The following is a 144,179-nucleotide window of genomic DNA, read 5'->3' on the forward strand; positions in this document are numbered from 1 at the left end:
AATGTTGCAAAATTCATCAGAGCTACCGCCGCGTCTCCTGGAGATCGCATACTGTCACAAGGTCAGGTGTATTTGGGAACACGGTGTTTGGAGCCCGTCTGTCAACACAGTGGGGTTCAGCTGGAGAACAACAGGCCTCGTGTTGTTCCGCATCGCAGACTTTGTCTCTGCATGACATTGTACTCCTGATTGATTCCAGTGAATCCACAGCTGTGTTGTTTTCAGCTTGCTGTTTCTGAGATGTTCCTTTCACCCAGTTTTTTTTGTTTCCTCTCACTATGGCTTTGATCAGACACATGAGGGGATGAGCTCGTCAACCAGAGTCTGTATTTACACCGAATGGCCCTTTAGAGGGAGCTCTACAATGATACTGAATGAGCACAATAGCGAGGGGAACATGAGTATTGACTTGTATTATATGTACGTTTGATGTATTTCAGTTATCCTCATTCCGTCAGCTGACACATCAGACCATTGAACAGAGGATATTAACAGCAGGAGTGAAGCACAGTTAAATATGGAGCCTGAGAAATGTTTAAAAAAAAATTTAAGCCACAGTTGGCAACATTGGTACATTGGAATTAAGTAGATGCTTTTGTCCAAAGCAACTTACAAAAGAAAGAAAGAAAGAAAATCCGATGTATAATAAGAACATAAGCGGTCCCAGTACTGAGCCTTGAGGGACACCCGTTTCCAGAGAACGGGGTTTGGAGACTTCACAGTTCAGGAGGAGTTGAGAAATACATTCACATTTCTCATAACTAACAACAGTAGCCACAGACGAAGCTCATGTGTTGGGATCTGCAAATGGCCTTTTCGGATGTCGGGACATTTCACTGCATCGTCCATCAAGAGCACTTTGTGTCTAAGAAGCTGAACTTGGACCACGTCATGAAACCTTTGCTAGAGGTTATTTGCACTTTATTTGCACCCATCAATCCCAGACCATGATGACGACCTCCCCACTGATCTGCCTCCCCACTGATCTGCTTCTCCAGATAGCGTTGCTTTCCCATTGTTTTGTACCCATTGTGGAGGCGGAACATGAGGACTATCCTGAGCTGCATGACCCCAAAGGATTTCATGCTGCATCATCTGAACAAATTCAGACAACAAACTCAAGCTCTTCCAGACTCGTCCTCACACATCTCCCTCCTTGTTGGAGGCTCATGGAGAAGCAGCTGAGGTGAAACTCTGCAGCAGAGTTCAGAGGACAGATTCTGCAACAAAAGAAGCAAAAATGGAAAGTTAGGACCAGATGGAGAGGACTGACCTTTCAGAGGATGACTTAAATGCATTTTGAGAGAAGGAACCACAGGGTTTTTGAAATGTGTGGCCACAGTCAGAATGTCAGATGCAAATAGGCTGCACTCAAGCTAATGGCAACGTTTGTGAATCAGTTTCTTCTACACTCAAACACATGAAGCGAAAACACCACTCTGTTCTTGCAGAGACACGTGGGAAAGAGTTGATTGGAGTGGCCACAACAAGTCAGACCTGAAGAGGATTGTGGAAAACAATCCTCTCTACAGAGTTCTCTATAGTCCTCTACGTAATCCTCTTCATATAGCCCTATGTAGTCCAGGTCATTTTCTCTGCTCTGTTAATTACATCACTGCATCACAATTCAGATATGCCAGATCAACAGCAGCGTGTGGACATCCATAATAAATACAGTGAGTGAATTTAAGTTCCCCTGGTAAGCAGTGATGTGTCTGGGGCTTTTATTGTGAAAGGTAGGAAGGAAAGGAACAGTAGACACTTTTGTCGTCAATGTGGAAGAATTAATAAATACATGCAAAGTACTTTGTGACTGTTTGTGTTGTGATGCACACCAACTTATTATTTTTACAGCTTTGGTTGATCCCTCTGCTCTCTCTCTCTCTCTCTCTCTCTCTCTCTCTCTCTCTCTCTCTCTCTCTCTCTCTCTCTCTCTCTCTCTCTCTCTACTCTTGTCACCTTCAGAGCATGCATGATGGTATATAACGCTTGCTTAGTGAGTCCACTAGTTTTAAAGAAAAAATGTGGGTTATTATGAGTCCACTTGATATAATAATTATAATAATTCTCACTACACATTCAGACAGCACCATGGTTTACTCTCCAAATAGAGAGTAGTGAGGGAGCTTCAGCCTTTTTCCTTATTTTTTCCGTTGCTGTTTGACAACAGTTGTTAAGGAAAGCATAACATCAACGTCATCATAATGTATCATTTGCTTAGGGTTTTTGTGTGTGTGTGTGTGTGTGTGTGTGTTAATGCTTATACCTGCACAGACCAGAAAGAAATAACCGCAGCAGCAAAAGAAGCAAACAGCAAGCTGAGGAAGCACAAAGACAGCTTCCTTGCTTTGCAGCTGGCCGTTACCTCAAAGGAGCAGCTGTTTGAGACGGACAGCTTGTCACGATGAGTGACGGATGATGAGAGAAGGGAGGGACAGAGAGACACCTGCCAATGCCCAAACCACTTTCCCAGTCAAATTGATTTTCCAGATGTTACCTGATAATTTATTGACTCATTTCCATGCAGTTTGGTCCTGACTCTCGTTGATTCTTCATTTCTGTCAGGTTCGGTGAGGTTTTTTGTTGCAAAATATGATCATATAAATGCGGTTGCTGCACCATTAAATTCAGTGTTGAAACAGTGTTGAATGCTAAATGACACAATGTTGTGTTTACATGGCCATCCATTGTCACATTCAGTTTGATCTACTGCAGTCCTAGTCACACCTCCCTTTCAAATCCCCATTTACAAAACCAATACAAAAATATCAAACCACAGTTTTCTATTGCAATACAAATGGAGGTCTGAATATGTTTCACTAGAAAATACCAAGTTGTAGGTTTCTGAAAGTCTCTCTGCTCATCCAAACTCCCATTGACCTTGACTGAGTCCAAACTAAACAAGAATGAGAATATATATATATATATATATATATATATATATATATATATATATATATATATATATATATATGTCTAAATTGAGTCTTTGTGTTATTTCAGGGTTAATCTGTTCTGGCAAAAGCTTCACACCACAAACTGAGTGTTGGTTCGAAATAGGATTTTATTTCTCTGTGGTTGGGATAATCCCAGTTTTAGCTGGAAATTACAGTTTCTGTGCTGTGAGTGCAGGGCAGTCCTGAAGGATCAGGGTTTGGCTGAGAAGGAATGGTGCAGTATCACAGCAACAGTTGTATGCTTACATAAGCATGACAATATGGGCACAGCTGTTTACCATAATTATTGTTGACTTAAGGAGAAAACAGAAATAAAAAGAAGATGCCAACAGTAGAAGACCGGCAATGTTGGGCCAATCTCAGAACCCGTCGGCTATCGGTCCGATCATTTTGCCTTCAGCTGTGTCTGAAATCACTAACTATTCTATTGAGGTTACCATGTTTGGTTCTGTCTAAATGTATAATCAACATTATTGTAGCCTATATACTGAACTCAACATATCCCACAATTCATCTTGAAAAGTAGTGTACAACCGAGCATTATATACCATCATGTGTTGCTCTAGAATATACATAGTCCTTTACATAATCCATTACCTAGCCCTCTACATATTCCTCAGCACAGTCCTCTACATAGTCATCTACATAGTCCTCTACATAGTCCTAGGCAAAGTCCTCTACATAGTCATCTACATAGTCCTCTACATAGTCCTAGGCAAAGTCCTCTACATAGTCCTTTACATAGTCCTCTACATAGTCCATTACATAGTCATCTACATAGTCCTCTACATAGTCATCTACATAGTCCAAGGCACAGTCCTCTAAATAGTCCATTACATAGTCCTCTACATAGTCCTTTACATAGTCCTCTACATAGTCCATTACATAGTCCTCTACATAGTCGTAGGCACAGTCCTCTAAATAGTCCATTACATAGTCCTCTACATAGTCCTTTACATAATCCATTACATAGTCCTCTACATAGTCCTTTACATAATCCATTACATAGTCCTCTACATAGTCCCCTATATAGTCCTCTACATAGTCCTCTATATAGTCCTCTACATAGTCCTCTACATAGTCCATTTCATAGTCCTCTACATAGTCCTCTACATAGTCCCCTATATAGTCCATTTCATAGTCCTCTACATAGTCCTCTACATAGTCCATTTCATAGTCCTCTACATAGTCCCCTATATAGTCCTCTACATAGTCCTCTACATAGTCCCCTATATAGTCCATTTCATAGTCCTCTACATAGTCCTCTATATAGTCCTCTACATAGTCCTCTACATAGTCCATTTCATAGTCCTCTACATAGTCCCCTATATAGTCCTCTACATAGTCCTCTACATAGTCCCCTATATAGTCCTATATATGGACCTCTACATAGTCCTCTACATAGTCCTCTACTTATGTCTAGATGATGACATTGTAAGTGTTAATGGAGCAGCTGCAATGTTAGCACAGCCTACTTCCAACCAAACCAAAGTCTCAAAACAAAATATGTACCTTAGTCAGCGGTATGACAATTAATTTTTTTACCCGTTTGAATTGTACCATGATTTACATGTTGTTTGTCAATTTAAAAGATCATTTTCCAAGTCCAGAAAGTTTCAGTGAGACGTAGGTTTGTCCTCGAATCATTTAAGTCAGTGAACTCCACCTCTCATCTCCTGGTACCGAACACACAGGCGTTGTGGTTTCAGAGAGAGACACTTGGATGCCAACACTTTTAGTAGGAAAGTCTTTAGAGTGACGTATCTTCACCGCCTGATATTCACAGTTATACTGCAAATATAACTTTCTTGATGTTTAAAATAATCTTTTAAATCGACAAACATCAAATGTGTAATTTATGGTACATAAAGGATAAAAATGGAGTAATAAAAGGTCCTTGATATGTAACTGATATACTTTATAAAACCAAGGTGCAACATAAGAAGGAGCCATTAGCTGGAAAGCCAACGGGGGTTGTTGTTCAAGAAAAATAAATCCACAATGTGCACACTGCATTCCGTTAAAATGTTTTCCACTAGCACATGTAGCCAGCCAGCTGTATCCACCCTATTTATGCAGTAGTGAATTAAATATAGCCGCATACAGAGCAGAGAACGGGTAATTGTGGCCTTAAAAGTGTCTTTTTATAGATGTTTTTCAAACAGAGGGTAACGATTCTGTGGCAAGATGTATTATTTGCTTCACTGAATCCATATAACAGACAGGCTGCTGATGTCATCTGCTATGATAAAGCTGAACTAGTGATGTGGAGATTGAAGGCTGCCACAAATGTACATTTCAGTTAGCCATAAAAAAAAAAAAACTTCACTTAATATTAGCATCTCAAAAACATTATTCTTTGGTTAAATTACTTTGGTTGTGGTAGATCATATCAAAGTAAAAATCCAATATAAAAGTAACTGTTATTGACCAAATTAACCATCAAATGACAATGTGTAATGGGTCACACATGGTGCACCCAGAATAATCACCTGATAACAAGTTTACTATTTGAATTTTATAATCATTGTGTGGCCACTCTCTCTCTCTCTCTCTCTCTCTCTCTCTCTCTCTCTCTCTCTCTCTCTCTCTCTCTCTCTCTCTCTCTCTCTCTCTCTCTCTCTCTCTCGGTTACATAAGAAGGCTTGTCAATCACCCAGATCACCGACGACTAATGCTCCTGGGCCGTCTCCACATACCTCTCTCTCTCCTGTGGCCAGATGCTGTACCACCACGCCCACCTCCACACACCCATCCATCCATCCATCCATCCATCCATCCATCCATCCATCCATCCATCCATCCATCCATCCATCGCCAAGCGCTTATCCTGTATTCGTGGTCGATCCCAGCTGAGACAGGGTACACCCTGGACAGGTAACCAGTCTATCACAGGGAGACATGTAGAGACAGACAGGTAACCAGTCTATCACAGGGAGACATGTAGAGACAGACAGGTAACCAGTCTATCACAGGCTGACATGTAGAGACAGACAGGTAACCAGTCTATCACAGGGAGACATGTAGAGACAGACAGGTAACCAGTCTATCACAGGGCTGACATGTACAGACAGACAGGTAACCAGTCTATCACAGGGAGACATGTAGAGACAGACAGGTAACCAGTCTATCACAGGGCTGACATGTACAGACAGACAGGTAACCAGTCTATCACAGGGAGACATGTAGAGACAGACAGGTAACCAGTCTATCACAGGGAGACATGTAGAGACAGACAGGTAACCAGTCTATCACAGGCTGACATGTAGAGACAGACAGGTAACCAGTCTATCACAGGGAGACATGTAGAGACAGACAGGTAACCAGTCTATCACAGGGCTGACATGTACAGACAGACAGGTAACCAGTCTATCACAGGGAGACATGTAGAGACAGACAGGTAACCAGTCTATCACAGGGCTGACATGTACAGACAGACAGGTAACCAGTCTATCACAGGGCTGACATGTAGAGACAGACAGGTAACCAGTCTATCACAGGGAGACATGTAGAGACAGACAGGTAACCAGTCTACCACAGGGCTGACATGTAGAGACAGACAGGTAACCAGTCTATCACAGGGCCGACATGTAGAGACAGACAGGTAACCAGTCTATCACAGGACTGACATGTAGAGACAGACAGGTAACCAGTCTATCACAGGGCCGACATGTAGAGACAGACAGGTAACCAGTCTATCACAGGGAGACATGTAGAGACAGACAGGTAACGAGTCTATCACAGGGAGACATGTAGAGACAGACAGGTAACCAGTCTATCACAGGGAGACATGTAGAGACAGACAGGTAACCAGTCTATCACAGGGCTGACATGTAGAGACAGACAGGTAACCAGTCTATCACAGGGAGACATGTAGAGACAGACAGGTAACCAGTCTATCACAGTGCTGACATGTAGAGACAGACAGGTAACCAGTCTATCACAGGGAGACATGTAGAGACAGACACGTATCCAGTCTATCACAGGGCTGACATGTACAGACAGACAGGTAACCAGTCTATCACAGGGCTGACATGTAGAGACAGACAGGTAACCAGTCTATCACAGGGAGACATGTAGAGACAGACAGGTAACCAGTCTATCACAGGGCTGACATGTACAGACAGACAGGTAACCAGTCTATCACAGGGAGACATGTAGAGACAGACAGGTAACCAGTCTATCACAGGGCTGACATGTAGAGACAGACAGGTAACCAGTCTATCACAGGGCCGACATGTAGAGACAGACAGGTAACCAGTCTATCACAGGACTGACATGTAGAGGCAGACAGGTAACCAGTCTATCACAGGGCCGACATGTAGAGACAGACAGGTAACCAGTCTATCACAGGGAGACATGTAGAGACAGACAGGTAACGAGTCTATCACAGGGAGACATGTAGAGACAGACAGGTAACCAGTCTATCACAGGGCTGACATGTAGAGACAGACACGTAACCAGTCTATCACAGGACTGACATGTAGAGACAGACATGTAACCAGTCTATCACAGGACTGACATGTAGAGACAGACATGTAACCAGTCTATCACAGGACTGACATGTAGAGACAGACAGGTAACCAGTCTATCACAGGACTGACATGTAGAGACAGACAGGTAACCAGTCTACCACAGGGCTGACATGTAGAGACAGACAGGTAGCCAGTCTACCACAGGGCCGACATGTAGACAGGTGCATGCTGGGTAGTGGAGTTCTTAGGTCTGTGCTGGGTTAGGGAGGACCAATTGACGAATTTGGCTCGTTAAGATGAAACAGCTGTTGCTCTGAACATTCAGTCCGGTCTGGATCCTTTTTGATGGTAGTAACAGTTTAAATTCAATGTGTAAAGCTTCTAACTCATCTTCCAACTTGCAAACACACATTTTTGGTGACATTGGCTGTCAAAGGATCTGTGGACTCCATTTTTGCAGTCGTACGCAATACCACAAAGAGGTACTTGAAGATAGTCTATCTTATCAAATTCATCATATTTACTTAACCTTTGTGACTTAGAGGCACATTGCACATCCACAGTGCTCAGTGGTCCACAGACCATGGTGGTCTGACTTTTGGACCTTTGGAGATGACCAGACACATGGGATAGTTGTGAAAGTTGGACAGTGGATGGTGTTAGGAAGGAACACAGTGGGTGTGGTAGAGGCAGCACGGGTCACGACCACTCAAACCCCCTCTTTCACTGCCCGCCTCAACGATCCGACATGTTGATGCCCTCATCAACATGTCGGATCGTTGAGGCGTCGTGCAAAAGCTGTCGTGCAGTAGACGTGCAGTCGGAGGACACCGTCCACTGTTCTATATACAGCCAATCAATGTCAGTGTCCCTCAGAGAGGAAACACATTGGGTTGCCTTGTTACTGTGGTCTTAATATATTGGCCCTGCGGTGTTAGACATGCAAAGAGACAGACAAATCTTGGCTTCACACGAGGTCCATCCATCAGACAGTCTGTCATAAAGCATCCAGCTGCCTCCAATTGTGTCTGTCAGACTTTTTGAATGTCACAATTCAAAAATACACGTGTTTACTCCACTACAACAAAGTTCTCCCTGTTCTGGTTCAGGCTATTCCTTGTGAGGAAGGTTCCAAACGGAATAAATGACCCACAAGTATTGAAGTGGCCGCCATGACAAGAGCTGGTCCAACCATCTCATCAACCCCACCACACCACTGCCAGAGGCTTATATCTGATAAGCTGCTCTCTCCGGACCAACCAACAACAGAAAACATATATGAATTAATCTCATCATTCAGCCAAACATAGGCAGTACTTTTCTTAACAGCATGTATACACTATTTATATTTTACTACCACAATACCTTAAGTAATCATTGTCTAGGTATTTGTGTGTGTGTGTGTGTGTGTGTGTGTGTGTGTGTGTGTGTGTGTGTGTGTGTGTGTGTGTGTGTGTGTGTGTGTGTGTGTGTGTGTGTGTGTTCAGATTATTCAGGCTTGGTCCCACACATAGGGTATATTGATTTTGAACAGTGTAATTGACTTAATGTTTAAATGAATAGTGTTGGCCCTGTTATACTTCTGCTCCACTAGCAGGGAACTATTTTACTTTTTATTGCACCGCATTTCTCCAACTTACTTTACAAATTACATTGTTTTCCAAAACACATGAAACACATGAAACTGTACAAAAAACAGGTGAATCTATTAGTCAAGTTGAGATTTTGATAATGAAACATATTTATCAGGAAAAAATATATAACAATGAAATAGCAATGAAATGCTGCTTTAACATTCATTCATGAGTAATAATAATGTAATGATATAATAAATAAACAGTCAGGAGAAAACATGTTTCTACTTGTAATACTTTTTTTACTGATAACACTTACACATTTTTTTGTGTGTTCTGTTTTCAGCCAGACAGCAATCAATTCAAATCTGAATATCTGTGACAAGTAATAACCCGGCCAATCATTTAATGACTACCCGCCTTTCTACCTGATTGGTTGGTTGTAAGTTCATTACCATCATTTTGAGGTAGTGGCTTTTGAGGAAGGCCTTAAGAGATTGGCTGTCATCGTTGCTATAATTTGGCGACTCGACGAGCTAGTGCTGCTAGCTACTTTAATTGAAACCAGGTAGTATCAGTGAGTTGATGTTTTCGGTTGGACCATTTTAAAAATCTAGTGAACTCTAGCTGGTTTCTCTGAGGCTGCGGGCGGCACCGCCACTACGAGATGTTCAGGATTAAAGGAGCGAAACTTCAGTTGAGGGTGTCTCCCAGCTGATGACCGTGCAGCTGGCCCAATGGCAGCACCAGAGGTGCTACAGGCTACATGTGCATCTAGTGTGAGTAACAACATCCTGGTAGCAAACATGCAGGCATTGTAGCTTCAGAGAGGATCAGAAGGTTTTAGATTCACAACATTTTATATATATAGTTATAACTAAACTTATATCTTCCGTTGGCATTTGACATTGTCAGTTCCTACCATGTATTAAAGCCCGCCTCCTCCTGGGTGTGATTGGCTTCTTGGCCTGCTTGTCTGAAAAACAGTAGAAAAACGTGATGAATGGTGAAAGACGGGATGGCGTGTTAAGCCTACCGTATTAGAGGAAAACAATGGCTTTGCGACAGACGTAACTCTAGCGGCATGCCTCGGTTTGATGGTCACCTATCCAACCTTTCAGTAACATTTTCAATGCAGGACTTCTACTTGTAACGCAGTTGTTTTACAGCGTGTTATTAGAACTGAATACTTCTGCACCACTGCCTATTAGTATATCATCTTATTTCCCTCTCTGTGTTCAATAATGGCCATACTTTTATGACATTTCCTGACCTTTAAAAGACATGTTCTGGATGCTGCTGCCAAGAAAACTGAATGTACTTTCGTGAAAGCGGAATATTACAACTTTATTCCAGAAATACAATGTCACAATGTGAAATATCATTTCACAAGAGGGTGTGATTAGTCAGAGACACGGTCAGCATGGACTCTCTCCAGACATGCATCAAGTTACTGAATGACCGGGCTAACCGCTCCCTCCAGCTTTTGTAGTCATACTGGTGGATTGCGTAACAGTTGATCATTACGAGCAGTTTGCTCTCTGAAAATAGAAGAAAAAAAAAACACAGTGGATGGTCTCTAATCCCAGCAGTCGCCTCAGTATGAATGGAGGCCATGTGTATGTGTGCAGCCCTCATTGCTGTTTCGGAGTGCTGCACGCACATGGAAGTTGGTATTTATTAAGCGTGGATACCACACACACAAACACACACACACACTGGCAGATGTGGGCCTCAAACATTCAATCCTTCTACATGATGTTCAGTGTGATACGTGGTTTCCTGAGAGTCCCGATACCTTCAACCTACTGGTTACAGTCACTTTTTTGTGTCGAGTTTGGCGGCCCCTTTGGTGCCTAAACCTATCTGTAGCTGTTTCACTGTAACAACGTGGCGCAAATTGGACATGTGTTATCATGCGCAATGCCTTTAAATGTCATGATATTTATATGCCTTCCCATGAGATCAACTTTGTCATTAAAAAGATCAACAATGAAGATGAACGTGTTTTTGCCCAGGAGGATCTGTGCTGCAGTAGTGTTACATAATCGTTGCTTTACAGTATCATGTAGACATTCTTCTGCCGCTACCCCGGCCTGAAAACTTAACCCTCATGTTGTGTTTTTTTTTTGTGTTCCCGGTCAAAAATGTCCATTCCATTTAAACTCATCATAAAAACTGTAATAATACATATATTATCACTACTAGTTAGATCTTTTTATCAACTTCAGTTCTTGTGAACATTACAAGTTTTGAACTTCTATTTGTTATTTATGGCCTGTAAACCTCACTGATCTGAGCATATACATCTTGAATTCGAGTTCTAAAAAGCATAATTTCTGGATTATTTTGACTATAAAAAATAATCAGATGAAACATAGTATATTTTTTATCACAGACTACTTAGGGTCAAAGTTACCAAGGACATTTGTTTTGAAACCATTTACCTTTTTTATACACATAAAGTAACACTAGTTGTGTTCCCGGTCAAAAGTGACCGGAATATTTTATTTGTGTACAAAGGAAATTATCCCAAAAAACTTTCACAATATTACAAGATCAATGTCTTAATACATTAAAGAACAACTAACAAGAACAATAACATTACAATATTCATCACTCTATCAGATGTGTTTTTGCCTGATAACAGAAAAACAACTGAAAACGGTTAAAAATCAGGCTTCTAAACTTGGACTAGCCACTAGACGCTCATCCACTGTGACGTTTGGACTCGGGTTGTAGATGAGTGGCAGGCACTCTACCCATCCATCCATCCAATGTCTACCACTTATCCTGTATTCAGGGTCACGGGGGGGCTGGAGCCAATCCCAGCTGTCATTGGGCGAAGGCAGGGTTCACCCTGGACAGGACGCCAGTCTATCACAGGGAGACATGTAGAGACAAACAACCATTCACACTCACATTCACACCTACGGGCAATTTAGAGTCATCAATTAACCTATCCCCATCCTGCATGTCTTTGGACTGTGGGAGGAAGCCGGAGAACCCGGGGAGAACATGCAAACTCCACACAGAAGGATTCCCGACCCGGGAATCGAACCCAGGACCCTCATGCTGTGAGGCGACAGTGCTACCCACTACAACACCGTTGTCACGAATCACCAGTGACAGCATGTGGAGTGACATGGTGGTCCGAAAAATTGTCCGACCAGACTCTGCATCCCATAAACTGCTGGTAGATTTGTTTCTGGATCTGTACACACCAGCCAAAATCAAAACACCCATATATGCGTTCATGTCTGTCTGGGTTACCTCCTTCCAATCGTCTTTGTAGATCCGTTTCCCCTCCAAGTTGGTCACACTATGTTTTTGATGGAGTCAGTCAGGAACAGTTCAAAGCAGGATTTGATAGGGTGTGTGTGTGTGTGCGCGTGTTTGTGTGTGTGTGTGTGTGTGTGTGTGTGTGTGTGTGTGTGTGTGTGTCCATATGACAAATGAGGATGTACCTAAGATCAGTTTTTTACACTAATTGTAGTCTCCCCCATTCATTTCTAATGACTGGTCATTTTTGACCGGGAACACCAACAGTGTACAAAAGTCGAATAAAATACACACAATTGTATGCAAATGATTACAATTGTGTTGAAATCCTTTTTGTGGACATTTTTCAGAGATAGAACTTTTAAATCGGTCAGATTTGACCGGAACACAACATAAGGGTTAAACTTAAGTAATATCTATCTTTTTTTTTTTTTGTATTTCACTATACGTAGATCAGGAGGATGGCAGCAAAAGATTCATAGATTCATCCTCCAAGCTGTGATGAGCTTGAATCCATGTCAGTTACGATAGACTCTGCATGCTCCAGATAGGCAGCATATGCCCAAATAATTTGTTCTTATAACATATATCAGTTTGAAGGTATGTTTTACAATGTATACAATTAATTTACATCATAGGGATTTAACTATTTTGTGAATGAGAAGTTGGGGAAATGGGTTTGTAAGGGTAAATCTCTTGAAGATTCCTGTAAGATTTGTTTATTGCGTAAAATCATCACATTTGTCAGCTTCACACACACAACACACACACACACACACACACACACACACACACACACACACACACACACACACACACACACAGAGAGAGAGAGCCTGATCTTATTTGTTCTTCTCTGGTTTCGGCTCTAAATGTCATCTGACGAGGCACACAAAGAGGGGAGGTCAGTCGTGTTTCTGTTCTCAGTTAATATACAATGTGGTTTGAATCTTTTCATGGCTTTCATGAGCCTGTGGTGTTTTCAGCCCAGTCTGGTACAAAACAGGAAACAAAAAAGACTTTTGACAGGCATAATATTATAGTTGGGTACATAACAACAACAGTCAGGCATCTTTATTTCTCTCACACAGTTAGATTAAGGTGTGAGCTCGCCTCCAGTGATGTCACAGCAGGTGTTTAGCTGGTGGAAACCACCTGCTGTGACATCACTGATTGGCCTGTTACCAGAAGTGTAGCATGCTGGGTTTTCCACCGACACAGCTGCTCTTTGAGATGTTCCGTTGTGATCAAAGTTAAACTGGTGTTTGACCTGAGTCACTTAAATATCAGTGTAAGATGATCCACACGTGTTAGTTACCTTGTGTAAAAAGATGCATAAGTAAGTATCATAAACCGCAGTTCCTCCACAGACCGCTAGAGGCAGACTCTAAAGCCCTTTTCAAGTTTCATTGCAGTCTATGTGTAGATGACGTGTGACGAGTTCGGGGACTTGATGCTAAGAGTTGATGCCGAAAACAGTCGAACTCAACCGACGTTGTTGACAACAATCACAAAGCGTGTGTGACCGTGGTGTAATCCGCATCATTGTCCGCCTCCTGGATGCTCAACCTGGGTGCCATACCCAATCAAGCTTGAAAGGGTGATATGTTTCTGTGAGAAAAGACCTTGAGGGGATGTTCACATGCCACGTTTTTTTGTGCCCGAGAATCCATTGGTGTCAACAACAAAGCTTTACAATCTGCCCTATGGACTATTTAACTGGCTTGACCATTTCCATCCAAGGATAGTCCAACATCTGGTTGTAAAACGACTGTGATGGATTCACGGTGCTGGAAATGCATTTACCTTTGTGTTGACTATGTTTAGTTCCATGAGCCTTATTGCTTAATTGCTGCAACTTCATCACGTTTTAGTATCGAGCAACGGCAAGAGTGCAGATTGCCAGATGATGTTGCCAGGAGAGACCTCCCAGAAACCAGACTCAGGAAATGTAAACACTTTCATCAACAGCCAACAGCCTGTAGCAGAGGCTCTTAACCATGTGCTTGGAATGCCATGTTGGGTTACTTCAAATGCAGGTGGGCCAGTGGGACGTTTACAGAGTCATATTATTCCAGTCATTTCTGTATAAAAGTGACTGAAACAGCTTGGACATATCGTCCATAATACAAAATTAATTCAGAGCCCCCTTCAACTGACTACTGAGGCCATGAGGATTTGGAGTGCAATAAATGGGGTCATGGTGGGACAAATTGTTTTGATGCAGCTTTGCGGGCCGAAAGCTTATTTGAGAATAAGTGGGCTTTAGTAAAGTGGGGGGATTTCACATTACGAAATTACAACCTTGTGAATTAAAACAAACAAGAACAACAAAAATGCAACAAAACTACATGGTTATGGTTAGTAAAATATAGGGATATAAAGATAAGTAGGGTTGTAATGTTTTTAGGTTATTACAGCTGCTGTTACATGAGCATGAAGGTCTGATGCATGTTCATCATGCTGAAGATGATTTGAGGCCATCTTGATGACTGATGGGTCAGGACCCACTTGCTAACTTGAAGCCAAGCCCCTTTTACGCTGCCTTTTCGTTGCATGACTATCACTCCTTTTTTTGCCCCATCGGTACACCGGCTTGGAAGAAGAAAGGTGGAGGGTGGAGGGATTGTACTCTCTGTGAGTGAAAGGTGGTGCAGTCCAGGACATGTTAATGTGAAGGAACGTTTCTGTTTCCGTATAACCTCCCTGTCCGCCCGCACAGTCATGAAGTCGCGTGCAGCCATGTCTCCATGAAACATAAAACTCAACGTATTCCCTGTGTGTTTTAATCAGTGCTCGTCCATCTCATTGGCCAAGGACCTCACATTCCCCATCAGGGTTACTGGAACAGAAGGTTTATATTTCCTCCTCTTATCTCCTATGTTAGCTCCAGCAGCTCTGCAGCTTCTTCGGGATTTCTGGTCTCGCACCAGGCAACAGCACTGGTTGATCAACTGTTAGCATGCGTAAACAACACCTTCACCCCTCTCCACATGACTCTCCATTAGTAAGAGTGTAAAAAACACAAAGTAGCCGTCGCCAGTCCGTCACTGAAGCAACTAGTTGAAAGAAAACATGCATGAACATGAAAAGTAAAGTGACAAATACGTAAGTATACAACACACACACAGTGTTCTCAGCTGCCACTCTTGCCTCTATTGGACCACAGGTGGCTCATGTTATTTTCCTTCATTCTACAGTCAGTGGCACTCTGGGTCATACTCCTGGAAACCAAGCAAAGGGAGATTTACAGGCTAACAATAGCAAACCATATGTTCCTGTTTCCCATCCATCATGGCTGACATCAAAACACAGCCTCCTCTTTCTCTCTCACACACACTTTCCAATGCAGCCTGGATGCTTGACTGTCTGTGTGTGTGTGTGTGTGTGTGTGTGTGTGTGTGTGTGTGTGTGTGTGTGTGTGTGTGTGTGTGTGTGTGTGTGTGTGTGTGTGTGTGTGTGTGTGTGTGTGTGTATGCCACCATAACCATGAAGCTAGTATGAACACATACTGTACATGAGCAGCTAGTGTCAACTTGACAGATGTTGTTTGCTTTAGTTTCCATACACATCCTTCACTGTAACCCAGTGTATGAGTGTATGAGCGTGTGTGTGTGTGTGTGTGTGTGTGTTCACACACTGACAGGTGGTGAAAGGCCATTTAATGCTGCCTGAGGAACATACACAAAAACACAGCGCTGACGTTGTGTGCACATGCACCTTGGTTACTGCTGAGGTGGAAATGATCACCCACACACCAACACGTCACATGGAGTCTCTCTGGAGAGGCGGAGAATAGAACTCAACCAGCCTTCACTAGACAACATGCAGTATGTGGTAGCACTCAAATGTTTTAATCCATTACAAAAAGTACAAATAGAGAGCTTTCCGCTGGTGAACGCACCCCCAGAGACCATACAGAGCTTTTTCGTGCCATGGTCATGATGACATGATGATGTTAGCTGGGCGATAAGCGTTGGAAAGACTGTAGTCAAACACAAGTTGCCTCAGACTGACTTGAGTTAGGCATTAAACATGTTATATGCCAGAACTCAATTTGAAATGTTATTGCATACCTTTTGAGATGACAAACGGAGAGAAAATGATGCTAATTGTTTAGCTTAGCTATCTGTTAATGTTAGCCATCACTGCAGCTACTCCGGCTAAACTATTAGAAAAGATGGAGAGAAAATGCTACTAGTAGTTTAGCCTTCTGCTAACCGTAGCCTTTCACCACTCACGCAAAAGGCTAAACTATGAGAGAGATGGAGAGACATTATTGCTAGTAGTTTAGCCTTCTGCTAACCGTAGCTGCAGCTGTGAGCCTTCTGCCTTACTTGCAGTGTCGGCATCAAATGCTGGGAGAACACGTTGTTCTACAGGATAGAATACAAATATTCATACGGCCCCTTTTCCAGGGGAGAACCTGTACAAAAGTAACATTGAATGAAGGTGGGATGAAAGTAATGACAGAGGAAAGTAACGCGTCAATTTGTTCCCAACCCATGCAACTCTGATATGCCTGATATAACTACGTCGGCACATACAACACACCAAACTTGAACCGTGCAAAATTGTTGATATTATTGTGGTGTTTTACCCAGAATACTTCCCAGAAGATCACAGAAACTAAAAAGCGGCGATTCTTTTTAATAATATGCTGTTTATTGTTTCATGTGTCATAGTCGTGATCATCTGACAACCTTTTTTTTGTATTTGAATACATCCTGAAGTTTGCCTTGTCAGAGTATTTCAGAAAGTCAGGTTTAACTGTCAGGAGTCATTGTCGGGATGAAAGATGGTTCTTTAGTCCCTCTTCGGTAATAAGAGCGTTTATTCCGCCCAGACGCTAATGCGGTTACACTGTTTGTGTTACAGTGTTAAAACATGTGTATGCCATATTTCAAAAACAGAATATGCCTGAGGAAGTGTGGGTTCGGTGTCTCCTTTGTCTACACTGGTCCGATGAGGCTCGTACTGACCACGGAAAGAAAGAGAAATGAATGTCAGTCATGAAATGTTGTTATTATTAATAAAGCCTGAATCTGAATCACCGTTATACTGTTACATTTGTAATCTTCATACCGTTGTTGTAAATGATCAAAAGTAGCGATGCTCAACATTCATGTAAAATCATTTCATACTAAAGTTGTTCCACATTAGTGTAGAATAACTCATACTGGTATTGATAGAACACACGTGGGAGTTGTTCACAATGAAACTCCAACTCTATCAGGTGTGTTGGTCTAATGCCTGGCCTCTGAGTTAGTGTGTATATGACATGTACACATGTAAGTTGTTTTACTTTATTTGTTTTGGATGAATGACAGTTAAGCTCCTCGGGACTCAGGAAGAAAAATCTGTCATGTAGAATGCCAGCATGCGGACAGAGCAGACATCCTGACACTGAAATACATTGTGTGTTGTATCAGTGAGCTGAGCACACACACACACACACACACACACACACACTCTTGAGTTTATACCTCTGCTATTAACTGGAGACTTCCTATTCAAGCTTAAATAATTTCGTGATTATTCTAAACATCTATAAATGTCCTCTGTTACATGAATGAGATAAAATATTCTCATCGTGAGAACTTTCCAGACTTGTACAATCTTGTGACGTTTTTTAGTGTCACATGCACATAAACCTTTAAACTCATCTATTTTTCAAACTTGCCTTTTTGGATAATACAAGTTGTTTCCTAATTCAACCTCCTGCGTCGTCCGTGTCCTTCGAAGACCGAGGGGTCTTCAAAATGAGACAGTCCGGTCTAAAGAGGATTTGCTGTTCTGCCCTCACCCTTTGCTGCCCCTGAGATAATTAGCATTTTGTGATTAAAATGGAGCCAGAGATCATATTTGATTCTTCATGATATATTACATATAGAGAGTGTGTCCTGCTGCATTTCCTGCTGCATCTCCTGCTGCTGATCTACGTGTTTGCAATGAATTGTGTTGATAAGTTGGGCCGTGAAGGATCCATCAGTTGGATCCTCTGAATCAGGACATTTCATGACTACATTTGAAAGATTCTTCAAAATGGGACAGCCGTGTTGCAGCCGCTGTAAAACATTCGGTATTCACTCTGAAGGATGCTCCTCTGAATTGGGACATAGCTAGAGAGGCAGAGACGAGCGGGTGAACAAATTGGAACATTTCGTTGGATTAGAATATAAACAAAAACAAGCAGAAAAGCCCGATATTTCCCTCAGGGGTTGATGAGACCAGAATGAAAGAAAACAAGACTCCGGATGTAACTGCTGAATGTGTAAATAGGAAACCGTTTCATAAAAAATCCATCATATGAGATAAATAGTTTCTTTGTTTTTCAAGCCAACAAAAATCAGCAATACAGGTTCAGCACTGAAGACCCTTTTAAATGAGTCCATTTTGTGGAGTCACTTCATTTGACTAGTCATTTCTCAAGGTGTCATTCTCCAGCAATCATCATAGCAGTGATCAAGTTATGATGTTAATCACAACATCAGACATAATTGTTCCACAGGTGGAAAGCCCCTGACAACACAATAATAAACCATCCAACCAATATTTTAGAGTTTCTGAGGGCAATATCAATACTTGAGTTTTAAAAATATGATATTTATTTATATCGACCCATGATAGCATTAACCATGCTGATGTATGTCTCAGGATAAATATTCTCCATTTATCATAGAGGAACAATCAACCCTCACCACCTTCGTCATTATCACAGATAGTGGTGGTGAAAGAGAGCTGCACACCAAGCTATATCATATTCCTCATTTCAAAAGCAGACCTCACTGGATCCCCTCTACATTTTCATAAAAGTCTTATCAGACACAATATCTCTCTCTCTCTCTCTCTCTCTCTCTCTCTCTCTCTCTCTCTCTCTCTCTCTCTCTCTCTCTCTCTCTCTCTCAGGCAGACATCTGTAAAGCTGTGTAATGACCAAAATTAAACAACATCTGGTTAGCGGGGAGAGAGAGACAGGCCTAATGGAAAACAACAACACTGAATTTATCATGGTGCCTAACTACATCTGCCATGACAATAGCGCTTTATGCTGAAGCTGGGAGCCAGTTGGCCAATCTGTGATGGATGGAGCCTCTGGCCTCGGGGTTTGTACTCCAGCTCTGACTGCAAACAAGAGACTCTCTTCAACAGACACTTTGTTCTTCCAAACTGCTGGTCAATGAGCTGCTGCTGTGGGCAGATGTGCTAGCATACTGTTTCAAGTGATTATTAAATCAGTGGGAAATAAAAGCTGTTGGCAGATTAATACAGTTTCCCAGTTTGCATGTGATGCACCATCCAAATACTACGATGCAAAGGTATTGAATTAAAATCTCTATCCCTCTAGTATATAACTAGAGCTGGTTAGGACAGAGCAGTGGTACAGCATCAACAGAGGGGAATTCCCATCGAAAATAATTTCAAAACTCATGCCAAACCTTAAAAATGTTGTGGTAGAACAATGGAAAGATGCTGCAGGCTTGAATGAGCCACGTCCTCCTCCTCCACCCAACGTTAAAACAATGATGGACTGGTAGCTTTCCCTTTGAAGTGGAATTATTTGGCTGGGTGTCAGGAGAAGGTCATGGACTTTGTTGATCTCACAGGAATATGTGAAATGCTCTTAATGCATTTATGTGCTGGTGGCATGTAATGTTCAAGATGTGTACAGAAATAATATTACAATAGTTTTAGGCAACACAAACGTTTAGGCAATGAAACCACCCAGATAGGAATAGGAAAATGGAATAAATATGGAAACTAATAATGTAATATACCTACAAACAGAGGTAGTTTAAAATAACTTAACGACACTTTAGGACATGATTACTGGTCTATTAGTTCAATATCTTGTGTTTGTTTGATCCTCCCACTATTTGTAGTCTTTGTCACGTTTTATAATGCGTCACTTTCTCTGAGCGTAGCACTCACACAATTTGGCACCTGGTTCTCTTCACAGATGAGAGCAGGTTCACGCTGAGCACATGTGTCACGTCTGAAAGAGTCTGGAGTCGCCATGGTGAACGTTATTTGCCTGTAACATCACCCAGCATGACCGGTTTGGTGTTGGGTCAGTGATGGTCTATGGAGGCACATCCTTGGAGGGTCACCCAGACCTCTATCATAACCAACGGTACCCTGACTGCTGTTAGGTACCGGGATGAAATCATCAGAGCGATTGTCAGACCTTACGCTGGTGCAGTGGGCGATTAGTTCCTCCTAGTGCAGTGGGATCTGGGTTCCTCCTGGTGCAGTGGGATCTGGATTTCTACTGGTGCAGTGGGCCCTGGGTTCCTCCTAGTGCAGTTGGTCCTGGGTTCCTCCTAGTGCAGTTGGTCCTTGGTTCCCCCTGGTGCAGTTGGTCCTTGGTTCCCCCTGGTGCAGTTGGTCCTTGGTTCCCCCTGGTGCAGTTGGTCCTTGGTTCCCCCTGGTGCAGTTGGTCCTTGGTTCCCCCTGGTGCAGTTGGTCCTTGGTTCCCCCTGGTGCAGTTGGTCCTGGGTTCCCCCTGGTGCAGTTGGTCCTTGGTTCCCCCTGGTGCAGTTGGTCCTTGGTTCCCCCTGGTGCAGTTAGTCCTTGGTTCCCCCTGGTGCAGTTAGTCCTTGGTTCCCCCTGGTGCAGTTGGTCCTTGGTTCCCCCTGGTGCAGTTGGTCCTGGGTTCCCCCTGGTGCAGTTGGTCCTTGGTTCCCCCTGGTGCAGTTGGTCCTTGGTTCCCCCTGGTGCAGTTAGTCCTTGGTTCCCCCTGGTGCAGTTAGTCCTTGCTTCCCCCTGGCGCAGTTGGTCCTGGGTTCCCCCTGGTGCAGTTGGTCCAAATAAGTATTTGATCTGAAATCTTGACTGAAATGTTTATCAGTGAAGATTTTCAACTAAAATAATTTGCTCATCAAGATCTGATGTGTGATTCGAGTGTTCCCTTCATTGTTTTGAGCAGTGTATGAATTAAAGTGTATTACTTTTCTTGAAGAAATATGTAAGCAGAGTCTAAATGCTCAAATTGGCTCCACTATTTCAGGTACATTTCTCTATTTAGTTTTCAGCTGCACATAGTACTGCCTACTGTTAATGTAGGCAGGATTCTTAGCTGATCATTAGTGTGACACTGTGTGAATTTGCTGTAAATATCACCTTCAACACAAGACAGCTCTTTCCTTTCATTAAAAACCAAACATGTTTTTAAATATCTGTCAAGTGAAAAGAAATGTAATCGCTATTGACAATATCTTAAAAATGGCAGGTATTTACAGCGCATCCCATGATAATTCTAGTGACGATTCTCTCTGACCAACCAGTGGTCTGCAGTGCACCACACAACCAATTGGATCCCAACTAAGGTAGTACCAATAAAGTAGCAGTTGCCAGATACTATCCACAACTTTTGTCAATGGAAAACCAAAAAAGGTTAGAGTAGAGTTGAAGCATGATGTCAAAAAAAAGCATTTGATTCAGTCTCTATAGGCGTTAATAGTGTTGCACTCTGGCTAATTGTTGAGTGGACCTGATTGTCAGATTACACATCAATAAAAGCCAGAATGGCTCCTTTTCCTTGTACCTCACTGGATGTGAACCAGAGTGACCATCCTTTCATGAAACAGGACCAAGTCCTGGATAAATGTGGCCATGTTCTACAACAAATCTGGGTCAGGCCTGGACTGGAAATCTGGGCCCACGCACCTTGGGGCCAATATCATTTTTGTCAACAAGGCTGGGAGGCGGCCCCTTCATTCATTTTCCATACTGACACCGGGCTGGCCCAGTCACATCTCTTACTAACAGGGGCGATATGTCCAGTCAATCTGGCTGGGCACATGTCCCAGCAATTTGATATCTTGATTTTTAATGGTCCGCTAGGATGGTGTACTGCTGGGTGGTGTCCGACCAATTGTGATGGGCCGCCTGGGCCAAAAATGCCACGGCCAATCCAACCCTGCAACAACCTGTATGCCTGAACCTCTTTGTTCTAAAACAACAGTTTTGTACCTAATGCTTTAGTTACAATCAATACTAACTGTGACCCAAATTTCATGACTTTTTTTTTTCTGATTTACTTACTTAAGTAATTATCAATGATGGTTGTCAACTTGAGGAGGTTTGAGATTATTTAGTGTAACATACAAATGAAATATCAAAGGTAGCACACGTTAAAACTAATTAAGCAAAATAGGTAGACATTTAAAATCAATTCTATACAAATGTTACCTTTACTTTTCAAAAGTAATTTGATTCATTTGTTTATTTAGTTTTAAAATGCATTTAGTGTATGTAATGGAATATGCCAGAATAAATCAAGTGAGTGCTATATGTCTCATTGAAATATCTAAAGGAATCTTATATTATATTTAAGTGTAAATATAATAATCCATTATATTACAGAATGCCATGTGTTACACTGTGATATATGATGAAACTTAATACTTAACAGTATACTGCTAAAAGTAGTGTTTATTTCAGAGACTAGAAGAATAGTACCTCGTTGTACACAGGGCACCATGTCTCACAGGACTCAGATGACCTCAGTACATCTGTATGAACACATGATTCATTCTCCTCTCTCACCGGCCCCTCACTATTCATGCCTGTCGACAGCATGATGTACCCACATGGGGCCAAAGTGCTGACTCCAGCCCCTGACATCCTCCTCACTCACGACCTTTAACCCATCACAAAAGAGTATGTCTCCCTGGACAGAGATTTCCCTGCTGTCTGACGGCTGTGCGGTACAAAAAGCCGCCTGGCCCTATTGACACGGCATTAAGAGGGACAATGAAGGGACTGACTGGGGGGCCCAACTGGAAAACAACACTTCCTGTCACTGGATGGGTTTATTGGCAAAATGCCATATCCATCTTACCTGAATGCTTATCTTTTCATGCTGAAACTTTGACAAACTATCAGATTGTTATTTGTGAAAATAATATCAGCAGAGTAAATATATATAAATAAATATATATAAATAGAGAGTTCATATTCATCAAAGGTAAATGTCATCAAATCATGCAGGTTGATTGAATGTATGGGCTTTCTTCATCGGATGAACTGGGATCATGTGTGATCCAATATCAGGCTTGACTTAAAGATGACTTTCTTAATTTGTGAACCAAAATGTAAGAAATCTAGATAGATATAAATATAAATGTACTGAACTGTTATTTATTGAAGTAATGCTATCCAATATCAGATCCATTCATTTTCACCGATACCCGAACCGGCTATTTGAGTCAGTACCAGTCCCATATATCACCACTGTCAGTGCATTTCTAGATTCAACCACCTTTATGATCAACACAGTCAAGCTAGTACGTTTTGAACAAATATTTAATAGCCAGGTTTTGAAGCAATACAATTGAATCTGTTGATTTTAAATTCTCAAGCATCATCAAAGAATTCGGATCTGACTGGCTGGTTTCCGACCCTTTTCCAGTCTGATCCGCGTTGAATGTGTGGACAATAATTATAATTAATTCAAGTAAAAAATATGCAATTGATATTCTCTCCTCAAGACCACCAGACTCCAGTCACACGTTAATTTTACCTTGCTGATTGTCATAAAACACATTTCATTCAAACTCAACTTCGATAAATAAAACTCGTAAAAATCATGTAGTCTTTCCACTGTTTCTGCAACTGTCAACTCTGATTTGAGAGTTTGAAAGACATATATATATATTATATTAAACAGATATAAAAAAAAGTAACTAGTCTCTCACCAGGCGTCTAGGTAGGCAGACTTGGCAAGTGCAGTGGAAGGCTGTAAGACTCAAACTATAGTCTAAAATGTATTCATTTTCCACTCAAGTCACCTTATAGATAGATATTGGACCTCAAAGGACAAGAAACTAAGCCTTGCAAAGAGAGTGGATGAGCAGACACAGCAAAGTGGTACTATGATTGCCAGCTTAGAGAAGGCACTCCAGTTCTACACAGAAGAGGTGAAAGAAAGCAAAAAGAAGGTTGTTGACCTGGAGAAACAAAACAACCAATTTCACAAAGGAAGACATCTGACGATGGAGCAAAAGGCTCTCAAGTCTGCAAAGATAGATAATTTGTTTTGCTGAAATGTTACAGGAGGATGGAGAAGAAGAAGAAGAAGAAGAAGAAGAAGAAGAAGAAGAAGAAGAAGAAGAAGAAGAAGAAGAAGAAGAAGGCTGTGGCCTTAAATTGAATGAGTAAAGCTGCCTGGAAAACTGGCGTTTTTCAGATCTATCCAGGACTGTGATATAGTGGAGAAATGATTAATGGGAACTGGAGATCTATCTGAAGGTTACAGTTCATCCAGGGTTCATGACGGAGAGGTCTGATAAATATGCTGCTCATATTTCTTTTGATTATGTACAAGTGTTTAGGGCGTTCAAATTCATTAATTCGGTAGATTGCATGTTTGGGACTTGAAGGACATGGTTATAAGAAAAGTACTGTTTCTATTTTTTAAAGGTCAAAAAATGCATTTGAACTAATATATTATTGCAAGAGACTCATTCTTCTGATGCAGACTAATTGCTGGGGAGAGGGGATTTTAGCCAGTCACGGAACTAAGCGATCGTGTGCCATATGCTTCAACAAATGTCTTCAAATTATGAAGAAAAAGGGGAATAACGCCTGCACACCACTCCATGGAACAATTAATTCAAGGACATTTGCATGATGACTTATAAAGCTGATGGAGATGATCACTGGCTGATGGTGGTAGTGGAAATGTAAAGTCTATTTATTAGAAAAAAACAACATTTATGGTTAAATACAACAAAAGTGATTTCAGATCTTAAAGTGCAGGCGACAACCTCAAAAGTGATGGCAAGTGTCTTAAACTTGCATTCAACTCCTCTGGTTGCAAAAAAAGAACTCTGATTGCATGGAAGTCTATGGCATATAGACTAAAATTGTCCTACTTCTCACTTGAGTTATTATCTCAGTAAACATTGTAAACATGAGTTTATGAATCTCTAGTTTCAAGTCTTCTTCATAACAGGTGGTGACAGGAACATGACACCAAGTGAGTGGGAAGATAAATGGCCTTGACATTGTTGAAGGTTTCAGGACAGTCATCAATTTGAAAGATTTAAGTTTAAATATGGGGTCTATAACATAACAAACTCAAACCTTAGAAGAGCTGCTCATTGTTTTATAGATGTAGGTTAAGAACCCACAGCGAAACCAGAAATAAAGGGTAAGGGAAATTTAACAGCAAATTGTTGATCATGAAAAATGGTTGTTAAAGTCAAATTTGATAATTTTCTTGAACGAGCTCAGGGTGCCTTTATAACATCATGAGCTAAATGGATTGAGGTGAGAAGAATTCCTCATATGTTCGGAAAAAAGGGGGAAGGGGGGACAATAATGATTAATTAATTTTAGGAGCACAGAAAAAGACAAATCAAAATTGTATTCCTCAGATTACTCTTTGGTAGATGCTGAAAGCTTTTATGATCAAATCCAGAATGTTATTCCATGTATTACGGACCCCTTTTAGGATTTATATGAGTCAGGTCTTTAAACCAAGGAACTAGATTAAGAAGTCTTGAAGATGGATTTAGATCGACTTCCAGGGACGGCTTATTGCCATCAGATACTAGACCTTCATTTGAGAATGATAACCTTGCTTAATACTGCTTGTAAAGTACTTTCCAGGCCTATCGGAGGTATATTGAAGAAAGGTGAGACACAACCAAGGTTGTTTAAAAGGTAGGTCATTCACAAAAACATAAGACTTATATTAAATCTGCGGTACTTGTTTTATTGTGTGTTTGATTCTGTTGAAGATACTGAAAACTCGGCATAACTTTGTATTTGAAGAGAGAATGTGATATATAATGGAATCAAGGTTTGCTGTATGTTTATAAGATTTAGATTAGTTTTTAAGTGACCCCCCTCCTCCGTGACCTCCACTGGCTCCCTGTTGCAGCACGCATCCAATTCAAGACGATGACACTGGCCTTCAGGGCCATCAATGGAACGGCACCCATCTACCTTCAAACACTGGTCAAACCACACGCCCCGAAGCGAGCACTTCGCTCCTCTACTTCAGCTGGCCGGCTGGTACCACCATCGCTGAAATCAAACAAATGTCGCTCAGCAAAGTCCAGACTCTTCTCTGTCCTGGTCCTCAGTGGTGGAACAAACTCCCGACTAATGTCAGGACAGCTGAGTCACTGCCATCTTCCGAAGAAGGCTCAAGACTCACCTGTTTAGACTTCACCTCGACTCTGCATAGCATGACCCCCCCCCCAAAAAAATGTTTGTTCTTATCACAGCACTGTTGTTCTAAAGGTATGTTTGCTGAACAGCTACTACTTTACTCAGACGAGGATCTAACACTTTCTATTTTTAGCTCATACTTTATCGGCAATGTTGTGCTTTCTTTGTTTCTTTCTTTTGACAAATGTACTTATTGTAAGTCGCGTTGTACAAAAGTGTCTGCTAAATGCCCTAAATGTAAATGTAATTGTAATTCTCAAAAGCTTCTGGCCTATTGCATTTGGAATATTAACATTACATGATCTGATTATCCTCCGCAGCCATATAAAGGTCAAGGAGGGTGGACACATCGACACACTGCTCATCTGATGTGTTCACAGCTGTGTGTGTGTGTGTGTGTGTGTTACAGAAGCCTAGTGAACCAGCAACCTACATCATTCCTATCCATCCTAAGAGCTGCTGTGTCCAACTGATGGTTCAGTGTCTTGCTCAAGGACACTTGGACATGCATAGAGGAAAAGATTGAACTGTCAACCTTGTGGTTAAAAGACAAACTGCTCCACTAAGCTGCATCTCTTCCAGTGCACTCTGGGAATGATTCCAGCTCGCCTGATGTGACTGTGGAGGGAGCGTGTATGTCTCAATGTCTCAATCCGTGATTAAGTTGTTTTTCTTGAATGATCAGATAATGTGATGTTAGTGATTTCTTTCTTTTTTTAAATAATAAATCCGCAAATAAAATGATAGTTTTCCTTCTGAAAAATGTAATTAACTATCTTACTAAGATGCCTTTATCACAAATAATGTTGTTGCTGTTATATCATATTCATTGTTGAATTGTTTTTACACATTTTTAAAATCTATTTTTTTGTGTAGCGTACTGTACCTATTGTATCCTAATGTTTGTATCTCGATCGACACCATCCAATTGTCTTGTGTCTTTTTGTAATGTTATTTTGCACCAATTAAAAAAACAAGCACATCCCTGTGCTTCTCTAATTATTCATGGCTATAATAATGATGGCTATATAAAGAGTATATATATATATATATATATATACATACATATATATAAACCAATAAACCAATCGTTTCCTGTTTCAATCACTTTGAACTTCTTCAATATGTAACCAACTGAAAAAAGATTGTGAGGGAACATGTTGCTGATGTTGACTTCAAATGTTTCCTCATTCTGCATTGTGTTGTTAAACAATGTAATGTGCGTTTAAAATTCTTGGACTCTTATCTTGTAAAGTGAGCTTTTAATCTGGGTTATTTTCTGTGTGCACCATGAGAAAAACAGGATTCAGGATCAGTTGAGCACCAAATTTCGTTTGTTCAGGTCAAATGTTTGTTATGTTATTATGAACTTTTTGCCGTTATTTGTGTTTTAATGGAAATGAGGAAATGAGATCCAAGGTTTCAATGATTAGGCTCAATAAAGTTTACATTTAAACCATAATTTAAAAACATAAATGAATAATAATAATAATAATCAAAATAATCATAATGTAACATTTGCTGTAAAGTAGAAAAATTTGCTGGGGGTTAATTTCTTTTATGATAAATCAAGACTGAATTTGGCTCCCTGTTCTTCCGTTTCTTTGCCCCTCATAAAATTGAAACATATTGCACAGGTTCATTTTCTTTTTATCTGTCCTGGTTATGTCTGTGCAAAATGAATAAAATGACTGAAATAACAACTTTGTGACCCAGACAAAGTGTATGTAAAGATGCTTAAATGCTGGATTATGCATTGTGAGGTGAAAAACTTTGAAGCATCGAGTCTGGAAGTCTGAGCCCCACAGTTTAGGAAAACTTCACACCGTCCAGTATTTCCAAAGAAGTAGTCTATTGACGGTGTTTAAAACCTCAGTCTTAATTGTGTTCCTACGTGTGTTTGATGTATCAAAAAGCGTTAAAGGGAGGTCACCGTTACCCGGTCTCCTACTGCGTTCTGCGCATGTCGCCTGCGCTCCTTACGCTAAACTGGGGGCCGTGGAGAGAGAGAGTCAGAAAGAGGGAGAGAGAGAGAGAGAGCGATAGAGAGGGGAGAGAAAGAGGTTGTCTGAGAGAGAGAGAGAGAGAGAGAGAGAGAGAGAGAGAGAGAGTTAATAGGGGATTCATGGAGCATGTCACAGCACCAGTGTTTTCTATGTCTTCTTGTCCACGATGCACTTTAAGATTTCAATAAGATGCGTGTGTGTTTCCAGATCATCAGTTTCTTCCTCGCCGTCAACTTCTACTGCCAGCCGCTCCGAGCTCAGGGTGAGTCTGTCCGCCGCATGCCTCCGCACTGTCCGCCTCTCTCACGCGTTGGGACAACTTGCTATGAAATGACAGGAAAGTGAACAGTTGGAGCTGGAAGTGCATGTGTTGCCTGTAGCTGCGGCTCGGGACTAACTTGTTGATTCACTGACAGCTGGCATCCTGTTGGCCCGGTAGACTTCGGTCTTTTCCGTGGAGTAGCGGCAACATCACGCCAAACTCCATTGACAAATCTTACAATATGACATGGCGTTACTTCGTAGTGAAGTTGAACGCCTCGCAGACTAATGGTTAGAATATATTCTGTAGCATGATAGTCCTCTGGTTAATTCGGGCGGCCAGTTGTCCAGCAGGAACGCTCTCCCTCCCCAATAAAACCTTCCGTTTTATTTGGTTTTACACGGCGCTAGCTACCGCCCACCACGGCGTAGACGCGTGAATTGACTTTGTTGTTAACGGGGGAAACAACTGGAAAAGTCAAATGTATTCATGTAAAGTGTATTTGTTTCACGCCGAATCCAAGAGTGCATCAAAGAGGTTATCTAAAGGCATGAAACGGTGATATGGAGATGTGTAGTTGTGCGGAAATTAAAAGCGACTATATTTTGAGGTAATCCATTATTGGATGACGCGCCTCGGAGAACGCGACGTACGGGTTTAGCATCCTGTAGCGTTCTCCGACAGGAACATTTCTGGTTTTCCTGAAAACTATGGCGTCGATGATATAAACGTTCCGCCTTGGGTTGTTTCTTGTAATATTTGACTGTTGGCGGGCCGAAATAGTTTTGAAAGCAATTTTGTTCGGTTTCTTGTGTGACAAGTAGCCGGGGAAGGAAACGGAGCTGACATAACGGTTCTGGGGGAAAAAGTTAAAAGGGACCATGAGAAAAATATCGCTCTTTTACTCCTTCTGGGTTTTAAGCAAATGCGCACAACGGAAATGATCATTATTTAGATATTTTAAGAGTAAGATAGACATGTCCTGCAATTCGGCATCCATGCTACACCCTCAACACGCATTCACTTCCATAAAATACCCTGTTAAAACGTGTTGGTTTGTTACTCCCATATTATTCTCTCCCCGATATAATGTTACACTTGAGTTACTTACTGGCCAACGTAAGCAGAACTTTTTGCCACATGTGTGTCATGTTTTAGCAGCGTACTTCGGGAGGACGGACATACCACTGCGAGGAAGCATAATGTGTCTATTAGCTTTTGAGCGTGCTAATGAATGCTCAGCGACTTGTTAAGGCGGCCAGACAAACACAAAGGTGTGTGTTGGTGCTGCGGGACAACTGGTCTTCAGATTGCTTTCACTTGTTAATGGATGAGTCAACAGGAGCTGCCACTTTGCACTTTGTTGCTACATTTTTGAGCCATTTGGGCGAGAATTCTTGTCAAGAGCCCTTCAGCTGTTGCCACTCTTGAATATCATATTGGCTGATGTGTATCGGAGCCTCCTTCAGCGTGGGGCTCCGTGGGCAGGGTTATAAATCGCTGTAACATGCTGGTGTCTTTGATGTGAAGTCCACATGGGTGCAGGATGTGGATTTGCTCTGGCTAAATATCACTCTACAGTTTTTTTCCTGACACATCTGTCAGGAACATGAAAGAAACACAGCTCTCAGATCCTCATTTGTGGTGCACATTGTCTCCCAAAGGCCTGTGACAACAATAAGGTCCATAAAGGTGTAATAAATAATACCACATGGGAAAGTAATCAGCCGGCTTCGCTCTCAGAAAGGTAACGGCTTCTTCCTCACGACTTATTTTGTGTAGAAATTCCACACATTCCATACTTCTCCATGAAGTTTTGTACGAAACTTTTCTCCTTCACGGCTTTCATGTTGTGATTCGGTTATGGCGGCTAGCCGTGAGAGAATGCATCTGGAACCAATTTGACTCCTCAAAGCAGAAGGGGAAGAGGAGGGGAGGAGGGGGAGGAGGGGAAGTGAACGGCAGCCCCCTTCTTTCCATGTCCACTGCAGGCATGGGCCCGAGTCCCGCAAACCTAATTATAGTATTGTGAACACAAGATTAAAGTGCTGCAGAGGAGAATGTCTTGGCTATCCCTTGGTATAGGCTACCAGCAGACCATTGCTAGGGTTTTTTTTAGACTAAATATATGAAGAAAGACAAATACACCAAGTGAATTTGTATTGTCTCCATGAAAAAAAATCTGCATATTCTTTAAATATATAGCCAACTCAGTGGATGTCTCCAACCACACTTACAGTAAGGTTGTTTCCATGATTGGGATGATCGTAAATATAATCACGTGTGGCTTGAAACAGCCGTCTAGCTCACCATCATGGGAGACAAGTGAAAAATAAAGGATACGAAATAAGTTTTAAAAAAATGCAATCAACTTTTATGAATGCGGGGATCCCTGCTGTGGACCAGCAGGAGCACTCGTACTTGCAGCCGTGCCTCTCGTTTCGTCGTTAGTCTCGTACAGATGAGCCACATCACAAGAAATGTGCACAACAGTGCCGTTTCGATGGTGCACTGTTTGCACGTCCACAACGTGTGCAGGGAGGGAGAGTTGGAGCAGAGCGCTGCACACGGGACATGCAGCTGTATTAAATCACTTAAAGCACTCATACGAAAAAATAGGGGATCGTACCATTTCTTACAGCAGGGTATCAGGATATACCTTTAGTAGCGTGACACCGTGCAACACTGTAGCCTATAATGAAGAGAACACTTGTTCCTGAATGCGTTACTTATAAGGTGAGTTCATGTAGAAGTAATAAGTAGATTGTTGTTGCCTCATAATTATTCTCTACTGCATCTGTTGAATCGTGTTGAAGTCTGTCACATGGATGCGAGATTTGATTTGGATTTCCTGGGATATTTTATCGTCTTGACGGAAAAACAAATATATAAATCTAATGCAACAGTTATTCATTTCACTTTTAAACACAGCGATACCAATGGAAGGAAGGCAACAGAATTTCTGCTTTTTAAGTCCTTGTATCTACGAGCACTGTCCTCATTTATACCATGAATACATTTTGCCCACAATATTTAATTGCCTTTAATGAAGAAAAAAATTGAATGCAGAACTTTAACTTTAAATTCATATTCCTTCTGACTAAAAGCTCCAAACTATTTTCATTTCAGTTTGTAAAATAAATCAGATCTTGGTCTTTAGAAGATCCCAAATTGGAATCAATAAAGAAAATTGGTGCATGTCTCATCAAGGTATTTTCTGAATACTCTGCAGATATAAATTGTATTATACACATTTGGAGGAATAGTCCAGGATAATTACATTTTCTGCTCATTTCCTGAAAGTCGTCTCCCAGTGCCTTTATCATGTTATGCATTCTGCATTTAATATATTTATCTCTGTGTTCTCATCCCCAAATTAATTATTCTGAACCAAATGCTTTGCCCGGAGCACTCCAGGCAGAATACAATTAAGCTTTAATTGTATGCAATAAAAGCTTATTTTCCAGTTAATTTGAATGGGCTTCGGTTGTCTTTACTGGGTTCTGTCTGACAGAAGGCAGATGCATCCAGAAGCACAGAGGATGTAGTGTGTCAGCTGATTGTTTGGTTTGGAAGAGGAGACATGGAGATGAAATATAACAAGACATTTCAGAAATTTGATTTTTGCTGCACTTCTTTTCTAATCATTTTCAAATCCAGCCATGTTTCTGTTTGTAGTTCACGATAGAACAGTGATATATGTTTTGTATGATACAATCACTCTGATGGCAAAGTGACACATGAACAACTTCCTGCAGCACTGAGTGTCTGTCCAGCCTGGAGTGGCTGCATGTTAGTGTTGGCAGAGCGTCTCATTCCTCCGAGACAACCTCGGCCTTCTCCTCTGAGTTTCTCCTGTTCACATCCGTGCTCCTTTCCAGCAACGCACACTTGAAATATCCAATCATTTTTAATCACGCATAGAATCGTGGGAGCGAGAACCTCTGCTAGCCCCACCAGAAACACTCATTTCATTTTCAGATTTGGAGAAACCTTCCCGACGCTTCAGTGGTACGTAATAAACGTAATAATCATCAATAATCATCAATAATCAGCCCATCAAAAGGTTTCATGTGATGGAGATGACGTCAGCTCAGGATGGTTTTAGTTGGACAGTTAATCAGCTTTAGTTAACCTGTGTGTTACCACTTATACCAGGAGTACTAGACAGACTCATTTCGGTTTGCAATGGAGTTGACTGTCTGTGAATGTTACAGACCACACACCTGTAAATCTTACAGTGATGGTGAAGTACTTCAGAGTGAAACAGGAGGCGGGACATACTGCTGGGAGGAATTTGATTTGATCGTTGAAAAGATGACGTCAGCACCTTCTCCAGCTCTGTGCTGATAAATGTTTCAGATTGGTGGATGGACGGATGTTATGATATTATTGGGTGAAATTGGTTGGCTGATGTCATATTTTATATGAACAGGAATAAAACATTGACTTTTCATGTATAAATCAAAGAAAAGTGCTGAGGAACGTTCATTTCCACATGTGCTCGTCTCATGATGAACAGATAAGGCTTGTAATGAATTCTATGTTTGGGAATCATGGCCCATCTGTCACCTGTCACTGATTGAGATGCACTTGTGTTTAAACACCTGGATGAACGTGGCTGGATGTTGGAAAGTTTCCCTCTCTGCCTCTCTGCCTCTCTATGTGGCCATATGCCCCTCATTATGTCACTTCCCATTACACACACAGGATGCAGCAGGTCGGGTCTGCATCCCCCTTTGATTCTGCTAATTGAATATGAAATGAGGAGGCAGGACAGACCACCATCTGGACGTGTGTGTGTGTGTGTGTGTGTGTTTGTGTGTGTGTGTGTGTTTGACATCTGCTCTTTCTCTGATAGGATTCAGACCTTCTGGAGGTTTGGTGGACACGTGTGTCTGTATGATACCTAGTTTACATCTGGTCAGCATGTGACTGGTCACTCAGGTTCCTTACATAACTATATATATATATATATATATATATATATATATATATATATATATATATATATATATATATATATATATATATACAGCTCTGGAAGCAATTAAGACCACTGCAAAATTATCATTTTCTTTGGTCTTATTTATTAAAGGTATGCGTTAAAATTTACTTTAGTCTATAAACTACTGACAACAATTCTTCCAAAATCCAAATAAAAATATTGACATTTACAGCATTTATTTCAGAAAATGACAATGGGTCAAAATAACAAAAGAGATCAAGTGTTTTCAGACCTCGAATAATGCAAAGAAAACAAGATCCTAATTATTTTGAAACAACACAATAATAATTTTAAGAGTTAAATCAATATTTGGTGGAATAACCCTGATTTTGAATCCCAGCTTTCATGCATCTTAGCATCTCTCATGTTGCTCCTGGGTGACTTTATGTCACTCCTGGTGCAAACATGAAATCAGCCTGGCTTTGTTTGATGGCTTATGACCTCCATCTTACTCTTGATCACATTCCAGAGGTTTTCAATGGGGTTCAGGTCTGGAGATTGGGCTGGCCATGACAGGGTCTTGATCTGGTGGTCCTCCATCCCCACCTTGATGGACCTGGCAGTGTGGCATGGAGTCCTGCTGGAAGAACCCATCCTGAGTGTTGGGGAACATTTTCAGAGCTGAGGGAAGCAGCTTTTCTTCCAGGAGGACCTTGTACAGGTCTTGATTCAAGCGTCCTTCACAAAGACAACCTGCCTGATTCCAGTCTTCATGAGGACCCCAGATCATCACCATCCTCCACCAAATAACACAGTGGGTGTGACACACATTAGACCACCAGGTGTTGGACAAAGCTGAAATGTGGACTCATCAGAGAAGATGACCTTACTCCAGTCCTCTACCAGACGATAACCTCCAGTTCTGAAAAGTGAAGCCATGTTGAAGTGCCTTAAACCTGCATTCTCTCTACTGGCCATCATCGGCTCCTCAGGTTGTAATAAGAAGTCTGATTGGATGGAAGTCTGTGAGAAAATGGTCCTACTTCTCTCTTGATGTATTATAGCAGTAAAAATTGCAAACATGAGTTTATGGTCTCAATCTCTAGTTTCAGTTTTAAAGATTCAAGATGGCGATGGCATTTTTTATGGAGCTAGCCTCTTAATTAAGCTCTTCAATTGTATCAAATTGATGTGTTAAACTAAATTGTACAACATTTAGAGTGAAAATTATTTTCTATTTTTTCATGTTGTAGTGTATTTTGCAGGAAGAAATGTCCGTTTTGTTGGTGCAGCCCTCGTTTAAAGGGACTGTGTATTCTAAAGTTTCCATGACAAGATTTGGGACACATGCAGTAACAGATCCTCCAACAATGCCTCCGAGTCCTGTAAAAGCCACATTTAAGTCCATCAGAGGACATCATTGAGAGCGCGTCCTGCTCCTCTCCCTGAGTCTGCTCATGTCTCCCTCACAGATGTCAGGCTGAGACATCTGGTAGACGACATTAGTTCTGGATCAGGGACAAGTGAATGTTCCACTGAACACTGTCAGAGAGGCTGAGGGAAACGTTTTTCATTGTCTTGCATGTCAGCAAGCCTTACCAAATACTAAATGGTGACTCAATTCCATTTTTTACACCATATTTTTGTGGGATGGGATCTCTATCAAGCCCCCCTTGAATGTCCTTCCAAAACCCCAGAGAGCCTGGGCGAAGACAAATGACGTAGTTTATCTGCTGATCTTTGTACGTGAAAAATGGGCAATGCAGAGGAGGAAATAAATCTGTGTTCTACCAAACATGCTGTGTTGATCCTTTAATGCTCAGTTCCTTATGGTACATCTCAATGAATCAATGCACAGGAAGTGACCTTTAACCTCCATCCATTAAACTCTCCCCCCACGGAGTCTGCAGCGGCTCTGAGGAATGCAGGAAGGAGGGCGGCATCATCTTCTCTGCTCGGGGTGTGCACGGCTGTGTGCGCCGGGGGCGAGCCTTGCTGCCAATCCATACTGAAAGTGTTTTTTGACGTTTTTGCCAGCCGTCACTCAAGCGTTTACAGTGTTAACATACGCTTGGAAATGGGTGAAAACTGTGATACAGTGGAAAGAGAGTCCAGGCCTATTGCTCACTACATCCCAAACACATTCATTTTGGCCAAAACCTTATGATTTGATGATGAGTAAAGCACCTGAACAAGTGTCAGACTGTTTATGCTGAAGTGTCATAAATAGTAAGGTGTTTAACAGGCGTCGTTCCAAAAACCCATTCAAAAAAACGTGTCATTTTGGCACCATTCCATTCCTTGGCTTTAGCAGGTCCCTTACTTCTGCTGCTGATGCTGTTAAAATGGTACACTTTCCTCGACAGATCTCCAAAACAGGACTCATAACCAAGATGGTATTATGAGGGTGATAATCAGCTTATCCTCAATTCTCATGCACACCCATTTGTTGGCGTCCGTCATGTTTACATTGATTATTATACAGTTATTTAAGTTATAAGTTAGGTGCGTTTGCTAAATCTGACACGGCTCCACCAAAAACATTAAATGAAAGTTAGTTAAAATAACCATATAAAGATGTTCTTACTTGAGGTTCACAGTATCTGACCCATCTTTTATGGTTGGAGGTCGTTTATTTCTTGCTGTCCATTTCATACCAGGCGGCTACACCTACATAGTCCTCCATATAGTCCCATATAGTCCTCTAGAACTCCCTGGATGGAAAGAAGGGCGGGGTGAATGAGCGAGTGATTTTTGACACAACCAACGTTTCACACGCTGCCATACCATCCAGCATTCATCCAATAATAACTTGCCTTTTCAAGCAGTGAAAAGATTTGATTGAATCAGTAGCCCCTTTTAGACAGCCTTGTCATTGCAGGAGTGACGGCGTCAGTCTAAACGCTCACCGAGGCGGAAAGAGTGTGAACACGTGACTCGCCTTTCCACCATTACGGCGGAATCGTCTGTCTAAAAGGGGCGTTTTCATCTCAAAAATACTGAATTTTTTTACTTCCAAAGCCTGGAAATGCCCTGAAAAAGTGCCAATCCTCACCTTCATGTCCACTCCTTCCTTCCATATACACACACACTCACAGACACACACACGCAGGAAACTGGCTGGCAGGAAACCCAGAGTAATGTTACAGTTAAATAGAAGGGGGTGCACTGAAATTCCTCTCCTTATCGTCCCAGCAGCTGGCTCACAGGCATGAGCATGGCTGCTATTTCCAGTGTTTGTTGTAGTTAAAATAGTGCTTTTTATCCCGGCCAGCAGCCACTTTGATGAGTGAAGGGAAACCTAAACCAAAGAAACTAGCATTCTTTAATAGCCTACATGCTATCGTAAGTTTAGCAGCACTACTATATCCCCACTTGTAGGTTTGGCTTCACTCTTATTATGTTCTGTTCTATCAGTTTATTGCAGTGGGAATCAACAGACGGTGAACGTCAAACTTCTTTGTGGATGTTTTTTGGAATGTTAATAATGAGCCGTTAGTATTCAGTTTACTAAATCAATTAGATTGTGGTTGACTGTTAATGCGTGCTGTAAATCACAGCAGCTTTTTTTTTTTTTAATAGTTTTGTTGTGTGCAATGTCTTCTGGATGTCATGTGTAATATATTTCCCACAATGCAGTTAGTATCACATCCAGGGTGAAGAAGAGGATGTGTGCTTCGTTGCGGCAGAACCGCTGCAACGCATTTGATTATGGGAATCGTAAATTTACAGCAAGCCGTGATTTAACACTGAGTTCATCTATCGATAAGATGTCAAATCTCACATCGGTGCTTGGACAAGTTTGGCAACATTATGTGAAATTGTCCGTCTGTCGCATCCCCGGCTTCTCCATGTGAACCGCAGTGTTTTCCATCCCAGAGCAGATATTTCTCTCCCTCCACACGCATCGAGTTAGGATCATAGATGGTCACCAGCTGGCGGCGTTCACCATTTTACACCACATCCATGTCACCGCTGAGATTCCGAGTTGGGAGTTAATGTGGCGTTCTCATGCACTGGGATTGTTGTTGCCAGTCAGAAGACGTCTCTTTCTGCTGCTTGTTGTTCTCTCTTCTGCTGCTTGGACGGCGTTTGGTTTGTGGATGCGTTGTTGATTCGGGATTCTTGACCCGACGTCACACACATGGCGCCGATGCAGAACAGTGGGAGTGACGCTGATGTTTGTGCTGCAAACTCAATTTGACCATCAGGTGCTGGAAGAAAACACTGCTAATGTGATTTACGGTTGGGACTTTGAACACAGACACACAAAAGATACAATTTACCCCCTAGTGTTTTGAGAACCCCCAAATAGTCGGACCCCCGTGTTCTCCCTGGAGAGATCTCAGACCTCATGCTGACATCCCTTATCTCTGGGAGTGAGGTGTGTGTGTGAATAACTTCACCCCATGTGTTTTTTTTACAGCAGAAAAACAGTGTTTATGGCAGGGGTACTCAAATACCAATCTTCAGATGTTTTTCAATGACTCAAAGGTCCATTTATTGAGGTCGGTCAGTCCACATGTGATATACTGTATTTAGTGCATTTCTTTTTGTTGTTCTTACCTCTGAATTTTGAGGATATGTTTCTTCAAAATGTGTATGCTTTGTCTCATAATGCCGTTTCAAATTGGAAATCTTCATCACAGCCATAGTCTCCTGGCATATTGAGCACATGGGTCTTGTGCTGGTTGGAGGAAGAATGAATGCAAACTTTTTTAGTCCATTCTTCTTTGAATTGGCGATTTTCACTGTCCACCTTTCTTTTGGCAGAGAACTTGGAACACACCGTTTTCATGCAATCTTTTTTTTTCCCGTGCACAATCTAGGCTCCTACTCTGGCAAAGTGGCAAAATGCGAACCGCTTCAAAAGCGAAACTGAGTGCGACCCAGTAACAGGCTGTCTGTGTATCGTTGGCATGGAGACAAGTCCCAATATACACGTGTTGACCCAACCAAAACACATACTGAAGAAATAATAGTTCGGGGGCAACAAATAGGTGGCCGGATGCGGGCCGGATGTGGGCCTATTGAGTACCGCTGGTCTATGGTTATTGATTCATGTTGATGGATGCAGGTTCAAAAAATGTAATCTCCAATATCTAAAATTCTCCATATTGTGTTCATAGTGACTGTCCTCTACTGGTTGAAACCTGGCATTTGCAATTGTATTTTGCAATTAGTTGATATTGAGCCAGGTGACGTGTATGTATCTTTCGTCCCCCCCATCGCCTTACTGTGCACACTGTGGTGAGGAGTATGAGTTTATGCTAATCCCTAGCATTCTCATATCCCAGTCTTGCCTGTAAAATCAAATTACCAAATGTTCACGAGTCCACTGAGTTTTCTCACCATGAAAGAGCCTTTACAGCACTTACCTAATCAGAACCATGACAATAGCACGCTAGCGATTAGCATTAGCAATTGGAGTAAGGGATTTTTCACCCTCCATTGGCTTAAGATAATTGAAAGGACAAGAGCTATCATGATGAGCAATTTCAAAACTGGCAATTTACTGTTGAAGCGTTGTAGACCAAACCCAGCACGTCATGTGGTGCTTTTTAGGTTCTTTAACTGTAGCATGAAAGCAAGCACGCTGCCAAGATGGCAGCGGCTGGAGCCACCCACTTTGTTGCTTCACGACGGCACCTCAGAAATGTGGGTGAGGTCACGGAGACCACATCAACACTGTATTTATTGTTTAGGCATGGGACCATATGGACATTTAATGCCATGATTATCCTGGACAAAATCATCTCGATTCACAATCCTGATAGTGAGCTAGACACAGGTTCCAAGTCACTCGTGGTGATATTCATAATTCAATAACATAACAAACTTGTTGTCAGTGATTTTATTACAACATCATATTATGTTCCATCCCGATCTATGAGTCATATACGACCTGATATGAATCCTTTTGGTTCTTGACCCAACATAATTCAAGTTTTGCCAAAAACAACAAAAATAAGACATTCTCTTTCAGAAAAGTTGAAATTGTCTTTTTTAGTGATTTTGATTCACATCCCAGTCGTACATATTTTGATACAGAATTCCCACAGTTCCCTTTGATGAGTAACACCCCTCTGCTCTCAGTATCCACATAGCTTGTGTATAGTACTGTAGTATACAGTGCAGTATACAAGAAACTGCAAAGTGTCTTTTGGGTGTCTGAATGAAGTTCAGCAATTTAGCTGAGGGCTTGACTACACTGTGCTTCATTCCAGAGACTGAATGTAACCATGAAGCCGAGGGGGAGTTCTGGTTCCTGTTGTGTGTATACTGAGCCAGAATGGGGCCAGCGCTCATTAGCAGCCAGCCTGGGGCCTCATACTGTACATGACTGAATGGCCTGCATCATCCCTCCCCCTCCCTCAAATTATTATGTCACCTGCCATTGTTTGGAAAGCTCTTTCTGTGTGTGTGTGTGTGTGTGTGAGAGAGAGAGAGAAAGAGAGGGAGCGAGAGAGAGAGAGAGAGAGAGAGAGAGAGAGGGAGGATTAGGGGGAGGTTAGGGAGCGAGAGTCCATTTGTTCTCAGTTAATTTAGGCCACAAAGTAGTATTTAGGCCGATGGGTTCACCACTTTGGTCCAGCTTGGAATACAAGTGTTTCATTATTGCTGTGACGGTGGTATAGACGTAGACATGGAGGTTAGTGATCGCCTGACTTTTACTCTACAGTAGTTTTGACATGTTTCCTTTTCCTAAATAATAGTAAAAGTATTAATGGGTGCTGCACCGGCATCAGCCGTAGCCAGAGGTGTTATGTTTTGAAGTCTGTACTAGGGGTGTAATGGTAGACAAAATTCACATTTTGGGGTTACGGTTCTGTACGTATCTGTACAATGGGGAAACAAAGAATGCATAAAGTTACTTTTTTGTACATATTTACATTTGCATTCAGGGCATTTAGCAGACACTTTTGTTTAAAGCGACTTACAATAAATACATTTGTCAAAAGAGAGAAACCACAACATATCATTGCCGATAAAGTAAGAGCTAAAAATAGAAACAAGTGTTAGGTCATCGTCTGAGTAAAGTAGTAGCTGTTCAGTGCTTTTTTTTTTAGTGGGTCTGAACAGGTGAGTCTTGAGCCTCTTTCGGAAGATGGCAAGTGACTCTGCTGTCCTGACATTGGTCGGGAGTTAGTTCTACTGAAATTATTAACAGTTTCTTATTGGCCATAATTCTTACTTTAACAGTTAAGGAACTCAAATGCTGGCATATTTTCAATTAAAAAAAAGTATAAGCAAAAGACATTACAGAAATAGTGTACTGGGGATCAATAACGTGTTTCCACTCAAGCTTGAACTGATTGGAATTTGGTGGTCAAAGGTCGCGTTGTATGCCTCCTCCAGTCATGTTGAAGTTAACATGACATGTCACATTCAGCAAATGTCCTCACTTTATCATTTACATTTTTGGGTGGGTAATGTCGTCACAAAATATGACAACATATTTGAATCTTCAAAAAAGGATTTTAATTGTATTTTACGGATATTCTTGGTTCCCAGAGGATGAATCCTAATAACCTTGGGTATTCAGTTAGTGCCTACCTGAAAGGTGATGGAAAAATAAACGTATAAGAGCAATGAGTAAGGTAAAGTCTGCTCGCTGCAAGGCTAATTTAAGCTAGAATAAAATGCCAAGGTTAACTCAAATCACTCAAAAGTCACTTTCTTATTTGCCGTTATTCCTTATTTGAATCTTCAAATGTTTGTTGTCATATTTATTGACGACATCACCCCCCAAAAATGTACATCTGCGAACAAAATCCTACATTTAAATGAAGTGATTTATCTTATTCATTTAAATTAGTCTTTGTGATGGAATCAACTATTTTTTAATGAGTAGGACACGTCTGCCTTGTTTGCATGCCAGGCGGGGGAGCACTGGAAATGTAGCTTTTGAAAGGTTTAACACCAACAAATGTGCATTGAAGCAGAATATTTATTATAACAAAAATGTGGATTTTGGAAATGATTGCATCCATCTTTTTCTTGCTCTGGAGTTATTGGACATGTTTGGATCACACAAGTCAGAAACAATCCCACGCAGCCTGATACTAATACTATTAGTGTCGGCTGATCTCTATCTGCAACCGAGCAGAAATACCAGCTTTGAACAGAATGAACAGACATTTGGAGCGATCGCATCTTGATTTAGAATTCAAATGTCACAGTCATTCTTAACTTTCTCGGGTTTGCTTCGTACTCATGCTGTGAGCGATACTGGAGTAAAAAACGGGAGCAGGGTGCAGCGGTAAAAAACATCACCGTCTGAGATCCTCCCGCTCATGTTCCCGGCAGAAACCTGCTCCTCTATACAGCATCAAAGATGAGTGGAAGCCAGTGATGGAATCCAGATACTCCTGTGTCAGGCAGCTGAAGACATATCACCGGAGGGGTTGCTCACACACACACACACACACTATGGGCTGCAGCGACTGGAAGAGAGAGCTCCAAATAAGGACAGGGATACAGCAGAATTTAAGGCCCTGCTCGTTATTCTCTCAACTAGATACATTTAGACAGTTGTTTGAAATAATAACACGGTATATATGATTTATGTAACACTTCACTTTTTACATTAGATTAAAAAGCCAGACACATTTGCCTGTACCCCCCTCCCTATTTCCTGAATTGACTCTTCGATTTGAATCATCAATTCCCCCCCAATTTAAAATGCTCGTCTTTGGTGATATTATAAGCAGTGTTTAACGTTATTTTTTTAATTTCTGACTCCTCACTGCCTGGTGCTGAGACGCTACGGACAGGGGAGTGGGGCTGCTCGGCCCACCCCACACCTGTACCGGTTGCTTTTTTTTTAACATTTCGATCAATTTGGTGAGCTTCTGGAGTTCCTGAAGCACAACATTCTCCCGTTTGACAGAGACCTTCTCTGCTTTCAGAGAATGGAAGATGTGGGCCAAACCTTTTTCACACTGGAGCAGGTCTCGGAAACTCTGAACCTTACGTTGAAGAAGGCCGTTATCTTGGCTCAGGGCTGCAACCTTTGACTTGATGAGAGAGAGCATTTTCTTCTTGCAGAGAGTTATTGTGACTGGTGAGAGCTTTTCCCTCCCCCTGCATGGATGAACAATTGACCTTTAACTCATTCAGAACTACAAGTCTGTCTTTCAGAGTCTGGATTTCTGCGGTCACTGTGTTTTTCTAAAGCTTCAAGGCATCTGGGTGCTCTTTCAGCACGCTGTGCTTCTGCTGCCACTCTTGTTCCTTCCAAAGCTTGTTCAGGGAGTCAGAGTGACTATTGAGCAGGCCTCTGTTCTGAGCCATCAATACCTTCTCTACGGCTTCCTGTTCAGGGTAATTGTCCTTTCAATGTTTTCTGAGGGTGAGCTGTCAGTCTCAAGATGTGTTTTTCTGCCTCCAGAACCTTCATGCGGTCCAGTGTGTCCTGGCTCAACTCATCCCAGGTCTTTAATCCTCGTGTTGTTGGTTGAGGGGTTGTAGTTCCTGCTGCAGGGATTCATTTTGAAGGGTCAAGTCTTGTTTTGATGCTTGCAGTGCGTCATGCTTTTTCTGGAACCCTTTTTCAGGCTTTACCAGTCCTCGCCACTCCTGAATTTCGCATTGCAAGGTGTCGTTCTTCTGGTGAATGGCATCTTCCTCAGCACTTACGACGTTGCATGATTCCACCAAAGCGTGCCTCTCCTTTGGAGTCTTTTTGCAGGGCGTCTGACTCATGGCTTCATGTTATGCCTTCATTTCATCCAGGTTTCTCAGCATTGATTGAATTTCTATCCTGGAGCTGCTTGGAAATATCTCCAATTTCACGATATATTATTCTACTTTATATAATACTAGGGGTGTCGCAATAACCGCAATATAGACAAGCCAACCGCAGGGGATGGCAAGCATTTGCTACAACTGGCTAATAGTTGTATTATCATCTTTTATTAAGTAAATTAATGTGAAATTATGTCTGTATACTCTGAACTCGCTGTAGCTATGCCAGTATATTACTGTGATTTAGCGGTATGCTCTTGTAGAATTACCGTATTTAACAGTAAATTCATGACTGTGATTTAGCAGTATACACCAGTTTAAAAGTAATGCATTTTACAAGGACCATGAGACAACAGTTTGCACAACCGATAATCACCAAAACCTTGGAAATGCGGCTCTGAATGTTGACGGGGTAACGTCTCACATGAAAGTGTCATCTGAAATCCACATACAGAGTGAGCCAAGTCCCTTACTGGAACCCGGGGCTGGGCTGTGGTTTGTGCTCCGCTGCCAGCCAGCATCTCTGTCTGTGTTTGTTTACTACTTCTGTTAGCTAGAAGACGAGTGGATATTATTTTCACGGGTGATATAAATGTCACTTTGCAACATCGGAGGATGACATTGGCTGTGTCCCAGTTTCAAAGACTCCTTCAAATTAGCACAGAAGTACCTTTTCCTGATTCAGAGGATCCAACTGATCCAACGTATCCCAAGATTCACTGCGCGCTGGTAACGATTGGATTTTAATCAACACGGCATCTACGAGCGATCAGCAGCGGGAGATGCTGCAGAATACAAATCTATCGTGAAGCATTTCCTCCTTCATGATAGAAAATAAAAATGATCAAATATGATCTTGAGTGTGAGTGTGAGAGGCTGAGGGGCTCCAATGGGACACACTTTGATGACACAGACAACTGTTAACTGTGGGTTTTTATTTGACCTTTTTTGCTTACCAAAGGTGAAGACAATAATCTATTTACTCATTTGTGTCAAAACAGCTTCAATAGGGAAATTCTAAATAAATGGCTGATGAATAAACCAGGTGTGTAATAAAGCTTATGCTTGCATTTCTCTGATTTCATGTGTTTTATGTTCCATCTTAAATCTTGTAAATGTTTCTGTGTAAATGTAATATGGCTGTCTGAACACTCATGTGCCACCCTCTTTGTTTATCTTTGTTTACGGTAACTCCGTGATTAACGTCACAACGCTGTGATTTGTGGGTAATTCCCTCGGGCAAAGTGTGCAGAAACATGGACTTACGGAGAGTAGGCATGTAGGGCTCCAAATGACCGAAGCTCTTGAGGACTTGACAGTGGGACGGCCCTAAACACTCACAGTCTTGGTGTGAATGCGTCTCAGAGTCTGTGAGTGTGGATGTTGGGATGGGGCCAGTGCTGTAAACCAATGGTGGCACCCTGATAAGTATCACAACTAACTTTGTGTATCTGTCTGCAGATCCCTCCTGTTGCCAACATGCTGCCGAGTTGTCATCTTGCAAAGAAGCTTGTGACCAGGTATAACCACACACACACACACACACTCACACACACACACACACACGCACACACAAAACCCCACTCCTCTGCCCATTATTTCAGCCTATGAATAGAAGGTTTTGAAGGGGAGCGGGGTAACGTTTTTTTGTCTTTTGACTCTTTGAAGTGAAGAAAAAAGTCTCACCCGGTTTCAATTGGGAGCAGGTGACGCTCTCTCTCTCTCTCTCTCTCTCTCTCTCTCTCTCTCTCTCTCTCTCTCTCTCTCTCTCTCAAGCCTCCTCATGTCTTTCTTTATGGTGGTAAAAAAAAAAAAAGCTTTTCTCAACAAACCGACTGAGAGTTCAAACCTTACTCCTGCTTTTGAAGTGTGTGTGTGGTGGTTGGGGGGGTGGGGGTCTCACTGAAGAGGGCGGTTGGACAGAGCTTATTGTGCTCCTATTGGCTGACATCACTACTTTTCTAGCCAGAGAACGAAAGAAAACTGCAAAAGACGCGAAGTGAAAGATGAAGCAGTGGAGAAAAGGGAGGGGCGTCCCAAAAAGAAAGAAAAAGTGGGGGGAGAGAGAGTGATAGCGATGAAAAGGATGGAGAAGTAAAGATAATGGCCTCGTAGACGTGTAACTGCCTCAAAATACCCTTCAGAGGCTGTGCTTCAGGTCGTGAGTGTGTGTTTTTGTGTCGGGGGTGGGGGTGGTTGTCAGATACAAGTTGGAACCACCAGGACCACTTTTAGCTGTAATGGAAGCTGCCTTGTTCCTGGTTACACCCAGCAAATGAGTGGTTCTTCAAAGTGTGATTATATATAGAACCTAATAGCTCTTTAAAACATTCAAGATCTTAATGAGGTTCCAGGCTGTAGTGATACTGCTGTATTTATACATTTCAAATTAAAGAGGAATAAACTTGAATGCACAAATCTTTTATCAGGGATACGACTCTGGGTCAAGAGCTTGATTTTGTCACACTAATGCGTGTGCAAACTTGTGCAAAGTAATAGATAAGAACATCCATTGAGTGTTATTGCAAAGAAAAACATCTGAGTTGGATACATGAGGTTTTATTATACAAAGTGGAGACTTCCGCTTCTTGTATCTTCCTTGTCAAAACCCAACTCTACAGTTTAGTCAGAGATCTATTGATTTATTGATTTGTGTGCATAGACACAAATTCTCTACATTTTTTGTGTCACTCAGCGTGACTTCAAAAGGAATGTACTTCATTTGGAAGTACCTTTGCTTTCAGTCAGGATGACATTACACAGCCAAACAAACACTTGGAACATGGTTGTTGTGGTTGAAAGTCCTGTGCTTGTTGGCCCCGCCCACCATAAGTAGTGTCGACTGTTACATGGTCGCGTCAATTTAATTGTGTTCATCACGAAACGATTCTCAATGACTTTCCGAACTATTCACTACGGCCAAAATAAGTACTGTTGCTGCTTGGAACCTTTTGGAGACTTTCCAGGTACATCAGAAAACCAGACGACGTTGTGCTAATTCGCGATCATTGTATTGATTTTGTATGTAAACCTGCCATGCAAATGTTTGCTTCATGTTTTATGAACTGTAGTCTTCAGACCCACTTAAGGAGTAGGTTTTTCTGGAGAAGGGTTCAAGGATTTAGACATGTTTTCCACATATACAGTAGTGTACCTTCAAGGATTCAGTGTGCTTGACAGTAACTAGATCGTCCCATCACCCTTAAGGCAAAAGTGCTACCTGTTCTGAATGGCCAGCTACACTGAAAGGCAGCATCACTGCCTCCCCATATCTCGATCTAACAACCATGTATCTCATGTGTGGATTTGTGATCTCCAAGTAATAACTTGTACTTGTGGGGATGACTGTTCACTTTCAGAAGGTCTCTTCTCTAAGGCATTCATGGTGTTGCACTCAGTTATACACATAAACCAGACTGTGGTCACGAGACAGGGGCGACTTTGTTTTGCCTCCCCGGCTGAAGTCACTTCTGGGCTAACCCCCTTCACTTTACAGCAGCTAGGAACCAAGACATGGAACTTAACTTGGATCTTGAAGGAGCTGCAACATTTCTTTGGAATAAAAAACCTGCCGACTCTCGGGCCCTGATGACATGTGATTTAAAACCGCTGCTGTTAAACCATCTTTCTTAGACGTGCAACGCCTGATGCACTGGAGAAAGAGCCCATCAGTCTGCCTGCCAGCACTTATTCACCTTTCATACAGACTGGGAGACTCTTACAAATGGCCTGCTTGGCCCGTGGCTTTTCAGAGTTGGTCTTTTGTTGCACCAGAGAGAGTTCTTCTTTGATCATCCGCCAAAAAATCACTGTCGCTCCGCTTGGTGTTGTGTTTTTCTGTCCGTTCAGAAGGGACGTAAGGACATTTGGATGAAGTTACTGTCAATCTGTGTTTCATTCCTCTGATTCAATTTGCTCCAACAAAGAACATTCCCAGAACACCTGATTACAAACACATTATGAGCACCTGGAGCCTGGCACGGAAGAATGGTTCCCCAACATGAATAAAATGGACAGCGGTGTACCAACAGAAATCAGTGCTGCAGCTGCTGAAATAATACAGCTCTCCTCTGAGTCTTTACCCAAGTGAAAGATAAGAAGATAAGCTTTAGTAATCCAGTGGGGACAGTAGACTGTTGCAGCAGCAAAAATGACGTACATATGGAATGTAAAACACATACCACAACCAACACATTCAATGTGCAAACAAGAGCATGAACACTGAAATGTAAACATCATTTATAACGTTGGCTCCCACCATTATATCTGGTTTGGAAGTGATTTTGAAAAGCTAGAAAATAGTTAACATTTATTACAGTGGTCGTGAAGTTCATCTAAAACCCAATGCAAACACTTCTATTTTTGGCGATTGCATTTACAAATACAAAATCCAATGGAAAAATCAATTTTGACGATTGTATGATGAGTTATTAGTTATTGATTGGACCCCTCAGCTGATACATCTCAACATCACCGTCCAAACTGAAGACAGATAACTGTAGTTTAGCACTCCCAAGTTATATTGTATTTGTTTTCCTGATTCACTATCTAGTTAAACATATGTATTGTAGGTCTGAACAACAAAAGGACCACAAATAACTTTAATATTTGTTACAAAGATTTATCTTTTCATTATTATTTTCTCCATTATGGATCTAATTAAAGTCAGAGAGAGTTTAGGGTTCAATATGAGTTGCATAATTCTCAATATTTAGCCTGTTAAATATTTTTATTGTGTTCAAATGATGCTTTAATGATATTCTGAGTTATTAAATAATGATTTCACAATCAATATATCAATAAATACAGACACCATGAGGAACAGTGCGTCTTTAGTCGTGAAACAGATGGATGATAACACATTTCCTCTCTCCTGTGTCCTTACTTCTCTCCATGCATCCCCAGTGGGAGGGACTAAGACACAAGGGAAAAAAACAAGTGAGCGACACATGGATGCAATTTACTAGCCTTGGGATGCACCCATGATCATGTATTTTTGTGGGCGGAGCATAGGTGGAGGCAGAATCATTTTCTGAATGTGTTTAATACAGTTTGATTGGCTTTGTTTAACAATGGCTGAAAAAAAGACAAGTTACTCTGAATATGTACCACTCTCCAGAACTGTGAGTGTTACTTTTAGAAAGTTAACGTTGACCTACAGTAGAATAGTCAATTTACTCACCTGGTAGAGAAACCAAGCATGTATAGCATGTCTGTAACTGACCCAGAAAAGGCTGCAACTCCAGCATCCGCAACAGATGCAGACACTGAAAGCAACCCGATAAAGTCAGTCAAAAAGAGTCCCACAATATTGGCCAAGCATTTCAGAGATTGCAACTCGCATCTACGGTTAGCAGAAGGCTAAACTATTAGCAACATTTCTGCTCCATCTCTACTTCAACTCAACTTCAACTTTGTATTTATATTTCAGTTTAGCCTATGAGCAACATTTTCTCTACGTCTTTCTCATAGTTTAGCCTATTACCAACATTTTCTCTCCATCTTTTTCATAGTTTAGCCTATTAACAACATTTTCTCTCTGTCTTTTTCATAGTTTAGCCTATTAACAACATTTTCTCTCTGTCTTTTTCATAGTTTAGCCTATTAACAACATTTTCTCTCTGTCTTTTTCATAGTGTAGCCTATTAGCAACATTTTCTCTCCGTCTTTCTAACAGATTAGCTTATTAGCAACTAGAGTATCTTTCTCTGTGAAACATTTAAGCCTGTATTTCTGCTTGCAGTTTCACCCAGTTGTGTTGACATTTTGGTAAACTGGCACGGCTAATGCTAAGTTAGCGGTCTGCTGCTCCTGTTAGCTGTGTTCCCACGGACTACTTACTAGTGATGTCCAAATGAAGCTTCTTTTCTTTATTTTCTGAGCCCAATAGATGGCGCTCTCTGTTCAACAAAGGGTTGAAGGCCGATATATTTCCATTGCTTTCAACCCTTTGTTGAACAGAGAGCGCCATCTATTGGGCTCAGAAAATAAAGAAAATGCTTCACGAAGCTTCATTTGGACATCACTACTACTTACATACCGAATCAATTCACGCGTCATACCTCAAATGTTCGGGCCACAACTGTACACACTTAGACTGGGCTTGATATTAGTTCATTGTTGGTCTTGTGGTTTTTATTTTCCCACCAAGCATACAAACAGAAGTGAAAAGTCTCTTTTCACATTCCTTAAGGGAGATGAAACAGTCGTGACACTGTGACTGTGGACCATCGAGTATCTCTGGTAATCTTTGCGTATCCATATTCACAGTCAGTGTGTGGACTGGCGTCACGTCTAATAGGTGAGGAGGGGAAGAGATCTCTTGTTGTCTCGGCAGTCGGGAAAGTGTGAAGCTGTAAATCTCACCCACTTGGTTTCATGACTTCACACTTCAGCCAGAGACTGTTGGCAGTGGCTGCATTCTCCCAGGCTCTTGCCTTGTATGTTCACACAATTCTTGGATGTGTCATGGCTGAGTGTGTGTGTGGAAACACACCACAGACTTGGATGCCTTACCGATGCCCTAAGGCCCCGTCCATGCGGAAAGGTTTTTTTGTGTATTGACGCAGAAATCTTGTGCGTTTGGGTCGACCGTCCACACGGATCCGGCATTTTTGGTGGCTGAAAAGTAGATGGCAAAAACGCATACGGTGACGTCATCGCCCCGCCCCTCGACCCTCTAACCTGACTTCTTCCCCTCTCATAACAACAGCAACAATGGCGGCCTACGCGTTCGTGATCGTGCTGCAGCAGATATTCTGCTCGTCTGTACGGCGTATTAGGACCACTGTATTAAAAAAAAAGGAGCCGAGAGAGGGGGGCAATATTCAGAGAAAAAAAGTCACATATTTTCTACTTTTCTACGATGCTAACAAACATTTATGCAAGCTAACTTCCCATGAATGTCGCATTTAATTAATCCATGACAACATGACAACGCCTCGTTAAGGTCCTTAAGGAAACGGCTGTTGATGCGTATTGTTGGTTTTATTTATACAAACCAAATTGTCATCTTATAGGTGTTTATGGATCGGGTGGTCGGGTGGATAGTAGCCGCAGCTTACACTTGTTGCCATAGCAATTGCAAACATCCTGTCAAGCAACGTATTTACTTCCCAATGCTCCGACTCTTCTTCTGCATTGTTAGTAGAAACAGCGCCACATAAGGCCTTGAATATGTACTACAGCGCACAGCGAGTTGTTTTTAGTGGATTCGTCTGGATGCAGATTTTCTTGAAACAACGCCAAGGAAAAACGGAGAAAAAAAGATAGCTTTGGTACGTGTGGACGGCCTCGAAGAGAGCGAATCTCAGAAATGCTTGACACTCTCTCATGGCCGGGACCCATTCCTCTGTGTAGGAAAACATTATACATGGCGAAAGGTACATTTTTACCGTCTTGTGGATCAAAGTGAACATAATACTGCATGTCGAGATCTTGATCAGTTCCAATGACTCAATAAGAGAGTCAGAAAGCATTTCCCACCCACCATGCTCTCCTGGAACATACACAGAAACTCTGCCTTTCCTACTGAGCCAAATCAGTGAATCGGAGCTGGAGCAATTTGGAATTTATCATAGTCATCCAAAATGAACCTACAATTTGGAATTAAATTGATTCGACCCAGCGGCTATGGCTCAGAGGTAGAGTGAGTGTTTGTGAATGTGTTTTATGTGTCCATTTACCATTCACCAATTAAAAGGACTCCCTATATCATACAGTATATGAGGCCACATAGAATAATCACCATCTATTTGATATTTCTGCTTCTAGTTCTATGGTTTTGAAGATGCAGCAGTGGCTCACGGAGACGTGGCTTAGGATGGGAGGGGTGGCCGATTCTAATCCAGTGTGGACCGGGAGAATGTGGACGGGTAGCTGGAGAGATGCCAGTTCACATTCTGCTCTGCCAAAGAATCAGAATCAGAAAGGAGTTTATTGCCAAATACGTTTTCTCATATCAGGAATTTGTCTTCAGTGCGCACGGTATTTTCTGCCACAGCTCCATCTTCCCATCTTCCCATCACTCTAACTTCTCTCCGACCACATATCTGTGGGTCCAACCGGCCACCGTCGACCGATCAATTCAGACACCCTTGCTTTTCTTCGGCTTCCTGTATGGAGTTTGCATGTGTCAGCGTGGGTTGACATGCAGGTTCATTGACGACGTGTGAATGTGTCGCTATGTGTGTCAGCCGTCTATCACCTAACCCTGCCTTCGCAAACAGAAGAAGTTTCAATTGCAATCTTAACCTCACTGCTAGATGGCACCAAATCCCACATGCTGCACCTTTAAACAGAAGAACACAACCATTCATCATCTCGATTTAATGTTCTCTCTTTCACCAAGAGACTAGCTGAACTGTCTTTAATTGTGTTTTTGGAGTGTAATTTTAGATGTCAATTCTGTTTATTTTAAGTAGTAAATATGTTATTGTCTTTGCAAGACACACGTGTTGATTTAGAAGGTGTTGAATTAATTCTGTCTTCTGCTCCTGTCACAGCTTGCCACTATAAAGAGTGAGTCTCATCTGAAGTATCTCCTCCAGAGGTTACCCAGTTACTGTCCAGAGGTGATGGTGAGTCCACTCTCTCTATTACAACAACACTAATTATGTTTATTTAATATGCACAACCCAGGCCTACTTTACTGCACCAACGTCTTTAAAATCTGAGGGACGAAAACTTTGCATTCAAGGAAACAAAATAAGTCAAAACAAGTTTACGACCTTAACAGATTGTCACTCCCATCATGTAAACTCAACAGCAGCCCTCAATTGCGCTCTGAATACAAAAAACCTGGGTACGCCCCATTTACTTGCACACATCATCCACACCCACAACATCTAAAAAAATAGCATAGATGGACCAGAAAACAACCATAAAACATTTACAAAATATGACATATGTATCTAAATAATATTTAAAGAAGCTTTAAAGAGTATTTATTATCTAGTATTATAATTATAAACCATAACTTTATAATAGAGCTCAGTCAGTTGTTATCCATGCTGTAAAAAGCAGGAAACTGCAAACATCGAAATTTATGTTTTACAATTGACAGTGTGTGTGTAATTATTGATATTATTGATAATGTAAAATGCAGTTTTGATGCAACTTTGAGCAGTGTGATGTTGGATGTTGCTGATGGTCATATGTTGGCCGGAGTTAAGACGAAATAGTACCATCTCTCTAGTAAGACTTATAATTAATAATCAAAAAGATTTTCGTTGAAATAAATGTCTGTTCAGTAGAAGTGTGAATCTTCACTGATCTCGTGATACAAATGCACAGATTGTACAACATACAATTGTCTATCACCATGGTGATTGAGCCTATGGAACACTGATGAAAGCTCTTCCATTTGCACTATTGCCAACAAGCGTTTTTTACTCGTGAGATCCAATACACACCTGCAATGACCACATATCGCCATAGGTGTCGCCAAAGAGAATGATATGGAGAGCTTTGAGATTGTCACCCATTGACAGGAGGTGGTTTGTGGTTGTGGTTACCAGAGTAGTAGAGCACCTGGATTAACCACACACACACACACACACACACACACACACACACACACACACACACACACACACACACACACACACACACACACATTTCAAGGCTTTGCTTTTGTCCAGCTCTTCTCTGCCTTCATAGTGTTTGAATCTGAAATGCAACCACACATCTGCCTTTAGGCTTGGCGGGGCCTTCAGTGGAGCAGCTCCCGCCATGTTTTGGTTCAGTACTACTAGTCCAGTGATCTCCACTATTTTTTCCAGTAGAGCCACAAAGAAAAGTTATAATAACTGTCTTCGACATGACGTGTGTGTGTGTGTGTGTGTCTCAGCCCCGCCCCTCAGTGAAACAGACACACAGAGCAGAGACGCTGGATGAAGCGGTGTGCCTGTTAATTACACTTATAGGGCCCTGCTATTATTTTACCATTGATGCAAGCCACAAATTGAGGCTTGCGAGCCACAAAAATGAGTAACACTGTACTAGTCTCCTACGTGACTCCCTCGTTCCGCGAAGAACCAAAGGTTGGCCACGCGAGACTAACGGCGATACTTCACGCATCCATGGGAAAAGGCATACATTAAACATGTGCACTGTTCTGGCTGACCTGATGAAAACCATAAGCTATTTACACGATGCACATGCGTGCACATATTATTTTAGCTGCTAATCCAACTTAGCTGGGATCAAAATGATATTTCTAAACATGTAACTGATTGCATTTGGGATCGATATTTGCACAGCACTATTTTCTGTTAATCTGTCCCATTCCTAAATCCTGGATGTGTTTTGACCCCAGTGTGCTGACATAAGTCCATCCATCCATCCATTGTCTACCGCTTATCCTGTATTCAGGGTCACGGGGGGGCTGGAGCCGATCCCAGCTGTCATTGGGCGAAGGCAGGGTACACCATGGACAGGACGCCAGTCTATCACAGGGCCAACATGTAGAGACAGACAACCATTCACGCTCACATTCACACCTACGGGCAATTTAGAGTCATCAATCAACCTATCCCCATCCTGCATGTCTTTGGACTGTGGGAGGAAGCCGGAGAACCCGGAGAGAACCCACGCTTACACGGGGAGAACATGCAAACTCCACACAGAAGGAACCCGGGGCCGACCCGGGGATCGAACCCGGGACCCTCTTGCTGTGAGGCGAGAGTGCTGACATAAGTCAAATAACCAAACACAACACACGGCTACTGTTAGAAAACAACAAGATAACAAGAGAAGGGACGTGACAGAAAATGTGAAATTGATGAGCGTGAGTTTATTGTTGACCCTAAAAGCAGTTATTTTTAAAAGAGGAAAACAAGTGAATCCTGACAAAAGAGCACGGCCCCTCTTATACATGAGAAGGATAGAAAGGAGTTACAACTATGGGCCCCAACATTATCCCCTGTATAAAGATGGATGACATGACAGCCTCACAAATGTGAAGCCAAAACATCTGGAACGCCCCCTGGTGGCTGGTTGCAGAATACGTTGCAGAATACCCCCCTCAGGTTAGCTGATGGGACATGGGCCAAACGAAATACACGTCAGATACATTTTTCCCAAAGAGTTTGTTTGATATATATATATATATATATATATGGTCTTAGTTGATCTAAAGTAGGTCAAATCAGCCTGTAAGAAAAAAAGGGAAAAATGTGAACCTTTATCGGACACGTCCACATGAAGGCCCTGGATTTCTGCTTTGGCTCATGTAAACTGCAACATCGCTCTTTCTGTCATATTCCTGCCTTATCGGCCCCTGCTTCATCGCAAATCATGTTGATGCTTCATGTAAAGACGCTGTTACTCCTCGCTCCGCCTCATAAATGAAGCTGAAGAACGCTGACGGGACTCTTTGTTCTTCAGCCAAGAGGCATGGTGGGAGTGTGAGCAGTGACGTGGTAACCTTACACAAATGGCTGCCTGTGGAAGCATGAGAGCATGAAAGGACCAAACATTCTCTCTCAACAAGAGAGAACGCTTCTTTTTTTCCAAATGTTTGGATCCTGTGAAATATTTTCTTCATCATCTCAGATTGTTCTCCATGTGTTTTCCCTGGGAGACGTTTTCTTCACTAATTACTGGGTAATGAGTTTGTACGTTTGTTAATTCGTATATATTTATACAAACAATGTGGTAATATATATATATATATAATGCTTTATTTTTTGGAACTATGTGTAAAGATTCTCCCCTTTAAAAATAAATAAATAAATAAGAAAGCTGAACTGAGGGGTATTCCACCAAACTCGCTAATTAAGGCGGCGCTTACCCGGTTTAAGCCTGGTTAGAACTAACGGCAACTTCCACTAAAGTTGGGCTAAACCCGTTCCATTAACGCATTTCAGCCGCGCCTTGTTGAGGCTAATTCAAGCCAGGTTAACGTTGTCGTGTGTTACGCCGTTCACGGGATATGAAGCCAGACCAGAACCGTGAATGTCGAATCCTCGAGAAAATGGCAGAAAAGACCAGCGCAAAAAATATTGATGGAACTGTACGAGGAGTACAAACCCATCATAACCCTGGAAATTGCATGCAGCAATGCCTTTGTCATTGGGATATACATGCTATTAATAATAACATCTTTATGCCTATCATGTTTTTGCAAGTTATATTTGGGTTCTGGGGAAATTGTATGACATATTTATCATAGTTAAGGTAAAATGTTGGTCTAATTATCTGATCTAAAGACAATTATACAGGCAAAAAAGAAAATAAACGATTTATTCATATTTTTTTAATTGCAAGCATGTATTCTTAGACGCTTGATGAAAATATAGTCTGTTTGTACTTCATATATGTAATTTTGGTCATTTCTGGTCTTTCACGTGACGAAATCACGAGGACTAGGCTTGGCGGAACCTTCTGCTGGTACAGTTGTTTCCGACAGACGGACTTCTCTGAAACCCCCACTAAAGTAAGCCTGATGGTTAGCCATGCCCCGGGGCAGGCTAGTTTGGTCGGATAAATTCCCATGGTTACTTAGCGGAGAGTACCCTTCTGGTGTCTTTGCAGAGCTAATGAATTAACAATAAACAATAGTACACAGGATTATAAAGTTGATTTAAAAAAATAGCATGTAACTTTGTTATGAAACTAACACTAGTAGCAGCACTAGTGGAGGAAGTATTTACATCCTTTACTTAAGTAATATATGTCCCCTGTCGCTGTATACAATTAGATTATGTCATTTGATTATTATTGTATCAATGCATTAATGTAAAAGCAGGCTTTTACTATTGTAGTCTATTGAGGTGTTTAACATCAATTGATTAATCGTTTGGTTTATAATATTTCTGAAGAAAACTGATCTTCACTGAGGGATGCTATTCACCAACATGGACGAACATGCTTCCTCCTTTAGCTCCACATTTCTTACAGAGTGGACTCCCATCCTCCAGGACAACACCACGTCCATCTGTTGGATCCCCAACGTCATCCCAAGACAGGGATTTGATTTTCTTTTGGGGGGATGGGGATCAGTTGACTCTCTCTGACTTTGAGCGTGGCAACGGTTGCCTGACGAGGTAGTCCAGTAGGAAAGCAGATGCCCATTTGAGATTCTCGGTTTATTATTTATTTATGTTTTATTACAAAACCGGTAATTAGCAAATGTTCTGGTGTGATAACCATCAATGTATTGTGTACTGTGGATGGCCACCCCTGATGCACCGAGGACAGGCCGCGCAGGAAGGAACAGTTACTTAACCTCCAGCCTTCACAAGCCAACCAGCCAAACATGGAGGAAATGCAACGGCCACCAGCAGCGGGGAGAAGATCCTCCCACACTGAGTGGAATCCTCCAGGCTGATGCAGAAGTAGAAATATCTACAGTTCATCATCAAATGTGGCAAGTCGACCTCGACTGAAGCTTTCATAGGAACCACTCAAAAACAAAAAGTGTGTCCGGACTCCTGCTGTATCAAGCAGCAAGAACAGTTGTAGTGTGACGTGTTCATTTGCCAACATCACACATCCTGTGATGAGATGCTGCGTGTCAGTTTTAGTTCTATGAGATGAATATACCACACTCCTTACACTGTTTTCCCTCGACAAAAGCATATTCTTCCCTTTGACCACCGGCTGATTACAATTGATGGTTACACAACCATGAGGCAATGAGGGAAAAGGACAATGACGCAATCATGGGCCTCGCTGTTTCATATTTGGAGAGCTACGTGGCAGATCATGTTTACAGAGGTTTGTGGAGGCGCGAGGGAAGACAACAGAGGCCTTTAAGACGCAGCACCTCTGGAAGATGTCCTTTCCAAAACGATATACCTTTCAAAATAAAAGTTGAATCTGCTTTTTTACATGTTTACAGTTTTAATAGTTCATTTCCCTACTTGCTTTTCTTCGTGTCCTGGTTGGGGTTTAAACAAAATATAGAAAAGACAGTCAGATCACACAGGCTTCGTCCAATAACATCAAATATGGACTCTCAGAACCTGCCCATATTGTAAGCCATAACCCCAAATCGTGCTACAAACACCCATAATTCAATTATGGGTGAAGCGACAGTCTGTCAGTACTCGTGGATGGAATTGTGTCTCAAGCTTCATGTGTTATTATTACAGTACACCATCTGATCAGATACAGACCTAATCCTAAACTAACCTCAGACCTAATCGCAAACAGAAACTTGACTTGGTCTGACTGGAAACTGTCTTCTTTAATACATTTTCTAAAAAAGAAACCAATCTTAAAGCAAGATAGACCTTAGAACACAGAACTGTAAGGAAATTAGCTTTGTTTTCATTCTTGACAGGGTTTCCTATCCTGGTATCAAGGTATGGTATCAGTAAACTGTAAAGTAAGGCCATGTTTTATTAAGTCTCACATTAACCTTTTCTTCTCCTTTGTCTTCTAGAATGAACTTTGGACGTGCATCAACTCTACACTTCCAGGTAAGAGAAGAGTATTAAACCCTGTAGCATTTAATAATATCTCACTTTGGCATCTGCAAGTAGTATTAGTAGTACTAGTACTAAAATTTACTGGAAATTACATCAAATATTGCCAACAGCAACCTGGAAACAGGCGATCTTCAGCCAGCTGCTGGCTGAGGAGGTAGCGTATACACCTGCCTATAGAGAACTCCGTGACAATCGGCCGCTCCTTGTCGTCAGGACTTGAGGACTCGATCTGCACAGTGGTGTAGTGGGTAGCACTGTCGCCTCAGAGAGAGGGTCCCGGGTTCGATTCCCGGGTCGGGTTTGGGTTCCTTTAATGTGGACTCTGCATGTTCTCCCCGTGTCAGCGTGGGTTCTCTCCTGTTCTCCGACTTCCTCCCACAGTCCAAAGACCTGTCTGTCTACTGTCAGCCCTGTGATAGACTGGTTACCTGTCTGTCTCTACATGTCAGCCCTGTGATAGACTGGTTACCTGTCTGTCCCTCCATGTCAGCCCTGTGATAGACGGGTTACCTGTCTGTCTCTACATGTCAGCCTGTGATAGACTGGTTACCTGTCCAGGTGAACCCTGTCAGCTGGAATCGGCTCCAGCCCCCTGCGACCCTGAATACAGGATAAGCGGTAGACGATGGATGGACTTGAGGACTCCCTGACATATTGAGTCCTTTATGTACACTTTCCATGAGTCTGCATTCCTACAATTTGCCTGAGGCAATGAACCACAGTTCACAGTGTTGTGACGTAAACAAGGAGGATGGCATGTAGATGTAAAAATACATGTACACAGAAACATCAGGCTACATTGACATTAAGATTACACAATGGTACATTTGAATAACCTATCAGAGGAATACACGCTGAGGCTATGAAACATCTGGTTTATTCATCAACCTTTTCTTTTCATTTTCACAAATGGGCTGCCACTCCATTTACATTTACATTTAGGTCATTTAGCAGACGCGACTTACAATAAGTACATTTGGCAAAAGAAGGAAACAAAGAAACCACAACGTATCATTGCCGATAAAGTAAAAGCTAAGAATAGAACAAGTGTTAGGTCCTCATCTGAGTAAAGTAGTACCTTAAGAGCAACAGTGCTATAGGTAAGGGTCTTTTTTTTTGGGGGGGGGGGGGGGGGGGGGGGTGTTAGTGGGTCATGCTATGTAGAGTCGAGGTGAAGTCTGAACAGCTGAGTCTTGAGCCTTTTTCGAAAGTTGGCAAGTGACTCTGCTGTCCTGACATTGGTCGGGAGTTCGTTCCACCACTGAGGACCAGAACAGAGAAGAGTCTGGACTTTGCTCAGTGACATTTGTTTGATTTCAGCGATGGTACCAGCCGGCCAGCTGAAGTAGAGGAGCGAAGTGCTCGATTCGGGGCATGAGGTTTGACCAGTGTTTGAAGGTAGATGGGTGCCGTTCCATTGATGGCCGTGAAGGCCAGTGCCATTGTCTTGAATTGGATGCGTGCTGCAACGGGGAGCCAGTGGAGGTCACGGAGGAAGGGGGTCACATGGGAGAATTTGGGTAGATTGAAGACAAGGCGTGCTGCAGCATTCTGGATACGCTGCAATGGTTTAGTCGCAGAGGCCGGGAGTCCAGCCAGGAGAGAGTTGCAGTAGTCAAGGTGGGAGATGACCAGTGCTTGGACCAGGAGTTGCATTGCATCCTTTGTGAGGAAGGTCCGAATCCTGCGGATATTGTAGAGGGCAAATCTGCAGGATCGGGCCACAGCAGTGATGTTGGGGGTGCAGGATAGTTGGTCATCGAGGATTACACCCAGGTTCCTGTGATGCCCTCGACAGTGACCGACAGGTCCATGTGAGGGCAGTATTTCCCTGGGATGAAGAGGAGTTTGGTTTTATTCAGGTTAAGCTTGAGATGATGTGCAGTTGTCCAGACAGAGATGTCAGCCAGACAGTCCGAGATGCGAGTTGCAATGTGAGTGTCAGAGGATGGGGGAAAAGAGAGGAACAGCTGGGTGTCATCTGCGTAGCAATGGTACGAGAATCCATGCAATGTAATAATAGTGATCTGGTGTATAGTGAGAACAGAAGCGGTCCCAATACTGAGCCTTGAGGGACACCCTCAAGATGTCTAGGAGGGACTAGGAGGTTGATTGACAGGCGCTCTCCTTCATACAATCACGCGGACACTTCATGGCTGTACCTGATTGGACAATCGCTTTCACAGCTGTCCTGTCTGCTCCCGGATTTCAAACCAACCAACATGGTGGCTCGTTTAACTTTCTCTTATTTTGCGTAGTACACCGAAAGGTGTTTCTGAAAACATTTTATGCGAGAAATAAGCTATGCAGTTGCTGAATCTGTCTTTATTTTGATCGACAACGGTCAGTTTAAAAGATTTTCGAGAGGATGCGGCGGCGGAACGTCTCTCGACACCCGCGTGAGGCGAATGCATTGCAGGGCATCTTACATACCGTAAATCCTCTAATATAGCTTCAGCCAAAATCTCTGCGACACGAAGGCATTGCACGGCTGACAATGAATGGGAAGCGTGGAAATAACGCTGCCTGTGGACACTTGCCCCGGCCTCCATTACAGACTGGCCGTTATTTACCTCCGCCGACAGCGAGACCGGCCAATGATTGAGACCGGCCGGTAATAGAATACAGGCCAGTATTAGAGGATTTATGGTAACACTCCCAACCAGGAGGTGGTGCTGGTCTTTATTCACCATTAAAAAGGGGAAGACCGAGGACTTCCAGTTGGCCATGTCATTTACAAAATATCCGTGTATTGGAATGTCAGATGACATAAATATGAATAATGAGAGAAGCCTTCTGGTTGTTTCCTTCTTTCGTCACGTCGGTTTCTCTTCTTGTGCACTGATTCGCTAAAGCTAAACAGCCAATCGGAGTGATTTCTCACAGAAATATTATAATAAGCTATGAGGTGGTCTAGAAAAAGGCCTGGGTTGAAGGTGAGCTTTCCAGCAGCCCTCAACTTGACCTCGCCACTTCCTCAGTATTTGCTTCACCCTCTCTCCCTGAGGGAGGAACAACTCAACCAGACAGACTGTCCAGAGTGGGCGGAACTCATTAACCTGCTTGAACACAGGTTTCCTGGTTGAAAGTCCTGTGTTTGTTTGACACATCCACCTCCCCTCCCTCCAACCCTGTGTGGCTTTTTTCGGCCGTTATACTACGTGATCACAATGTCGGAGCATTTTCTCTGAGCGTTGATAATAATAATGGACACAAACTGGGTCAAAGTCCTGTGTTTGTTTGACGGGTCCAACCTCTCCTCCTGACCAGCCTTCTCGGACTGTCTTGCTATTTCAAGTACGTCCGTTGAGCATCTGATGTTGTCGTGGATGGGCTTATATAGTAGTTTCCTGAAAGCTTCTCATACAGACGCTAAACGGGGCCTTGCGCCTCGGTATCAGACGAGGGCGTGACAAAGCATCGGAATTTGACGCCCTTGGAATTAGAACTGACTGTCTTTACTGCGTTGATCTGGCTTTATGAGAAGTAATAGCAGTAATTGAAGTAAGCAAAGCTGTTACAGCTGTGAGGAGAGCTGGATCTGACCAGAGCAGAATGCAGGCGATGCATCAAAGGTCTAAATCCTGCTGCCTGTGCTTGGAACAAATGTAGCTGTCAGAAGCCTAATAGCCTCCAGATTGGAAGGTATTGGTCTTTCTTACCCCTTTGCACCACTAAGCACTGGCGTCCAGACAGTCTCAGGAGTCGATACAGAGTGAGCCGCCCTCAGATCCTCTCCCTGAGATACCATCCATTCTCTGACGATCTCTTCATTTACCAGAATGCCTTTCCACAACTTTTTCCAAATGCTGTGGAACTTATTGGAACACAAAGTATACAGGATTAATAACAGAGGTGAAACGGTGCACAAAATCTACAAAAGACATGTGTTGGTATACGTCCAATGTGTGCTAATGAGATTTTAAAGGGATGTTTTATGAGTTCTTATATAGTTACAAATCCATTTACAATGTATATCATTGGCTTTTCTCTTTTTATTGTATCTTTTATGTTTTTAAGACACTGGTAATGAATATACATCAAGCACTTTGTAAAGTGCCAAAGTGTCTTTCCATCCAACAATGTGGGGAATTATTTGCATGCGATACCCAGTGGTCACACATCCAGGACGGTTATAAATAAAAACATACATGAAACTCTGCACTCTACAGTGACATGTGTAATGTATCTGCACGTCCACAAGAGGCGCTTTGAGCTGGATGGAAAGACTGCACATAACACCTCGTTAACATTCCTGCTTGATATGCCATGCCTGTCAGGTGGATGGATTATCTTTGCAAAGTCGCTGACTTTTCAATAATGCAACAATATAAGACAAATTTTAACAAATTTGCTAGCAGAAATATTATTATTAGCTCCTGAAAAGTGGGAGCAACCTTTCAATAAAATAGTCTGTTCAGCTCATTTTCAGTTGGAAATCAGTCTCCCCAGTCTGTACAAGCTCACCTCCATAACATAGATCTACACATAACGTGTGACTGATGCTGTGGCGTTTGATTTCTTTCCAGGAGTGTCCAGGAAGTCGGACGGCTGGGTGGGGCTGGGCTGCTGTGAGCTGGCTATCTCAGCCGAGTGTCGCAGGGAATGTAGACAGGTGAGATGACCTGAGCATAAGAACTATCCAGTGTATCTGTCTTCTGCATCGTTACCTATTTCACGGTGAAACAGGAGGCGGGACATTACGTTGGGAGGGATTTGATTTGATGGTTGAAAAGATTACCTCACCACCTTCTCCAGCTCTGCGCCGCTGAAACTTTGAGATTAATTGATGGATGCATGTAATTTGCATATTTTTGTTAAATAGGTGAATAATACAACAGGAGATGATAATAAATGGTTAAAAAGTGTTTTCATTTGTGTTTGACTTTAAGATGATTTGCTTGGACTATTAAGTCCATCTGCGTGTGTTTTCATGATTCTATTTCCTTTTCCTTTATAGGCATCATCTAAAAATGACATAACAAAAGTATGCAAAAAAATCACAGAGGTAAGTCCAATAACAATATCAGTAGCTGCAGGTTCACTGGTTTCATCAACTGAGAGTAGAATTCATAAAGAAAGGGCAGATTGATGTAGCGTCTGAGACTCATTGAAGTAGAAATAAATAAATATTACTACCACTATTCCTCATGTACTCTTCTTCTACCTATTACTACTGTGAAACCGAATACCATACTCATTGTCACATTAACGGTGGAAGTTGTTTTTTAATTTCATTATTTCAAAGAAAACTGCATAGAACATAACAAAGAATGAAACGGGATAAAGAGAAGATCTACCATCCCTCTACAAAATGACATGTAATACTCAAAGACATTTCATTAAAATGAGAATGTATTCATCTAAATGAAAAGATCAGCTTTGGATCCCGACCTGGGGTGGGGAATCCTCACGGGGCCTCCAGAAGAATCCGGCATGGTTAAAGGAATTAGAAGGATAAGATCCTTTTGCAGTGGTTTCCTGCATCTGCAGGGTTTTTTTCACATCTTCAGGCTTCTAACAAGCTGAGGAGGAAAACAGAATCACTGTTCGGTCGAACTGCTCATGAATCACATCCAGTTTGAGGCCAACAGCCTTTGATTTGGTCATTGTAAACAGTCTGTTTGCCATAACAGTTGGAAACCACTAAGACACAGCTTCATCCATCTTCTCCTTTTTAGAACTCCCTCTACAGCTGCATCACCAAAAATGAAAGTAAGTTGTTACTCTCTCTCTCACACACACACACACACACACACACACACACACACTCATAAGCAAGACAAACAGAGAAGATGCCAACAACTGCAAACACTGATCTCATATCTCCTTCCAGCTCATAATTACAGAAACCCAGCTAGCACACCACTATCTTCTTGGACCAATAGATGGCCTTGTTTTGCTTTTCTCTCCCTCTGTCAACACACAACACACACACACACACACACACACACAGCCATGGCATTTGCCTAGCAGGATGTGAGCTCAGTAACGTCCTGTCGAGCGGTCTCTCTTCTTGTTTTAATGTCCGTCACCTGTCTGTCTCTCCAGTGGGCTCCACCTGCTGCAGCTATGCAGGGCGACACACCACCTGCAGGGAGTACTGCCAGGCCATCTTCAGGACCGACTCCACCCCCACCGTGTCCCAGATCAACGCCGTCAAGGAGTACTGTCAAAGTCACAGCGCTCAGTTGCTCGGCTGCGTCAGCAACTTCACCAAGTCCTACCCCATACGCAGCCCCTTAGACAGTAAGTCCAGCTGGGTCCAGCTGACCCTGCAGCAGGTTCATCAGTCCAGCACCAGGAGTTGGAACCTTGCCCCATCATCACTGATACCTACAACGGTTCTGTTTTAACTTTCAGATCTCTTTATTCCAACACAATGCTTGTGGTGCTCTCAGGATTACACATTCAGCAAAAGGGGCCCTATTATTCTGTCCAGGGTTCGGACTGGCTGTTCCTTCTGCGAGAGCCGTTCTTGAATTATTTCTCTAACCCAGGAGTTTTAGTTGGGGGCTGTCTTCCAGAACATCTCCACTCAGAGTCAGAGAATCTTTGTAGAATTTAAAGGTGCAGTGTTGAAGATCTTGCAAACATTTCACCTCTACCACTGGGTCCATACACTCTCAATCTACAGTCATCAGTTAGAATAATAACGTCAACTAGTAACTGACAGCAGGGTGAGAAGACGCAGCCACACTGCTGACACTAGAGAAAGACAAAACTTTCAACATCATAACAATATGTTTTGTGTAAAATACAACCCATTTCATGGACAGCAGTTAAAGGTCCGCACCAGTCTACTTCTGACTCCTCCCCATCAGCAGAGACTCCTCCTGTCTTCAACACATCTCGTGTGCATCAGTTTCTGCAGTGTCAAGGGCCGTTCACCTTCGTTTTTCCAGTTGCAATGAAGAAACACTTGAAAAGTTGATCGTGTCGAATTTGTATTATCAAGATAATCATATCTTCAAAAGCCGTCTAGCTCGCTATCATGGTAGCGACATTTTAAAATGTCTTTGTTAATGCCGGGAGATGATTATTTTAAATGTTTTGCTAAAAAAAAAAGATGTGTCCTATCTGTGACACAATCAAATGATTCAGTTTCCAGTATGTTTTAGTGCCATTTAAGAACTTGACATCATCATAACATGAAATGTTCATATCCTCCAGTGCCTCGTGTGTGTAGAAATAAACAAACAGAACCTTCTTCAGCAGAGGGAACTAGCTGGTGTTGATCTTGACCTACCGTTAGCAGATGTTTTTGTTGTTGAAATGCGATCCTGAGGGGATGTTGATGTGGGTTTTGGCAGGCGGCTCGGCCCCCTCTTCCTGGTACAGTGGAGCAAGACCGAATCTTTCAGGAGAACAGAGTATACTGGTCATACTGGTCTGCACACCTTTTTGGGATCCAGTTGGGATCAAATAAAAGTACAAAAAAAGAAATCACAATCAACCTTATTTCTGGAGATAATTTCCCTTCTTCCTGTGCTCCCTGTCTTTATGCTGTATAGATCAGGTGTACAGTTATATAAATATCTATTTTTCTTTTATAAAGAAGCATTTTATGGAAGTCATTTATTCCCTCATTCTGGGAAAGATGAACCGGTGCGGGCGGAGTTGTGTTTTAGACTTTTGTTTCATTTTTAGAGCTCAGTTACAAAGCATAGTGAGTTAGATTCATTATGGCAAACAATTAGAAGAATCAACAAGTATCACTAACCCTAACCTCAAGGGGTGAGTATTGGCAAGAACCTCACAATACGATACGTATCACGATACTTTGGTCACAATACGATATTATCACGATATCCCAATATTGCGATATAAATAAAGATGAAAACACAAGTACCTGTATATGTACATCAGATGATATTGATCAGAGGACAAATTGAGTCAAAACAATTTCATTCAAAACAGCCTCTCCATTTTATTAATTCCCATGAAATTCACTGGAATACATATTGAAAATAAAATGAAAAGGGATATAGTACTGCATTCACAACGCATCTAAACATGAATCTATTTTTTTTTTTTTTTAATCGATCTTTGGAGTTGAAAAATCAATATTGTATTGGCCTGCAAAGTATCGCAATATTTTGCCGTATCGATATTTTTACCCACCCCTACTAACCTAAAATAAAATTGCCTAAAACTAAGGATCCCTGAAGACAGACTTGTCCCATGTGCTACTCGCCTTGCACAGAACATCGGCCTATCATTTACATTAGCTGTCTTTATGTTTGCTGTGCATGTATGTCACTTGCTATGCTTGGAGCCATCCACATCTCTATATAGTATGTTCCAGCACTTAACCACCCATCCCCCTCACATCCAGGTCTGTACTGCTGCGACCGGGCCGAGGCCACCCACTGTCAGGTGGCTTGTCGGCGGATCCTTCGCACCATGAGCACAGAACACGAGATCATGGAGGGTTTGATCGACGAGTGCGGCTCCCAGCCCCTCCCTCAGGAACCCATGTGGCAGTGCTTTCTGGGCAGCGCCCACCCTCCCTCCCCACCTGAAGAGGAGACCCCCCATCCCGCCAAGATGGACTGCGCCAAGCTGCACTGCTGCTCCAAGGCCAACACGTCGCTCTGCAGGTACGGCGCGGTGCTTGGTGGTCGAGCTGAAATGTGCTGACGCGGTTGTTCTTGTTGTGAGCCCGTCTCTGTGCTCCGACAGGGACATGTGTCAGGAGATCAGCACTAACTGGGGCAGCCAGACGTGGCAGGACTTTGACCAGCTCTGTGAGTACAACCTGGTGGAGACGGAGCTCATCAACTGCCTGGCTGATGTCAGAGAGCCCTGTCAGCTGGGCTGCAAGGACCTCACCTACTGCACCAACTTCAACAACAGGTGAGACTCACCAGGGTTTTACTCCTCTGTCTGTCTGCCAGGACAAAGAGGATCTAGTTGTTCTCACGCCACTCGAAACACCTATTTTATATGTGTATTATCACATAACACACAGGGGTCACAAACTGCTCTGAAACAACACTAACATATACATTTTCAACTAAATGAATCCCTTCTAAAAGCCCTGTTCACCCAGATGCTTTGAGAAAAAAGTGGATGAGAAGGGCATATTTGCGTCAGTAGTGTATTTAGTGACATGTTATTTTACTGAGTTAATAGGAAACATGCAAACATAAAGGCCATACACATAGAAGTGCATGTAAACTATCATTTGACATTCACATTCAACATTAAAACTACAGCGAGGAAGTTTCATGTTGACCCTGTGGACAAAGGTGGTAGTGTTTCCGAGTACCAGGCTCCCAAAACCAGTGAAAAGTTCCTCACGTCAACTTTAACTAACATTTGTATTGATACGTTGATAGGTTTTCTTACTTTATAAATTGGGCCAGAGAACAACATTTAGTGTGTTTAGTTCTAGCTAACACTTCACTCACTTCATTGGATGAATCGCTGCTCTCTCTGCGTATAAACTGGAGGACACTTCAAATTTTGGCTGAGTTTTACACATTTCAATTTTCAAGATGGTTCATCATCATGTTATTTAAACTTTTAACTGTCTCCTAATGGTGCTTCAACTATTTCATTCCTTACTCTCAGGCTTCGGCTTCAACCGACCTTCCAGCTGCTCTAAGCTTTTTTTTTCCCACTTGAACTGTTAGTTCAACTTCTTTCACTCTGCTAACATGGAAATGAACATAAAACCAAGAGTACTAATGCTGTCTTCTCAGCTCATTTGAAATCTTTCAACAGCTTTCAGCTCCGATGCGTATCAGTACTTCAACTACACTGATTGGAATATTTCACATGCAAAGAACCAAACAGTTGAATGTATTTCCAGTGCGAAAGTTATTTCATCACAAATGTTGCCCTTCCTACTGTGATCAACCTCTTTGTATCATCACACACATTTATTAACCATTGAACTGTTAAAATGTGTCACTTAGAGCCTGAAGAGAGAGAGGGGGGGGGGGGGGGGGGGGGGACGTTGTGGTATTGAACCCAGTGTGACCCTGCAGTTATCAGTACCACAGCATGTTTTACACACTGTCCACACATGGGGCCAAAGGCCAAATGGAACGGCTTCAAAGGCTGCACTGGGAAGACACACACACACAAACACACACACATCAAAACAAACTCAAATGTACTTCACACATACACACAGCGGTCTGCAGGTCACCTGGTGAATGAGGCAACCAACGAAAGCTTGCTGTCATTTGATACTGTAGAACAGTGAAACGCTGAAGGTCATGTGAGATGTGAGATCCAATTAGATAGGAGCGTCAAATCTAATTTAAGTACAACTCATTGAGAATGTTACAATGTTGCTTGTTGAAATACTCTGTATTGTGTTCATCATAATTGTCTGTAATTTCCTGGAGCTATATTAAGAAGAACTACATGATTTGCTGACACCCACCTGTCTGACCGAATAAGTATATTTGGAGGTGGGATTAATAAAATACACATGAGAAAGTTACTTAAAATAGGTCAACCTTGACTTATTACGCCTGGTTCACACCAGCCGCGGAAGCGCCTTTGCGGCGCGTAGCGGAGCCCGCTTCCTTTTGGCGCGCTTGTTAAGCGATAGTGTCGTTCACACCAGACGCGAAGTGCCGTGAAGCGATCGTTTCAGTGTCTGCTCTATTTTTTGCGCGTGCCGCGAGCGAACGCGTCAATTCTGGCAGGAAATCACACAAAGAAACACGAGACAATCCGGTCAATTTTCAAAATAAAAGCAATTTTCAAAATAAAATACCGCGATGGACAACTGCGATCATATTTGTGTATCTCAACTCGCACTGGGAAACAGGAAGAGACAATACATTTAATAAATGTGAAGAGTAGATAAAAAAATATGTGTATTTCAACGGTGTATCTGCACTACTACTGTCTACTACCATACACACTCTCTCTGTGTGTGTGTGTGTGTGTGTGTGTGTGTGTCTCTCTCTCTCTCTCTCTCAGAGAGAACGGATAAATAAAAGAAGTGTACAAACTTCTTGGTTACAGAAACATGGCGTATTAATTTTATGGGGTTATTTACTTCGTAATGGAAAAAAATAGCTCTGAACAACAGCTGAGCAGAAGTGCTTGTCGACCGTCGGGGATAAATACGCGTCTGGTGTGAACAGGGGGGCAGCAGACCGCGGGCGCTTCCGCGGCCGGTGTGAACCCGGCATTACAGGACACAGACAGTGGTCTCCTCGGTGAAAGTCCTGTGTTTGTTTGACACGTACATCTCACCCAAACCTCCTCCCGATGACATAGCTGATCCAACATCACCCGACTTCCTGAGAGGCAGCCCTGCACATCCTGGCTCACTGTTACATAGTCATATATATAGTGCTTATATAGTATCCCAAACAGTGGATGAGAGCAGCCTGACCACAAATAGGTTCAAATACATTCCCAAGAAATGATTATGATCAGAAATCAAAAGATTGTGTCTCAGGCTGAAGGTCAAACAGCAGCCGTCTCTCAATGTTGACCTTGTGTTATTCCTCCCAAAGACTATCATTTGACGAACTGTAGTTTCGGATCATGATGGTATGGTGGTCATGCTGTGGCATTGTGGGATTTGAAGTTCAGGCAAACAAACTGTGTGTTGGGCTCTTTGATGGGCTCCAGGAGAGACTCGTCCACTGGTCTGGAGCTCCAGGAGCATGGGGCTGATAACTGTGTGTGTGTGTGTGTGTGTGTGTGTGTGTGTGTGTGTGTGTGTGTGTGCCAGACAAACACACCTCCTTCTACCTGAAATTAGAAAGAAACTTGTGAGTCCATCGTGTCAGTCCTGATGAAGAGTGCAACTTATGGATTTATGATATCATGATGTACTACAGAACTCTTTGACACAGCATCAACTCGTCACTCTGTCTGTCTGAATGCTTGGCAGAGATGACTCTAGCTGTGTCCCTGTTAACGGGACGCTTCCTTTACCGGATCCCTAGAACGCTACGGTTCTGAGCGACGCTTTTCCTGACAAAGCCGACGCAAACAGACAGAACTTTGCAACCGTGTTAAAATTCCCCTGTCATCAGTGATGTCCAGAGGTTGGATCAGCCACCTGATAGAAGCTCATAGTACAGAGAGCAGAGCAATATGCCTCGTTTAGGTGACGTTGTGTTGAGTGTTGATGGAGCAGATGTTAGAATCCCTGATCGATCTGAACTTCTTTCAGAAGTGAAGATATTTACAGTGTTTTCTAGGGTTGTAAACGATAAACCGATGCGACCGGATATTCGGTTCAACAAGTGAGAGATACGGCTGCATCGGTAGCAGCCTCCTCAATTGATACGAATTATCAATGAATTCCTAGACGAATCGGTTATAGAGTCATGGATCCGGTATCGCGAGACTTTGAAGCGGTTGGCGGCACCATATCTATGGGCGGCATTACGCCAGCGTCTCTAAAACAACGCGAGAGCTGAAGCTGCCCGTGAAACGCCGTAGCTGGCTAGCTTGTATGAGTTATAAACAAGGGACAACACGGAACATGGAGGAGGTGGAGAGGCGGCGCAGCACAGGTAGGCGGCTGCGACGCTGCCGTGTGACCGCAGGCACTCCACGACCGCACGTGAGAGACGGATGGCTTTGAATGTCGATCGCTTGTGTCTCAACTTGCGCCACAAGAGGCGGCCGCAGCACGGGTAGCGTCCACGACACTGTCCTGTGACCGCCAGCCAACGATTCAGCCAGACTTTTTTTTGGTCCATGTCTAAAAATAAATACATTGACATGTGATTTTGTTGTTCTGGTTGTTGTTTTTTTGCCAGTGCCATACAGCCACAATGCTTGGGGATATGTGGTATTTTACATATTTGAAAAGAAACTATTGTACTGTCAATTTCATAGAATCAGCTTCTTTATTTTATAAAATATCTACAACAAATATTAACCGTAGAATCGAATCGTATCGTTCTTACACTGTATGGAATCGATTCTAATCGGTCTGTATAAAAGGATATCGTTTTTGAATCGAATCGTAACCTGTGTATCTAGATGCATATCGAACCGTTTATCACAAAGAGATGTGCGACCCTAGTGTTTTACAGTCGTCTTCAGGATCACCATGTAATTAAATGACAGCAGAATCCGTTCATTTAGGGTTGATTTCCATCTAAGCCAGATTCATTAATATTCATTTATTTTGTCACACCAGTTATTAGCAGTAAGTTATGAACTGAGACAAAACATAGTTGTTATGTATTTCAGCCATGGTTGCTGACAGAAAGAAATGTTTCTATCTACACAAAGGTACAGTAAGCTCCTCCTGTAACGCAAATAATCACACGTGATCCTGTGGTCGAACTCGTGTGAGGTAATGCGTGGTGAATTTGCGTGTGTGTATGTGTGTGTGTGTGTGTGTGTGTGTACATGATTAGATATGAGAAAGTACTTTTTCTTCTGAAACATGAACATGTGCATCTCGTAAAATCCAACATCGATCTAAAAGGCTGTGAATCTGGAGAGGAATGCAGCGCAACACAACAATAACACAACTTTATGTGGAAAGCAGATGTGATATTCATTGTGATGGATTACCAAACAAACACGTTTGGACCGCTGAGCTGGAAATGAAACGAATGAACCAACTGCTGTCTGGAAGGAAAGTATAAAACACAATAGACGACCGTTGTGATACATGTTTTTTTCTTCTAAATCTGAACATTTCTGCATGGGGTCTTTGATGGAAAAAGAAGATGAAGAAGAAGCGTGATTGTCGGAGGTTAAAGTCCTGGGACGAAGACACACTGAAGCTCAGGGAACCGGCTTCAGTGTGTCTTAATAAGGATCAGCTGATTGCTGCGTTTAGCTTTGGTTCAAGAGAAAACCACTGTTGAATGCTTTGGGGTTAAATTAAGTTAAAGGAGCCACACACACACACACACACACACACACACTGGCCACGTCAAGATAAACAAAGCATCCACTCATCAGGAGTGGATGGAATGATGGAACCACACCCAGGACTTCTGCCTGGAACGTTCTCACTTCAAACCACCAATTAGGTGACTCACTTGAGACCGAACCCACCAATCAGACATCAAAGACACTTCCTGGACCAGGGGAAGAGGAAAACAAGCCTGGCGTCCTGCAGAGGGACTCCCTCGGAGCACGCTTGCATGTACGACGGGCCGCTGCAGCAGCTCGCTGCGTTGAGCTCCGGTGTGCTGGATCCTGGCTGTCAGCAGTAAACGAAGCTAAGAAGTGTGTCTTTGAACTCACCGCGCTCTCTGCCTGTATGGCTCGCTCTGAGATCACCGTACATAAGCGCCGGCTGCCGGCCAAACAGCCAGCTGCCCGTTCAAGACAAGCCAGCTATAATTTAGATTCCAATAAAACAGTTGACTAACAAGTTGCCGTTCGATGGAAGTAAAGAGTCTTTACTTTAATGTTTGGCCAATATGAGCAAAACAATTGATGACAAACACTTGAAGATGCATTGATTGCCTCATCAGGCAGCATCTTAAATAATGACATTAAATACATAATAAGAGATGGGAATGAAAACATGTTCCCCCTTAAAACCACTTTGTTTATTTCTGTTGAATACGATTTTTATTTGCATTTAGGTTTCTAGGAAAACGATAGCCATCATAAACCTCACAGCGAAGGTGTCAAATATAGATAATAAAGTCACTAATGATTCCTCATTCCAAATGTTGTGATCAGGCAGGAAATGGCATGGTTTTATTATTTACAGACTCGTTTTCCTGTACAATAATCTGCTACATGTTTACTATCAGGTCGGCAAACTCATTAAAATGTAGAATAATCAAGATCAGCGTTTGAGATGGAACAGGATTTGGGCTGATCTGTCTGGCTGACCCTCACCCATCCCCTTGTTTGTTTCCTTATCTATCATACAGCAGATGCCTTTGTCACACGGTTATATTAATCATATCCACCCTCGGCTTTGGAACCACTCAACTAAGGCTTGCTGATTCAGCGACTTTTATAGACTTGGTTTTATGTGATGTCGCCTGTTTTAACTTCTTCATTTATTTAATGTTATTTATTTTTATTTTAGTTATTTATTTACATTTGATTGACATTCTACTGTCTTTTTACCTCGTCTTGACTCTTAAACTCTACGTATCGCTTCTCCTGCTCTGCTGGTGTGTGTTGTTTTTGTGTATAGACTCGTATGTGTGTAAAGTCTGCTGTCAAAAGCACTTTCTAAACTGTCGTTTTTAAAGGTGCTATATAAATAATGTTATTATTATTATTATTAAACTGCTGGGTTTTATTCCCCCTTTCACGTTGCGTGCTCCCCCCGTCTCTGTACCCAGGCCGACAGAGCTGTTCCGCAGCTGTAGCGTCCAGTCCGACCAGGGCGCCATGAACGACATCAAGCTGTGGTCCAACGGGACCATCAAGATGCCCTTCATGAACATCCCCGTGCTGGACATCAGGAAGTGTCTGCCGGACATGTGGAAGGCCGTGGCCTGCTCCCTGCAGATCAAACCCTGCCACAGCAAGTCCAGAGGGAGCGTCATATGCAAGTATGTCCACCGGCGGCCTGAAAGGGATGGAAGGAAGATGTAACAGCACCTTTACTTTCTGTACTGTGACGTATTATCCAGAGAAATATGATAATAATGATTGGCGTACAGTTACAAGAGGGGTTGAAATCTGTACTTGATTAGACCACTAAAGAAAAAAGCATCCCCTGCTTTCTGGTCTGTTTGGCTCTAAATGGACCATCATTTTCTAAATGATCATCATGCTGGATTGAAGAAGACTTGAAACAGAGATTGCTGTCCAATAATTCCCACTCATTATGCCGTTGCAGATTTTGACTTAATATAACAGCCATCACTTTCTCTCTTTCCAACTTTGACTCTGTTAGTTCGGTGGATCAGTTTCAGCCTCCATTTCTACGCAGAAGTCTGCCTGGTTTACATTTGTCTTGGCATGCTTTTGTATTTATCTTCAATGACCTTGTTTTTCTCATGAAGGCATGAGTTGAATTGATGGACAGGGCGAGGTCCTTCTCTTGGGATCTGCTGTGTCATGTCTGGAGAGTGTGTGTGTGGGTGTGTGTGTGTTGGCAGAGCCTCACACTCTGCTCCCAGTCTGCCGTACAACCCTGAAGTCTGCATTTGTACACACAGAAGGTACACATGAACACTTTGTGTTGATTCATTCTTATCTGCTTTTGTTTTTTTTTGTTATCTGTCCTCAGGTCAGATTGTGTGGACATCCTGACCCAGTGTGGGGACAGGAAACGCTTCCATGAAGGACAAACTCCAGAGAGGATCTGTGAGCTGCTGTCGCCCATTGATGACCCTGAACGCTGCATCCCCCTCCACAGATACCTCAGTGAGTCAGCAAGTCCTTCCTGTAGTAAGATGTAGGGGAGTCACTTATAGATGGAAACACCAGCATTGAATAAACTCCAACGTATAAATGTATTACTTTCAGTCCTTTAAAATGCTCATGTGCAAGTGAATTGATTTGTGGCCACCAGGGGGCAGTAGGTCACAGAAGCTGTTAGACACAGTACTGACAGTATATCATCTCATGAAGCTGCTTTGGTTAACATTTAGCAAACAGTTGGCTATGTATACATCCAGCAGACATGGAGGAACATTAGCATCTTATTGGAGTTGTGTTTGTAGCCACCTGCCAAGTTTCAGACCAGTACTGCTGTACTACTCACTGTCTGCTGCTGCTGCTGCTGCTGCTGCTGCTGCTGCTGCTGCTGCTGCTGAGAACACACTATGCAGTGCTGTAAAAACAATGAGCAGAAATGGAAGGAAGGATGGGCCAGATTTTATTAGGGTCACCAATTCAATTAGCAGAATTTCTTCCATAGTTATTTTTAACGTTTATATCTGCAGTTCACCTTTAAGCCACATGAGGGAACCTGGATTTTCGTAAGTTGTAGCCTGCCTATAATACTGAATCTAATATGAAAGGCTAGCATACATTCTGTTTGTTTGACTGAAGAGAGGACATGAAAATAATTAGACAACCCTGTTAATTTACAATCAATTCATTTATTAAGTATTTAACCTGTGTATGTGTTTCAATAACTAAACTGCCTAAACTGTGATTTATCACATCGATATCCCTTGAAATGGCTGGTTAACCTTTTTCAAGATGATGAAAGGGGAAATAGCAGTAAAAATGGTCAGTAAGGTTAATTTACTTAAAAAGTGGGTTGTAGAGAACTGTTACTCTACATGACCTCCATCCATCTCTGCTGCGTTGTATTGACTTTGTAAAGCACACTCAAACGAGCGACGTGTTATTTCACTTCTAATCATTTATCGTCTCTGAACTTAATATTTAGCATGTCTGTGGGTTTTTTTGTAAACCACAGATTTAATGTTTATGTAGAAAGTGATGCCCTGTCTGTGTGTTGGTCGTACAAACACACACGTCTCTTCTGCTGGAACAATATGATCGGCTGCTGTCGGATTGATTTGTATATCCGTCTCCGAGGAACACGAAGAGTTTGTCTTGCATGATTTTAGCCGTGCTCCTGGCTTGAGATCAGTCTTGAGATTAGAGAGTGGATGAAGCATCCATCCATCCATCCATCCATCCATCCATCCATCCATCCATTGTCTACCGCTTATCCTGTATTCAGGGTCGCGGCGGGCTGGAGCCGATCCCAGCTGTCATTGGGCGAAGGCTGGATGAAGCATTGAGTAAATGTGACTCATGTAGTCTCTGCTTCCTAAGGTCACTACTCCACTGATAGTCTTTACTGGGACACCTCAGTGAGTCCATCACTTCCTGTAAGTCGCTTTACTTTCTGTGTTAGTTGCCCGCTTCAATGGTCACAATGGAAAAAGACCACATAAAAGCGGCCGCCGATCGGACCACCCTGCTACGTTGACAATAGGAATGTCTACCCCTAGTTTCTTTCTACGGTGAAGCCATAGGTCATTGGTGTTAAAGTCAAAGTTCAGTTAAGTCTAAAGTCATCATGTTCACATTGTCACCAAGAGAAACTCTCTCTCATATTGTGTCTGACACTCATATCCCCCCCCATCACCTACACCCCTACCCCTTCACAGCCCCCAGTTCCATAGGCAACAGCATCGTGGGGGAGGTCATCCATCCATGCAACCCCAACCCCTGCCCCAGCAACCACTTATGCCAGGTGAACAGGAAGGGCTGCCTCGACGAGCTCAGCTGTCAGCCGTTCATCTGTGTGCCAGGTACACAACTACCATCACCTCTACTGTGTGTGTGTGTGTGTGTGTGTGTGTGTGTGTGTGTGTGTGTGTGTGTGTGTGTGTGTGTGTGTGTCTGCTGGGTGGTGGTCATGCTGTGTGTGTGTGTGTGTGTGTGTGTGCGTATGTGTGTGTCTGCTGGGTGGTGGTCATGCTTAGTGTGTGTGTGTGTGTGTGTGTGTGTGTGTGTGTGTGTGTGTGTGTGTGTGTGTGTGTGTGTGCGCGTGTGTGTGTGTGTCTGCTGGGTGGTGGTCATGCTGTGTGTGTGTGTGTGTGTGTGTGTGTGTGTGTGTGTGTGTGTGTGCGTGTGTGTGTGTGTGTGTGTGTGTGTGTGTGTGTGTGTGTGTGTGTGTGTGTGTGTGTGCGTGTGTGTGTGTGTCTGCTGGGTGGTGGTCATGCTGTGTGTGTGTGTGTGTGTGTGTGTGTGTGTGTGTGTGTGTGTGTGCGTGTGTGTGTGTGTGTGTGTGTGTGTGTGTGTGTGTGTGTGTGTGTGCGTGTGTGTGTGTGTCTGCTGGGTGGTGGTCATGCTGTGTGTGTGTGTCTTTCCAGGCTGTAAACTGGGCGAGGCCTCTGAGTTTCTGGTGCAGCAGGACTCTCGTATCCAGGTGCCGACCCGTACTGGTCCTACTGGGTGCCACGAGGTCTGCAGCTGTGGTCCCAGTGGGCGTCTGGAGAACTGTGCTGAGATGCCCTGTGTGGACGTCAACGAGGCCTGCATCGTAGGAGGACAGAGGAAGAGTAAGTCCTCCGTAACGTCTGAATGAGTAAAGAGGTTTGTTAACAGCAGCACTGAGGTGATGGGAAGGCACTGATTGTTCCACCGCTGGTGACCTGACTTCTCTGGACGACATTCATGAATAAAGATGCATGGCTTCCTGTGAAGAGGAGAATAACATTTGGACACAGAAGTAATATGATTATAACACAATATTCAGCTCCTACAGTCTGTTAGATGTGTTTGTTGTACAAGTTGTTTCCTAAATGGAGATCTGAACAAACACACAGTTCCTCCTCAGAGATGAGGTATCAGGTGGAACTGTTGTACATGAAATCATCATGGAACCACAAAAAAAAAACTAACTTAAAACTTACGTGTTCATATATGGCCCATATGAACTATTTGAGGAGTATTAAAGGTATATGTGGATTATGGTGGATATTTCTGATCTGACACTAGATCAGAAAGCTGGAAACTGTAAAGAAACTAATTACAACACATGCTAATTAAAGCAGACTAAATGATCAAATACCATTGGTAAGGGTATGTCATTTAATAATTCCCATAGACTGTAGTCATGGTGACGAGATCCATTGGTTTGTGGACCACGCTTGAAGCCTCGAGTTCAGCTTTTTAGTGACACAATCTTAGTACATTTTTTAAAAAACAAACCAAAATGTTAAAAATAACTTTCATGAAGTTAAAACAGTATGAAAGGGTTACAGTCTCAAGAAGAAAACATGGAGGATTCCTAGCATGGATAACGCTGCAGTAGCACCCTGTCAATCAGCAGGTAGCCCCGCCCCTAAAGCATCCCCTGCTTTCTGGTCTGGTGGACTCTAAATGGACCAAAATGTACTAAATGAACATCATGCTGGATTGAAGAAGACTTGAAACTAGAGATTGAGACCATAAACTCATGTTTACAATGTTTACTGAGATAATACATTAAGAAGTAGGGTCATTTTCTCATAGACTTCCATTCACTCTGAGTTGAAGGCCCTCCAGCTTTGGTTTTCTCAGAGATTGCTGTGTCTGATAATTGCCACTCATTATGTCATTGCAGATTTTGACTTCATGTTACAGTCATCACTTTCTTTCATTCCAACGTTGACTTTGTTCGTAGCTACTATACTCACAAACTGAATTCATAGGCTGCAATCAATCTTTTTGTACTTTTTGTGTACTTTTTAGACAATTCTATGCTTGATGATTGAATGTTTCTGAATGAAACCAGTTTACAAAGAATCAACTTTACTCAGTCTTCTTTTAAAATCATTTCTGTTGTTCTTGAATCTTCCTTTGTTAACCATGCACACAACTCCCCCAGTCACTCTCTTTACCAAACCCACATCCACGTGATTCTGTTCAAAAGTCCTGAAGTCGAGTCAATAAAGAATTCAAAGTTTCTTTTGACATTTCAGCTGCTTCCATGATGAACAGCTACACCTGGAAATCAGCCGGTGTAAATACATAGAAACAACCCATCTCTAAGTAAGTACTATGGGTTTGTGCTAATCTGCGTTTAGGAAACGTTGGGTCATTTCAGCTTGATGATGACCTCTGGCTTCCTGTCTTAGCTGCTTGGACAACAGAACAGCGCAGTGATTGGATTATTATATATTCCTTTTAGACGCAGCACTGCAGACTTGTTGGACGCAGGATGAAACTGCCTGCAGGGGGAAGCCTCAGGCACAGTGCACTGCACTCATCTTTTTTCATCCTCATTTGTATTTACACCGCGCTGCATCTTATTTCATCATCCTGTCATTTCCTGTCATTGTTAATACAGTCCCCTGGGGGGCACCAAAGTCCGAAACGTTCTAAATGATCACGCAGCGGCTTTAACATGTTGTATTCAGGAAACATTGACTCTCCGTCACCGGCTCAGGTTCCTCATCCACCGAGGTTTCTTGCTCTTCTCGCTTTGCCGTTTCACCTGCACTTCTGAGGAGGGGCAAGCTGCTCCGCTCTTATTGAAGACAGATGTCGGCTTTGATTGCACTCATGCTGTTGCTTCGTGTAGAGCCAGAAGTCTGGGATGGACTCAGAATAAGACTTACTTTTGCAGAATCCTTAAGAGCTTCTTCTCTGTTTGTATTTCACATAGCAGTTCACTTGTTCTTAGCAGTGGAGCGAGAGAGAGAGAGAGAGAGAGAGAGAGAGAGAGAGAGAGAGAGAGAGAGAGAGAGAGAGGTGACAATCATAGGTAGCCAAGAAGTAGACATGCTTTGTCTGTATCTAATCCTCTTTTTAAATGTGACTGTCGTCAACAAGGTCAGGCATGTTTTGAGCGATGTGATGCTTGTTGTTACCACATCGTATTCATTATAGCACCTGATAGCAGATGGACAAAGGAAGAGCTGTCAGCTCTCTACAGTAGGTGATCAGTTGGAAGCGTGGCAAAACAGCTCAATCCAACAGTTAGAGGTTTGATTTGTTTGGATGAAGGTGAATAAGTGGGCAGCACTGGCTGAGTGCTTTATTGTTGACGAAGCAAGAAGTAAAAGTGTCTAGTGTGGCTGCCAGGGAGCCTCGGAGACGAATCCCTTATTTGCATTCCATTAGTTCCATGCATTTATTCGTTATCCTCTCAATCACGTATTGTCTCGTTTCACCGAATACACACAAACCAAAAAATGCTGCCGCATAAAGTCCTCTAAATGAGAAGTAGGGCTTTTAAAAAGTTAACTTTCTCCGGTGGAACGTGAGCAATAGATGGATTGTTTGTGCAAATATTCCAGAGGCTCACCCAGAATTTTAAATGGATGCATTTTTTATGCAACAGAAAAGAAGTGCAGCCGGCAGGGCAGTGATGCTGGTAATAAATCATTGCTCTCACGAAGGAATCAGTAGAGCACTAGGTGTGTCTTATTCATACTAATATCTAACTCCTCTGACAAACACCATCTCTAACAAGCAACCAATGTGTTGACACTGACAATATTGAAGAACAGCTACAATTACAGCTTTTTAATTAGAATTTCAAAATGAATCAACATGCTTGAGCTCTTTAAATGAAATTATAATATTGAGGAGAGTCTTCTCAATGGAGAACCTCGACCTGCATCAGAGCATGTGATTAGGACAGACCGTCGCCCTATGTCCCTATGTCCCCCTCTAGTTCTGATCCGGTACCCCTCCCTCCATGAGTCTAATGCATGCCCAAGCCGACCCAGAATCCATCTGTGTCCTACACTCTGATCTGAGTGGAAAATGGAGCGATAATGAGCGTAACGGCTTATCGATTATACGCCATGTCCAGGTCAAGTGCTGTGCTTGTGAGCATGAGCAACTGTAGCGTGCCTAAGCACACCTCCCCAACCTGCCGGGCCGAGGAAGTGAACGTGTGATCACGGTATGGATCGCCTCATGTGAGTGCACCCTGAGATGCAGACTTCTGAGTCCCGACCCGAGGAACTGGCTCTCCTGTGTTGTGCCATTCACTTATGCAGCGGTTGTTTAGTTTCCCCTTATGAACAGGTCTGGTTATTCCTCACTGCATCGGGCTGCATACACCACATTGTCCAGATGGTTTCTGGGTATTCGGTCCTGGGGGTGGATGAGCGTTTTCCTCAGGGTCTTGCTTGGCTTGACGTGTTGAATATCCTCCTGAGCTTCTCAGACACCCGCATTCATGGAATGACAAAGTTGTTGCCTTTTTTGTTTTCTTCTCTGTCTGTGTCTCTTTGTTCCGTTGATGAAAGCCCACTTTGAGTGTCCACACGCTTTTAGAGCTCCATGATGTTTTTACTCTTCTTCCTTTCACTCTTAAAACACTTGTGGTTAGATTTAGGGCCCAGTGCTGGCAAAAATGTATCATGCCAACCTTTTTTCTCACCTGTGGGTTGAACTGCTGAGCATGAACCAGGCATGAAAACCAAATGAACAAAAAGGTACAACCCATTATATACAGCCAGGTGGTTCTGTGTGAACAAGAAGTAAAGCCAAAGCTGATGTACCTTAAATTTGCATTCTCTTTAGGGGCCATCAGGGGGCGACTCCTGGTTATAATAAGAAGTCTGATTGCATGGACATCTGTGAGAAAACGGTCCTACTTCTCTCTTGATGTATATCTCAGTAAACATTGTAAACATGAGTTTATGGTCTCAATCTCTAGTTTCAAGTCTTCTTCAATCCAGCATGATGTTGATTTAGTACATTATGGTCCATTTAGAGTCCACCAGACCAGAAAGCAGGGGATGATTTAGGGGCGGGGCTACCTGCTGATTGACAAGTTGTTACCACGGTGTCGCTACATCTGCTACCACGCTACCAATGCAATTCGCTACTAAGATGACTTTAAAACTTAGCTGTAAAGTTGCCCTTGAATTATGAAGCTTCACCCCAGAATCCAGGTTAGGTTGCTGCTCTGCTGCTTGTCCACCCATTGCTCCTCCACACTCCAAATATGGTTTCTTCCATATGACCATAATTCCACAAAATCCAAAAATGCTTCAAAACTGTCGTCCACAAACCAACGGGTGACATCAAGACGACTATGTTCTGACATGCAGTCTATGTCTACGCCAACAGACTGACTGAAATCAGTAACTTTGGAGGCCGGGTCCTTTGGAATGTGAATCATTACATAGAGTAACATGGTGTTAACATGTTGTTATGTTGTTACCACCAGGTCATGGGACGTCTTTCAGGATCGACTGCCACACCTGTTACTGCTTCGCCGGTGACATCATCTGCTCTACGAGAGAATGTCTCCCCTTCGACAGCTCCGACGAGGACCGCAGACACTTCACCGGTCCGTCTGTGTGTGTGTGTGTGTGTGTGTGTGTGTGTGTGTGTGTAACCCATTTTAGACTACCTTTTCGTTGTGGGAGTAATCGTCTGTCTATAAGGGGCTTGTGTGTGTGTGAGTGTTTGTGTGTGTGTGAGTGTAACATTACTTCACTTCATCACCCTTTTATAAATGATGTTCATCGTTTGTCCCAGCTGTGTTGTTGCCATCTGATTCTCAGTGGATTGTAGATGAATTGAGTCCATAAATCAGCTTCTTTCATAAACACCAGATATCATTAGTGACGGAGACCGAACAGAGCTTCTGTGTGTGTGTTCCTGCAGATGCATTCATCTTCATTGGATAGGTTCTCTGTGGTTACTTATGATTTAGTTTTACTCTTTTTTATGCAATAAATAAATGTTGAATCGTTTAGATTGTGGATGAAATCGACACTGCACAGAGGCTTTTTGTGGCCGTTTTTTATGGCTCTAGCTAACTACGTAGGAAGATATCCCCATTCCTAATCCAACCCTATGATTGGTTGACACTTTCTCTCTTGTTAGAACTGCCATCGATGGGCACAACCCCATTTGAATCGATAAATAAATCAGAAAAATGCCTGGCTAGACTCGTTAAAATTGGAATTTGGTCGTATCTTTATTCCCTAATGTGGAGCAGAATGAGCCCAATGATGGTTTATTACGTTATGTGGTATTTTTGTAGCTCTGGTCAGCGGTTCTATCGCTTATGTTATCATTGTTCTCACTGAAGTCATTACTGTGATCTAGGAATGTGGCCACATCGCTGAAAGTAACTCCCACAGTCACACTGGAATACTTCTCTCTGTCATGCCGGTTCATGTCCCCCTCCAGGCCTTCCCTGTAGTTGTCCAGACCGCTTCGTCCCAGTCTGTGCCTCCAACGGGCGGACCTACCCCAGCGCCTGTGTGGCTCGCTGTATGGGCTTCAAGGACCATCAGTTTGTGTTCGGCCTGTGCCGCCTCAGCAACCCCTGCACCGGCAAACCCTGCCAGAGGAACCAGAGGTAGGTCCTCTCACACCGAACGCCCACTCATCAACACTAACGTTCTTCTCTTTGGCCTTTTGAGTTCACACTTCACCACAGTGCAACTTCACATTGAATTGCACACCAACGCGGGGCTGTGACGAGCAACAGTTCAACCCTAATTATAGATTCATATTCAAACACTCGCTCTCTGGTCCAATTGACTTTTGGAGGCGGGGATGGAGTAGATATCGGCTGTCTCCACTCCACACACAGCACTAGAAATGCCTGCATGCCGGGGGCTGTAAATCCTCGGGCGCCACCCATTCTGAAAAAGTGAAGCCAATGCTGAAGTGCCTTAAACTTGCAACTTGTAATAGCTAGCTGCGTATGTTTCTAATGTTAGCAAAAGACAATAAACATACATTATCCAATTACAACCCAATCTGCTTTGATCCGTCCACATGACAACTCCTGTCCAGAATACAGGAAGTGGTCTCGTCTTTTTTTAATACTTCTTTTTTCATCCTTAAACACACATAACCAAACATTTACAAGATTGAGGAGATGTTTATACACTTGTTTTAAGTTATATTATTTACGTCTGACCCAAACCTTACTAAGAATGACTTCTTCAGGAAGTAATATGAATTACATATACATAAGCAACACCTTAAATACCTGCACTCTCGTTCCCCAAATTAAATGGAAACTGAACCTGCATATCACCCAACATAAAACAGGTGTGATAGGAATGTTAACGTGTTTGTGTTGATAAGTGGGGTTCAATGACTACAAAGCCCTTATCAGTATAAGCTCTGTTCCCTTTACATTCACAAATCCTTCAACCTACATCTTAACCCTCCACCCAAACACCCATCATGTTTAAATCCTGACCGGGATATAAATCTGAGGAAATACAGACTACATATATTATCGGCCCCATACAAAGAGAATTCAGAATAGTATTCAAACCAAATGCAGTTGAATCTTTCTGTTAATTATCTATTTAGCTCAACTACAGGGAGCTCTAAAGGCTCTAAACGCTGCTGTGAAAAGTATGGATTAGGAAAGAGGATATGAATTGAAGAAAAAGTCCAGTATGTGTGATCATAATTAAAGGTAGAATAAGTGAATGTCTCCCTGTCCTGCTTTCATGGTCCTTTAATGTTTCACCACCACAGTGATCACAATGAAACTCTTGCTGGGTCAGTGTTCCTTGTTTCAGCTCCTTTGCCTTCTCTGTTTACTCGCTGGAAAAGTTATTGTGGACCTATGGGAAACAGATTTCCTTCTTTTACTGACTTGACACACATTTGTCCTTCTCATTCGTTAAAAAAGATTCTGTGTGCATTCCTCATTATGGTAGTATTCCTACTATACTATACTATAATATAATATAATATACTATACTATACTATACTATTTATACTGAACCCCCCATTGCCCCTGATTGCGCCATCGATGTGTGAATGTGTGTGTGAACGGGTGAAAGTGATTGAATGTAGTGTGAAGCGCCTTGAGTAGCTAGTTAGCTTGAAAGATGCTTTATAAATGCAGGTCCATAATGACATGAAATGTGTCTATAATGTACTAAATGAACATCATGCTGGATTGAAGAATTGGATTGAAACTACAACTGAGGTAATAAATCAAGTAGGATCATTTTCTCATAGCCTTACGTGTCATCAGACACCTCTTTCTATAACCAGTAGTGATGTCCAAATGAAGCTTCGTGAAGCAGTTTCTTTATTTTCTGAGCCCAATAGATGGCGCTCTCTGTTCAACAAAGGGTTGAAAGCAATGGAAATATATCGGCCTTCAACCCTTTGTTGAACAGAGAGCGCCATCTATTGGGCTCAGAAAATAAAGAAAATGCTTCACGAAGCTTCATTTGGACATCACTAATAACCAGTGGAGTCGCCCCCTGGCAGCCAGCAGAGAGAATGAATGCTTATGCTTAAGCCACATCGGCATTGGCTTCACTCTTCAGAACCTGAGGTTACTGAAATAATATATCGTGCTGCGCTAGCAGTCATTCAAACACTCGCCAGGAACCTTTAATGTGAAGCATCTGCAGGAAGATTTAAGTTTGATGAACAGCAGCTTAGCGATGTTCAAAAGTACAGCAAAGTAGAAGCAGTTGGAATTGTTTAGAGAATGAAAATAACATTTCTGTTAAAAGCAGACGTAGCTCTTCTTAGCGACCGTCCTCTGTGTTCGGATTAGATACCGCTAAATGTCTTGACAGTAATATCCACATAATGTTGCTGTGTGTGTCACATGTTTCAGTAAGAAGATGATAAACCCACAGGAGCAGATTCACCACCGTCACTCACATGATGACGTCCGTTACCCTACAGCGTACAAGGTCTAAAACTCTTTTCTTGGCTCTCTGTGCAAACACAGAAGGCGCACACACTTACGAATGGAGGTATATATCCGGGGACTCAGCGGTTGCTATGGTGACAGAGCAGGGTTTCTTTGTGTGTTCAGAGGGAAGAGGTTTGCTCTTTTGATTGCACCTTTTCGGTGTGTGTCGTTTCTCTCTTCCGTTGTGTGAATGTGAGTTGTGAGCGGCGTTTATGGAAACTCAAGAGGAGACTTCTGTTTTCCGTGCCAAATGTTTATCATTTCACAATCCATATCTCTAAAGGTCGTCTTCTCAAAATGAGTTTTTCCTCAGAGTCTGAGCCAGAAATCTCCTCTTCAGCAGCACTTACATCCACTGAACTCTCTGCTTTCATTCATGTCTATATTCTGAAGGTTCTTGTTCTTAGATCAATCATATTGATATAGCATTAGCAGTGGGCTTCTTATCTGTCTGCTCACGTACATAAAGACATATTGTGCAGAGCCCAACCAATACTTTGGCTGCAAAAAAAAAATCACAGGAAAAAAAAACAGGAGTATTCTTTTTTAATTTCTTCTTATTCAATTATAATGTTGCCGTTCATGTATTTTATCATTCACCTTGTTTTTTCCTTTTCCTTTTATTTTCTCTCTTTCTACTGGCCAAACTGTAATGATGCCATGTAAGAATCAAAAAATCTTCAAAAAATCATGTTGTATAATTGGCATACTGTGTATATATTCTATATATATATATGAATGGTTCAAGCTCTAATATGTGTGTGTTTCCAGGTGCATCTCGAAGTATCGCGTGTGCCTGAGCGACTCGTCGGACTGCCTGCAGTATGAGTGCATCGGCCGGCCGGCAGCCTGTGATAAGAGCAGCGTGGACCCGGCCTGCGACACCGACGGCCTGGTCCACCCCAGTCTGTGCCAGCTGCAGCAGGCGGGGAAGACCCTGGCTTACATGGGTCACTGCCAGGTAGGCTCACGTGGACTCAGGGGGGCGCCGGTGCAGTACAGACCTGAACCCAGAACGGTGCTGAGTAGCACTCAGCAGAGTGCAGCTGTTCCTCAAGTTGAGTAACTCTCCTCACATCTGCACCAGTGTGAGGACTGGAAGAGTTGAAATCAGATGAGTAGGATGTTGATGGTCATTTCACCAGTGGACCTTTGGTCAGTACAGCGTTGTGTTCAAACATAGCTCTGTATGTGAATATTTCTTGATTATGAATCCAGTGACAATTTATAAATATCATGACGTCTCCACTTTGTCTACATCTGTTCAGGCTGAGTATCTTTCAGAAAAGGACCATGCCAGTGCCAATACCAGTACCCTTAAAGTGAAGCTGGGATGAAATGTATGCCATAATCCAATATCGTTTTCTTCCTGGACAACAAAATATGACGTGTGCTTACGTCAGCTAGAACCGGCCAATTTCAACCAATAATATCATGACATTCATCCATCAATCAATCAATCTGATACGTTTTGCAGCACAGAGCTCGAGAAGGCGGTGATCTTATCGTTTCAACCATCAAATTAATTTCCTCCCGCCTGTCTGTCCTGTTTCACTCTGGATTACGTCACAATCCAGAGGACAGATAATGCTAAATGTCCTTTCAGCTCCACTTTAAAGTGATACTGATGCCCACAGTGTACTTCCTTCCATCCCCACCATGTGAGTGGATGTCTTGAATTGCTTGATATGCCACCACCAGCATGTTAACTTTGATCAGATGCCACAGAACAGCCAGCATTTAGATTATTCTATTGCACATTATACAACTGTTTTCATGCATTACTAGTGAGCTGCTTCCCAGAGCATGAAACCTGATATTCTTCATAGTCGCCTTTTATTTTAGCCAAGAAATATCCAAAAGGAGTGAATAGGTAGATCACATTCCTGCTCCTCCTCATCCATCCATATCTATATATAAATATATATATATATATAAAGATATAGATAGATAGATAGATAGATAGATAGATAGATAGATAGATAGATAGATAGATAGATAGATAGATAGATAGAACACATATTCACATATGAATAAGTTGCTTGTGGGGCTCTGTTCTCAGGATGCCTGCAGGAAGCCTCAGCAGGTTTGTGGCCACAATGGTGAAACCTACAACACGGTGTGTGACGCCTTCTCTGACCGCGTGGCTGTGGACTACGAGGACTCCTGCCACGCCGTGGGGGCCGTGTCCGACGTGGCCCCCGACTCTGCGTGCAGTGTGATTCCCTGTCCCCGTCTGTCCACTCCCGGCTGCCAGCCCGTCACCCCACCTGGTGAGTGCTCCGCCACACTCTGTTTTAAAAGGAATTTGTATTTTTGCAGTGATCGCCTTCCCTCGTGACTTGTCTGTGGAAGTTGAGTTGAAGTAATCCATGACCTCTGACCTCTTTCCAGGAGCCTGTTGTCCGATATGTGCCAGCATGCTGCAGATCCTCTGGAACAAAGAGCAGATGAACACTTTCTCTAAGGTACAAATGGGTGGCTGCCCATCACACTTACATTAATGAATTCTTAAAATAATTCATGTGAAACCTACATTCAACAGTGTGCTGGATCCATCTGGTGCTGGTGTCATCAGATGTAATTACACATGTTGGGCACTAGGGGGAGCTATAAAGCCAAAGAGTCCTCTGCTGCAGCTACAGGTGCACAGAAGAACAGTTGCTGAAGGACAAAGTACTGTGACGCACAAATAGTGTTTCACTGTTTGTGCTTTACAACACAATGTTTCATGTTTTTTTCGATGTGTCCACATAAACACAGACACACACACACTGTGAACTTTCAAAGCAATTCTAGTGTGGCAGAGTAAATTAATAGTGTAGCCTTCGCTTGAACTGAGCCGCGGATCGCAGGTGTTCTGGATATAGACCGGTGCCAATAAAACAGCATAAGCAGCCAAAAGCTGTATGATACTTCGATATAGATATAGATAGAGATATATAGAGAGTTCTCCATGTTGTAGTGCTGTCTGAATGTATTGGGAGGACTATTATAGTCTATAGTAGGGGTGGCAATATGGCCCTTAAAGAATATCACGATATTTCAGGGTATTTAGGCGATAACAATATATTTGCCTAAACCTGAAAAATAGGTTGTTATTCATTTCAAGCACATACAATTGCAACAAAATAATTGTCATCCTTTTATTTGTCAAAGTAAGCGTAACAGTTTGCCTTGAAATATTCAGTAAAAACGAAAAAAAACAAATATTGTTGAGTTAAGTTTCAGTTTAGTCAGTAGCAACTTGAGTTTGTAAACAGCATTAACTCATTGAAGTAGCTCCTTTTTTGGGAATTCCTTCTTCTGCAGTATTGTTTTCACTCATGCTTGATGTTGAATGTTGTTGAGCTGCGTGACGCATGTGAGCGTACGTCCGCAGCATCACAGTGTGACGGTATTACGCCAACCAATCAGAATATAACGATATGTTGTTGTTGTTTTATCACGTAATAGTCCTCTATATAGTCCTCTACACAGTCCTCTATATAGACCTCTACACAGTCCTCTATATAGACCTCTATACATAGTCCTCTATATAGACCTCTACACAGTCCTCTATATAGACCTCTACACAGTCCTCTATATAGACCTCTATACATAGTCCTCTATAGTCCTCTATATAGACCTCTACATAGTCCTCTATATAGACCTTTACATAGTCCTCTACATAGTCCTCTATACAGTCCTCTACATAGTCCTCTACATAGTCCTCTATACAGTCCTCTACATAGTCCTCTATACAGTCCTCTGCATAGTCTTCTATATAGTCCTCTACATAGTCCTCTACATAGTCCTCTATACAGTCCTCTACATAGTCTTCTATATAGTCCTCTATACAGTCCTCTACATAGTCCTCTATACAGTCCTCTACATAGTCCTCTAAACAGTCCTCTACATAGTCTTCTATACAGTCCTCTACATAGTCTTCTATACAGTCCTCTACATAGTCTTCTATACAGTCCTCTACATAGTCTTCTATATAGTCCTCTACATAGTCTTCTATACAGTCTTATACATAGTCTTCTATATAGTCCTCTACACAGTCCTCTACATAGTCCTCTATACAGTCCTCTACATAGTCCTCTACATAGTCCTCTATACAGTCCTCTACATAGTCTTCTATATAGTCCTCTATACAGTCCTCTACATAGTCTTCTATATAGTCCTCTATACAGTCCTCTACATAGTCCTCTACATAGTCCTCTATACAGTCCTCTACATAGTCCTCTACATAGTCCTCTATACAGTCCTCTACATAGTCTTCTATATAGTCCTCTATACAGTCCTCTACATAGTCCTCTATACAGTCCTCTACATAGTCCTCTATACAGTCCTCTACATAGTCTTCTATATAGTCCTCTATACATTCCTCTACATAGTCCTCTATACAGTCCTCTACATAGTCCTCTATACAGTCCTCTACATAGTCTTCTATATAGTCCTCTACATAGTCCTCTACATAGTCCTCTATACAGTCCTCTACATAGTCCTCTACATAGTCCTCTATACAGTCCTCTACATAGTCTTCTATATAGTCCTCTATACAGTCCTCTACATAGTCCTCTATACATTCCTCTACATAGTCTTCTATATAGTCCTCTACATAGTCCTCTATACAGTCCTCTACATAGTCTTCTATACAGTCCTCTACATAGTCTTCTATACAGTCCTCTACATAGTCTTCTATATAGTCCTCTACATAGTCTTCTATACAGTCCTCTACATAGTCCTCTATACAGTCCTCTACATAGTCTTCTATATAGTCCTCTACATAGTCTTCTATATAGTCCTCTACATAGTCTTCTATACAGTCCTCTACATAGTCCTCTATACAGTCCTCTACATAGTCTTCTATATAGTCCTCTACATAGTCCTCTATACAGTCTTCTACAAAGCTTCTTAATGTGTGCTTATAGCCTTTAACAAACGGTAGAGTCTGGTCGGAGCCCTATAACACATTCTCAACCCAAAAGGAAATGAATAATCCCTTTAATGAAAAAGGAAATGAATGATCCCTAACTCGCCCTGAATAACAACGATTAGAGAGATGTACAAAAGATATATTTCAGTTGAAATTTCTTCTTCTTCTCTCTCATTAAATCTCGTTGTTTAAGTAGTTAACAGTAGCTCCAGCTGTAGCAGCTACAACAGTAACATGCTGCTCTAACATTAACCAGTCAGTATCAAGTGTAATAAAGTCATTAGAATATAATAAATCAGTCACATTTTACTGCAGAAGAACCCTTCTTTGACTGAAGTATGATGTTGAATGCAGTAAACTGACATCGTTGTATTGTTACTTCCATTATTGTCGTTGAACAAAAATGCACCTCGAGTTGATTTTCAGTTGTCAGTTGAATGTTTATCTCAGTGGTTTCAAAATGTGATTTGATTGATTTGTTTTTTTCTCTGGTTACATGTTAACCATGTCTCGACTTTTACAATACAATGTAGGGATGTTTAGCTCAGGAGGTAGAGCGGGTTGGCTGGCAACCGCAAGATTGCTGGTTCGATCCCCGGCTCCTCACCTCACCCTAATTGCCCTGCATGGTTGACTCTGCTGCTGGTGTGTGAATGTGTGCATGAATGGGTGAATGTCAGTCATTGCTGTAAAGCGCTTTGGAGAAAAGCGCTATATAAATGATATTACAATACATACTGTATTTTCAAGAAGTCTCAAAGTCATCAACAAGAGAGAGAACATGACTGAAACTTTACTGACAAGTCGCGTCTGCACATATTTCTAGTCAACACTCGGCCTCTGGATCGGAGCATGTGAGCCTAGCGAGCGTCATCCTCCTCCTTTTCAGAATAGAAATACGGAGATCTCACGTCTCTGGGGAAAATGAAGGAATGATGCACGACCATTCAAAATTACTTCATCGGGTTTCTAACGATGCAAAGCTTAATACAAATGGGTGAAGTATTCCTTTAAGTTCTGCACAACGGAGGCCCAAGTGGTTTGCCCGACACCAGCTGCTAGTCTCATGACACTGTGCTCCGGTACGGGTAGTGTGGTTTGGTGAAGCGTTGCATGAGCACAGACATACAATCCCACATTAGAACCATTCATGTCTGCAGGCCCCTCCCCCTCACTGCCGCCGTTCTGAGCCTGATGTGATTACACACCGTATATAATATATGTATATCAACCCCCGAGCAGCCATTGTACTGGATCTGTGGTGAAGCTGCTAACGACGTTAGCTTCATAATTCAAGGCAAAGTGTTAAAGTCATCTTCATAGCTAAATGCAGTGGTAGTGACACAGCGGTATTGATGCCGTACAGAAAAGCCCGATTGCTTCATCTGAATGTTCTTGATGGCAGTGAAACGAGTCGAGGATGACACAGATAGAGAAACGGTGGCGTGTCCGGAATTCCATGAGTGTTCGTGACAAAGCCTGTTCCATAAGTATACACCAGGGGAAGAATGATCAACATTAATAACACAGTAATCAGAACGGTTACTTCCTCCCACCTCACATGCCTCCCCAGTCTGTGTGTGTGTGTGTGTGTGTGTGTGTGTGTGTGTGTGTGTGTGCGTGCCCAGCCTGTTGAACAGCAGTAACAGCCTGAAGCCTGCTGACGCCTAAACGCTGACATGTTAGCTGCTAATAAGTCCCACCGGCAGCTCATTCCGGTCAGCTTAATTATACGACAAAGCCCTGCTGGCTGCGAGTCAACTTGGCTGTAATCCCCACACAAGCACATCATAGTAAGGCTCAGTATTAAGCCTGTTTCTACAGGCGGAGCTGATCTGATACATGAGAACGTGAGTGGAGCTGTGTCGCTGCCCCGTTTATTCAGCAACAGGCTGTTTTTTATAACGCCTCTCATTTGATTTATCTTCCGTTTATTCATTTCATTAACTTTATTTGTTCATAAAAATCACACAAAATCAACGATCGGGGCCATTCTCACACAGCAAAGTGTTTCCAGATGTTTCCAGATGTTTCAGAGCTCCGCTGCCATTGGTGGGAATAAAACCCTTAGTGTCTCCAGAGGGAGGAGTCTGATAAATGTCCTCATGTGATGTCACTCGAGTCGGCGTTGGTTGGCTCTGAAGTTTGAAACGTGGTCATCTCTGCTGCAGGCTACATTAGCTGCTACGAGTTTGGACTGAGCTTTTGGCAGTTGAGCTGCATTGTGGGTAATGGAGTGTCATTTATGTTGACCGGGAAGATAAAAACTGTCCATCTTGAGTGTGACGGTGTTATAGGAGTGAAACGCTGAATCTGGAAACACGTTCTCACTCACAACATCAGAGTTCAACCGTCTAGCATTATATCCCAAGGTTTATTCATTGCTGCATTGTTCCTTTATGTCACTTTGCATTCCACTTGTCATGTCTCCTTGTTACCACTGAGGAGGGAGACGGGGGCGGAGATTGAGAGGTCTGGAGCCAGGCTAGTTATCATCGTCTTACTGTGGACGTTCCTGCTGCTCATTGGGATTCCAGCCTCCAACTATCAAACTTATTTGCCAAAGCGGAGTCTAAAGAGACAAATGCTTCATTAGAGCATTTTAGCCACACACTGCTTTTCATCCTTAGAGGGACTCTGCCCTCTGTCAAAGTCAGTCTGCGCAACCCGTCTTTATCATTTTCTTCTTTGCATGAATTACTGTGAAAAGACTATATTTAATGTTTTCTTTGCTTTTTCTGTATTTTATTTCATTTTAAAAAATCCTCTCATACAGAGAGCAGAGATGCATTTCTGAGGTAAATAATAATAGTAATGAAGCTACATGAAAGGCTTGTATGGCAATAATATGAAGATTAAAAAGTTCATTTAACGACTTAATACTCAAAATATTGGGATTTTCTTCTTCGAATATTATGACTTTGTTGAAATATACAATAATATTTTTCAAACTTCTAATTGGACAGAAAATCTACATTTTTGAGAGGGGGGGGGGGTTATCTAGTAATAATATTTTAATATTTTAATTAAGTATTTATTGTAAGTCGCTTTGGACAAAAGCGTCTGCTAAATGACCAAATGTAAATGTAAATGTAAATTATATTCTCAAATAAGGACTTTTCTCTTCAATTTATAGCATTTTCTCTCACAGTGTTAATGTTTTCTGTTCAAATGTTTAACCTTTTCTTCTGAAAATGTTTGATTGTTTCACACATCTCTGTAAATGGAATGAAGACATTCAGCACAATGATGACATTAACTGGTGGATGTTGTTTATTATTTTCATCCCTGAGTCAAATGCACCCACCATGAGTCATTTTGAATTAATGTATCTGATCCCTGCCCGTCTCTTTGACCTTTGACCTCTGGGTGCAGCTGAACAAGAACCAGCCGGTGACGGTCCACGACGTCCTGCAGACCCTGCGGCTTCATGTCTCCGTGCCGCAGTGCGACGTCTTTGGCTATCTGAGCATCGACCATGAGCTGGTGGTCCTCATCGCTCCGGTGGACCAGCAGCCAACGCCACTGCAGGTACCACACACACACACACACACACACACACACACACACACACACACAGACGTTCAGTGAGTTCATGGTCATTTGTGAACAGAGATTATTATTTCTTAAAGGAGTCATCACCTGGAAATCGCAATTTCTCTTGTTAAAACATGCATATCTGTGTTTGACCTCAGTTGAAACTTGCCTGAAAGGCTGGAGTTTGAAAGTGGCGCCGTTTTTTCGCTTCTGCTCTTTTTCCGAACAGGAATAGCACACAAGGGTGTGCATTCCTAAAGCACGAGATTTTGATTCTACGCCTTCGGTGACGTCACCGTGGCGGCTACTTGCATAAGCCCACCCCTCTTTCACCACCCAACCCCGCCCCGTCCGCTACCTGAAATCGCCGAAGCGCCGCCATTATGTTTTGGAGTCTGCATGCAGGCAAGCCCCCCCGGCTCTGTCCTTCCTGCGGCGAATCAACGCGCGCCTCATTACATATTATACAATGCACATCCGGACCAGTCAAAACCTCGCGCGTAATCTCGCGTGATAAAATCGCGGTACGAAAAAGGGTCAGAACAAGCTCAATGTTTGATAAAATTTTTTTTTTTTTTTTCTAATAAGTTTTACGAATTGATCCAAAGCGATCCAAGGGGGGCTGGATACGTATAAAACCAGGTGATGACTCCTTTAAATACACACCAAGATTATAGCTGCTAATAGGCAAACTCCTGTACATTTCACAGCTTCCATGACAAATATAACCAGGTTCATTGTATGATATTACATAATTCCTTTATTCATGTTGGTGGAAATTCACATCAAGGTAACTCATATGAGAGGTGGACTCTACTGGCTGATTGGTTTTAAAAGTAGGTTTTAAGTTGAAACAGTCTGTTGTTATGATCGGGATCCACCTGTATCACATCTGATGGACAATAAAGGACATTGGCTTTTTTCTTCTTGTCAATGAATCCCATGTGCAGACCCAAACCAACGATGTATGTGTGCATATCAAAGTTTGAGGAATCTTCGTCCTCTGTGCCAAAGAGCTCCACAACTATTAAAAACACTGGTGACATGTTCCTTCATTAGCATGAACACACACGCTGAGTTTATTTTGGCTCAGTCCCACACACACACCGTCCTGCTGCCCCAAATACGAAGTGGAGCAGTCATTCCCAAAGACTCCAGACCCAGGTGATCTGATTAGGGCCAAATAAATGTAGTCTTTTATTTCATTGTTTGATATTGGTATTGTTCTGAAGATTGCAACCTACTTAAATCTAAAATGAAAGACTAGCGTTTGTTTTCCTGATGAGAGGAAACAACGGGAAGCCTGTTACCTCCACCGGAATGTATTTATTTAGTCGATTTGTAAAACACATATCTCTTCAAAATGTCAGGTTAACCTGTTCAAGATGATATAAAGTGTAGATGTAGAAATGTTCAGGGAAGACGTAATACACTATTTTATATATAAGTGCATTGTGAAATGGGTTGCCATAGTTTACCAAACCACTGCACAAGCACCAAATGTGGATTAATCCACTACTGAAAATAGTCCCAACTAAGCCTTTTCCTTGAGAAATGAAATAATATATTTGTGAGATGTTTTTCTTCGGGAGGAACGAATGAGTTTAGAGTTGAGACACAGACAGGAAGTCAGAAAATATAGACAAATGGAGCCGTTTGGGTATTTTTGTGAGAATAACAGTACTATAATGTGCTTGATGCAGCCAAGTCCACTTGGCACTGTCAGTTTCTTTTGATACCCAAATGATTCTTAATGAAAGTACGATAAACTATTTTGGTGACCGTAAACACGAGACAGCGTAAACATGGTGCGATCAAACATTCTCACAAGAGCAGATCACGGCCTGAAGAAAGCTCTTTCCTTCTCTCCGTGTTCTTTTTACACGTACACGTTGTAAACACGCAGCTGTATTTAGCTCTGCTAATTAACCACATCACTCCCTCTGAACATGAATATTTATGTTCGATAGGATTACAGTACGGTGGGAAATGAGGGCCGAGGATGCATCTGTCTCCTTCAATGTCTCTTTTCAGGATTATTAACAATGTTACATCGCTACTTGTCATTCTTAATTGCAGAGTGTCCCCCACTATAACTGATAACTTGTTATTTCTAACATCATTATCAATATGTTAAAATGTCCCTAGTTAATGGTTGAAATCAATCACATCGCATTTAAAATACAAATATCTGAGGTGTGTATGAAAGTTTCAGTATGGCAAGCACTTCTTCTGCTAAATCCAACAAGCAAGGAATACTGCAATAGTAGTGACATTATAACTCATAATATACAGTGTGTGTGTGTGTGTGTGTGTGTGTGTGTGTGTGTGTGTGTGTGTGTGTGTGTGTGTGTGTGTCTCTGTGTGTGTGTGTGTGTGTGTGTGTATGTGTGTGTGTGTATGTGTGTGTGTGTGTGTGTGTGTGTGTGTGTGTGTGTGTGTGTGTGTGTGTGTGTGTGTGTGTGTGTGTGTGTGTTGGCTTTCATCCAATCTTCATCCAGCCTGGTTAATGCTTGCCTGAAATCAATTTCTGTAATGATTCATTAATATTCAATAGTTATTTTCTATAAATAGCTGCCAAAGTCTTGTAGACTCTTAACTTGTGAATACATCATATCAATCTGTAAAATGAAATGAGGTTTTATTAATAAGTAGCACTGTAGTAACAATTTTATCTTTAATAATCATAATCCAATGCTCATTGCCATGATATACTCTTTGTTTTGCACAATTTGTCCACTGTTAAATTGTGAACATAAAATAATTTCTGTCATCCGCCGTCATCATCAGTTTGACAAAACTCATTTCTACTTTGAATGGGAATATATGAAAGAAGAGCCAGCCTGATGATTATTATTATTATAATGGCTGCAGGATGTCGTTTAACCTCTTTTGTCCTGCGCCATGAGAGAGAAAAACAATATTGTAGAGACTGATGTGATGTCATGAACAACTTCATCCCGTTTCCTGGTTTATTACACCAATTTTATTTTCTTTGTGCATCAGGGATGATAATGAAGTGATAAATTCATTAAAGTGCTCTTAAGTAGGCGGCACCAGACAAGCATTCATCTCTGGTTGTATTTAACCTTGTGCTGCTGCTGCTGCTGCCTGAATGTTAATATGACAGCATTCAATTCAGACTTCTGCGATAATCACAGTGGAAATGTTACAGATCCACCTATATTAGATATGGCTTATAAATCAGGCATGGCCTGGGCCTGCCCACTTGTACAACTGGAGAATATATATATACATTTTCATAAAAATGAACATTTAAATACACAATATGGCTAAAAAGTTATGTTTCTGGTCTTTAGTCTTAGCTTGGCATGCTAGCTAGCTAGTTCATATAGCTCTATATCTCTTGCATTTACTACCGTACATCATTTTTCCAAAATAAGGTCCAATGGTGGTCCAATGGTAATCCAATGGTGGTCCACCGGCGTCTTCTTCTAAGTGGACTAAAGCTCCTAAAGGGGAAATCCGGTGTAAAAATGGATTTTGGATATGCTTAGCATAGCGAGTTTGAACGTTTGGGAGCAAAGAAAATGCTAAAAATAAATCGCTAATTTTAAACCATTTACGAGGCTCATGCGTTGACGTGTTCCGGCAAACCAACCAGCAAACGACTCAAGGTATTGTCTGTATATAAAGTCCTTTTTAATAAACTATCTGTACATTTACAAAGTTGTCAATGCCTATTTTTATATGGGACCCTCATCATACTACTGATGAGCCTCGTAAATGGTTTAAAATTAGCGATTTATTTTTACCATGAGAGATGCCCTACACTACCACTGTTGGCATTTTGGAAGCATCAGTTAAAAAATCCATCTTTCCAAATCCAAAATCCATATTACACTAGATTTCCCCTTTAACCTGCTTCATACGCTGCACATCCTGAGAGGGGGAAAGCCGTGGGAGAAGGGAATCAACAAAGTGACTCTCACAGTTAGCAGCCCGTTCCATTATCAGCCAGTCTTAACAACTTTCATTCATGTTGAAGCAGTTTGTGGACAATGCCACGATAAGTGCACCAGTTTACCCTGGTACGTGTGGTGGAGCGGTGTCCACGGCAACCTGTACACTGATGAGACCCTACCTCTTCTGACAGCAGCTGTTTATTGCATGCTTTTTATCTATGGCCTCAGAGAAGTGATCTCAAAATTGATTGTAATTGTATATGATTAAAGAAAACTCATCTTGTTCCCTCAAGTCATGAGATGGAATCATGTTGGGCCCGTTGCTAATAGGAAGGGTGTAATAAGGGCAACCCAGTAAGTGGGTTGGAAAGACAGTACAGCTGCACTCTATCTGGAGCTGAGATGTCTTCAGGCTGCTGTTTAAACGCCGCTGCTGCTGCTGGTAGGAATCTCGTCTAATCTTAGACCAGAATCAGTTCATGCCCAAAAGCACCTAACATGGTTCTAAAAAAGCTGCACATAGACAGTGTTGTGGAGGAATTAAAGGATGCAAAGAAGAAGAGTAAGAAAGATGTCAAGATGTGAACAGAGATAATAAAAGAGAAATTACACATTTGAAAGAGGGGATCATGAAGATTGTACTAATAAATAAAATGAATAACAGACTGCACCAGATCAGCTCCATTGACTTGAGAATCTCCCCTCAAAAAGATCAACAACATCGGTTACAGCCAGGCATCAATGTCCGGATCTGAAAAGTGAAGCCAAAGTTGAAGTGCCTTAAACTTGCATTCTTCATCTGGCATGCTGGCCATCGGGGGGCGACTCCTCTTGTTACAAAAATAAGTCTGATTGTATAGAAGTCTATGAGAAAATGGTCCTACTTCTCTCTTGATGTTTTATCTCAGTAAACATTGTAAACATGAGTTTATGGTCTCAATCTCTAGTTTCAAGTCTTTTTCAATCCAGCATGATGTTCATTTAGTACATTATGGTCCATTTAGAGTCCAACAGACCAGAAAGCAGGGGATGCTTTAGGGCCGGAGCTACCTTGTGATTGACAGGTTGGACGTGGCTAAAACTGTACAAAAACCAATTACTGATTTCTTCTGATATACAGTCTATGCTCACAACCAAATACATAACGTTCTTGCAGCGGGACTTATCAGTCCTGTGAAATCAGCTAGGTGCTGTACAGCAATTGGCCTGTGGGAGGAACGTTTAAAGGCCCTGACACACCAATCCAATGGCCGATCGTCGCCAGAAAAGGCAGTCGGACTGATCAGTCGGCTCCCATCTCCCCGACACGGTCAACAAAGTGCCTCGCACTTGAACAACTACCAACTTGAGCGTAAGTTCTGCGCTTGCGCAAGACATAATGTCTCCATAACAGCAGGCGGCGCTACTCTGTATTGTCGCCCAAGAAAAAAAGAAAACTGGAAATGACGGAACATCTCTATGTGCTGCCATCGTCTGTGCTCTATCTGGTTTGTTCACCATCGTCACATCCGGTATCCGATATCGTCTAAATGAACATCATGCTGTAGGGGGATGTAGATCTTTCCTCCTTTCAATACACCGTCTGCGATATGAAACAAGAGGGACAGTATTCCATCCAGTTTAATAAAGTACTTTTGGTAATTGTGTAGGTTATGTATTTCTACTACTGGGACAGACAACGAAAGGAAAACTACATTTGACAAAGAACCGACTCATTTGCTGCCGACACCTGATTCCACGACTCTGTGAATTGACGCTGTATGCCGCTCCTCTCTCCCATCCATGTCTGCACCAGATCTCGCTGTGGTCTCTCCCCTCGTTCACGCTGACAGACAACATGTTGGTGTCGGTTTATGGGGGACATGTCGATTTTTGACCAATTGAGAGTTTTGTATTGATGTAGCCATGTCTACGACAGTTGTATAGGACAATTATGAGAGACCACAAACTCATGTTTACTGAGATAATATATCAAGAGAGATGAAGAATCATTTTCACATAGACTTCCATGCAATTAGGTGTCTTTTTGTGACCAGAGTCGCCCCCTGATGGCCGGTAGAGAGAATACAAGTGGTTGCCGCCTGGTATCGACATGTGATCTGTGTCTGGATATATTCTGACATCTGATCTGAAAAGTTGCATTGGCATCTGGTATGAATCAGTGAATTAATAAGCGTGATCACAACTTTTCCAGAGATGATATACAGACAAAGATTGTGTGTTTGAACATGAAGAACTGAAACATTACTGTTTAGTAATATATAAAGCTTGATAGATATAGAAAGGTTGATTGATGAGGTTGATCCTCTGTGATAACAACACTTCGTCCAGATGCTCGGTCTTTCCCCCAGATGTTTTCGGTGACATTGCCTTTATCAGTGTGCTAAATTAGCTGAAAACATGTTGGGAATAAACAGCATATGGGAGGAGAGTTGTTTGGTGCGTCCGCGGTTTGCTCCTCGCTGTGTGTATGCTGCCTGAATATGAAAGTTATTCAACTAGTCTGATACAATTTGTTTTCCAGGGCTGTACTTCAGTTTATCAGAGAAAAACATCTCTCCCTTCCCCTCCAGTTATCATCTTCGTTTTTACCCTGCAGTTGTCCTCTAGCTCTATTCTCTCAGGGCCACGACAATCATGAACCCAACCTGTAGAAACATTTAGAATTGTATACTTCACAAGGACAATTCAGACAAAAACATCCAAAAATGCGTGGCCGTCGCCGAGCAAAAGAACGATCACCGTGTCTGTTAGTGGAGAAGAGCCTGTGTCGTTTATTTACTTTGATAGAAGATCAATTTCCAGCAATACAAAGATTAATGAATGATGAAAGTATGAAGAGGCAATCTGGGCAATGGGACTGTTTCTGATAAAATTACACTGGATTTGCACAGAAGAGCAACTGAAGACAAAAAAAGACAAAACATGCAAAATGTTTTCTGTTTTAGGGAAGCTTCTTTTTGTGGCTTTAAGTGTAAGCTGTTACTAGGCAACAGCTTCTTCAGCTTGTTTGAGAAGTAAAGCAATATTCATCCCTGTGTTGACGGAGGCAGTGCCAAAACAAAGTTTCCACATCCACATGTGAGCACTGCGCTTTTGTACTTTGTTCCTTAAATGTAACTCTCCAAATAATTGAAGCTTTGTATGCAAAAGAAACAGTGATGAATGAACCATGATGAAGAAGAGCAGAATAGCTTTCCATCACCTAAATGATCCCCATCGGTCAGCTGCTGCTCCGAGTCAAAGTCTACATGTAGCCAAGCAGCAGCCCAGAGTATTCAGGATACTATGGGAGCTGACCGTGTGGCCATGAGATGACTCACTATCCCAGAATGCATTTTTGCAGAGTATGGCAGAGAATTGACTCTTGACTGTTATATTTTTTTATCCCAGGATCTTTATGTCAATTTATGAAGTTTTGATAGTTTTTCAGGCAAGAAAGTAACTATTTAGATTTTAAATCTTAAAGTTTGCCCCGATGTTTTTGGAGATTCTGGTCATCTGAGCACTTCTTATCTCAGCAAGCATGCTCGGATGTTTCTGCAGCATGTCTCTACGTGATAATGTCTCTTTTAAAATGTAAACTTTGGTCTCAGAGTGTAAAAGTAACATCTGCTGCTGCCGCATTAGTTTGTCTGAAGGTTCATGTTTGAATCTTTGCTTTATGTAACAGAATGTACTGAAGACAGGGAATGAAGTAAACACAGATGACAAATCATTAGAAACCACAAAGTTGGAGATGAAGCTTCAAAACAGTCACACAAAATGCTCAATGACTTTTAATATGCATTCATAACATACCATAACATACATCGTCTACAACAATCATGCTATGGAAGCTGTTCATACACACGCTACCAACGACGTTTGTAAACCACAGTGTCTCCGTTGTCTTTCCCAGGTCGAAGCCTGCAGTAAGGAGGCCGAGAAGATTGACTCCCTCATCAACTATGCCAGCCCCACACTGGTCTCCCATGTGCCCCTCTCGGCGTTCCTCACATCCGAGATCAAGACCTCTTCCATCTACTCATCCGGAGGCACTCTGCCGTCACCTCTGCCCCCAAGCTTGTGCTTCGTCCTGGGCCTCCTCATCGCTGCAGCCCCTCTCCTCCACCACGCTTAAGTGCTTCTTATCCCCACCCAGCTTCTCCCTCCTTAACTCTTGAGTGTTCCAAAGTAAAGCCCCCCTCACCCTCCTCCTCTTCCCGGGATGATCATGAGGTGAGGAGCAGGAAGAAGTAGCAGCTGCGCCTTTTTTTCGACAATCATTCCTATTAACTCACTTGCGTGTCAAACAATCGAGGCGGTGGAAAACCGATTTTTCTGTTAAGCTTTTGTATGAACAGTGTTACTTTATGGATGAGACACTCATTGGGTTTTCCTCCAGTGAAGTGTGTGTGTGTGTGTGTGTGTGTGTGTGTGTGTGTGTGTGTGTGTGTGTGTGTGTGTGTGTGTGTGCGTGTGTGTGACCTTTTAAGAAGTATTTGACGTAATACCAGCAGTGTTCATCCTTTAGTCCCAGCAGCGAGCTCTCCTCTGGAAGCTGTTAAGTGGGAATGTAAATTTCATGACTCACACTTCTGAGTGTGTGTGTGTGTGTGTGTGGATTTCGCAGACAGACAAGGACAAAACATCCCTGTCTGGCAGCACATCTGTCTGACAAATAAGCCCAAACTCCCTCTGCCACACACACACTCACACACAAAGATTGGTGTCACTCAATGCTGACGTGTAAACCACGTAGCAGTCGGGTCTGATCAGCGTTGAAGTGACGCATTCGAGTCTTTAGCACAGTGCATGCTGTATATACATGTGAGGTGTTTATGGACCTCGTGTTTGAACCTCTAACCTCAGCAGTATTATAGCCATGCTCATGGACTGAGCCAGCTAGGATGAAACTAACCCAGCCTCCAAAGTCGGTTGTCATGAATGACCAAAAACAAAGTGCCGGAGAGTCGATCAAAAAGTTAAGGGAGTCCTGGTTCTGTTGTGTTTTCACACGGTGAAACACATCAGAGCTGAGGTGGTGCTTCAGTGTCAGTTTTACCTGACGACATGAAGCCTTTCTCCAAAACAAACCTGGCAACACTTTATCCCATGTGGTGTTCAAAAAGCAGCATTCATATATTATGAAATAATTACATTCCCGAGTGATACAGTGACACACTAGAAATGTCAGAATAAGATGTATTATTTACAATGTGAAGAATGCATTTTAGAAAATGTAAATGGATACATAATTCACAGGGCCGTTATACGTTTCTACGTTTCGTATATCGAACATCTTTTTTAAGGTTACGTGGTATAATAACGAGTAGAACAAGCGAGAATGTCCACGAGGGTGGTTATTACAAATAAGCAGGACTTTCAAGTAGGAGACCGCCATTCCTGTCCCACGTAAACCAAAAGGACAAGTTGAGTTTACGCTTGTAAGTGCGAAGGGTTTTTCTCTATTTCCATCGTTACATTACATTGTAACGTTATTATTTCAACACTAACCATGATGGCACAGCCACAAGTCAAATAACTGATTTTTTTGTTACGAAAATAGAACAATAAGGATTATTCATTATTATTCCTGCATCGGATTCTCACATCTCACTGGTGAGAAACAGCTTTTAAGCCCAGTTTATTTATCAGCACACACTGAATCAGCTACTAATAAGGAGCGTAGCTGCCCTGTGGTGCCTACAGTGACGCTTCGGAAGCTGGAAAGCACTGATGAGCTCCAGTATGTTGACACATACTGTCATTATGAAAAGAAAGATGTCAATTGGGTTGTTTGTGCTTTCGCATATTGTTGAGCACCCATGAATGCAAGAAGAGATTTAGTCCCTGCATGCAGCTGCATAACACATGGTCATTTGAATTCAAAGACCAAGATGGAGCAGCCATTTCACCTTTTACAACTCTACAAGTTGTTTTATGGCCTTGTGAAATGAGCTGAAAATAACAGCTATCTGACTGCTATTCAAACCTCTGTGCTTTGGAAAATGGTCGATAAGAAGGCTAAGTGCCTGGTTTGAACTTAAAGGGGCATTTCACATATTAAGTGTTGGAATTACATGAAGAGACATTTTAATAAATAGATGTCATAATAATAATAATGAACTTGAAAATTATTATCAAAGTAAAAACTTGCCATGAACGGCAAGATTAAAAAAATAACAAAAAATTTCATCCAGGTGCGGAAACCTCTGGTTCTGAAAAGTGAAGCCGATTCTGTAGTGCCTTAAACCTGCATTCTCTCTACTGTCCATCAGGCAGTGACTCCTCTTTTTGCAAAAAGAATTCTGTTTGTATAGAAGTCTATGAGAAAATGGTCCTACTTCTCTCTTGATGTTTTATCTCAGTAAACATTGTAAACATGAGTTTATGGTCTCAATCTCTAGTTTCAAGTCTTCTTCAATCCAGCATGATGTTCATTTAGTACATTATGGCCCATTAAGAGTCCAACAGACCAGAAAGCAGCTTTAGAAGCTAACTGTGTGAGCAGCTGCTCACCTGGATCTAGATCCAGTAAGGTTGCCGCTCTGCCGCTTGTGTTCACCAGATCCACCCGTCACTTCTCCAAAGTCCAAACATGGTCACTTCCTTCATTGGTTGCAAAAATCCAAGATGGTAACGGCCAAAATGCCAAACTCGAGGCTTTAAAAGTCCACAAACCACAGGTGACGTCACCATGACTACGTCCACTTCTTACATAGAGTCTACGGTGTAATCAGGGTTATTTTCCCAAACAAATTTAGTAATCCCCTAACTAGTAAATTGGAGGCATGTCTTTTTAAAACTACCAAATCATTCTCTTTCTTCACAATCAAATAGGATTCAAACCAGGTCAGTAAACGGCATTAGCTAATGAATCCCTGTGTTGTATTCAGGGAACACTGATTTTATGAGCACCACTTTGATAAAGTGCTACCAGGACGTTCCTGGATCACCACTCCCTTTGTGTGAGGCCAGTAGCTCTGAAAAGCATTAAAAGGGATGCTTCCTGTCTGTACATATGAACTAGAAGCCATTCAATAAACAAATGGACAATCAGCTTGTCACTACCCATAATCCACTTTGGGTAGATAACATTTCCACAGTAGGCTATGCCTTGCATATAGTGTCTTATATGAAGTAATAATGAAAATGCAATAACTTTATATTTGTTAAGAAATGTCTTATATTTGATGTGTTTTCTGATAATGGATTGAGATGATGATCACCTATGTGCCATGTTTTTTTAAGCAAATAGCTGTTATTCTTTATTGCATGATGACAATTATGAAGTGTTTTTACTCCAGAATGTACTACAGTGTGTGTTGTCCCGTCTCTTATATGTTTGTCTTCTGCCTGTACAGCACGTGTCCTCTTCTCTAACAGTATTACTGTGCTAGGCAGCTCTGTCACGGAGAACCCTCACCATGGCTCCTCCATTATTATTATTATTATTATTATTATTATTATTTGGTTGTTTCTATCTGTATGAACTCTGGAGCCAAGATGAATTTGGTTACTTTTCAAGATTTTGTGTCTTCAGTGTTTAATTTGATTTCATGTCATATTATAAAACCTGGCTGAAGTTGCAAGTGTTCTGATTCTAATGAATTCATTCTCAAATGAAAGATGAGTTCGGCAATTCGTTTTTTCTCTCTCTCTGAGAGTGAGATGATGAGATTGATATCAATCTCATGTTTGTGCATTAAGTACAGAGCTGGCGTCTGAACACGGCTAGCTTAGCTTAAACACTGGAAGCAGGGGAAACATTTCACATCATAGACGACTTCTAAAGCTTAGGGCGCACTCACACCAGGGCCCATTCATTCCGTATCTGATTTGCATGACTGACCCGACCCAAATATGTCATCATCACGTCGTAACACGACACACACGCGGCTTGATGTTGTTTTCAGGAGCGCCGTCTCAAGTCATCACAATAGGGAAGAACACAGAGAACATGACTGAAACTTTACTGACAAGTCCGTCTGCACATATTTCTAGTCAACACTCGGCCTGCATCAGAACATGTGAGTGTAAGTGATCGCGAGCTGAGTGGATTTTGGACGGAGAAACGCAGCGGCATTTTTATTATAAAAGTACCGGTCCGGTACTCTCCTGCTAAAGAGTCTTGAATATGTATTTGATGCTCTGTAATGATCAAAGATGCCTAAAGTTGAGCTGAAATGAAAAATGCCTCTTTTACTCTTTTAGATCACATCCCTGCTTGTATTGTTCACGTATATAACAATATATGCCCAAAAGATTACCCCCAAAAATGTATTTCTTCATATTTTATTATCAAAAATCCAATGTTTTTCTTCCTGGAAAACAAAACATGATGCATGCTCATATCAGCTGCACCAATTTCAATCAATAATATCATGACATTCATCCATCAATCAATCAGAAACTTTTATCGGCACAGAGCTGGAGAAGGTTGTGATCTTTCACTCAGAAATATGTCCCCATACAGAGGAGATATACTCCTGAAACACTGATCCGAAGCTGAAGAGTACACATACAAACTCGTTTCAAACTTACTATTTAACACCTTGTCTCTTACATCGATTGACATATTTGTGCTTTACTTGTTGGAGGTCTATCTTGACAAACAAGCTAACTAGCTTCAGAACTCTTTTTTTACGGTTTCTGGCTTACATGCATTATGATGACAAACTCGCTAAATGTTCCTGAATTTGCATGGCTACATGCATGATATCACGGTAATGAAGTATCTTATTTCTTTGTAATGTGTTCAGACCCTTCGCTGGGTGTTGCACAATGACTTTGGGTGAGTTTTAGTGTTTATTAGGTGTATTATCGTACCTTGAACACACCCAGGCTCGCTGTTCTCCCCCACTTCCAGTATTTATGCTAATCTAAGCTACATATGTCCTTTCTCCAGCTCCACATTTAACACAGAGACAACCTCACATTTCACTCTCAGGAAGAAATGTTAAACTGTTAAAACTATTCATGTGTTTCTGTTCATGTTTTACAGCCATCTTGGCAGCAGAGGGAATAGTTCTTTTAGCAGGAAGCTCATGTCTCCTGTCTTTCCATATGAAGTAAAAGCAGTGTCACTAAACCTGTCAACTGTTCTGAGCATATGGGCCTCAGGTAGGCTGGAGGAGGCCGACCAATCAGCTGAGACTGTTTCAATAATGATGACTTAGGCTCCTAGAGTGATCTTTTCTTTGCATCATCACTGTTCTACTCTGTAAAAACAACATGAATTAAAAAAAAAACTGGAAATAATTCAATGAGGATGCATATAAAAAAGCAATACCACAACCAAAGAAAGTGTATTTATTGTGCGGCAAGAAATTTATGTATGTAGGCTATGTATCATACATATGTTTTATTTATGTATAATTTTTCTGATTCTGATTTGTTGGAAAAAGTTACCAAAACCTCTCAAAAGTTTTCAAAATAGAAGGTGTGTGCTAGAGGACTAAGGCATTAAAGGAGATGTCCGGTCATTTTTGACCCCATATTCGTTGTCCCCAGGGTCATTCCGACTTATTAGAAGCAAAAAACCAGACAAAAATTGACCTGACCTAGCCCGAGATGTGTACCTGCCTGCCAGCCTTCCAGAATAGCTCCAATGCTAACCCATAGGGCAAGTTTTATCTGCCTTTCTGGGCCTCAGAAAATAATTCCATCCATTTAGTCCATCCATTCCTGCTGCTGTTTAGCTGTAAGCAATCGTTGCTATGTTGTAACATAGTCATACATATGGACATAACAGCTTCATGGATTTATTACGGACATGTTGACTGCACTGCTCAATCATTTCTTTATGGATACAAAATCAAAACTACGAGGAAAACGTTTTCATTTCTGCGGTGAGTGGGATGGACGAGCGTGCGTCCGGCACTCTACTACTAATGATTTGAGGTGAGTAACTCCATGCAAGGAAGTAAGTAATGACCCAACCTGTGTTGCATAAGTCTTGGAATTATTTTCTGAGGCCCAGAAAAGCAGATAAAACTTGCCCCTATGGGTTAGCATTGAAGCTATTCTGGAAGGCTGGCAGGCAGGTACAGATCTCGGGCTAGGTCAAGTCAATTTTTGTCGGGTTTTTTGCTTCTAATAAGTCGGGATGACCCTGGGGACAATGAAAATGGGGTAAAAAATGACCGGATTTCTCCTTTAATCTTTAATCAACCAAGCTCACTAACAGTAGCTCATTCACTAGCCTACCTGTAGCTCACTACCAGCAGCTAATTCACTACCAGTAGCTCACTGACTGTAGCTTGCTCACTACTAGTAGCTCACACTACCTGTAGCTCACTATTCAATTTCAATTAAATTAAATATTATTTATAATGTCATACATAACAGAAGTCATCTCAGGACACTTAACACATTGAACAGGACTAGAATACGCTTATGATTTGTCAGTCAATACAATTTATGTACAGATATAATGTACAGAGGACATAAGAGGAAATTATTGTTAGCTTGATTAAAAAGGTGCTTGCAAAGAAAGAAAAACAATGGGATAAAGGGATAAAAAGATAAAAAGACGGCATCATTAGTAGGGCTGGGTATCGTTTGCATTTTCATCGATTCCGATTCCTATTTCGATTCCTCATTTCGATTCCGATTCTTTTCGATTCCCCGATTCCGATACCAATATTAATTAGAAAGTAAATAAATAGAATATATCAAGAATAAATTGTTTTATTTGAAAATTGGACAATTGTTTTTCGCCGCTATAGTGAAAGGACTTTCAATGCTTTGAGCCTTGGGGAGGGGTGTGTCTCTCTCTGTCCCTGAGCTCTCACTGTTATCTAGCAAAAATGTATGATATATGTAACATTAACGTCATTAATTCAAATACATGTGACTTGTCTGCTTATCTGTTTTTGTATAACGTTACTAACCTTTGGCGTCGGACTCCGAGCTCGTCGTGTTGTTGCTGTCCGCCGGATTTTTTTTCAGCCATTGTTCAAAGACGCCACAGTCCTTCACATTTACTCCGTGAGTTAATAAATGCTTCGCCATATTACTCGTGCATCCCCCCTTGCAAGAAATGTCTCTCTCGCAGGTGTTGCAAGTCGCCAATCCGTCTGTCTTCCTTGAATAACTGAACCACACTTTCGACCGTTTTTGTTTTGCGCCTCTTCCCTCCATTTTCTTCGTATCTTGTCTACACAGATCATAAAAAAGGTCCTTGCAGATGCTCACTCAGAGCGCGGGGAGAACTGCCAGGAATCGAAATAAAGAATCGAAATGCGCATTTTTAAACGATTCTCGAATCTTTGGGTTTCGGTTCCGGTTCCAAAATGGGAACTGGTTTTCGGTACCCAGCCCTAATCATTAGTAGTGATGTAGTAGTAGTAGCATTAGCAGTAGTGGTGGTATTAATAGAAGCAATAGTATCAACAGTAGTAGTCCATGGCAGCAGGCACAGCCACGCTGAGATAGATCCATCCCAACCATGTCGCCGTAGACCAGAAAGCAGGAGTAGTTGAGCAGTCACACAGCGGGCAGGTGGAGCTACAATATGGTGTTTCTAACATCAGGCCAGTTAGCAGTCTGCATCTGTCAGAAAGCATAGCCAGACTCAAATCCTGGGAGTAGTCAAGTTAGTAACATTAGAGATGCTGATTTTAGTCAATTACTTTAATCAATAGACAGCCGCCTTAAAAATACTGGCGGTAAGAGTCAAACAAGACCACAGCATCGGTGTGTTGTGGCCGGGGCTGGAGCCCCTGAAGTTTCCTAGTGTGTTCCTGTGTTTTTCCCTCCCTTGTGTTTCCAGTGCCCCCTGTCTGTCTCTCTGTTGTCTTGTTTGTGTTCTTGCATGGGTGTGACTTCTCCTCCTGGCTCAGCTGCTTCCTCCTGCAAATCAGCACCTCACTCCAACCAGTCTGCACACCTGCCTCTCATCATCTCATCACCTGCAGTATTTATACCCCAGCTCTCCAACCACTCGGCGCCAGATTGTTGTTTCACCACAAGTGGTAGTAACTCTCAGGCCTCCCCGTGTTTTGCTACTCCTAGTGTTATATCGTTTCTAACTGTCGTCTATTGTGCTCCAGGATCATCACCATCTCATCCCTCCATCAGCCAACCTGCCATTTCCTACCTGCCACGCCACTGCCTCAACCCACGCCATCCTGTTTACCTGCCTCCTAATTATCAATAAATCACCTTTACTTACCTGTTCAGTGTCCTGCGCTTGGGTCTCCGTCCGAGTCCGTAACACGGTGCAGTCGGGATCAGGTTCCACCACAGTCCAGGGAGACCTGCTAGGCAAGAAAGCACAGGGACTCCAGGGGAACATACAGAGAGAGAGAGAGAGAGAGAGAGAGAGAGAGAGAGAGAGAGAGAGAGAGAGAGAGAGAGAGAGAGAGAGAGAGAGAGAGGGAGAGAGAGGCTCAGTGTGTCACTATAAATACATCCCCCGGCAGTCTAGGCCTATAGCAGCTTAATTAAGAGCTAGCTCAGGGCAAACCTGAGTCAGCCCTAACTATAAGCGGTGTCAAAGAGAAAGGTTTTAAGCCTACTCTTAAATGTGGGAACAGTGTCTGCCTCCCGAACCAGAACCCGGGAGACGGTTCCACAGAAGGGGAGCTTGATGGCTGAAAGCTCTGGCCCCCGTTCTAATTTTGGAGACTTTAGGAACTACAAGTAACCCTTTATTCTGAGAGCGTAGTGCTCTAGGAGGACATATGATGGTGCCTGTCCATTAAGAGCCTTGTGAGTGAGGAGAAGGATTTTAAATTCTATTCTGGATTTTACTGGGAGCCAGTGCAGAGAAGCTAATACAGGAGAAATGTGATCCCTTCTTCTAGTTTTAGTCAGAACACACGCTGCAGCATTCTGGACCAGCTGGAGAGCTTTAAGAGATTTATTAGCCTGATAATAAGGAATTACAATAGTCCAGCCTTGAGGTAACAAATGCATGGACGAGTTTTTCTGCATCTTTTTGAGACAGCATTGGCTGTTTAATATGTGAGTCAAAGGACAAGTCCTGGTCAAAGATAACTCCAAGGTTTCTTACAGTAGCATTTGAGGTGATGGCAATCCCATCAATAGTCGCTATATCTTTAGACAGCGAGCTTCGGAGGAGTTTAGGCCCAAGTACAATAACTTCCGTTTTATTGGAGTTTAACATCAGGAAATTGCAGGTCATCCAGGATTTTATGTCATCAACACATGCCTGGAGTTTAACTAGCTGATTGGTTTCTTCAGGCTTGATCGATAGATATAACTGAGTATCATCAGCATAACAATGGAAGTTTATAGAGTGTCCTCTAATAATGTTGCCTAAAGGAAGCATATATAAGTTGAAAAGAATTGGTCCGAGCACAGAACCTTGAGGAACACCGTATTTAACTTCAGTGTGCCTGGAGGATTTTTCATTGACATGCACAAACTGAGATTGATTGGATGATTAGGACTTAAATCAGCTTAATGCGGTTCCTTTGATGCCAATTAATTTTTCCAGTCTACATATTATAATCTCATGGTTAATGGTGTCGAACGCAGCACTAAGATCTAGCAGGACAAGTACAGAAACCAGTCCTTTGTCAGAAGCAATTACAAGGTAATTTGTCATTTTCACCAGAGCTGTCTCTGTACTATGATGTACTCTAAATCCTGACTGGAAGTCCTCAAGTAGACTGTTGTTGTTGAGAAAGTCACACAGCTGATTGGCGACTACTTTCTCAAGGATCTTAGAGAGAAAAGGAAGATCTGATATCGGTCTGTAGTTTGCTAAAACCCCTGGATCTAGAGTAGGCTTCTTAAAAAGAGGTTTAATTACAGCAGCCTGTTAATGAAGACACATTGATCATATCTAGTAACAACGCACTAACTAAGGGTAAGACTGTGACGGAACCGAGCAGGTTGTGAAACACAAACAAATTGTGGGTTTGGCCAAGGATGCAGAGGCAGTAGTAATTTTGGACAATTCTTTATTAAGAGGGCTTGCGACAAAACAAGCAATTCCGGTCCAAAATATGAAAATACAAAATGACTAAATTACATTTAGAAAATACCAGAAATACCAAAATAATAAAGTACTACAGGCAGTTCAACGCTCTGCTGTAACCTCAGGCAGCGAGGTCTACAGCTCTCCAATAACCTGTCCCGTTACCAGTACATATGTGTCTCACACCAGACACCAGAAAACTTACATACAATAAACAGGGGGTAGACATATAGAAGGCGGCCAGCACCATTATGAAGACACAGGGGAACATTAGACAAACAATTACATGGTGACAACAAATAACACTCTGAGACTAAACATATATCTATTGCACCTGCCCACAACAATTACTTATACAATATACATGTTGCATAATTTACTTTATGAAAGACATTCCTAAAAGTTGGCTTGATCAGGGCCTACTCTCCCCAGAAACCCCCCCCGTACTAAACTCTGCATCGGTGCGGATCCAATCACGCACGGAACCAATAAATGTTACGCTGTTTGTCGTCTGCACCCTTTGCCCGCGGACGCAGGAGCCAAACGAGACGGCAGCCGGTAAATCTTTTGTTTGTTTGTTAACTTAAGCGTTGTGTTGTATCTTTAACAAAATAAAAAGCGCAACATTGCATTTCAGCATTTCATCGTTTGTGTCGTTCTTTATTAAAGTCAAAAATGTCCATGACGTTTGTGCAAACTGAATGACTAATATGATCAGTGCAGATGTTGCGGTAGCCGCATAGCTCTGGCCAGTAGCTTTAGTGCGTCTTCCGCTGGCACCAAGTCTGTGAGTTTATGTTGTCAGTATTGTGTGTCGGGTCTTCACCTCCATCAGAGCACCACGTAATGGGAGTGTCATGTAGCATCAGTATAAATGTGAGACCATACAATGTATAGAGCGTGTAAGTGCACGTGTATGCAGCAGCTGAGTCGGGCGTCTTCCTGTGTGGTCCTCTGGACCGTTACAAAGACTTCTTTCAGTAGCCTAGTTGGTATCGGGTCTAGGAGACAGGTTGAAGGTTTAGAAGAAGAGATCATTGACGTTAGTTGGTTAAGGTTGATTGGAGAAAAGCAGTCGAAATATATATCAGGTCTTAATGCTGTTTCTATTTCTAAGGTGAGGGTAGTAATTTTGTCTCTGATAGCTAAAATGTTATCATTAAGTTCATAGTCATTACTACAAAGATCTCTAGGAATGTATGGCTCAGTAGAGCTGTGACTCTTTGTCAGCCTGGCTATAGTACTGAAAAGTTTTTATTTTCCAGTTTGGTGGAGCGCCAGATGATTTCAAGATTACGCAATTTTTGTTGTAATTTACGAGTTTGGGAGTTATACCAGGGAGCTACCTTCCTATGCTTTATAGTTTTCTGTTTTAGCGGAGCAACAGAGTCGAGAGTTGTTGTCAGTAGGCTTTCAGATTCATCTAAAAGAGAATGGATCTGGGAGGGACTAAAGTCCTCCGTTTCATTAAGACATGGCAGTGAACTCAAGATTGGTGGAATTACTTCCTTAAACTTAGCTACTGCTCTATCCGATAGACACCGAGAGTAGTAGCTTTTTCCTAGGGGAGCGAAGTCCAGCAGCAATAAGTCAAAGGTTATCAAGTAATGGTCAGATAAAGAAGAATTTTGAGGAAAGATTATTAAGTTTTGGATTTCAACGCAGGCTGCACGGTGGTGTAGTGGGTAGCACTGTCGCCTCACAGCAAGAGGGGCCCGGGTTCCTTCTGTGTGGAGTTTGCATGTTCTCCCCGTGTAAGCGTGGGTTTTCTCCAGGTTCTCCGGCTTCCTCCCACAGTCCAAAGACATGCTGGATGGGGATAGATTCATTGATTACTCTAAAATTGCCCGTAGGTGTGAAAGTGAATGGTTGTTTGTCTCTATGTGTCAGCCCTGTGATAGACTGGCGACCTGTCCAGGGTGTACCCTGCCTTCGCCCAATGACAGCTGGGATCGGCTCCAGCCCCCCCGCGACCCTGAATACAGGATAAGCGGTAGATGATGGATGGATGGATGGATTTCAACGCCATAAGATAAGAAGAGGTCGAGATTGTGGCTATGACAGTGAGTTGGTTTCTGTACACTGACTGAAGTCAATATAATCTATTAATGAAGTAAATGCTACACTAAGGCTGTAATTTACAACATCCACATGGACACTTAATCTGATTTAAGGACTAAACTTGATAGAAACTTAGAGAATTCACATAAGAATTCAGAATATGGACCAGGAGCACGATACACTATAACAAACAGAATTGGCTGCATTGTTTTCCAGTTTGGGGAGAATCAGGCTCTCAAATTAGGTAAAATTTAGTTTTGGTTTCCAATTGATTGATAGGCTTGACTCAAAATTGGCTGCAACTCCTCCTCCACGTCTGCTGCCTCGAGATATATGAGTATTAATATGGCTGGGAGGACTAGCTTCGTTAAACAAACATAGTCTTCATCACACAGCCAGGTATCAGTCAGGCAGAATAAATCAATATGATTATCTCATATTAAATCATTGACTTATACTGCTTTAGATAAAAGAGAGATCTAATGTTTAAGAGTCCACATTTAATTATCTTATTTTGTTGTACTATATCAGAAGTGCTAATTTTTGTTGGACCAAATTAATTAAGGGGGTCGGGGGACAGACACCATTCTTATGTGGTTTTGTTTTTTCTACCAGTAGCTCACTACCTGTAGCTCACTACCAGTAGCGTATTCACTACCAGTAGCTAATTCACTACCTGTAGCCAATTCACTACCTGTAGCTCACTACCAGTAGCTAATTCACTACCTGTAGCTAATTCACTACCTGTAGCTCACTACCAGTAGCTAATTCACTACCAGTAGCTAATTCACTACCTGTAGCTCACTACCAGTAGCTCACTTCCAGTAGCTCCCTACCTGTAGTTCACTAGCTCACTTCCAGTTGCTCACTACCTGTAGTTCACTAGCTCACTACCTGTAGCTCACTATCTGTAGTTCACTAGCTCACTACCAGTAGCTCACTACCTGTAATTCACTATCTCACTACCAGTAGCTCACTACCTGTAGTTCACTAGCTCACTACCAGTGGCTCACTACCTGTAGCTCACTACCTGTAATTCACTACCTGTAATTCACTAGCTCACTACATGTAGCTTTTAAGTCCTGAAAGGGTCGTTGGAGTTTATTACAACTCTGCAGGTTTTCGCCATCATTTCTGTAGGTTATGGTAACTGCCCCACAAGATCTGGAAATCCCATTTGTTGAACCCTCAGACAGGCTGGAGGATTTTGTTGTAGCAATATTGTTTGTCTAGATTGCAACAGTTAGTTTGATAAATAGGTTAACACAATCAATAAAAAATGATACAGCAGGGTGTGATAACATCTGCAGGTTGTTTTCTTTGGTCTGAACCACAGCAGGAAATCTGACGAGGACTCATATGAAGCGTGTTTATTGAAACAGCATTTTCAAAACTTTAGCAGCTCTGTTGCAATTGGAATGTCACCACCATTCTTAGTGGGTCAACTATATACAGTGTGATGAGTCCCATGACGCAAACAAAGCCATGAAATGTTCAGCTGTTTAGAGTTTGGCTTAACTGAGACAGGACTTCAATAGTGCAAACAGTGCATAGTCCATGTTTGCAAAGATAATCCACACACCTACAGTATTTGGTGAGAATGAAGTCCAGTTCATTCACTGGATGTCAATGTGACATCCTTGTTCAAAATCCTTGGTCAAATTCCACTTTCATATCCAGGTGGATGTCTGCACATTCTATTTTGTGCCAGTTGCAGAGAAAATGAAAAGGGAATCTGTGTAAGCTCTCACCTGTAGAAACTGCAGAGGAGACAAGAATCAGAAGCGTTTTGGTTTTCATTTGGAGTCCAAGTATTATGCAGGTAAACAGTTTGTGTCGAGAGCAAAAGATCAACAATGCATTGGCTGAAATGAAATCTTGGAACCCAGCAGTTATCGTCTCAGGAAGATTTGTATTGGTTTAAAAGGAGCTTGTAAACTGGCTACTTGTGAAAAAGCTCCGGCCTGCACCTCAACTCTCAACTCCTACAGCAGAACCCCAGAGATAACACCCCGTCAGGTTTGGTCAACCCCCTGGTGCCCCCTCTGGGAACCAAACCTCCATGGAGCTGATGCTATAAAATATGGTGCTATATGGATGTTCACACAAACACATTGGAGTAACCAGTGTTGGGCAGTAACGCAGTACACAGAAATGCATGACTATAATATTATTAGTTACCCCAGTAATGAGTAGTTTAAGGGATTACAATTATATCATAGTTACTAATCCAACTAATGCGGAACATGGTCCACAACATGGTTTGTCATCTGTACCAGATTAGCTTGTGTTAAAATGATGTGAATATGCAGCAAATCAGTTTGCCTCTCCGCATTGTGTCAAGTTGAACTTTGGCGAACTTTCAGGCAATTGCTGGTATTTTGGTTTAGTTGCGGCAGTGCAACATACAAAACAGCTGTGTGAAGGTGAATATCAGGCCATTTACACAGTGAACTGAAGGAGAAGCTTTTCATACAGTATAAAGCTCCTGTGGGCCGCAGAGACAGTAAGAATCAACCATTCATTCACAGATCAGTGCAATCAATGAGGAGAAGCGAAAGTAATACAGAAATCTAAGGATTACTCTTCATATCAGGTACGATAGCATTACAGGAGGTTTACGTAAATGGTAACTTCATGAGTAATTTGCCCAACACTGGTAGTTTCCTGCATTAATGTGGTATATTTTTTACATTATGATGTTCTACTGACGTGTGAACAAACCGTTCTCAAGCTCATGAATAACGGAGAAACAACCAGGGTGTTCTGATTCTAATCTAGTGATGCCATTATAGTCTCTTTTTTGGGGTCTGTTATTAAAAAAGTATATCATTTTGATTTTTCATTCATGGACTAGATGTTCTATTTTCAATGTACACACCCCTCACTCATCCAAAGCTACTCTTCCTGAGGGACACTAAGCCACTCATAGATGAATATAATGCTCTGGGTCTGCACCGGCTTCTCCTTCCATTTGCTGTTGCCCAGAAATCTTCCAGAGGGACCAGGGTGCATCTTTCTCAGATGCCCAAAAAAACCTCAACAGACTCCCTTTAATATGAAGGAAGTGTTCATGGTTGGAACCTCGATTGACTTGAACTCTTTACCTGGAGAGCCAATATCAATATGTGTACCATCTTACCCTCACTCATGAGGAAGATTTACAAGACTTATTATGCAGAACATATAAATGAGATGGTTAAAAGGCTGGTCAGGTGCTTTGTGTGCATTACCACCACCCACTGATTGGGGGCCTGTACTACGAAGCAGGATTTGTGCTTAGCGAGGTAACTTAAGCGTTAACTCTGGGTTTTCCGTCCTACGATGCTGGTTCACTTCTTACCGGGGTAGATCGCCAAGGTACCTTACGCTGTAGAGCTAATCTGCTCCGGAGCAGGTTATGTTCCTGATAAAAGATCAACGTGGAGAAACACCCCGCCTACTGACCAATCAGCTCTCTTGTTGTGCGGATAAGAAAAAAAAAAAAAAGAAGCTCGGTGGATCGTGAGAGGGTCTCGTAGGAGAACTATAGAGTGTACAGAGACCGGCAAAACCCCTTTTCTGTCCCTGACGATGTTTTATATGAGAGATACAGATTCTCATCAGAGGGAAAGACTTTTCTTTGTCAGCGTACAGCCTACTTACCACTTTGAATTATGTTTTTATATTTATTTGATTTGCTCCCAAGTCCGTTGTACACCGCCGGGATTGCAGCTGAAAGAATGAGGCTAATATTGTCATAAACCACGTTATAAGAACACAACCAAGCAACACATTCATTGTTTTAAAGTTATACTGTATGTTTGGCCTTTTATTGCGGAAGGACATCATAAGACTTAAAGGGCGAGAGAGAGAGTGACGACATGATTTAAAAGACGGCCGAAGGCCGATTCGAACCGGTGCCGCTGCAAGGAACCTCGTAACATGGGGCAGTAACTCTACCACTAAGCTATCAGCGAAGTGAAAGAAGTTATGTAACCAGTCAGGTCTACTAGTGTCCTTATGATGGGGTAGTCATATTATACTACTACTAATACTATTAATATGACTTCCGCATTCACACAGTAGGCGAGTTTTTGCCAGCTGTCCTTCCTGCATTTGGCAGATGAAACTGTTGCCTTTTGCCTGCATTATATGTTTAACTTCTTCGTATTTCTGTAAGATTATGGTTCGCTCCTCGTACGTGAAATACGCCGCTCCGCTGCCGTAGACTGATCCATGTTTGTGATTGGTTAAATGCTGCAAACGCCGCCTCTTTCATGTCTCTCATACCTGGACAGGTAAACCCTGGGTTGAGTTAACGAGTTGATAACCAGCTTCGTGTGACCGCTTATCTCCGATTGCCTTTGTTAGGGTTACTTAAGCTGGATCTCTGAAAGATATCCTGGGTATATTGAACTCGCTGAGTAGTACAGGCCCCTGGTGGGTGGAGTAGTGATCAACCCTCAAGGTGCGTGTCCACAGGCAGCGGTGTTTCCCCGCGTTCCATTCATTGTCTATGTGAAAAGCTGTGGAATGCATTCTGGTAGCGTCGCGGCGAATGTCGAGAGACGGCGCGCGAGTTGGCCGCTCCTCATTTGCCTAAAGTTGAAGTCGAATCTACTTTATGCTAATCAGAGGCGCCGGGCTCGACTCGCCGCCTCGGGAACGCTCGCAAAAATGTGTTGTTTAAAGGAGAGCGCCTGTCAATCATCCTCTAGTGGCAGCCTGCCAAGCGTGCAATACTGGGAAGCGGCGCGTCCACACGCGTTTAAAATCGCCCCTGTGGGCACGCACCTTCACTCTCATCCATGCTGGTCAGGAGATCTGATCAGGTGTAAGGGGGTGTGGCCCAACCAGGATCAGCTTTTTCTCCGAGGTTTATTCCACTAAGTATTCTCATCTGCAGAGGAGGGACTGTTCACCCCTGCCTTCTGATGCAAAGGTTCAGAATCAGCAGGAACGACCCTGAGTCCAACAACAATCTCCCTTTTAAGGAGGAGGAACCATGGACCAGTGGCGGCTGGCCCATAGGGGGCGCTGGGGCTCCGCCCCACCAGCTGTAGAGGGGATATTTTTTGCGTTTTGTTTTTTTAATCAATGTCAGTTTTACTTAATAGTGTGTGTGTGGGTGTGCCTACATGCAATTTAAATCATTTAAACAACATTTCCACCAACTGACACTCATTAAACAGTGAATTTCCACTGACAAACAGTGTATCATTCTCTCATGGGGCGCTCGGCAAAGCGCCCCTGACTTGCAGCTAAATAGCCAATCCGGTTATGGTTGCTAGGTGAAAATGATGAATAATTGGCCTATCAACGCCGCAAAATTTAACGCCTGTGGGGCGCTGGAAATGTAGCCCCAACTGCTACGTAAAATGCGTGAACGTTTAGGATTGCTAGAGCTACGTGAGGAGCCAGCGAACGTTTTTTTCGTAGTGCGACTCCCAGACTCTGTCCGGAGGGAAAAAAATACGACGACGAGGAAGAGATGATGGCGATGGCGATGGCGATGGCGATGGAGGTAACAACTGGAGTTCAAGAGCAGCAGCTTTCACCAAATTCGGTGAAATCATTATTAATGTACCCTTTTGCGAGACGGACGACGGAGGAAAAACTTCTGGTTAAGGAGCTGGGACCCGACAAGCCTGAAATCAACATTTCCCAGCAAACCAAGGAGAAAGATAAGTTGTACAAACGGAGTTTTTGTCGGAGCTGGTTCGACCGTAAGACGTGGCTGGCAGGTTGTGGAGCAACCAACGCACTTTTCTGTTTCCCCTGTATCCTCTTCAGAAGCGACAAATGTGATTCGACTTGGACAAAGACTGGACTAACTGATTTAAAGCACCTCTCCGAACGGATCAAGAAGCATGAGAGATCCAAAGTTCACATGGAAAACTGCGTTAAGCTAGCTGTGTTCGGAAAGATTAGCATAGCAACGCAGCTAGATGACGGGCACCGCATTGCTGTAAGAAGGCACAATGAAGAGGTAGATAAAAACCGCAATATTTTATCTAAGATCATCAATTGTGTGAAATTTTGTGGTGCTTTTGAATTGGCAATGCGGGGACATGATGAAAGGGATTCCTCACACAACGCCGGAATATTCAGAGGTTTAGTCGACTTAATGGCATCCATTGATCGGGACCTGAGGGAGCACCTTGAACATGCGACCGTATTTAAAGGCACCTCGAAGACAGTTCAGAACGAGCTCCTGGACTGTATGCTGGCAGTTCTGAGAGAACAGATCTTAGATGAAGTGAAGACAGCGGCGTTTTTATCGATCCAAGCTGATGAGACTACTGACATCTCCACACACTGTCAGCTAGTCCTCGTACTGAGATACATGGATGGACGCAACAATATACAGGAGCGCTTCTATGAATTCATCAAGCTACCCAACAGCTGTGCGGATTCAATAGCCGGTGCCTTATTAGAGAGACTGCACAGCATCCTTCCCGAGGGACAAGAAAAAAAGTTGATCGCCCAGGCATATGATGGGGCAGCGGTAATGAGGGGTGCCACTGGAGGAGTGCAGAGAAAGGTACAGGACATCTATGCAAACGCTCACTACATTCACTGTTATGCCCATCAGTTAAACCTGGTAATGCAGCAGGCAACCTCCCACATCCCTCAGATCAGTCACTTTTTTACTGACATGGGGGGATGTGCTTCTTTTTTCTCAAAATCGAGCAAGAGAACTGCAGTGCTAGATGAGATGGTGGCACACCGACTTCCAAGTGCATCGTCAACACGTTGGAACTTCAACAGTCGTGCAGTCAACACAGTCTATGAGCACAAGAATGATCTGGTGAAGTGTTTTCAGACCATCCGGAACAGTGAAGAGTTTGGTGGCCCTACGAAGAGAGAGGCTGGAGGCTATGTGAGAATGCTGGAAGATGAAGCTTTCTGTTTTTTCCTAGCCTTGTTCCATAAGATCATGCCACATGTAGACATGCTATATAATCAGCTCCAGAAGAGAAACATCGATGCTGTCTACATCGCAGGAATCACCCAGACATTCTTTAACCGCATGCAGGCTATCAGGTATGTTAAATGCATTATTATGTAGCCTAGCCTAATTGTTAATTCTCTGCATAAATTATGTGTAGCCTTAAATGCTTATACACTACTCACATAGACAAGAATATCCTTATAAAAAGTTCATGCTATTATTTTCTATTGTTCTTCTATGTTCATGATATTCTACCATGAAAGCAGGGCATTTAAGTAGAAGGATGTAATGGTAATTTCTTTATCTCAAACAAGAGCTAACAACAGTGGTGGCTATACCACAACAAAAAATCTCAATGTCTCAATAACTTGATCAATTTTAAAGTGATGATGTCAAAATTTGAACATCAAGATGAAGAGGACTGTTTGAATACAAATTGTCATTGAACCAGAACATTTAGAGGTTCAATGACAACTGAACCACTAAATCAGACAGGTGTTGTGATTTTGGTTAATCACCTTGTTACAGAACAGCATGTTATTCAATAAGAACAGAAACATTGAACATTGGACATGTGCATTCAAAAGTTTAGAGAAGGTTTACTTAAGTTCACCTGTAAAGGTTATAGTGCATTTTACATGCATTCTGAAATTTAATCCAAAAGCCAAACATCCCTAACTTTTTGTGAGTAGTGTATGTCATCTTATTCAAATAATTAATTTATCTGTGAAGTTTAGATGAACTATAATTGCCAGTAATTATAACAACCTTGGGTTTGGTTATTACATCCCTAACCAGTTTTCACAACTGACTCATAAATCTTATGTATTGGATCAGGGAGGCTGTTCCTAATCTGGTTGAGGATGAGGAGTACAGGGGACCTGTTCAGGAGCCACCCACAAAGAAACGGAGAACATTGGGACAAGACACGCAGCACCATTTGGCACTGGAGGTAAGCACTTGCCTACACACACAGAGGAACAGAGACATCATCAAATAAAATCTAATGAAGATGCTCGCCACTTGATATAGTTGTCCAGACTCAAATGTATATTGCCATATGATATCTATGAATAATTACAGTTAACCATTTTGGTTTATTACACAATATAGGCTAGCTATTCAGAACATTGATTGTAGTGAGACATGTGAAGACCTAATTCTTTCCCTTTTTTAAATTTGTATATTATCGCATAGGTATGTGACACCATCATGAGCCATGCCAAGGAGAGGTTTTCTTTCACCAAGCACCTCATCAGCGCCACTCTCTTGCAAGGAGACTTGTTCCAACAACACAGCAGAAAGTTCCCAGATTCAGCGCTGGAAACCACGGTGGAAGCCTATCCCTCATTGGACAAGGCCAGACTTAAAACAGAACTGTCCCTGATCTACGAGAATGAGGAGTTCCGGAGTTGCAAAGGTGCACTGGCTCTCTATCAGGTTTTGATGGAAAACAACCTTGGAGAAACATTCACTGAAACTGTAAGTCTTCTCAACATCATCATCACAACACCAATGACAACATCAGAGTCTGAAAGGTGCTTCTCTACCTTAAAGAGGATAAAAACGTTCCTTAGGAACACTATGGGCCCTAGTTTCGTAGACCAGGCGCAGTCAGCTTTCAGCGCACCTGCGCCGCGCCGACGGGGTGTGTCCGCCTGGACTTTGCAAGTTTCGTGCACCGCGCAGGCTCGCGCAGGCACACCTCCCGTCTCGCCCACCGGCGCAAGTGGGAAAGAGGGAGGAGAAGAAGGCGTGAGTGGGAGACGAGGAGGAGACGAGGCGTGGACTGGGATTAACACAGCCGATTCAGATCTTCACCAATCAAATGAGCTCCTCTCCTCACCTTTAATGCGTTAGGGGAGGTTCAGTGTAAGATCCGTCACTTGACAACCCGATGACAGAAGCAGCCCCGCTGCTCCCACCACGCTCATCACGCGCTGTGCGCGCGTATCATAATAATAACAATGCCCATATTATAAAAAACAGGAGAGAGAGAGGGAGATGTTTTGGTCCGAGAGGCTGAGTTTCCGTTACGCGTGCCATCCGCCTTTGATCTGACGTCAGATGTGACGGGACAATCTATATAGATATAAATTCACGTGTTGATTCAGTTAGTTGCATTAAATAGTGTTTGTTGTGATTATTTATTGCATTTAAATGTGCCTGGAACTGTGGAAACCTGCCTGTGAGGTCTCGGTGACGTGTGCGCACTGCGCGCCGGTCCGCCAAACTTCCACTCCGCCAGCTGTGATTCGCATTGAATGAATGGACTTTATTTACGCCTTGCGCCGAAAGTAGACCAGGTCGGAGCTGGCGAGCTTTCAGCGCAGTCTCGGCGAGGCTTTTTGCCACGAAACTTCCGCTACGCCAAGCTGAATCTGTGACGCCTCCCCCTGCTGTGCCGCCACACCCATCTTGGCGCAGGCGATCTACCAAACTGCCAAACTGACGGTGCGCAAGGCTGCGCGGGTCGAAACTTGCACTGCGCCGGCTGCGCCACCCTGCGCCGCCCTGCGCTGGTCTACGAAACTAGGGCCCTAAGTCACAAGATCGGCTCAACGCTCTGGCTATGCTCTCCATCGAGAAGAAAATTACAAAAGACATTCCTGATTTCAACAGTAGGGTCATTGAAAAATTTGCCTCTCAAAAAGAAAGACAAGCGAAAGTCTTGTACAAATAAAACCGAGAGAGAGACAAACACACACACACACACAGAGAAACAGAGACACAGAGGAACAGAGAACCACAGAGACACACAGAGGAAGAGAGAGAGAAACAGAGACACAGAGGACGAGAAAGAGAGAGAGAGACACACAGAGGAACAGAGTGTCTTTTAAGTTTATTTTACATTCAATGGGCAATATGTAATAATATTATAGTATTATATGTAATAGTAATATAGTTGTGGAGACTGCTTTGTTGTTTCTCTCAGGCTGTGACATGCAATGACAAATTTTGCTGCTTCTATGGCACTGATGCTGTTTTCTCCAAGTAAATGTTGCATTTTTTCTTGATTAGAGAGGGTATTAATTTCATCAGTTTATGTTTAATTTTTGAACTTGGTTCTCAATTCTTTGTATATGTCACATCTTAATAGGAAATGTTTTGTTTCATTCTCTCCATATAATAATTCAACCCACACTCACTCACTCACTCATTCACTCACACACTGTTGATTTGTATAGATTCAGCTGAAATCATACCCTTGTTGTGAATTTATCCCTTGATTGTATTGTATAGTATTTGATAGTATAAAGTCTAATATAGCTGTAAGTTGTTACTTTTTCTGTGAAACTGTGAAATTAAATTATTATTGTGGAACTGTAGTCATTTTCCGACTGTTCATTTGAATGCTTATGCTAGATTAGGCAGGGAAATCTGTTGGCACACCAGCCCCACCAAAATTTTTTTTCACCAGCCGCCACTGCCATGGACAAAGGACGGATCATATCCTATCTTACAAAGACAAGATGTACAGGCAAGGTCAAGATTTACAGAACACAGGCGTCATAGTCCTGAAATTATCTTATGTCAATGTGGCACTCATGTTCATATCATCTACAAACAGGCATTCATTTTCGTCATAGCATAACAGTCAGATGAGGAGATGCGGATCGACGTCTGGCCTGACAAATATTCTGATTATAAAGTACAAACATCCAAAATTCCCATTACACAGGTGAATGGAGCAGTTATGAAGGAGCTATTTGGCTTCTTTTTATGTTTGTACCTCATACATCTGAAGTGAACAAGGACAATGAATCAGGAAGTCAAGCTAAAGTCAGACTATCAAATCTCAATGCTTCATCTGGTGAATTTGACTCTTCTTCTTTTTGCAATTCATTGCTTTTCCTGATTTGTGTTTTTGCAATTTAAAGGGAGAACCTGCAGTCTATGCGTCAGTGGAAACACATGAACCTCCTGTACCTGTGTCCTAAGTGTGTCTGTGAAGGAGTGTATAGCCATGCCATGCTATCAGGGCATGACCTTTCCTCAGCCCTAAACATTGTGTTAATCTCTTAACGAAGCACAGTGTAAGTGTGTTTGCTGCCACTGCAGAAGATTTGTGTTGCTGGTGAAGTGTCTTTTTCCCACCAGGCTTTCTCATGCTAATGTAACCAGTGCCTTTAATACTTAATGCAGCTTCTACCACAGTTGAGTTGTCAACATATGGAATAGACTGCGGAGTATTGCTATAAGTATATAGTATTTGATACATTAATCAAACAAAATGTGTTTTGCTTGATTAATGTATTATGATATGCCAACGAGGAGCTAAGTGATTGTACAGGAAAACTTAAGTGTGGACCCATGTGTACCCATGCCTTGTCTCGCAAGGTCTCTGACCGGGGTCAGGTCCAACCATACTGAACTCTTACAGGTCCAAGGACTCACCAAACCTGGATGAGGTGTTTTTCCGCTTTCTGCTTTGTGTGAAGTTTGTTTGGTTGCTCAGCAACAAAAAAAATGTAAAAGACATGGAAATCTGCAAAAATGACTGTATGACACCGGTGCACCTTATGTTCTCCATCTGCAAAACACACTCTGATCAAGCCCATCAATCTGGGAACTTTCTATCCATATCAAGGAATCCCTCATATTGTCAATGTTTAAAAGTATCTGTCAAAACCAGGCAGAAACCATTGATTCTGAAAAGTGAAGCCAATGTGGAAGTGCCTTAAACTTGCATTATTCCAAAATGGGATTGTATAGAAGTCTATGAGAAAATGGTCCTACTTCTCTCTTGATGTATTATCTCAGTAAACATAGTAAACATGAGTTTATGGTCTCAATCTCTAGTTTCAAGTCTTCCTCAATCCAGCATGATGTTAATTTAGTACATTATGGTCCATTTAGAGTCCAACAGACCAGAAAGCAGGGGATGCTTTAGGGGCGGGGCTACCTGATGATTGACAGGTCTCTACCACGCTACCAATGCAGTTAGCTACTAAGATGACTTTGACACTTAGCTGTAGAGTTGACCTTCAATTATGAAGCTAACTTTGTTAGCAGCTTTACACCAGAATCCACATGGATCACAGATCCAGTAATGTTTCTGATCAGGGTGCCGTTCTGCTGCTTGTGTTCATCAGATCCACCCTTCTAGTGATGGGAATTCCGGCTCTTTTTGGAGAGCCGGTTCTTTTGGCTCGGCTCACTAAAAAGAGCCGGCTCTTTCGGCTCCCAAGTGGCTCCTCAGATTTTCTGTTGCTTAAAGTATGTTTATCACCAAAAATAATGCAAAACCATGTGTAAAATGAATTACTAATGTGAAAAACATACACTATATCAAATATGTCATTAATATAGGTTTAATAAGCTACTGAATACACTCAAATTTGAACAGAGTGCTACAAAAATAAATTATTAAGTAGGCTATAAAAAACAAGTCCCATCCAGGGCTCCAGACTCCTTGTTTCACCAGTGTTTAAAAAACAAAACAAACAAAACAGAAAATTCACTGGTTGCATATGTGCAAGAGGATGGACTATTTACATTGAAGGTCCTCATGTGCCTGTGCAGGTTATTTGTGGAGCCTGCTCTATATGATATTTTCACCTTGCACAAGTTACACTCCGCCTTTGAGCTGCTTATAGCATTGAAATGGGTCCAAATTCTACTACGTTTCCTGCTGCTGTCACTCATTTTCTCACCGTTTGTTCGTCGCGCTCTCTCTCTCTCTCTAGCTCGCTCGTTCTCTCGTCCTCTCTCTCGCTCTCTTGTCTCCCTCCGTGTGCGTGTGCTCACTGCTGTGTGTGTCTGAACCTCCCTGTCCCCCGCCCCCACTGCTCTGTGTATGGACACGCAGTTGCCGCCACACATATTGATCAATCACCTGTGGCTTTCACCAAAACTAGCAGAGAAAAAAATAAATAAATTAAAAAAAAAATTAATCGGCTCCCAGTGAGGAGCCGGCTCCCGTCGTTCACTTCAAAGAGCCGGCTCTTAGAGCCGGATCGTTCGCGACCGACACATCACTACACCCTTCGCTACTCCACAGTTCAAATCACTTCCTTCACTGGTTGCAAAAATTCCAAGATTGCGAAAAAAACAAACTTCTCCACTTCTTACATACAGTCACAATTCAAAACTCAACCGTTCATACTTGTCTTACATCTCTTATGTCATTGCTAAAAACATGGCAACTATCCTACAGTTAAATCAGATCGGTCTTATTTGGATCGTACTTTTATATTAAAGTCTAATCATCGTCAACCTTGTGTGAAACAAAATATGAAGTTATGAATATGAAGTAAGCTAGCACCTACCAATTTCAACCAATAATAGCATCCATCAATCTGCAACTGTGTGACGAACAGTCCTCTGTTGCTCATTTTAATTATTATTATATTTAAAAACAAAATTCAAATATATGTATGATAGAGGATACAAATTATTGAGAAGGGGAGGGATTAAATATGTGCACACTAAATCCCACTTCTTTTCAGACATGTCAAAAAAAATGTTATTCATATATCTCTATGCTTTCTAGTTAGTAGATATTTTATTTTCTGTGTGACACATTCTGTATGAATTCTATGTATTCATTTTGACATGTTTGAAATAAAAAAATCTAAATCTAAAATCTAAATAATGTCACATTCTAAGCCTACCCACTTTTGAGCGGTCCAATAAAACAGGAAGTTTTTGATTTGAATCCCTCTTGTAACTGTACACCACTCGAAGATTCCATTTCCCTGGAGAATAGAATATAAGCTAAAAGTTCCATTGGCTGGAACTTATTCTTTTTTTCCCCCTGCATACATTTTAAAATAAACTATTAAAACTGAAGGAAACAAACTACGTCAGCGGAATGATAGATCTATTTTAAAGTCTAATCAGTAGCCGGAATACAGAGCTGCTCGTGTTCCAGCTCTGTGGTGGCCTTGACTCCGGCCTTGGCTTTCAGTCCTTGACAGCATCCGCAAGTAATCTGCTCTTATTGTATGTAGGCATCATGGCCTGTCTGTGTCACGGCAATCTGTTTGTCATGTCAGGAAACAAAAAACTCCAAAATCAGTGGAGCCATGTAACACAACAATCAGCCTACTTACTGAATGCCTGTTTACAATTGATTGCAGTGGAATTTATGTCTGGTATTTTGTTTCCTATATTAGGGAATGGCAGTTTCAGAAGCCTAAGTACGAAAACACAATTGAGGGAAAACACGAACTGCACATATTTCAAGTAAATACTCTGCCTGCATCAGCTGCTACGAGGTCTTTGAAGGAACAGGGTCCATGTTTGTTTATACGCTTTAATCCAAAGTGGCAGAAACAAGAAATTGACTCGTCCCGACCAACCCTGAATAACATAAATGCTCAAAAAAATTATGGAGACTCTTTATCACAGTCTAACACCAAGTCAGTTACATTTCATGGAGATCGATCTATCTATTTAGGAAGAACAAGTGGTTGTGAATCAGTTTCACAAGATTTGGTGTTACTTTGGAAACTGTGAAGAGGATTTCCTGGTTGCTTAATTTTTTGTCACTCCCGTCACCGCGACCAGCTAAGTCTGACAAGAAAGAGCATAGAAGAGGTAACTAATGTTGATTGATATATGATTAGAATGGAGCTAGAGCCATATATTATTCTTTTTTTATTTTATATTATGATGGAGGATTTACTTCCCCGCCACAAGGTGCATGATATTATTTATGATTATATTGCTACCACACCTCCAGCTGCTCATCACCAGCACACAATGCATCTTGAGATAAATTGGGCTGTGAAGGATTCATCAGCTGAATTCTGCAAACACGTGAAAAAAGTCTGCATTTCTCGGCGCATTTAAAGGAATCTTTAAAATGGGACAGCCGTGTTGCAGCAGCTGTTATGCATTTGGTCTCAAAATACAAATACAGCCTCCAAAGGATGCAGCCGCTGAATTGGGACACAGTGAGTGACAGTAGGACTCCATGGTAGCTTTGTCAGCTTGTGGCCAAGGGATAAAGTCAAGATCAGATGGTGAGGAGGGATATTCAGTGTCATCGCGGCAGCATCAACAATCTCTTCAGCTACCCTCCATAAACTGATAAGCTTTTAGGAACGTCTGAGACTGTGTGGGTAGTTTCTCATGTCGTGAACATGTTTATTTCCTTAGCCAACAGGGCAAGTAAATGAGAAAAACCACCACAAGTAAAACCACTCCATTTAAACATGACATGATGTCTGCGTTACACAAAGAGGGGAGCATGCAGCTCTGGGGAAAGTCATGGAGGAGTTCATGGCAAGATAATTCAATGAGGCTGACCAGAAATCTGGAGCATGTGTCAAGAGTCTTGAGAAAGAGGAATTCGCCGGATGGAGTGCAGACGTGTGTTGGTGAGCTCTCTGTGGTGGAACCTAGCATCTGCCTTAATCCTGATTTAACCTCTCATAACTTGGTTTATGTACTAGAGGCAAAGCCATTCGGAATACTTTTGTATGGCAAGCTACAATTTTCGACACACAAAGTGAAAGAAAACTACAACGCAAACTTTGCAGACCTGCACGCTGTACCCACAAGAAATATGGCGAACGGGGAAAAGCAAACATCCTTCAGCAAACGTCTTGATGCGATACAAGAAACTAAAGATGACCTCACAAAACATATTGACAAGAAAACAGCCGACATACAAACAACATTAACGAAAATCGAGTCCTCACTTGAGCAGGTCGAGGAGATACAGACACGAGTGAGTACAAACGAAGACGATATCAAAGACACGTGCGACCGTGTTGGCGAAATGGAGAAACTGATAACGCACCTCAGAGACAAAACTGAAGACTTAGAAAACCGCAGCAGGAGGTCTAACATTCGGATAATGAATGTGCTGGAACAAGCAGGGGGTCGTGATACCGTAGGATTTTTGGAAAAGTTTATACTGCAAATCCTGGGTAACGATAACTTCACCTCACCTGTCACCCTGGAAAGAATGCACCGCATCGGGAAGAAGACGGACAGACCGCAGCCCCTCGTCACCAAATTCCTGAACTTCAGAGATAAAGAAAAAACCCTTCGATGACATACGAGAACAAAAGGATATCGTTCTACCCAGATTACAGCACAGACCTGCAGCATAGGAGAGACGAGTCTGTGACGTGAAGCGGGCGCTGCAACAGAAGGAGGTGGAACGGAAGCCCAGCTTCGCATCAAACATCTGGGAACCGTCAAGTTTTTCTCCACTTCAGCCGAAGTGCAATGTTTTTTGAAATAACTTCCAAGTGAGTAGCCTAAAGCTAACCAAAGTGACTGCAGTACACAGTCCACCATTATAGACGTGGATGAGAAGGGATGAGGAGGTTTGTGGGTCAAGCTACGAAATAATAGCCTAAGCCTGTCACCTTAAAATGTTCAAAGTAACTGGGACCACGGCTGATAAATTGTAGACCCTGAGCTCAGGCTAATGAATGTGATCTTATGGTTTACACGCCAATGGTAAAATGGGATCACACTTTACTTTACCAACTTCTCTATCCCTACATATTTCTGCCTTATCTCTAATATAGTAAAATGTAAAACTTTCCCATATACATACGAGTGGCCAGTTTTTAATTTTCAGCAGTTGCTGGAGCCACCAGTGTTGCTTAAGAGAGTTACCTACCTAATGTGTTTTTGTTACAGGGTTTTTTTAGGCAGGTTTTTACTTTAATGTTTTTGGGTTATGTATGGTCTCTCATTAAAACTCAAACTTCTACATACACACATATATCCAGATTATTCTCATGTCCAGATTCAGTCTTATTGCACACATGTTCATTATTTTACCACCTCTAAACTCAATGCAGGTATGTAACAAGACATCCTTAGAGCTGACTACTATGATACTTATTCTTCTGAGACATCTATACGAAGAACTTACAGTATATAACGGGTAAGTTTACATGTATATCTTGAAATATAAGGGGGGTCAACTCACCAATTAAGAGGAAGAAAATGTTGACATTTTACATTTTCACTAACATTTTAGATTTTGTTGCCCCTCTAAGAAGGAAACACTCAAAAGCACCTTCAGAACCATGGCTAAATAACCATACCCGCTCTTTGAGACGTGCCTGTCGGCAGGCGGAGAGGAGGTGGAAAAAGGAAAAGCTTCAAGTGTCGTATGAGATTTTGCAGAGTTGTCTGTCTGACTACCAAGAAGCTGTTAGAAGTGCAAAAACGGCATTTATTTCTCAATTAATCGCCAAAAACTGTCATAGACCACAGGTATTGTTCAGTGCCTTTAACTCTTTGGCCAATCCGTGCGACGCAGCCATAGTCACACCTTCATCCATCCTTTGTGATAGATTCTTAAGATTTTTTGCTGAGAAAATATCTGTCCTCAGATCCTCGTTGGCCAGTTCCACTGATCTTGACCCTCGTATGATATCTATGTGCCCAGCAGTGTTGGATCATTTTGAGCCCATCTCACTGGCAGCTCTACAGGGAGTTGTCCATCATCTCCGCCCTACTAACTGCCCTTCTGATAACATTCCCTCTCGCCTGTTGAAGGAGGTTTTTGACACTGTGGGGTCATCAATCCTTTCACTGATAAATACGTGTCTTGTGTCTGGTTGTGTTCCTGCTCATTTTAAACATGCTGTTGTAGAACCCCTGTTAAAAAACAAAAACCTCGATCCCACTGTACTCTCCAACTTTAGGCCCATTTCCAAATTGCCCTTTCTGTCCAAAGTCATGGAGAAAGTTGTTTCGTCGCAGCTTCAAGATTTTTTAGATCAACATGGTATCCATGAAAAATTTCAATCTGGTTTTAAACAGCTTCATAGCACTGAGACTGCTCTTTTAAAAAATTTTAATGATTTGATCTTAGCAGTCGACTCTGGTCACTCGGCAGTCCTTGTTCTCCTTGACTTAACGGCTGCTTTCGACACAGTCGACCACAATATCCTCCTGTCCCGCTTGGAGAGCTATGTTGGGATCAGGGGTACTGCTCTGAAATGGTTTAACTCCTACCTGACGGACAGGACTTTTTCAATTCGTCTTGGAGATTATTCATCTGGACATGCTCCGCTCGTCTGTGGTGTCCCCCAGGGTTCGGTTCTGGGCCCCACCCTATTTTCATTATATATGTTGCCCCTAGGCTCTATATTTGAAAAACATAACATCTCGTTCCACTGTTTTGCTGATGATGTTCAGATATACATGCCCCTAAAAATCAAAAGCTAAGATGCACTGCAACCTCTACTTGATTGTCTGGACGAAGTTAAGTTGTGGGTGTCCTCAAACTTTTTAAAATTAAATGAGAGCAAGACAGAAGTCATTGTTTTCGGCTCCCCGCTACCATTGGGGGATGAGTCTATCATTGGGCCTATCTCGTCAAATACGCTCAACTCCGTGAAAAGTCTGGGAGTGCACCTTGATAGCTCTTTTAAATTTAGAAAACAAATCTCATCTGTGGTCAGCTCAAGCTTTTTCCAGTTGAGATTAATAAGTAAAATAAAAGCCTACATTCCCCCGGGTGACTTAGAGAAAGTGATACATGCTTTTATTACAAACCGACTGGACTACTGCAACGCTCTGTATGTGGGCCTAGACCAGTCCTCCATCCAACGTCTCCAACTGATCCAAAATGCAGCCGCTCGCCTATTAAAAGGCACCAGAAAAACTGAGCACATAACCCCAGTGTTGAGGTCTCTCCACTGGCTTCCTGTTTGCCAGAGGATAAGTTTTAAAATTTTACTACTGACTTTCAAGGCCATGAATGGCTTGGCTCCCCCTTACCTAGGCGACCTGCTTGTTGCCCATGCTCCAGGTAGAACATCACGGTCAGCCGACCAATTCCTCCTCAACGTACCTAAATCCAGGCTAAAAACAAAAGGGGATCGAGCCTTTGCGGTCGCTGCTCCAAAACTTTGGAATAACTTGCCATTCGGCATTAGAACAGCTCCAAAGTTAGAAAATTTTAAATCGTTGCTCAAAACCCACCTCTTCTCCCTGGCTTTTAACACTCCTAACTGATTGTTTTATCATGACTGTTCCTATTAATTCTTATATTTTATTTTATTGTTTATTTTATTGTTTTATTGTGTTTTATTGTGCTTTTATCTGATGTATTAATTGTAATTGTATTTGTTTTTAAATTGTAAAGTGCCTTGGCTAAAGGTGCTATATAAATAAAGCTTGACTTGACTTGACTTGACTTGATTTAAAGAGGCAGAATGTAGATATTGCCTTTATCCAACAGAGCCACCTCATTGACTCACTAAAACTGCGTAGAGACTGGGTGGCTAATGTGTTCTACTCTTCATACTCCTCAAAAGCAAGAGGTGTCACCTTGCTCATGAATAAACACCTGACCTTTAAATTAAATTCCGTTGAAAAGGATAAAAACGGCAGATACCTAATTACGACGACCCAATTAGGTAATTGGGTCGTCCTAATTACGACGACCCGTTGTTGTGGGTGGAGACTAATTTGGTCTTAAACCCTCTTTTGAATCGATCATCACCCAAAACATCTTCACTATCAAAGGCGTCAACAGCACTAAACCAAGGTATGAAAGACATAGGCATAATTGACGCTGGTGAAATCTTTATCCAAACCAGAGGGATTTCTCTTTCTTTTCACCAACACTCTAGACAACACAATTCACACTCTAGAATTGCTAGTTCTTAGTGCCACTAGATATGATAGCCACAGTGATATTTAGCAGCTACCTTCTCAGATCATAAATCCATCAAACTCTCCTGGATGATTGATACTCCACAGCCCACAACCTGCAGGTGGAGATTTAAAAATGTCATGTTGAAAGACCCTGAATTTATTTCATATATGACTACCAATATTGAAATACTTATTGATGCCAATTCAAATTCCTCCTTGTTAAAAGAATTTCCCCGTAAACGAATACATTCACCCAAGGAGGAGATCGGAGACAAAAGTAAAGTTGACGTCTGACTTTAATCTTGCACAAGAGGAGCAGTTACAATGCAACAACGTGTGAGGATGCTACAGAGGAAGTGCTCAAATCAATGTTTTGACTTGAGTCTTTTAAAGGCACAGGAGATAACGCGTCATTGACAACATGTAATACAAGACATCATGTGCACAGGGCCCCTGATAACGGTAAGCTGTTCTACAGGATGGCTTTAGGGCCTGTTTAGGTCATCAATGGAAATACTAAAGTCATTAACAGTTCAGCGCATATGTACCAAAGTCATGGACAGTTCAATATATGCTTAAACAGCAAAAACAGGAATACATTGCCACCAAAAAGGAGGAACACCTTAATACACTAACAAAACAAGGATGCAATATAATAATCTATGTACCAACAAAGAGGAAGCAGCTATGGCCAGAACCAGATATCACTATTATGAATTCGGGAACAAAACAAGTAAACTCTTGGCTTGGCAAATTAACCCTTGTGTAGTGTTCATATTGTTGTTACTCAGCCAGCGTTTGTGGGTCTGATGGACCCGTTGCATTTTGTGGCTTTTAATGCCTCACAATCAAACACTTTTATGTTAAAATACTGAACAGATGTTTACCTTATCCCAATTACAAGCAGTATAAACAATATATATGGTTAATATTTGCCCTTTACCTTTGTTAGGTCACATTTATAACTTAATAGCTCAAAAGAAGACTTGATGTCCTGTGTGTAAGTAACTGCCATCCGTGTTGGCCCTGGTTGCATCCTTATCACATTGGCAGCCTTGCGGGGTAGCTCCTTTCTTGGGCGAGAAGACCATTCAATTTCAGAATATTTTTGACATCCATATTTCCTCACTTGCTCCATGCTGACTGGCTTGTTCTGGGCCTGGGGCTGGCTGCTGACTGCTTGGTCCTGGGGATGGCTGCTGACGGCCTGGTCCTGTGGCTCGTCTTTGTTTTGGAACTGGCTAATGCTCAATCTCATCATCTTCTTCAGAGTCACTGTCAGACTCTGAATTTTCAGAAATGTGATACTCAAATTCTGAAACCTCTTCTTCTGAATCCTCTCCCTCTACATCATCATCAAAAACGTCTCCATCCATCCATCCATTGTCTACCGCTTATCCTGTATTCAGGGTCACAGGGGGGCTGGAGCCGATCCCAGCTGTCATTGGGCGAAGGCAGGGTACACCCTGGACAGGTCGCCAGTCTATCACAGGGCCGACATGTAGAGACAAACAACCATTCACACTCACATTCACACCTACGGCCAATTTAGAGTCATCAATGAACCTATCCCCATCCTGCATGTCTTTGGACTGTGGGAGGAAGCCGGAGAACCCGGAGAGAACCCACGCTTACACGGGGAGAACATGCAAACTCCACACAGAAGGAACCCGAATTTGACCCCGACCCAGGAATCGAATCCAGGACCATCTTGCTGTGAGGCGACAGTGCTACCCACTACACCACCGTGCAGCCCATTCAAAAACTTCTCTCTCTTCCAAAATCAATTCCAGGGCCCTCTGCACAGAGTACCTTTTGGCCATCTTGATTGGTTGTGATAAGAAACCACACTGGCAAAGCTATAATTATAGTGTCCCGCCTCCAATTTGTAGCAGATAGAGTGTGAGAAAATAAAGATTCCCGCAAGACAGAGGGTCAAATGTGCGAGAAAACGAGAGCAGACAGTGCCGACAAACAACGCCGCAACCCCGCGCGGGAACCGCTTCTTTTGTGTTTCTGCACTTGCGGTTCCCACACAAGGCTGCAACACCGCCCGCCAACACCGTCCGCCCCCACCCCCCCGCACACCCGACCCTCTGATGTTCTGTGTACCTACACTCTGTCCTCCTCCTGTCTGTGTGTGTGTGTGTGTGTGTGTCTGTGTGTGTGTGTGTGGGTGGGTGGGTGGGTCCGTGTGGTACACAGAACATCAATTTCCACACTTCCATTAGCCCTGGGTCCAGTGGACCCGGACATCTTATATGTAATAGAAATGTGTAGGGGGGGTGTATGGTGTGTGGTCATTAAATATGTATTCTGATATATGTTCTTCACAGAAAATGAGCCAAAGTCAGTGAGTCTCAGTTTGAAAAATTAATTAATTGTATAATTTTTCTTTTAATAAAAAATGAAAACGGGTCCCACAGACCCGAACACCAGACAAGGGTTAAAAAGGAAACATCTGATAACTTTATGCACTCAATATTAAGTGAGCACAGCAGACTCCTTGATGATTCACCATCCATAAATTCAGAATTCAAACAATTTTATAAAGATTTATATAAAACTGAGCAGGACGCTGATAATATTGGAGCAAAAAGGTTCATTGATGGAATAACTCTTCCCAAATTGCAAGATGCGGATAGAGATCTGCTCGATGCAGATATATCACAAATGGAGGTACTCCAAGTCATTAATTCTTTACAAAATAACAAGACTCCCGGACAAGATGGCTTCCCTGTCGAGTATTATAAGGCCTTTTTCAAAAAATTATTGGTTCCACTCACAAACATGATTAAATTACCAGATTCTCTGAAAATCGCAACAATTACATTGCTTCCAAAACCAGGTAAGGACAAACAGAAATGTGACTTATACATACCCCTCAGCCTCTTAAATGCAGACTATAAGATACTATCCAAACTAATTGCTCTCAGATTGGAAGATAATACACGCTGACCAAACAGGCTTTGCTAAGTACCAGTACGGAGCAGATAATGTACGGCGACTGCTCCACATCCTGAACACCGCTCAAAAAAATCAAAATCCTATAATGTCTATGGATGCAAACAAAGCATTTGACAGGATTGAACCAAGCTTTCTATTTCGGACTCTAGAGGCTATGGTATTTGGAGAGAAATTCTCTTGTTGGGACCTCACCAAAGAGAACAAAGAGCGACCTGCACAGAGGTCAAAAGCCTTCACATGCAGTCAGAACAAAGGGACAAAGGAGATAAAAGAACTACAACCCCCGAAACCTCCATCTTGTTTTACTTCTCACTAAGGTGCGAAGTGTGATGTCACACAAATCTGGTGCCCTATTGGCTGACAACCACAGGGAGGGGTCCCTGGGAGACAGCGGTGAGGCATAAAAGCTGGCGTCCACCTTTAAACGCTCTCTCTTCCACCCTCTCTCTTCACCGTAGCACACCGTTACAACAGGAGATTGCCGCCCCGGTTTAGAACAAGTGTTAGGTCCTCATCTGAGTAAACTAGTACTTCAAGAGCAACAGTGCTACGATCAGAGTGCTATAGGTAAGGTTTTTTTTTGGGGGGGGGGGGGGGGGGGAGTTAGTGGGTCATGCTAGTCGAGGTGAAGTCTGAACAGGTGAGTCTTGAGCCTTTTTCGGAAAATGGCAAATGACTCAGCTGTCCTGACATTAGTCGGGAGTTCGTTCCACCACTGAGGCGCCAGAACAGAGAAGAGTCTGGACTTTGCTGAGCGACATTTGTTTGATTTCAGCGATGGTGGTACCAGCCGGCCAGCTGAAGTAGAGGAGCGAAGTGCTCGCTTCGGGGCATGAGGTTTGACCAGTGTTTGAAGGTAGATGGGTGCCGTTCCATTGATGGCCCTGAAGGCCAGTGTCACCGTCTTGAATTGGATGCGTGCTGCAACAGGAGGTCACGGAGGAGGGGGGTCACATGGGAGAATTTGGGTAGATTGAAGATAAGGCGTGCTGCAGCGTTCTGGATACGCTGCAATGGTTTAATCGCAGAGGCCGGGAGTCCGGCCAGGAGAGAGTTGCAGTAGTCAAGGCGGGAGATGACCAGTGCTTGGACCAAGAGTTGCGTTGCATCCTTTGTGAGGAAGGTCCGAATCCTGCTAATGTTGTAGAGGGCAAATCTGCAGGATCGGGCCACAGCAGTGATGTTGGGGGTGCAGGATAGTTGGTCATCGAGGATTACACCCAGGTTCCTCGCAGTTGACGACGGCAATACTGTGATGCCCTCGACAGTGACCGACAGGTCCATGCGAGGGCAGTCTTTCCCTGGGATGAAGAGGAGTTCGGTTTTATTCAGGTTAAGCTTGAGGTGATGTGCAGTTGTCCAGACAGAGATGTCAGCCAGACAGGCCGAGATGCGAGTTGCAATGTGAGTGTCAGAGGACGGGGGAAAAGAGAGGAACAGCTGGGTGTCATCTGCGTAGCAATGGTAGGAGAATCCATGCAATGTGATAACAGAACCTAGTGATCTGGTGTATAGTGAGAACAGAAGCGGTCCTAATACTGAGCCTTGAGGGACACCCGTGTCCAGAGAACAGGGTTTGGACATAGAGCCATTCCATGTGACCTGAAAGGTGCGATTTGTCAGGTATGATGTAAACCAGGTGAGAGCAGAGTCAGTTATGCCAAGTTCAGCCAGAGTGGAGAGGAGGATTTGGTGGTTGACTGTGTCGAATGCAGCAGATAGGTCGAGGAGAACGAGAACGGAGGAGTGGGACGAGGCTCTGGCGTCTCGCAGGGACTCGGTCACTGTGAGGAGGGCCGTCTCAGTGGAGTGAGCAGTCCTGAATCCTGATTGATTAGGGTCTAGGAGGTTGTTCAGCGAGAGATAGGATGACAGTTGGTTGTAGGCGGCACGTTCCAAGGTTTTAGAGAGGAATGAAAGAAGAGATACAGGTCTGTAGCTTTGGATGTCAGTAGCGTCTAGGGTGGGTTTTTTAAGGAGAGGCTTCACGGTAGCTGTCTTAAAATCCGCTGGAATGACACCTGAGGTGAGGGAGGAGTTGATCAGGGTAGTGAGGAATGGCAAGATGTCGTGTGAGATGTCTTGGAGAAGAGAGGAGGGAATCGGGTCGAGGGAGCAGGTGGTGGCACGGTTAGATGTAACAAGTGCGTGAACGTCTTCAGAGGTGAGGGGGGTAAAGCTGGTAAGACCATCCGAGTTGAGAGTTGGGGGAGATGTCTTCTGGGAGGGAATAGGCGTAAATGAGGAGCTGATGTCATTTACTTTCTTGGTAAAGTAAGTAGCAAAGTCATCGGCAGTAAGGAAGGACGGGGGGGGAGGGGTAGGAGGGGTGAGGAGGGAGGAGAACACGGAGAAGAGTTTCCTGGGGTTGGAGGCAGAAGAGTTGATCTTTGCCAGGTAGAAGGCAGATTTAGCTGCCGAAACAGTTGAGGTGAAGTCAGAGAGGAGGTGGTGGTAGTGAGTAAGGTCCTCGTGCTGGCCCGATTTCTTCCATTTTCTCTCTGACGCTCGCAACAATGATCTGTTGGTTCGCAGAGGTTCAGACAGCCAGGGAGGGGAGGGAGATTATCGCGCAGGTCGTGAGATTGGGGGACAGAGAGTGTCCAAAGAAGAGGAGAGTGAGGACATCAGGATGGAGGAGGCTTCCTCAGTAGGCATTAGGAGAACTGTTCTGAGGATGGTAGCGAGGAGATAACAGTTGAGGAGAGAGCGGAGAGAGTGAGGGATTTCAGGTTGCGGCGGCTGGTGACCATTCGAGGCGTAGAGGGGAGGGATGTGGTGGGCTCCATGGGGAGGGAGAAAGTCACAAAGTGGTGGTCGGACACGGTGAGCGGGGTAACAGAGAGTGCCGAGATGCCACAGGATCTTGTGAAGACAAGGTCAAGTTGGTTCCCGGCGCGGTGAGTTGGTGGAGAGGGGGAGAGTGTAAGGTCAAATGCGGAAAAGAAGTCAATGAATTCAGATGAGTGCAGCTTTCCCGAGTGGATGTTGAAGTCACCGAGGACGACGAGTGGTGTGCCATCATCAGGGGAGCAGCTCAGGAGGGCATCCATCTGTCTCTCCCTTTGTTTAGCTTAGCTTTGTGTGCATTTAGGTAATAAGGCTTTGTTAATTGCAGTGTTATTGATTGTGATCACTATTACTGATTTAATACATCTTATTATATTATAACTGGCAGTCTCTTGTGCTTGTTGTGTATCTGGCCCTGGATATCAGCAGGTTGTGGAGGCTAGTGTTTGGATTTCACACCTTTTTAATTGTTCGATTGTTTTTACTTCTATGCCAATGATCACGATGATTGGCATGTGAATATAAAACCCCTTTTTATCGAGACTGAGTACAGTTTTCGGTTATCTTTTCCCTGATTCCAGGGTGGTGCCCCATACATTTATGATTATATCATAATAATATACTAAATATAATTATTGATATTGTTGTGGAAAAATGAATCTGCCCAATAAAGATCAACAACCAGGATCAGCTCTTTCTCCGAGGTTTATTTCACTAAGTATTCTAATCTGCAGAAGAAAGTACTGTTCACCCCTGCCTTCTGATACAATGGTTCAGACTCAGCAGGAACGACCCTGAGTCCAACAACAGTACTCCCTTTTAAGGAGGAGGAACCAAAGGACGGATCATGTCCTATCTTACAAAGACAAGATGTACAGGCAAGGTCAAGATTTACAGAACACAGGCGTCATAGTCCTGAAAGTATCTTATGTCAATGTGGCACTCATGTTCATATCATCTACAAACAGACATTCATTTTCGTCATAGCATAACAGTCACAAAAGGAGATGCGGATGGCGTCAGCCTGACAAATATTCTGATTATAAAGTACTTACATCCAAAATTCCCATTACAATATCAATAATTATATTGATATTAATAATTATCTGTTGACAACCAAATCTGCTCCTGCTAGTTCCCCAACCCTCTCAATATGTTAAAACATATTGTCAATGCCCCTAAAGCTAATATTTTAACAATGACATTCTACCTAACACTTTCTCATTATCCAGAGGATGCAGGCAAGGTTGTCCAAGCCATCGCCATCCACTCCTACACCTACATAGCAGGAAGTAAATTTGGCACAAGTGAACATAAACTTTCTCTATATGCAGATGATCTCTTATTATATATAACCAATTCACACACATCAGTCCCCCTTCTGTCCGCGAAGATATTGATCTGAAGAGCGATGTTGATACAGAGGAGTTTCTGTTGAACAGCAGGGCTCTCAAGTCTCACGCATTTCAACCTGTTCACACGCTCACACGCCACATCTTGTATTTCTCACGCAGACAAATTACCGGGATAATTAAAAAAACGTTCTCTTATTTTATGCAAATAGTTCACCGAAATGTGTTTCTGAAAACATTTATGCTAGAAATAAGCTATGCAGTTGCTGAATCTGTCTTTATTTTAGATAGACAACAGTAAGAGAGCTTGCAGAGGCAGATTGGCATCATCTCTTGGAACAGGCACAGATTGTACTTACCTCAACAAAACACAGGGAAATTCTATTTATTATATTCCATAGGACATACTAAATCCCTTACAGGTAACATACAATTGACAGTAACATTTCCTCCAGATGTCAGAGATGTAAAGTGACTGATGGTGATCTTATACACGTGCTCTGGAGTTGCCCCATGATAGAAGAATTTTGGAAACGTGTCATTGAATTAACCTCAAGGGTAATAGGAAGTCCAATTGAACAGGACCCAAAACTATGGGTTCTGGGGGACACAAGTTCTGTCAATGTGAACTACTACCAGAAATACTTTATTTCACTTGCGAGCACTGCAGTGACAAAATGTATTCTGATTAACTGGAAATCTGAAAATTCACCATCAATAAGACATTGGATATTATATAGTGTGAGAGGGAAGCATGCAGCCTTTGGAGAAATGATGGGCCCCTTCATAGACATTCTGCCTTCTCTGGACTTGGCTGACCGTGCTGGTGTGAGCCTTTCTAGACCGGCTCCAAATTAGCCCTCTGCAGGTTCGTCTTGTATAACTTCCTCATTGATGCATTTATTGTGAGTAATGTGTTGAACTATATACTGTGTATATATAGATAGATAGATAGATAGATAGATAGATAGATAGATAGATAGATAGATAGATAGATAGATAGATAGATAGATAGATAGATAGATAGATAGATAGATAATGCTGATCTTGCAAATTAATTGGTGCCAATCTCTCAAAAAAGATTACTCAACCACATGGTGTCTCCCACAAACAATACATGTCAGGCAACTATCCAAACTCCTTCTTCCTGAAGCCTACAGACGGCATTGAACTATATAATATCATAATGGCCCTGAAGAGTTCTAACTCTTCTGGAGAGGATGAGATTAGCAGCAAAATACTATAAAGCATCGCCAAAGAAATCATCGAACCACTTGCACACTGTATTAATCTCTCACTACTCACAGGAACCGTTCCCAAAATGACAAAAATTGCAAAAATATTGGAAAGGGTGGTTTACAATAGACTTAGTAAGTACCTCAATAAATTGAATATACTCAGCCCATCCCAGTATAGCTTCAGAAAAAAGCATACCACCAGCATGGCGATTCTTTACCTTATTGAAAAGACCAACGATGCCATTGACAAAGGGGAATATGGTATCGGCGTATTCCTAGACCTTTCAAAGGCTTTCGATACTATCGATTTCACCATTTTACTGCACAAATTGCACCATTACGGAATTAGAGGTCAATCACTGAACTGGTTCAAGAGCTATCTGCATCAGAGGCCGCAATATGTAACTATCCACAAACAGACATCACAATATAAACACATCAAATATGGGGTCCCACAAGGTTCCATATTGGGTCCGCTCCTCTTCATTATCTACATAAATGATCTGGAAAATTCGTCAAAGACCCTCCACAAAGTAATCTTTGCCGACGACACAAACCTGTTCTTATCACACAAAAATAAATCTGTACTTCCAAGAACTGCTCAACAAAGAGCTTCAGAATGTGGATCACTGGTTCAAAGCAAACAAACTATCCCTGAACATTAGTAAAACTAACTATATAGTATTTTGTCCCATAAAAAACAACATAACATCGAGGACCTTAACTTTCAGATCAAAATTAATGGAGAGGAGCTAAAGAGAGTGAAGACGACTAAATTCTTGGGGGTTTTCATAGATGACTGCCTAAACTTTAAATACCATATTGACCACCTTGTGAAACAACTATGAAAATATGTTGGTCTGTTCTTTAAGCTGAGACACCTGCTTCCTCAGCCAACACTAATTATTCTATACAAAACTCTCTTTGAACCTCACTTAAACTACTGCAATGTAATATGGTGTAAGACCTACCCCAGTCATCTAAAAAAACTAGAAATTCTCCAAAAAAAAATCATCCACGCTATATCATGGTCTGATTTCAATGTCCCAACCCGTCCTATTTTTGTTAGCTACGGTCTTTTAAGACTCACTGAATATAACATCTTTCACAATGCCTGCACTATGTATCAGGTTGTCTCTGGCAATAGTAGACTATGTGAGCTTGTTCTGATCTGTTATCCCCAGCACGCCCACCATACCAGAAACACGCACATCATTACAGGGAAAAAACGGAGATTAAAACGCACTGGCATGAGTGTAGTGTGCCGGGGACCACAGATCTGGAACAGGCTTGATGGAAGTTTGAAAATCTCAAGCTCTTTTTTCACTTTTAAACATAACCTCAAGAAACAATTGTTAAGCTCGTATATGTCTTTGGGATGTCTATTTGTATTCTCACCTTGTATGTGTAACGTCAACCATCATCCTTCAACCTCAAGAAATAACTAGTAATCATATTTTGTAACTGTGAACTGATCTGAGATCTACCACTATTTTTGTAGTATGAATGAGATGTATGTAATGTATTATATGTAGGCCACACTCCCTCTTTTGTGTTTGTCATGGCCCCCTAGCATAAGCTTTAGGTAGCTTCTTTTGGGGACCAGTTCACATGCATGGACACTTCTTGTCCGAAATGTCCACAAATGTATATGTATGTATGTATGTATGTGTATAAACTCACCTAAACTTAATATGTATGTGTACAGATGGGTGTATGCATAAATGTATATGGACTGTGTAGATAAGGGATGAGGGTGGGATGGGAATAAGGGATGAGGGTGGGATGGGAAATGTTTGTGTAACATTTTTTGTTTTTGTTTTGTATTGATTTTATTTTCTTAGCTTTTTTTTTCTTGTTTACTCTTCTGATGTTCAAAATTCCAAAATCATGAACCTTGTACGGTGTATCTGTAAGGTTATCCATTTGTGTATGTTACTTTTGTAAAATACGACTTCCAATGTATCAAAATGTAGTTGCTTGCTATACACCATAAACATCTTGTAAGAGCTTCTGTTAATAAAAACAAATCTTAAACAGAAAAAAAGTCTTGAGAAACAAACAAAAGAAATGATTGCTCCAACACAAAAGTTCCCATACTGTACAGTGATGGGAATAACGGCGTTATAAGTAGCGGCGTTAGTAACGCCGTTACTTTTTTCAGTAACGAGTAATCTAATTGATTACTCATCTCATTATTATAATGCCGTTATAGTTACTGCCAAAAAATGTGTTGCGTCACTACATTGAAGGCAGATGTTCTACATCGGACCTGTGAGCCGAGTGACAGAGAAATGTCTTGTTCCTCCTTGTCCTTGGTGAGGGCGGGAGCCCGAGACAACCGCAAAAGTGATGACGATTGGCTGGGGTTGAGTAAAATTCTACGGTAAGCCAATCAGAGGGTAAATTGGGCAGGTGCTTAGTCTGCTTACTTAAACTGTGTGCAGCAAAGTTGAGCAGTACGAGCGTGTAGTCGACTAGATCAGACACACACAAGTTACATTACGTCAATGTTACGGGTCCCAGGATAGAGCACCGTAAGACAGATATATGTCCTGTTAAGGAAAGCAGGTAAGACACAGCAAATGAGGACACGGTGCATCTCGTTCGTCTCCAGATTGCGTCTGACAAGACGGGGGAAGCCTCGCATTATTTACTAGAGATGGGATTTATGGCTCTTTGAAGGGAGCCGGATCTTGAGGAGCCGTTCTTTTCAAAGAGCCGTTCAAAAGACTGGCTGATTTATATTAATTTATTTTTAAGAAGCTAGCCTAGTGGTAACCCATTTTATCTGGCAAATAATCACTGGGAGGAATGATAGGGTAAGATTTGGATCTGAATTATTCAGATTTAGACATCGGATATCTGAGTTTGATATATTTTAAATATTGATTATAATTCAATTTAACATGTGTGGACTAGATTTTAATGCATTTATTGTAAACATTCCACAATGGTGGTGCTATATCCCTCGGCTTTGACAGGGAGAGAGTACTCTGCCTCTCAGCCGTGGACACACTCA

General features: G+C 42.3%; 1 protein-coding gene across 1 annotated transcript; it reads left to right on the forward strand.

Moving 5' to 3' along the window:
• The first annotated feature begins 28,544 nt into the window (after window positions 1–28,544).
• reck (reversion-inducing-cysteine-rich protein with kazal motifs) lies at window positions 28,545–104,856 on the forward strand. Its single transcript, XM_084033800.1, has 21 exons — window positions 28,545–28,743; window positions 44,903–44,961; window positions 51,946–52,020; window positions 57,834–57,870; window positions 62,409–62,494; window positions 62,840–62,887; window positions 63,561–63,594; window positions 63,931–64,128; window positions 66,218–66,482; window positions 66,565–66,738; window positions 73,158–73,370; window positions 74,054–74,190; window positions 75,900–76,043; window positions 76,608–76,796; window positions 81,413–81,535; window positions 82,387–82,558; window positions 85,664–85,853; window positions 86,955–87,165; window positions 87,287–87,360; window positions 93,192–93,347; window positions 101,181–104,856. Exons 1-21 carry the CDS (start codon window positions 28,671–28,673, stop codon window positions 101,400–101,402), a joined length of 2,880 nt encoding a protein of 959 aa, XP_083889926.1. The 5' UTR covers window positions 28,545–28,670; the 3' UTR covers window positions 101,403–104,856.
• Window positions 104,857–144,179: the final 39,323 nt, after the last annotated feature.

The sequence above is a fragment of the Eutrigla gurnardus genome (genome assembly GCF_963514095.1).
Source record: "Eutrigla gurnardus genome assembly, chromosome: 18".
In the NCBI taxonomy this organism is placed as follows: Eukaryota; Metazoa; Chordata; class Actinopteri; order Perciformes; family Triglidae; genus Eutrigla; species Eutrigla gurnardus.

Coding starts and splice junctions, on each gene's coding strand:
- reck (XM_084033800.1), top strand. CDS start 28,671: ATGCGTGTGTGTTTCCAGATCATCAGTTTCTTCCTCGCCGTCAACTTC. Junction 66,739..73,157: donor TGCACCAACTTCAACAACAG/GTGAGACTCACC, acceptor CTCTGTACCCAG/GCCGACAGAGCTGTTCCGCA. Junction 87,361..93,191: donor AGATGAACACTTTCTCTAAG/GTACAAATGGGT, acceptor CTCTGGGTGCAG/CTGAACAAGAACCAGCCGGT.